Below are 144,179 nucleotides of genomic sequence, written 5' to 3' on the forward strand. Positions count from 1 at the left end.
TATATTAAATAATAATAATAGGTAGCATTATGACATCAAAAATAAATTTTATACTTAGAAATTAACCCAAAAATGGTCAAATTATAAAGTTAGCAATGATGGTGTTTGCCTTATTATTTTCTTAAAGCCCTTGTTAAATGAAATCTGCCTCTGAGGTATTAAGAAAGATTTCTAAACATTAATATGGTTTTATTTTCAGTACCAAGGATCTTGGAATTTTCACAAAAGAGGTCTTTAGTACTTTACAATATGCTCAATTTTCTGCTAGACACATGGAATGGTTATTTGATATCAGCACTGCCTGCAATACTTGTCTCCTTTAGTATTGATTTATCTGTTAACCTTGAGTAGGGAATCTTAGGTTGGGGATTGGTCATGAAATAGGAGGGAACCTTTTTGTCTAGTGACAATTTGCTTTTGTGATTGACAGTCACTGTGTACCCAAACTGTCTAAGAGGTATAGACTCACATAAATGAGTTTATAAGAAGTAGCAATAATTTTCTTCTTTGCTGTACTAATTAAGGAATTAGAGAAAATATCACCATAGAATAGTACACACACACACATGCTTACTAACTCTACTGGGTAATGCCACATGTTACTTATACTTTGATCCACCCTACTTATCACCTGTACTTTTAGTGGACAATCATGCACAAACATTTCGCTTACTTTTTAATGCACCTGTGGATCTGTTACTGAGGCATTCTTTAATTCCTTAAGCAGGCAGTGAATGTCCACTTTGAATAATTCATTAACAATGGGAAATTAATGCCTGTAAAACTATCCTTTACTCATGCAAAAGTGGGGATCAATGAATAAATACCCTAGCCTTCTTGAACCTTCAACTTCCCCTACACTGGAGAGAATGCTGTTCAAACCTGGAAACTAAGATTTGGTGATCCACACTACAGAACTACTGCCCTGGCTCTGCTGATGAGTGCTTCTTCTCTTCCATTAATGGTCTCTTAAAAATGAGAGAAAGCAATGACGGTGGTATATTATTCTCTTAATATGCTGTTGGGTTTTATTTGCCAAAATTTTGTTGAGGATGTTTACATCACTGTTCACCAGGAATAAGGTCTGTAGTTTTCTTTTTAGACAGAATCCTTTTTTGTTTTAGGGATCAGAGTGATGGTAGGCTCATAGAATATGTTTGAGAATAATTGCCCTCTTTTCAGTTTTTTGGAAATTTTTGAAGAATCAATGTTAATTCCTTTTCTAAATTCACACAGAATTCATTAGTAAAGTCATTTAGACATAAGTTTTTATTCTCAATAAGATTCCTTATTACAGTTGCATTTTTCTTTATTACATGCACACAATGAGTCAGAGGAAAGGGAACTGAAGGACTCAGTCCCATTTACAATTAACCCCCCAAAACTTAAACTACCTTAACTGGAGTGAATCTCACAGAGAAGGTGAGAAACATTTATAATGTTTATAATGAAAACTATAGTACATTGTTAAAAGAAACAGAGAATGACACTTAGAAATGGAAGACCATCCCTCCCTCATGGATTGGAAGAATAAATATTTTAACATGGCCATCTTATCTAAAGCATCCTACAGTTTCAGTGCAATCAATTCCTGTGAACATCCCAGTGACATTTTTCTGAGGAAATTGAAAAGCTTTTTCCAAAGTTTATATGAAACCACAACACACACACACACACACACACACACACACACACACACAAAACCAAGGCACTTCTGAGGAAAAAGAAAAAGGGAAAATGGAGCTACCACACTCCTTCAGTTTATATTAAAAACTAAGAGTAATTAAAATATTGTGGTACTGGAATAAAAACTCGCACTTAGATCAATTGGAAATGAGACCACACATATACAGGCATCTAATATATTAGAGAGGGGGCAAAACAATTCAATGGGGTAAAAGAAGATTTCTTCAACAAATGATGCTAGGAAAATTCGATGACCACATATAGAAAATTCAAACCAGACCATCAGTTAACACCATGCAGTGAAATAAAATCAAAATGGATCAAATGCTTAGATATTAGACAAGAAACTAAAACTTATAGAAGAAAACATTGGTGAAGCATTGCAGGATCTTCACATCAAAAATGAATTCAGAGACCTAACCCCTTGGGGCATGGAGAGTTAATATGAGTAAATGTTAGGTTGTCAGAGAGTCGTGACACATTATTTTCTTCTATATTTTTCTATGCAAAAATGCATAATAAATTTTACCAACAATGTAGTAAATAGGACTACAGCAAACTAAAATACTTCTAAAGCACATAAAAAGCAAACTACATGAAAATAACCAGGTAACACAGTAAGTGGGAGATGTTTGCACACCACACATCTGATAAGCCACTGATATCAAACATTATATAGAATTGGTACATATCTACAAAATAATTAAAAATAATCTAATAAAAAAGTAGGCCAAAGAACTAAACAGACAGTTTTCTAAAGAAGAGATGCACGTGATTCACAGGAACATAAAGAAATTCTCCACTTCATTTATAAGAGAAATGCCAATTAAAACTACTCTGAGATTCCAACTCACATCAACAAACAGGACATGACAGGTGTTGGTGAGGACTCTGCTACACTGTTGGTGGGAATGCAAACTGCTGCAGCTCCTTTGCAAGACTGTATGAAGAATCCTTAAACAACTAAAAATAGAATTATCTTCAGATCCAGAAATGCTGGGGCCAAGTGGTGGTGCACCTGACAGTGCACAAGGACCCAGGTTCAAGCCCCTGGTCCCCACCTGCAGGGGAAAAGCTTCACAAGTGGTGAAGCAGGGTTGCAGGTGTCTCTGTTTCTCTTCCTCTCTATCTTCCCCTTTCCTCTCAATTTCTCTCTGTCTCTATCCAATAAATAAATAAATAAAATATAAATAAAATAATATAAATGATCCAAAAATATCAACCTGAGCATTTATCCAGATGCCATGCAAACACTAATTCAAATAGACATATGCACCCCTAAATTCATAGCTGCATTACTCACAAAGAATGGAAACAGTCAAAATACCCATTAAAAGGTGACAGGCTCAAACATTTTGGGGACTTTTTTTCACAGAATATAACTCTACAATTAAAAAAAAAATTATACTGTACTCTTTGATACAAAGTGGATGGATATGAAGGTGATTATGCTTGGTGAAATAAATAGAGATGAAAGACAACTACCAGATGGCTTCACACATTGTGTGAACTGAAATACATAAACTTCCAACAAAAAAAGGAGGAGCAGGAGGAGAAGGAGGAGGAAGAGAAACAAACAAACTGTTTCTAAGACTTTGTGATAACTATGGTGGTTATCTGTTATCTTCAGGAAGTGGGTTGTTGGAGACATAGAACCTTAGCTGTTGAGTGCATGGCAGAACTACACTCTGTAATTTTACAATCTTGTAACCCACATAATCACAAATTTAAAATGTGAGAAATAGGGTTAGGTGGCGGCATACCTGGTTGAGTGCATGTTACAGTCCACTAGGACATGAGTTTGAGCTCCCAGTCTCCACCTGCAGGGTCTGCAGAGCTTTGCAAGTGGTGAAGCAGTGTTGCAGCTCTCTCTGTCTCTCTCCCTCTCTATCATCTCCATTCCTCTAGATTTCCAGCTGTCTCTATCCAATAAATAAATAAAGATAGCAACACAAATATTTAAATGCATTTTTGAAAAAAGAAGGTAGAGCAAACTGTAACTACAGAAAATAAGTTAAGGAACTTTCGTGAATGGGATGTGTTCATATAAGCAAAGCTTTAAAGCTGAGAGAATTGGCAAAGTCATTTGTAGCACAAACAATAGCTTTTTAAAAAATTGTATATTTTGAATGCATGCAAGGACAGAAATCCTTCAAGCTTGGGGAATAGTAAATGTCATGTTCAAGTAAAAGAAAATAGGATGACTATGGTCAGTACAAATAGTTAAATGCAATTTTATAATGTTGGGTTCTGTTGGCTTGACAAAATGTCTTCAGGTCAAAGTCACTCCTTGATAGATACTAAATGAGCCATATTTTCACCCAGTCTAATTTTAGTCTTCTCTGGCTTCTGATGGATAGATTTTAAAACTGATAAAGAAAACAGTTGCCATTTGCTTGCCTTTTATAAAATTAACCCTTTTCTGTTCAAATACTTGTTGGATATCTAATCTATGGCATACTTTCTACCTTCTGGCATCCCATAATCGAGAGAGATTTTCTCATTCAGCAAGTGTGTACTGAATTACAATGCTCAAGATTAGCACAGTATTAAAGACTATATCATATATTGTCTCTAATGCTCTTTAATATACTTGGAGACCAAGCCTTATTGATTTAGCTATTTAGATAAATATAATAAACTTCAGTGGTATTAAATTACTAGCATAAGGTCATATAGCTGATAAGTAATAGAGCTGGATCAATTGAGGTAGAGCAAATTTAAAGTCCACATTCTTTCTATTTTTTTCTATTGTGGATAACCAACAAACTAGATTATGAGACGATGTTTTAGTAGATTCAGGGCAAGAAAAATCCTTACCAGGCTGGGGATGGAACTCAGACATAGGATCAAATAAACATCCTAGAATAAAAACATTTATAGAAAGTTTCAGAGACTACTGAAATGTAAATAAGAAATAGTGAGTAAAGCTTTGCAGAGATGATGTGTGCAAAGGTACAGGATGATAATAAAATAAAATGTCCAAAGAAGTTAACTGTAGAAAGCCAATTAATGGAGAAGAATAATAGCAATTAGTAAATAAGTTAATAAAAGCAGATACTTAATTGCTGGAGTGACCTGGGAGGTGACACAGCAGTTAGAGTATTTGTAAGCATGTTGTCCCAAATTCGATCCCTGGCATTGCCCAGAGGATGCTCTAGTTCTCTCTCTCTCTTTCTCTTCCACTCTCATCCTCTTTCCCTGTCTTCTTCTCATTAACAGAAGAAGCAAATATTAAAAAAAAAATAGAGTCAGAAAAATAGCTGATTTGGATAGTGTGCTGCTTTTCCATGTGTAGGACCCTCATGGGGAGCTTCAGTGTTATGGTTGGTTTCACTCTCTTTCTTTGCCTCTCTGCTTCAATACTGATACTGATACTGATACTAATGCCACAGTTAGCTATATAAAATAATATTGGTTAGTATCAGCAAGAGGAAAATATAAATAGTCAATAGACATGAAGAAAAAAACTAAGAAATAATTAGTCACTGATTACAAGTATATGGGGAGGGTGTTGCATCTAGGAGAGTTTAAATATTATCATGTCTAAGGATCCAGATTTGAGTCTCATGTAACATTGGAATGTCTGCAGGGGAAGAGTACTGCCATGTCTCCATTATCTCACTGTCCTTCTTTCCCCTTTTTTCTTTTACCCTCTAGCTAGAGGATGGGGGAAAAAAAAACTGGAAGTGAAGGAGTTATGAAAAAGGTGTTGCAAGAAGGAAGAAATGGTCAAAACACCAAAAGCGACAGAAAAAAAATCAATGACAATTAAAATTATGATATCATAATAGTTAAGTGAAAGCTTTTTAGGCCTGAAGCTCTGAAATCCCTGGATCAGTCCCCATACATTACCATGAGCCAGAGTTGAATAGTGCTCTGGTTTTATTTTGGGTGGGGGTAGAGAGATAATGGCTATGCAAAGAGACTCATTCTTGAGGCCCCAAAAACCTTAAATTCAGTCCCCTGTACCACCATAACCCAAATCTGAGCATATATATCATTTTCCAGAGACTCAGATAAGTAACTTGCTTTGTGACCCATAGAAATTCATCAAAAATAATTAATTTTTAAACTAGATAGCACTCTAAATTCTTCCATATTTCTGAGAAGTCTATCTTTTCTGTGTAATTTTATTTTCTTAATTTTTGTATAACTTTGAATAAATTTTCTTTTTATAATATTTCTTTCTACCATCTCACTTACTATAAAACTGAAAACTTGGTTCTCCTGGAAATGCCCTCTCCTCCAAACTCTGACTGAATGAAGGTCCACCTTCATTCAAAGGGAGGGTATTCCTTCATGCCTTGTATTTTTAAGACTGTGAAAGTCTAAAGAGGAGTTGGAGCATTCCTTGTTCTGTAGGACCACTTTCTTGTCCTGCAGGGTCCAGTCCTATCTGCTCACATCCAAGCAGCTCACATCTCTCTTGTTCCATCATTGTTGCTTCAATATTTGGTGCTCCAGTCCTTTGTCCCTCACCTGATATACTTGACTTGTCATTCTGTCATTCAGAATTGGGATACTAGACAGCATTTCTTCTACTGGCATTTCTGACATTGCTTTGGGGGTGGGAGTGGAGGGTGGGGATGCTATTACATCTGTAGTAACAATCTTGTTTTATTCTATCTCAATTTTAACTCCTATTGCAGACACTGTCATCATCTAGAACTTTTGTACTGCTGTGATTTTGAATGCTAAAAATACCCCATCAGTGAACTCACAATCTTTGATCTGTTTTATTCTCATGTTTATATTAGTTCTCCTTTTTGATACCTCTTAGTCCTTGGCTTCTAATGGTCTTCTATTCCCTAGAATATTTTTAGCTATCCTGTCATGCTTAGTCTCTGTGTCTATCAAGATTTTCTTTAATATATTCATCCATATTGCATGCCATGATTTGTCATATCAGTAGATTTTTACGAGCCTTTTTCTTCTATAAGTTTTTTGCCCCTTTATCATCTGTCTTTGTTGATCTCATTTTCTAATTCTTTCTCAATAATATTAGGATTGGTTTGATGAAGTTAACAGACTGGCTGTATGCCTGCCTATCTATCTATCTATCTATATATAGTATTAATTTTTAAATTATCTTTATTTTTGATAGAGATAGCCACAGATATATTGAGAAGAAGGGAGAAATAGGGAGGAAGAGAGGCAGAGAAACACGTGTAGCACTACTTCACCACTTATGAAGCTTTTCCCCTGCAGGTGGGGATGGGGGCTTGATCTCTATGTGCCCCACTGTATTATATTTTTTCTGGGCCTTCACCAATAATTATTAGTACTTATTTAATTAGTTAATTATTTAAATTATCTCCTTCACTGTGTCAAATTTAGTTTTCCCTGTTTTACTCAAGGAAGTGTTAGGTAGTGGTAGAATACTTACTGTGTCAAATTTGTGTTATGTGTTTTAAATTACTACATCTATTTGAATACCAATTGTGTAGGTAGTGTTATTAATAGATTACTGAACCCTCTGATAGACTGTTTATAGGTATTGATACCTAGGGCAATGGAAGAGAGTCAAGGAGGCAAATGGTAGGTATAAAGAAAGTTTATATTCTTCAAAGGGAGAATAGGCCAAATTTTTTTTTAATGAAAAAAAAAAAAGGCGTGATAGTGAATTCTAACTCTTCTTTATTTTTTACATTGTTGATAATCCATTAATATTCTCCTAAGAGAGAGAGAGGGATAAAGAGCCAGAGCATCCTTCTGGCACATGCAAAACTAGAGATCAAAGCCAGGATTCTAAGCCTGAGATTTCATCACTTGATCTCCACCGTACCACCTGTCTTTGGTATATCTCACCAGTGTTTTATCATCTCCCCACCAATTTACTCTCAACTTGATCATTTTTTTTTTTTGGTCATACCCAGGATTTCATGATTCTGAGATAGTATTCTGCAGATAGAAAGAAACAGGAGAAAGGAAATACCATAGTACCAAAGCTTCTACTAGTATGGTAGTGATAGTGATGGTGGTGAGTGTAGAGTGAGGGACAGACTGGAAATTACACTGTGTGCATATAAAAGCAATTAAGTGCACTATCCAGGTAAGCTACCTTACTGACCCTTGACAACTACTTTTTCACTAGTCTGTTTCTGACATTATTTTCTCATTAGAAGACTAAGAATGGAATAACACTAGGATATTGGTTTCATTTGTATTTAAGGTGCCAACAAGAATACACACCAATTCTTCTCAGTGATTTAAATCAATAGTTTCTCTCCCTCTTCTTTTAATTGAATAGAAGGATAGGGAAATGTCCTCTTAAAAAGTTAAATTATTTCTAAGCACAGGCACTTCCTAACAGAATCCTGTACCTAATTTGGTAAGCTGATGCAGATCTTACATTAATTACATTCAGATTTTGGCTATATGTCCTTATTCAAATTCAATGCAGTGGCAAAAATATTCATTGCTGACAAAAAAAGGCCATTAGACTTTAGTGTAAGAAAAAATAAACTAAAAAAAAAAAAAAAAAGGATCTATTCAAATAGTGAGAAAGAAAGGAAAAGAGAAACCAGTTTCTGCCTTCTGAAAGACCTTAACTGACATTTTAATAGATGCTTGGAAATTATTTTGCCACTTCTGAACAATTCTGGAAGTGTAACCTAAGATTTCAACATTACAGAAAGCTACTAAATCATAGTAAGAACTTTTACAAATCGGTATACATTCAGCTTTATTTTTGGAAATTATCTTCTCATTTGCAACTAAGTCAGAGTACAATTTTAGGAGAAAATATTTGTAGATGGGGCCGGGCAGTGGCACACTTGGTTGAGCACACTTGTTACAGTGCTCAAGGACTGGGTTTCAAGCCCCCAGTCCCCACCTGCAGGGGAAAGCTTCACAAGTGGTGAAGCAGGGCTGCAGGTGTCTCTCTGTCTCTCTCCCTCCCTATCTCCCCATTTCCTCTTGATTTCTGGCTGTGTCTATCCAATAAATAAATACAATAAATTTAAAATATATATATATTTGTAGACCAAATTAACAAAGTTCTACCTCCTACATTTTTTGATCCTGAGTATGCCAATTCTTATCAAGATTTGATTTCTTATTCTGTTATAAAATTCATTAATCACATGGCCGTGCATTTCAGAAAGACCATAACTTGGGCAGGTATAGTCTACTACTTTCAGATGAGATCGAGCACATGCCAGGTGGTATGGTCATAGACAGGTCTGCTACTACTTTCAAAATAAAATAGAAAGAAAAGGTAATATTGAAATAAGAGAATAAGCCTATTAATTTCTCTGAACCCCAGTTTCCTTACTTGTAAGTGAAGATAAAAAAATACTTTCCCTCATATTTGAAACAGCCAACTCTCAATGCCCATGTTCAATGGAGAAGCAATTATAGAAGCCAGACCTTCCACCTTCTGCACCCATGGTGATCCTGGATCCATGCTCCCAGAGAGATGAATAGAAAAGCTTTCAAGGGAGAGGCTAGAATACATAACTCTGGTGGTAAGATTTATGTGGAAGGGTACCCTTCTTTTTCTCTGGTTTTGTCTATACATTTTTTTAAATTTTTACTTTATAAATAAATTTAAAAAAAAAACTTTCCCTTTGAGTGGTGGTTAAGTTTTACTTAGACAATGTATGTGATGTACCTGTGTTATTTTGTCCCACCAGAAATTGACTTCTGACAGGTATTTGAGTACACATACTTTAGTTGGAGAATAATCTCAGAAATATTTAAGGTGGGAAGTGAGAGACAAGATGGGAGGGGAAAAACTGATAGTGGTAAGAGTTACTTTCTTATTGTTGGGTAGTGGGGGGGGGGGGCAGGGAGGTAATGGTTTACAGTGCAGTCCTTGACACATAGGTACAATCTCTGACCTCAATGGAAAAGTTTTCTGCAGAACACTCTGACCCACAACTTAAATCCTTTTACATGTTAAGGAAAATCAGACAAATCTATCACAAATACATACCAAATGATCTCATAAGTGGAACTCAAGAAATAAGGACTAAGCTGAAAAACACAAAGTGAGGGCAGGGATAGATAGCATGGCTATGCAAAGAGACTCTCATGCCTGAAGCTCCATGTCCCAGGTTCAATTCCCTGTACCACCATAAGCCAGAGTATAAAAAAAAAGAAAGAAAGAAAGAAAGAAAGAAAGAAAGAAAGAAAGAAAGAAAGAAAGAAAGAAAGAGAAAAGAAAAATACAAAGTGAAACTTGGACTAGGTAGGGTATATTGCATCAAAGCAATGAACTCTGGAAAAGCAGGGGAATGGAAGGGATGAAGAGAACCTTGGGCCCTGTTTTGTATGATGAAGAGTTTTTTTGTTTTTTGAAAACCAAGGAAAAACATTTATTCAAATTCATTTTTATAATTTCAAGGGACAGAATAGTAGACAAATATGTCAATGTGTATAATTCCTTAATTACTAAAATAGGAAATTATATAATTAGTATTTAGCAAGCTAGTACTTTTAAAAATAGGGCATTAATAATTTATAGTAAATACAGCTGGTACTTGTGTAAAAAAAAAACCCAGTTTTCTGCAAAAACACTCTCATTCCCCACCCCCACCCCCCTCCACACACACACACCCTCTTCACCTCAGTCTAGGTCCTCCTCCACCATCCTGCACCAAAACATTAAAACTCCCTAGCCCTCCCTCCTCTAAGAATCATTTACTTTGTTGCAATACTCCAAACTCAGTCCAACTACCAGTCACCCCTATGGGCAATTAGGTAGAAAATTGATTGGAGTATTTTAAGAATGGAGCACATACATGGCAGGTTTTTTTGTTTGTTTGTTTTGCCTGGGGAGCTAAGAAAGGAGACTCTTCCACCTTTCTGGCAAGCAGAAAACAAATTTAGGGCCTCAGAGAAATACCAGCATCAATAGGCAGCATCCTACAGTGGAGGCACAATTTTACTTGCATAGGGCTCAAGTATTAAGCTCAAGTAGAAGAGATTAACATGAAAAGAAATGTAAATACATATGATTTACATAACACAAGGAACCCCAAGGAAATGAGAACTGAGAAAAGTGGTAAAAGTTAAGGATTTTAAATAAATCTCAACAAAAGGACAATTCTATTGGTTGTGTGACTTTGCAATGTTTGAAACTAGCCCGCGCTTTGCTTTGAGTGGATCACGCTTTTTGCTAGGTTTGAAATGACTGGATTTTGCATTTTCTATAGCATGTTATTGGATATAGGTTGATAAGGTGATGTGTTCCCCCTCCCTGAGTGTAGTCTGAATTCCTATAAATTGTGTGGTATGAGCCTTGTTCAGAGTCAAGCTGGTGGACTGCTGCCAGTCGCCTCTTGGCCCGGATTCGAATTCGTGAATAACCATCTTTTGTTTCCTTGCAGTGGATGGTGGTTTGATTTCCGCTCGCTAACAATAGTGAAGAGACTTAAATACAGTCAAGATGAGTCAAGTCTCCACTTTGAATAGCTTTCCTTTAATTTTTTTCCTTATTGTATTTTTATATCAGATGTGTGTTTAAAGGATATTCTTCCTTTTACATTGATTTACTATCGAGAAATGTGGTATTATCTATCAAGATATGAGACTGAAGTTATTTCTTTGTTAGATTTATTTTGTGTATTAGATATAAGAGTGATAGATTTATGAGGCAGAAAGACCAGGCAGTGGCATACACAGCATAGTGTATACATCACAGTGTGCAGCGACCTAGGTTCAGATTTGAGGTCTCCACTTGCAATGGGAAATCATGAGTGTGAAGCAGTGCTGCTGGGCTGCTGGTGTCTTTCTCTGTCTACTTCATCCTCTCTCAATGTCTCTCTGTCTCTTTCAAAAAGAATAAATAAATAAATAGATAAATAAATAAATAAGGAAGGCAGGAAAGAAGGAACAAATGAACCCACTTAAGAAAAAGAGCAAAGCCAGGGTTGCTAGAAATGGAACTAGGAATCTCAGGCATGTTCAGTTCTCTATCTTTGAACCATCTCCGCAACCACACAGATACTTCATTATAACCCTGAACACAATTCCCCAGCTCTGTGTCAATGCATTTTGTGTGTTTTTCTCAACAGTTCATTATATTCCACTTAACATAGGCAAGCAAGAGCAATGCATCATTAGTGAGCATTAGGATAGGATGCATAAGTTCTTTGAATGAATTCTTAGGATACTGCATATACTAACTGGATTTTTATAGATAAATGAAGTAAATCTACTTTTGCTTAGCTAGCTATTTAATTTTAATACAGAGATAACAATACTTATCTTGATCAAATTATATAATTGCTTGAAGCTTAAATAAATTACTGTTATTTATACCTTTTTATAATTTATGTATTGACTTATTTATTCATGAAAAGGGAGCGACAGAAAGAACCAAACATCATTCTGACACATCTACTGCCTGGGGAATTGAACTCAGGACTTCATGCTTGAGAGTCCAATGCTTTAGCCACTCACTACACCACTTTCTGGACCACAATTACTGTTCTTTCATTAGATGTTTAGCCCAGTATTTTTCATTCAGTTGGCCCTCAAAAATGCCTATTGAATAAAATGAACTATTCTAGCTACTAATGCTGCATGGTAAACCATTCCAAAACTTTATGGCTTAAAATAGCAACCTTGAGATTTTTCCTGAATTATTCTATATTTTTTATTGCATTAAAGGTATAAATTGGGGGCCAGGCAGTGGTGCACTGGGTTAAGCACACATAGTACTAAGTGTTAAGGACCAGAACAGGGATCTCTGTTCAAGCCTGGGCTCCCCATCTGAAGGGAGGACATTTCACAAGTGGTGAAGCAGGTCTGCAGGTGTCTGTCTATCTCTCCCCATCTCTGTCTTCCCCTCCACTCTCAATTTGTCTCTGTCCTGTCCATTAACAGAAACAAGAACAACAACAGTGGAAAAAAGATAACTGCCAGGAGCAGTAGATTCATAGTGTAGGCACCCAGCCCAAGCAACAACCCTGTAGGCAAAAAAAAAAAAAAAAAAAAAAAGAAGATATAAATGAAGTCTTACCAATGTATTTGCAATCAAAATCATGATATAGCCATCTCTGAGTAAACTTGCTATATAAAAATTAGTTCTTTTGCTGGAAATAAATTTATCATATTTGTATTTTATTGAACATACTGAGTTGCTCTCATAGTCTTTTCTTGTACTTTATGAACAAATCAAAACCACAGATAACCCCCAAATTATGTTGAAACCATGCTAGATAAAATTTATCTCTCTCTGAGATTCAAAAATCCAATTTTCAGGGAGTCAGACTGTAGCACAGCGGGTTAAGCACAGGTGGCGCAAAGTGCGAGGATAGGCATAAGGATCAAGGTTCCAGCCCCTGGATCCCCACCTACAGGGGTATCGCTTCACAGGAGGTAAAGAAGGTCTGCAGGTGTCTATCTTTCTCTCTCCCTTTCTGTCTTCCCCTCCTTTCTCCATTTCTCTCTGTCCTATCCAACAACAATAACATCAATAATAACTACAACAATAAAACAACAAGGGCAACAAAAGGGAATAAATGAATTAATTAATTAAAAATTCAATTTTCAAATGGAATACTCTCCCTCTCATTTTTGATACTATTCAAAAATGTTTGCTCCTTAAACCATCTTGGTGAAGTGGAAATTTGCTTTTGGAAAATTACTACTAGAGAGCATGATTACAAAATGAGAACTTTTTAATGGACAGTGTACATATTTATAGGTATTTTCTGAATGCCTTTGGAATATATAATAACAATTCAAGTCATAAAATTCAAATAATATTGCTTTTTTTCCTGAAAAGTAGAGAACATAAAAATTAATTGCACCTGAAGAATATATTTCAAAGTGAGGTTTTTACTACAAGGTAATTACAAATAATCTATAATCAAAAATTATGAGAATGCCTTACATTTGTTTAGCATGTGTGCTTTTCAGAGCATGTCATGACCTCTTGCTTTTATAGTTCTCAAAAAAATATTCCTGTAAGCTAGGAAGTAAAACTGCTATTACTATGATATTTGAACAAAGAAACAAATATATATTACAGCTGTGCCATTTTAAATACTCAAATGTTTTTGATTTCATGGATACTTTATTTATTGGTTTGAAAGCCATTTCACTTTTATTCAACTTCAAGTTTGGCAAAAGGAGAACAGTATATTGACTGAGTAAGATTGTCTTTTATAGTGTGTTTATATCACAACTTTGGGTTTATATAATACAGACCAATATTTGCCTTGAGGATGCTATAATAACCACTTTGGACTGCTTTCACATAGTAAATATTGATGAAATCAGTGTTACCCATACATCCAATGAGACAAATTTTCTGTGATGTCAAAGAAACAAAAAAGCAACTATGAGTTCTGTAATGTTTTACAGATTATTTGCATTTTATAAACTGCAAGTAATGCATATTAATTGGAAGATAATGTGGGAAGAAAAATCTGGCATCCCTAAAATATGTTTTTGATCAAGAGATTATTGTTATAGAAGATGCTCTGGACATAGAATGAAGATTATGTTAGAGATAAATATTGCTAGAGAAGATTGGATTTATGGAGAGGACAGAGATTAGGTTCACATACTTTTGTTATAATCCTTTTCTTTTTGAGGAATATTAACTAACTCTCCCTGCTTCCTTCTTTTAAGAGAAGACTGAAATCTTAATATCATTTTAGTTGATACCTCCTTTTCTTCTTCTCATTGTCCTTTCTTCATTAGAAAGCAACCCAGGTGTCCAACAACAGATGAATGGCTGAGCAAGTTGTGGTATATATACACAGTGGAATACTACTCAGTTATAAAAACTGGTGACTTCACTGTTTTCAGCCAATCTTGGATGGAGCTTGAATAAATCATGTTAAATGAAATAAGTCAGAAACAGAAGGATGAATTTGGGATGGTTTCACTCTCAGGAAAAAGTTGAAAAACAAGATCAGAAGAGAAAACACAAATAGAATCTGAACTGGAATTGGCGTATTGCACCAAAGTAAAAGACTCTGGAGTGGGGTGTGTGTGGGGGGGAGAATACAGGTCCAAGAAGGATAACAGAAGACCTAGTGGGGGTTGTATTGTTATATGGAAAACTGGCAAATGTTATGCATGTATAAACTATTGTATTTACTGTTGAATGTAAAACATTAATTCCCCAATAAAAAAAAATTTGAAAAAAAGAAAGAAAGAAAGCTATTGTAAGATGATATCTCAGATCACAGGATAAGTGAGTTGCTCAGGTTTGCTGGCCCTCTTCCATACTTACAAGAGGCTCACACGGTGTTAATGCATTTCTCTACTTTTTCTCTTACCAATTTATTTATTTATTTATTTTTATTATTTGTGTAACCTAGAAGAACACAGGGTGAGAAGGAGATTTCAAAAAGGTTTTCACAAAGCTTTTCCCCTGCAGGTAGAGACCTGAGGCTCGAAGTTGTGTCCTTGGGCATTGTAACATGTGTGCTCAATTAGGTGCACCACCACCTGACCCCACTATCCACTCTTCATTACTGATTTTTGAAATATTTTTATATAAAAAATAAATGGCAATGATGAGTTTTGTATGTATGTCAAGCATTCTCGGAATCTTCAAGTTAGTCTAAAAGTCTTCTCTCTATTTTTTTTCTTTTGTATTTATTTATTTATTTATTCCCTTTTGTTGCCTTTGTTGTTTTATTGTTGTTATTGATGTTGTCACTGTTGGTTATGACAGAGAGAAATGGAGAGAGAGGAGGGGAAGACAGAGAGGGGTAGAGAAAGATAGACACCTGCAGACCTGCTTCTCAGCTTGTGAAGCTACTCCCCCTGCAGGTGGGGAGCCTGGGGCTTGAACCGGGATCCTTATGCTGGTGGTTGTGCTTTGCACCACTTCTACTTAACCTGCTACGCTATGCCTGACTCCCAGTTTCTTTTCTTTTCTTTTTTCTTTTCTTTTCTTTTCTTTTCTTTTCTTTTCTTTTCTTTTCTTTTCTTTTCTTCTCTTCTCTTTTCTTTTTAATAGAGGCAGAGATGGATAAAGAGGGAGAGGAAGGAGGGAGAGACAGGAGGAGGGAGAGAGGGAGAAAGAAAGATGAGAGAGAGAGAGAGAGAGATTTCTCTTATGAAGTGAAGGCTGGTCTTGAACCTGGACTGTGCACTTGGCAAAGCAGCACATTATCCAAATGAGTTATTTTGCCATCCCTTTATTCATTTTATCCTACTCTGAAAACTGAAAATTTTAAACACAACTGTATTATTTTAAAAACTTGCTTTGTCATTTTTTTCCCATTCCTAAACTCATTATAATTGTCCTGGCTTTCTGAAAAATGCTCTTTCTCTGTCCTTTATGTTCAACCACTAATTATCTTCCAAATATCCATCTTAGGACATCACCTCCTTTGCCATTCCAGAAAATTGATTGTTTCTGCCTCAGGGCCAGCTTTGCTTCTACATTCATTAATGCTCAACTTGAACAGTATATTTTTCATGTGGGCTGCTTGAGGGCAGTGTACATGTCTTACTCACCACTATATCTCAAATACCTAAAATAGTGACTGACTCATAGCTAATTTCCCATACACACTGGCTAGGACTCAAATGTCAGTGAACCACTTACTTCTCCATGTATGAAAACCTGATCAGATCCTCTGACTCTTTCTTGGTCCTTAACAAATTTCCTGGTGGAATCTAGTTTGTTTTCTGTTTTTGATTGATAATCTCCCTGTTTACTTAGAGGTACATTTTATAATCCATGTAGTATGAATCATAAGTAGAGATAACTGAGATTAATCTTATATCTACCTTAAAATGAACATATATCATACTTTAGGATAGAGTGATCTAAAGAAAAAAAAACCTCACATTTTATAGCATTAAAGATTTAAATTGCATATGCAATTAAATTTAAAAAGTATTGGGGGGGCACTCAGCAAAATAGTTTATATGGACAGTGCTTCTGCTTTGCTATGTGTACAACCTAGGTTGAAACCTAGTCACCATTGCACTGAAGGAAGTTTCAGAGTGTAGCACCGTCCCCACCCCCTCCAACATCCCACCCTGTCTTCAGTTTCCTATCTACGTGGAAAAAAAAAAAAAACTGATCCAGAATAGTGAAGCCCCAGTTATAACAGAAGAAAAAATATTTTTATATAATATGGGACTGTTTTCTTATTTTTAATATGGAAATGAAGCATATGAAAATATGAAGTATAGGCATGAAAAGAAAAACAGAATATTCATGCAGATTTGGAAAAGGTATGGGATCTAGATTGGTCCTGAACAGTCATTTGACCACTATCTATAGATATATACTTGTTTTTAACTATGTATGCATGTACTTCCTTCTGTTCACCTCATATTCTTTGGCTTATCTCTTTTTTTCACCTATTAAAATATATCTGATAGTCAATCCTAATTGCTCTATCTAAATAAATATTTACCAAGTCCATACTATATATGAGTCACAATGATGAATATGAAACACACATACTAACTGCATCATACAGTTTCTATTCTTGTGAAGAGAAAAATAAGTAAACAATTAAGTGAAATTTTTTTCATTAAGTTTTGGCCACATTTCACTGGCCAGATTATTAGACAAGTGTTTTTGCAATTCTGGGAAATAAAGCAGAACTATGTAATAGATACTTTAAGTCACTAACTACTATATGAACCATGTAATGGCTAAGTGAGAGGTATGATAGAAAGTAAATCTGATCTAAAACTTGATTATTCAGAAAATGGATATCTAGGCATTCTGCATAAGTCTCTGCCGTTATGTGTTAATTTTCTCATCCATTCATTCATTCATTCATTCATTCATTCATTCATCATTCATTCACCATGAGTTCTTTAACTATGTTAAATAGTTGGTTTTAAGAAACATTGACTAGGCAGGCTCCCAAGTTATCTTAAATTTTTAATTACATACATTTATTCAATTCATCATATTTACTCAGCATTCTTTGTTATTCCTACCCTTCTGTGTTATTTCTAGGTCATACAAATTCCAAAATATTTTTTCTCTGACATAATTCTGTGTAAATGTTAGAAGCAAGAAGATGAAGAAACAGTAAGAGAAAGAGGATTTATATTATAAATATGAAACATTATATTTTTTAAATTTCTCTGACATTGATTTTCCATGAGCAGAATGTCCAAATTATTTTAATCCTGCAAATGAGTACATTTCATCACTAGTCTAGACAAGTTCTTGAAGATTCTATAGTCATCCTAGAATCTATAAGAATTGAAATTAAATTTTTACTTTGAGGGAGGAACATTTCTTAGAGGTTCCTTCATGTCTTTATACATACAATAACAATTTCAGCTATTTGTTAGATATCTTCAAGCAACAAAGGACACATTTATGCATTGTGGTAGATGCTGCTTCTATAGCTATCTATGTCCTTACTCTTCACAATCACTGTGCCTATACAACAACTTAGAATTCACCCACCTAACTTTGTTTTTCTCTTGGAGTACATTTGTTGACTTCTGGATCCTACTGTACTGATGAAGTCCATGGTAGGCCAGAATATCAAGGAATCAACACCTCCACACACACATACCTTGCCCAAAATACCAAGGACTCAACATGGCTGCCATGATACATAATAGAATTTGCAGGACAGGGGTCTGGGTAGATCCTAAAGCAAAAAGAAAATACTACAAATATTAAAAGGTATCTTCCACCCTGCATAGCCTCTTCCTGTTCTTATGCATACCTGATAAAATGTTAGATAGCTATTCAATTAAATGAAATAAATATCTGAAGCAGTTAGTTCACTGCATTAGGAAAGCAAAATTGAAAATTGTCCATTCAGAAGATACGGTTTTATAGTCTGTAACAACAACCCAGCTGGGCATTTTTGCAAATTCCATTTTCATTTGGTACAAGAGACTATTTTCTGTGAAGGTATTTATAACATAGTATCCTTATAGCTTAGAAGATATGAATTTCAATTCCATAATTGCTTACTTCCTGTAATCAAATTTGCATCACAATGACAGCCATGTCATATATTACCCTCTGGCTAAAAGCAAATGTTATATACCATAAGGTGATAAGGCGTCATGTTTTTTGGACATGGTAATGTCAGAGGTGTGAAAAACTGAACAAATGTGCACTGTATATTCTATGAGGTCCATTATATATTTGTAAGTATTCAAGTGGTATCTTTTTCATACTTTCTATTTTTGCCATCTCACTAGACTGGCATATAGATTCACCATTAGTTTGTTGAACTGAATTAAATCTAGCAAGACAGTTTTTCAATAATAAAGAGATAAAATTCACATGAATAATATAGGAAGATATAATGTACACTACCTCTAATATTTACATGACTTTTAGCATCATTATCTTCTTTTGATTTTGAGGTAAATTCAGTAGACATTGCAATTTTATTTTAAATATGAAGACTCATAAACCTTAAAATTATGATCCCAAGCATGCATGAATTATAAATTGTAGAGTCAATTCCACAATGTGGTAAATGTGTACTGTAGTCATAGGACTAACACTCCAGTGTAGCCAGTCAAAAGTTATTCCAGTCAAGAATCATACCTGTGTATAAACAAATGTACACCTAATTATTTCCTCCTAATAAAATGACTTGGAAAATAAAGCAAAATATTCCTGGAGTGGCCATTTTTAAACACAAACTACTGTACAATATTATTTAATTAGTTTTTATAAAAAATAGTCTCCCTAGTTCTACCATTGCTAGGTATAATTTGAGAAGACAGAGACTGGGAAGAGCATATAGCAACAGTACACTAGACTTACATGTCTGAGGCCCCAAATGTCTGTGGTTCAATTCTTGGCACCACCATATTCAAAGTTAGGCATATGCATTCTTTCACACTCTGTCACTCATTCATTAAAATAAATAAATTTAGTTGTCAAGAAAAAAGAAGTTCCTAGCATGATCAATAAATAAATGAAGAGATAATGATATTACATGGAAAAGATAAAGCATCTTGTACCATTTAGATCCTAAACACCAGGGACTGGAATATGGGTCCCCCTATGTCATGTGCTTTGCCATGTGCATGGTCAAGGTCTGAGAACTTTAACCAGATGGGTGTATCATGGTGCTGAAGGAAGCTCCAGTATTGTGGTGCTTCTCTCTCTCTCTCTCTCTCTCCATATATATATATATATATATATATATATATATTTTTTTTTAAGAAGCAATGAAATTACACATGATTAAGGTCCTGCTACCCTACTGCACTTCTGGTGGGAATGTAAATTGGTTCAACCTCTGTGAAGAGCAGTCTGGAGAACTCTCAGAAGGCTAGAAATGGACTTACCCTATGATCCTACAATTCCTCTCCTGAGGATATATCCTAAGGAACCCAACACACCCATCCAAAAAGATATATGTACACATATGTTCTTAGCAACACAATTTGTAATAGCCAAAAATCTGGAAGCAACCCAGGTGTCCAACAACAGATGAGTGGTTGAGCAAGTTATGGTATATATACACAATGGAATACTACTCAGCTATTAAAAATGTTGACTTCACCATTCAGCCGATCTTGGGTGGAGCTTGAAAAAAATCATGTTAAATGAAATAGGTCAGAAACAGGAGGATGAATTTGGGATGGTCTCACTCTCAGGCAGAAGTTGAAAAACAAGATCAGAAGAGAAAAAGAGATCCTAAACTGGAATCGGCATATTGCACCAAAGTAAAAGACTCTGGGGTGGGTGGGTGGGGGGGGAATACCGGTCCAAAAAGCATGAAAGAGGACCTAGTGGGGGTTGTATTGTTATATGGAAAACTGGGAAATGCTATGCATGTACAAACTATTGTATTTACCGTCTAATGTAAAACATTAATTCCCCAATAAAGAAATTAAAAAAAAAAAGGTCCTGCTATCAAAAAGCAAACAACAAAAAACCTACCTGAGTATCATAAAAAAGAATCAAAAGAATGGGGGGTGGGAGTGGGTGGGAGGGATGGGTCACAGTCTTTTGGTGGTGGGAATGGCGTTTATGTACACTCCTAGTAAAATGTAGTCATATAAATCACTAGTTAATTAATATGAGAGGGGGAAAATTAATTGTATGTCTCGAAGTTTTTTAAAAAACAGACTGAGTCTTTATAATATATAGGCTGTGTATTTGATATGCGGACTCTCTCAAAAGCCTAGACCAAGTAGATCAGAAGCAACCAATAGCATAGCTATATACAAGATACTGGATACAGTACAGCCAACCCTAACAAAAGGACTTTTCAAAGTTAACCCAATTACCAAATAATGTGATGATAACATTAACTATCGATTGTCTTTTTGAACCCTAAGACAGCAGGAACCTCACATCTCCACTATAGAGCCTCTACTTCCCCCAGTCCTGGAACCCTTGGATAGGGCCCACTTTCCTGTATGCCTCTCCCATCCATTAGGTTGTGATCGCAACCTAATCAACGCAACGATTGCCACCTCAACATGATTCACTTCAGACTGTGTCCAGAGACTTCACGTGTGGAATGACAACCTTTCAGCTACATTACTCAGGTGAGACCTTTCCTTTCATAGTATACTCTAATTCCATCTCAGGTGGTTCACTTTCTAACAAAGTCCCAAAACCTAGATATACACCAGTTTCTGTGAGAGAGAGCATATGTTCACATGTATCCATAAACTAGTGCAAAATCTATACCTGAAAGCAGAAGTACACTAGAGTTTGCAGTGAGTACCCCCCTAACACTTCCTCTCCACTATTCCAACCTTTGGGTCCATGAGTGCTCAACAATTTGTTTGGTTTTGTATGTTGACTCTCTTTTCAGTCACCAGGTTCCAGATGTCATCAGGATTCCCTGGACTGGGGACCCCACTGATGTGTCCTGGAGCTCTGCTTCCCCAGAGACCCACCCTACTGGGGAGGGAGAGAGGCAGACTGGGAGTATGGACTGACCAGTCAATGCCCATGTTCAGCGGGGAAGCAGCTGTGGAGGCCGGACCTTCCACCTTCTGCAGCCTTCAGCGACCCTGGGTCCATGCTCCCAGGGGGATGGAGAGTGGGGAAGCTGTCGGGGGAGGGGGTGGGATGTGGGGATTGGGTGGTGGGAATTGTGTGGAGTTGTACCCCTCTTACCCTATGGTTTTGTTGATTTATCCTTTCTTAAATAAAAAAAAAAATTAAAAAAGAATAAAAAAGAAAATACCAATAGGGCTGATGAGATGACTTACCTGGTAGGGTGCCTATTTTGCAATGAGTTCAGCACCCACTGCATTGGGGGGACCTTTCAGTGCTAGAATGTCTTTCCCTCTCTCCCTGTATATGCTTCTCTTTGTCTGAAAAAGTGAGCTCAGAGTAATGAATTTCTGGTTGAAACAACAATGAAGAAAATGCCTACATTGGTTTAGATTGATAACAGATGTATTATTGTTTTGCCTTTTAGATTTAGAAAAATAAATAGGTAAAATATTTAGAAAGGAAGGGATATACTGTTTTCTGTTTATGGGTTTAAGAAAAGGACTGTGCTGTGTGATCAATTTGCAAAATAACTTAAGATAAACAGAAAGATGCATGCCCAAGAAAAAACTTCCTTAAAATTATTCTTCACAATATGTCTTTGTTTTAATCAAGGTTGCAACTCAAATAATTGCAAAGTCAATAGAGGGAGAATAGTTACTAATCTTTAATTTTGCCTCTATATGCAATCAATGATTATAGATCTGTATGTCTTTTCACATCCTTAACTGTGATTTTGTTTTTTTACCCTTTGAACACAAAAATACATCATCTTTCTATATCAATGTGTATAGATATGACTCATTTATTTTTTTCATAAAAACTCATTTATGCAATAATGTTGCTGTCCATGGAAATCCAGATTTCTAAATTTTGCCACCACTGACAAAATTATAATATAAATACTGACATACAAATTCTCAAATACTGATATTTTCATTTCCATTAAAATATTTCCTCAATATGGGATTAATGATTTAATGAAACATTTTTAGTTCTCAGAATATAGTGCTTGATAACTTTCTAAAACTATGATTAAAAATCATGTTTTAATTTCTCTTATTTTTTGGAGGAACAGAGAGGCTGACACAATCAAATATACAGAAAATAAAATCACATTTTAATCATAATTAGAGACCTCTTCTTATGTTTATTGTTCATTTGCATTTACTCCTATATTAAATTTCTATTTTTTTCTGTTATTTTTATATAGAGTCCTTTATTCTTGACAGTTTGTTACATATTAAAGTTTTAGTCTTTTGTTTGTCATACAGGTCATCTTTCTCTCATTTGCTATGTTTTAGGAAAATTACTTTACTCACACAATTATATACATGGGATCCTGAAATTTATCCTAAGGATTTTTTTTTTATATATAAAAAGGAAACACTGACAGAAGCATAGGATAGGAGGAGTACAACTCTACACAATTCCCACCACCAGAACTCCATATACCACCCCTTTTCTTGATAGCTTTCCTATTCCCAAGGTCATGTGGGATGCAGAAGGTGGACGGTCTGGCTTCTGTAATTGCTTTCCCACTGAACATGGGCATTGATAGGTCAATCCATACTCCCAGCCTGCCTCTATTCTAAGGAATTTTACACATAGACTATTAGTGTATATCAACTTCACTTTTTTTATTTGGTGTAAGATAAATTTATTTCTTGTGCCCTATTACAGTTGCATAAATTTAATTAAATAAATAAATAAAATATCTTTCCACAGAGTTAAAATGCCACATTTGAGTGCCTATTGATTTTCCAAATACACACAGGTGCATTTGGAACTCTCTGTTCCTAAGTGAAACATAGTGGTGTATTGAAGCAATTTTTAATCTTAATTAAAAGATGCCATGGAAGAAGACAGAATGTTGTTTCTGGTGAACTGCCCTCAAGTAGTTATGGACTTGTTTCAGAAGGAACATAAAAACCCCAGAAGCTCCAGTCTATAACTTTGCTATTACAAAAGACATAATAGAATTTTGCCAGAGAGGCAAGTAAATAAATAATTAATGGCAACTAACTTCTCTAATAGACATTGTAGATCTTCATAATGAAAATAGAACAAATGGAAGATTAACATTAACCAAAACTCATTTTTAACAGTATAGAAAATCACCTTTACTACTGGAATACAACATATGGTCTATATATTTTCTTTGAATGGTAAATTTTGTATCATTCTAGTCTATTTATGGTTATAAGTGACAAACTAACACAAACTGACATAAATGAACAAAGATACACATTGGTCCACCTAACTGAAATTTTTGAGTTATTTTATTTCAGGTGTGGTCTGATGAAGTGCCAATATAATATTAGTGAGACCTCAGTCCTTGCCACTTCTGACATAATTTCTCATCTGTGTTTACACCCCGTTTGTATTGATATGCCAATAAATTGGCTTCGATATACATCTGTATGCTTACACGATAAATTTCAGCAGAAGTAGTAGTTTTATTTCTAGTAATTTTTCTTTTTAAATATTTTTTCATTTATTATTGGGTAAAGACATTGAGAAGGGAGGTGGGATAGAAAGAGAGATAGGGATAACTGCTTCCCATCTGCCAGGGGGCTCGCTTCACAGGTGGTGAAGCAAATCTTCAGGTATCTTTTTTTCTCTCTCTCTCTCTGTCTTCTCTTCCTCTTTCCATTTATCTCTGTTCTGTCTAACAACAACGAAATCAATAAAAACAACAATGATAAACAATAAGGGCAACAAAAGTGACAAAAAATAGCCTCCAGGAGCAGTGAATGTGTAGTGCAGGCACCTAGCCCTAGCAATAATCCTGAAGACAAAAATAAATAAAAGACAATAAATAAATAAATAAATAAATAAATAAATAATGAGAGAAGAGAGAGAGAGAGAGGAGAGAGAGGTGCAACCCTACTTCACCACTCCTGAAGCTTTCCCCCGGCAGGTGGGGGATCAGGTGCTTGAGCCTGGGTCCTTGTGCACTGTAATGTGAGTGCTTAACTAGGTACACAACTACTCTGCTATCTCTTACTTGCAAACATATGAGTGAGGGGAGTACAAAACTGAAACACAAATATTTACAATAAGAATTTGTATTATAATAATAAGTCGAAAATATCACTATAGGGGCCGGGTGGTGGCGCACCTGGTTAAGCATTCATGTTACAATACGTGAGGACCTGGGTTTGAGTCCCTTACTCCACCTGCAAAGGGGAAAGCTTTGCAAGTAGTGAAGCAGTACTGCAGATGTCTTTCTCTTTCCCTCTCTACCTCCCTCTCTCAATTTCTGACTGTCTCTATCCAATTAATAAAGGTAATTAAAAAAAAAAAAATATATATATATATATATCACTGTCAGGAGCAGGTAGAAGAGCACTGCTCTAAACTGTCCCAAAGTTACTTGGCGGTCTGGTCCAGATTTCCTCAGATTCCTATAGTCTAGCGAGCCCCCATACAGAATGAGGATGAGGAAATTCTGGGGAATTTTGAAAGAATTAAGCAGATAGTTTAACATTGATGTTGTATGTCAATTAGTGGCCCTCTATTGAATAAATAGCACAAACTTTTTTTATGACTTTATCTTTCAAGAATCTTATAATATTTTTAAGCTTAGGGCTGTTCCTTGATTCAGTTTAAATAACTTTATAAGAATGCTAGTGTTGAATAGGTGTTTCACTTAATACATATCTCAGTTCTAAATCTATTTATTTTATCACTGCTGATAATTCTTGGTTTGTATTGAAGTAGTTTTATGAAAATTAAGCTGTCTTTTCTGATAAATCCAAGCATCTTTCTTACTGTGGTCATATAAACAAAGCTTTAGTTTAAATATTGCTGGAAATTTTAAAAGAGAAGGCAGAGGGCATGTATTTCCTCTTTATGAGCTATTTCCTACATGATTTGACTCAGTGGTGTAGTCATTCTTAATCTGGAAAGGGATGATTTTTGAAAACACATGGATTCTTTATTATTCAAAATGTTTTTGGAAATTCTAAAAGCAGTTTAACACTAAATCCTGTGTGGCCAGAATCAGCGTTTATAGTGCACATTTCCTTTAACTGGTGGAAATAATTAAAGTTGAGGGTCTAGAAAATAGAAGTAATATCTATCACTTATTATAGAAATTCCTGTGAATATGATGCATCATATATCCTTACACTTTTAATATGCAAAACAATTCTATTATTTTTCGTTATTATCTCCATTTTACCAAGGAAGGAAAACCACAGATCACAGAGATACGTAATTAGAGCAAGTGATAGGGTGTAAATCACAGTGTTCACCTGAATTGTTGTTATAGGGTATCAGTAACTTCTTTAGAAGCTAGAACATACTAAAGCTGAAACTATAGTAAGTCTTCAAATGGCCTAACTTAGAATATTATCCATAAAACAAGGAAAGGGACAAAGGACATGTACATATAAGTAAAAGCATAGGGTCCCATAGAAAATTATTCCACCTATACTAATGAAATCTAGTTGTGTTATGAAATATGGTTATAATTAGAAGAACCATAATAAAACTCAGATAAAACTGCATCTCAAATAAGTAAATTGAACTTCTTATTCTCCAAATAGGAAAATATGTTTGCCTTTTATTTCCATTTGGAATATTAGCATTCTATTTTCATGGGTCCAGAATCACACAGAAACTTTTTAATGTTGCATAGTTATGCCAGAGTTTATATGAAGCTATCAGAAAGAATAATGAGTAAATGATCAATCTGGACAAGAAAATAATTTATGAACTAGCCATATCTATATTACATAGTTTCAGCTTCTTAAAGTAGAAACACCTTAGATACAGAATAGGGAAGGCCAGAAATTCTTGTCTAATTCTAAACCCTCCAGTAATATCAACAATGACACAAAAATTAATTTCATCACAAAAATTTTAAAACACATAGTAAGTGAAAGACAACTATGATTGGTTAAATTAATCCTCACACACAGCCCAAGAGACTCTAATCAGAGCCTTTCTCTCTTTCTTTCTTTCTTTCTTTCTTTCTTTCTTTCTTTCTTCTTTTTTCGGGCTTAATTTTGACACTGCAGTAGTTAAATAGATACAATCTCATATCTCCCCATGATAGATGTCTGAAAGATGTCTCTGTCCCAACCCTGGCCCTCTTTCATCATCATGCCCCTAGCATTACCCTTTTACAACTTTCAGTCTCAGCAAGTGCTAGCCTGTCTGCCTAGGATCAGATAAAATGAAGTGATGTAAGGTTATCTGACCACTGTAAAGTCCTAGAGCTGAAAATGAAGATGTAGTATCTACAAAGGAGAGAGTAAACCTCAGTAGATCTCGACATTCACTACACATGTGTTAGAGTACTCTTAATCGACTGAATACACCCTGGTGCCTAGGTCATACACAAGAACAATTATACAAGGATTTCTATGGGAAGAAAACAATGTTTTGTTTGTTTGTTTTTTAGCTTCCTGTCAATTTCAGAAGGTAACCAAGGTTGAAGACAAATGCTCTAGAGGAAACCAATAAACAGACACCAATATTAGGCATTCCTCTGAGATTACCTCCAGGCTCCATGAAAGTTAATAGAACTTGGTTGAAAGATCCAGTAACCTTGCTAAAGATCCATATTTGGTTAACTCATGTTTATATACAAGATACAACAAACCCATATTTCTCCTGATGTTTTACTCAGTTGTAGCGTGATTCTTTACCACAGATGACTAAGCATGAGTAAATACAGAAAAAAAAAAAAAAAACTAAAATGGCATGGAATGCAAAAAAAAAAAAAAAAAAAGACGACTACCTGGGGTTGATGGTCAACAGAAAGGTGACATGAACACTTCTTTCATTGAAGAGATAGCATCTCAGGATAGGCACTCCCAGGGAAAGGGCAGTATAAGCAATTTAGAATCCTAGAAACAGTAACCTAAGGGGTTTAAGGGAAAGTAGGAACATGAAATAATGACAGAAATGGATCAGATAGTTGAAGAAAATTATTTTTTTTGTAAAAGACTCAAGATTTCAATTGTCCTGTATCACAATTATTACATAACACTCAAAAGAGAATTACTAGTAGAAGAAAAGAATGAGCTATTTTGCTGCAGTAAGGATGTCTGAGTTCAACAGAGCTTTCCTTTGGCTTGTTCTGGTCTTTATTATGCATATAAAATAGAAACTTCACAAAGCAAAAAGCCCAGGTCTACTTTACAGTTTTATGAAGGGAGCCAGTCTGACCAGTGAAAATGTCATTCAATACCTGTTTTTCCAAATAAGGTGAAATGTGAAGTTAGTAGTCATCTAGAAAGTTGTAACCTATGTAGTAGGAAAACTAAATGCAGAATTTTTAATAATTTTTTTAAAAAACAAAAACTGATAATGAAAGTGAATTTGTAGCCCAAACTTAAGTAACTCATTCTTCTTCTTAAAAAAAAATATATGTTTCAAATTTCATAGGCTGCCCCCTTTGAAAAGACTGACAAGCCTGACAGCTATTTGCTCAAAGCCATATGATACTCCACAAGAATTTTTTAATATAAAACCATAAGCATTTTGAGTAAAAATGGCTTTGTACTTTTTATAGTGAATACAGTTGCCCAAGGATATGTACATAAATCACATCAATGGGGTCTTGTGGAATGACCTGGGTTGCTTAGAAGCTAGAGATATTTTATTTCTTCCTTTGGCTACTTACTTCTATACAATAAAATCATGACAACTTATTAAACAGTCTCCAAAGTCACTATTTCAATTGCCACCAAAGGTGATCTCAATGAAGCAAAGTCAAAAGGGGGGGGCATATTATTACTCATTATCAATACCATGATTGATATCACTGGTTAAAAAGGGAGGCTGAGCATTCTTGTACTTTCTTTTAAATGCACCTATTGGTGAATGATAAAATATTTCTCTATTGCTAAAAAGTTCAGCATAACAACACATGTAAAGCAGTGGGGGGCACAGGTGGTGGCACACCCTAGTTGAGTGCACATGTTACAATGTGCATGGACCCAGGTTTGAACCCCTGGTACCCACTTGCAGGGGGAAAGCTTTGCAAGTAGTGAAGCAGGGCTGCAGGTGTTTCTCTGTCTCTTTCCCTATCACTCCTTTCCCTCTCAATTTCTGACTGTCTTTATCCAATAAATAAATAAAGATTAAAAAATTTAAAAAGTAAAGTAGAAAGCTTTAACCATATAGAAACACATCTCTTGCTAGTAAATAAGTAAGTGCAATTTGAATTTAGGATGCCTGGAAGCAGTCAGCAATTTAACACTGGTGTACTCTACGTGACCTTCAGTACTACTTAGCTACAGTAATACTAGAGTAATACTTCTTACCCAACAGACATTTTGGATATTAAATATACAAAGCAAATTATTCAAAACCAGGAAGAAGGTTTAAGTTAAATATCCAATAAGTATTCACCCTATTATTAGTGAATTCCTCTCCATAATCAGGTTTCTTCCACAGTTCAAAGTGTGTTTTTCTTGTAGTTCTGGTACTATAACCTAGGATGTTGTTCATAGTTTTTATATATATCATCAGGGTTATCACTGGGACTTAGTGCATTCATGATAAATCCATTGCTCCTGGTGGCAATTTTTTCCTTTTTTTTTTTTTACTTGACAGTGACAAAGAGAAATTGAGAGGAAAAGAGGGAAGAAAGTGAGAGACAAAGGGAGATATCTACAGCATTTCTTCACCATGCATGAAACTCCTGAAGCTGGTACCAGGGGTTTAAGCTGAATCATTGAACATGGTAAGTATGCACCCAACCTGATACACTACTGCCCAACCACTAAAGGAAATTTTAAGGATATATATTATACTTACATGCATATGCACAGGTATATGATTATATATGTGTACAAATAGATACGAGATGCATATAAACACACAGAGATACTATATGTTATGGATAAATAAGACTAAATTGGATAGAAGACCTTACTACCAACCTACCAACTTTGCTAATGTAGAGGCATATAGCAAAATGTCCTCTGAACCTAACAATCACTTTGTTGACATCAACCAAATTGCTACTGGTGCTGCCATCTCACATGCTGCTATTGAAATCCTACTGTGGACTGTAACCAGAGATATCAGCCTGAGAAGTCAACCTTGCAACTCTCTAAATCTGGTCATTCCACCCTCCAGACACCAAGTTACAGATGCTACCATGATTCCACCCTGACTTTTCTGGGCAGAGGACCTCATCAATGTGTCCTGGACCCTAGCATCTCCAGTGCTCTGATCCAATAGGGAAAGATAGAAACAGGTTGGGGGTATGGATTGACCTGTCAAAGCTTATGCTCAGTGGAGAAGTAGTTACAGAAGCTAGAACTTCTACCTTCTGCTCCCCATAAACAACACTGATCTATCCTCCCAGTGGGGGACAAGTGAAAGGATGAAGATAAAAGGACTCTGCACTCCAGCACCATCAGCACCCAGAGAGAGAGAAGGGTAAGGAGAGGGACATATGGAGGCAGCTATGCTGTTATGAGTGGCTTAGAGGGGAAGAGAGGATTGAATCAGAAAAAGAAGAGACAACTCTGTATAATTGTGGACAGATAGTTCTGTAGAGAAGATGGTTGGCCCATGTCTACGACCTTAGGGGAACTGTGGTGGATTGCAGTGGGGAGAGTGAAGATTCAGAACTCTGGTGGTGGGAATGGTGTGGATTCAAACCCCTGTTGATATGTAATTCTGTAACATAAAAATAAAAAAATATATTAAAAAAAGAAAAATGCCCTCTGAAACTAACAATATATAATAAATGTGTATGCATGCATATGTGTTTTGAAAGAGAAGGAGAATGTGTGTCTTAGGGGGCGATAGAGGAGGAGGAGGAAGAGAAGGAGGAGGAAGAAGAGGAGACTACGTTAAGAAAGGGTTTAAGGAGGGGAGAAAAATTATTCAGAAAACTACTGTAAGCTGCTTACAATTGCCAGCTAAGACATCAGTAAAGTTTGTTAACCTAATATTGTTTTTTTTCCATAAAACAACTGTATTTTGTTTGCTTGTTTGTTTTTTCCTGAGCCTGACATTTGATATGCAGGTGGATCTAAGTTATTGTCTGGGGGAGATGATGTCATGGCTGGAAAATGGACCAGAAAGCTGGATCAGGGAAGAGAGTAGCTTCCAAATACGCAAAAGGTGTATAAATATTGTTGACTGTAAACCCCACCAATTTCATCTGATCTAAGGCCCATATTCAGTTTAGTAACCTATGTGACCTCTACATCCCTATAGATCTGAGCTTGAAAAAGAAGAAGAAGAAGAAGAAGAAGAAGAAGAAGAAGAAGAAGAAGAAGAAGAAGAAGAAGAAGAAGAAGAAGAAGAATGGAAGAGGGAGAGGGAGAGAGGGGGAGAGGGGGAGAGGGGGAGGGAGATGGGGAGAGAGAGGGAGGGGGAGGGAGGGGGAGAGGGGGAGAGGGAGGGGGAGGGAGGGGGAGGGAGGGGGAGAGGGGGAGAGGGAGGGGGAGGGGGAGAGGGGGAGGGAGAGGGGGATAGGGGGAGAGGGGGAGGGAGAGGGAGAGGGGAAGGGAGAGGGGGAGGGGGGAGGGAGAGGGGGTGGGGGAGAGGGAGAAGGAGGAGAAGGAGAAGAGGAGGGAGAAGGAGAAGGAGAGGAAGAGGGAGAGGGAGAGGGAGAAGGAGAAGGAGAAGGAGAAGGAGAAGAAGACAGAGAAACTGGTATAGTCATGGGCTCTTTGGAATATAATTAAAATAGGACTACTAACTATCTACAAAATGGAGACCCCCCAATTCTTCATATGAACTTTTCCAGCCTTTAGGTTCATGATTATTCAACATTTTTTTGACTCTATATGTTAACTCTGTTTTCAGCCACCAGGTTCCAAATGCTAACATGATGCTGATCAGACTTCCCTGGACAGACAATCCCACCAATGTGTCCTGGAGCCCCACTTCCCCAGAACCCCATCCCACTAGGCAAAGAGGGAGACAGGCTGGGAGTATGGATTGAGCTATCAACACCCATGTTCAACAGGGAAGCAATTATAGTAGCCACACATTTCTACCTTCTACACCATATAATGACCCTGGGTCCATACTTCCAGAGGGATAAAGAACAGGAAAGCTATCAGGGGAGGGGTGGCATACAGAGTTCTGGTGGTGGGAATTGTGTGGAGTTGTACCCCTCTTATCCTATGGTTTTTGTCAGTGTTTCCAAAAATTAAAAAAAATGAACAGAAAAAATACTACTGCACAAACATACTAATTAATTCACGTGAAATTATTACAATTTGGTCACAACTTTATATCAATTGAAAGCCTCATCTAAAACTCATGGCTTCTGTTATCAATTGACTAGGAACACACCTACTAGCTGTTCAGTCTTCTCCAGAAATCCAGCATTCATCTTCAAAACCAATTAATGATCTTGTATATACAACTGGAATTGTACAGGAGACACAGTTCAGTGTTAGAATAATCAATGACTTTAGGTCTAAAGGCTTTATTTCCAGATTCTAACACAATTGTTGCAATTGCATATGGATTTCACATTATGGACTTTCAGCCCCTCAGCCATTGAAATACTTAGATATAATATAATGTGACTAAGAAAGGAAAAATTGAATTCTTCAGACAAATTACTCTCTGGGCAGACTTGAGGACATTAATGAATGAATGAATGTGTACTGGATAATAATTGTGAACAATGAACATTTATAGAGCAGAAGTAAGATTCAAGTATGCTAAATAGCTCATTTGGATAGTTTGCTGTTTTTGCATGTGCACAATCCAAGTTCAAGTCCAGCCTACAATGCATTGAAGGAAGCTTCGGTGCTGTGGCCTCTTTTTGTCTCTCACCCTCTATTTTAGAAGATGATGGAGGAAGAGAAGGCTGGGAAAAGAAGATACCCTGAAGTTTATTATTAAACACAGAGAAGTAAGGATTACTTCCAAGAGCAACTCTGAATAATCAGGCTGTTTTTATCTTATCTCTGATTTCTACATAACTTGTTAGAATTTCACACCTCTTCTTTGTACAATGAAGTTAACTGTAGTGACCTAAATATGGCTTTGAGAATTGTAAATATCATTTAACATCTCTGGAACAGCTACAGGTATTCTGATAATAATCATAAGGATTAACTTAAAGATGTAGTTCAGTAAATTCAATGTGTAATAATTTAAATCTAAATTAAAATACCCATAACATACAAATATTTTAGGAACATATCAAGATAATAAATTTTTGGAATGGTTCCATAAGTTGTACTTCCTGGAAAAAATGTATATGAATAAGCAGTGGGAGAGATTGAATGAGGAAGAAGGAAAATAAGATTCCTGACATTCAGTGAACATTGGAATATTGCAGATTTCTGAAAAAAATTGGGAAATTACTATGTATCTTTCTCAGGGAAAGTAAGTGGAGAAATAAAAATGCATATCCTTTCTGATGCCTTTTCCTAGGCAAGATTCATCCAAAACAAGTCAAATTATATCCTTCTGAGGAAATACTAAAAGGTGCTAGATAGTGTTCCTGGTTGAGCTTCTATAAAACTTTGTGCAAGTCACTGACATCCTGAATTTTGTGCAGGGAAATACTTTATTGTAATTTGGACCTCAGATGATAGCTATTAAAAATAAACTCCAGAGGCCAGGTGGTAGCACACCTAGTTGAGCGCACATGTTACAGTGCACAAGGACCGAGGTATGAGCCTCCAGTCCCCACCTACAGGAGAAAAGCTTTTGGAGTGATGAAGCAGTGCTGGAGGTGTCTCTCTGTCTCTCCTTCTCTATCACCCCCTTCCCTCTTGATTTCTGGCTGTTTCTATCTAATAAATAAATGAAGACAATTTAAAAAAAAAAGAAACCAAAAATCAACTCAAGTGAATAAATACAATGCTAGTTCTTGATATATCAGAAGAAAGTGGCATTCTGCATAAGTACATGAGAAAAATATTAAACATTAAAAAGTTGTCAGACACAATATCTTAACCATCTCTTATTTGTACACTAATGTCTAGGAGAGCTGAGAAGGAAATTTTTCAGAAAATAATGTTATGCAATTCTATACTCTGAACAATGAAACATTCTACTACCTACCTATTAAATCCTGGCCCCAATTTTAATGAAAATCATATAGTATAGTTGTGCAAATGTCACTTCCCACAGTTGTAAGAAGCAAAGATAACTAGACTAGAAAGGATAGGTTATTGCAGTACATGCTTAATTCAGGTCAACTAAATATTCACATCTTGAAAATTACAAAGGAGACATGAGGGAAGAGAAGATAGATATGACTTATGATGGATTCTAATAATATATTCATCCTATCATAGTTTATCTATTTAGAAAATCATGGGTGCATTTAAAAAAATAATCTATCAGTGTTAAACTTATTCTTTTATTTACTTTTTTATAAATTTATTTTTTAAATATTTTATTTATTTATTCCCTTTTGTTGCCCTTGTTGTTTTATTGTTGTAATTGATGTTGTTGGATAGGACAGAGAGAAATGGAGAGAGGAGGGGAAGACAGAGAGAGGGAGAAAAAGATAAGCACCTGCAGATCTGCTTTACCACTTGTAAAGTGACTCCCCTGCAGGAGGGGAGCCGGGGGCTGGAACCGAAATCCTTACTCCGGTCCTTGCGCTTTGCGCCATGTGCCCTTAACCCGCTGCACTACCGCCTGACTCCAGTTAGACTGATTCTTATTGCCTACAGAGCATCTATAGGACTCCTGTGGTATTTTTGGCATCTTTTAATTTGTGGCAGACTGAAAATATGTTCTTTTAATTTTTTTAAAAAAATTTTATATTTATTTATTTTCCCTTTTGTTGCCCTTGTTTTTTTTTATTATTGTTCTAGTTATTATTGTTATAATTGATGTTGTCGTTGTTAGATAAGACAGAGAGAAATGGACAGAGGAAGGGAAGACAGAGGGGGGAGAAAGAGAGATAGAAAACTACAGACCTGCTTCATCACCTGTGAAGTGACCCTCCTGCAGGTGGGGAGCCAGGGGTTCGAACCTGGATCCTTATGCCGCCCTTGTGCTTTGTGCCACCTGTGCTTAATCTGCTGCACTACCGCCTGACTCCCTGAAAATCTGTTCTTATGATGGCCGAGATAAAAGTTATTAGGCCCTGCATGAGGGCTTGAGAAGAGTTTCTATGAACCAAAATATGATGAATTTCATTTTTTAATAATGGACTAGGTATATGTAACAAATGAAAGGCATTTTTAAAATGTATTTCAGTCCTTTGTTTACTTATGCAGTAGAGATCCTTAAAAGTTTAATCTAATAAGATCATGGAAAAGGCTTGATATTACACTATATAGCTGATGGGTAATAGACAATAGAAAAGCAGGAAACAAGGACAAACACTCTCATTTGGAACCTACAGTTGACTTCAACCAACCGTCATACACATCACTCTCCAGCGTTCTATTATCCTCCCCAGCCTTTGTAAGCTAAACTCTGATTGGATAACTGGAAGACCTCATGGAAGCCATTATAAGATCACCCAGGCCCTAAGATGCAGAGTAAGCAGTTTGTTTATGGGTGGTGCTAATGGCAGGCAAACCACAGTGTCCCCTTGTTCATTCTAATGGGGTGAATCGAATGATTCAGCTGTCAGACCAGCATGAAGCCTCATTTTTCTTCCCTGGTGGATAGGGTGCCCCTTGCTGCAGCCAACATTTGATTGTGATTAATTTGTCAGGGATGGCTATACAATGGAAATGGAGAAATAGATTGCCAATTATAGCTAGTCTTCTCTCAGACTGCTTGGTAAACAACTTTTTGTTTGTTTGTTTGTTTGTTTGTTTGCAAGGCTGACAAGTCCCAAAGCACACTAGACTTAGCCTGTGACAGAAAGAACTGATTCTCAAGTGTGTCTTAAAGAAGAGAAAGGGCTCAAAGGTGACTTGCTTTTTTATTTACCACCCTTCAAGAAACTTGCTGACATGCTGTCCTGCTATTTTTGGCAAGCATCACAGGAGGGGAGTCACTCTGAGGTTTGATTCTTATTTTGTCAATTTAAAATGCTTTGTACTTCTGATTTAAGTATTAACAGCACAAATGAAAAGTGTGAAAGAGTTCTTTCCTTCCTTCACACTGAAAAAAACCCAAAGGAAACACATCTCTGACTCCCTCTGAGATGTTTATAGCATGCTAATTGTGGTTAAATTAAACTCTAATATAAGCATGTCATCTTTTATTCAATGTATGTCAAAAATTATATAACTTTAAAATGATAGTAATCACAAAATAACTTGTGTTAGCTTATCTTCTCAGAGAAGCAATGACTTTTTTTTTTAATGCTAATAACTATCCCAAATAAATTGATTACTAAATGAGAAAAGTAGTTGCTAAGTTCTGTTTGATTTCAGGTAGTAAATGAAATGGACACAATGAAATCTGGCACTTGCAGAAATCACTAACAAACTGATATGGATATTTATACAGCTAAGATAACTCACTACACCTCAGAAATACTTCAGTTACAATTGTTGAAGTATTTCTTAATTTATTGACACACCTCATGAACTGCTCATTTGTAGGAACAGGAGGAAGTTAGCTACACTTTAATCATTGGAAACAACTAATTACTATTTTTTTTTAAAAATTATTCTTCCTTTTTTGCCCTTCTTGTTTTTTATTGTTGTTGTAGTTATTGTCCTTGTTGTTATTGATGTTGTTGTTGTTAGATAGGGCAGAGAGAAATGGAGAGAAGAGCGGAAGACAGTCATTGTTAGATAGGAAAGAGAAGGGGAGAGAAAGACAGAAACCTGTAGACCTTTGAAGTGACTTCCCTGCAGTTGGGGAGCCAGGTGCTCAAACTGGGATCCTTCATCCTGTCCTTGTGCTTCGCACCACCTGCGCTTAACCCTCTGTGCTACTGCCCAACTCCCTAACTGCTATTATTTTTAAAAAGATGAAAATTAACAAAATAGCAAGATTTTAGACAGAAATTTTAACATCCTAGAATTTTCTTGGTGTATCAAAACTATTTAACATATAAAAAAACACATTATCAGCCTAGAGATGACTCAATGAAGCAGGGGATTTGCAAGCATAAAGCCCACAGCTCAATCACTAGCACTGCATATGTCATAGCTGTGTGGTGCTCTGGTTTGTCTCCTCTTACTTGCTACTTTTCCTTCATAACATTAATTATTAAATTTTTTAAAGGACAAGTGCATTTCATTGTCTTATATTTGTACATAAATATCCACATGCCTGATACATATACAGATACATATTTGTATGATAATATAAACACATATGGATAACACTTGGCACTTGTTGTATATACATATAAGTAATAATAGAGATGTTTCCATAGCAACTATTGGGTCTAAAACTAGTAATTGCTTATGAAGGAAATGGATAATGATTGTTTAGATGCTTGCCTAGAGTTATAAACAAAGCCTCCAAACCTTTCAATCAATTAATGCTTTCTTTCAAACCAGTATGTATACATGGGTACATGCATGCATTTATCCTTCTTATAGTAAAATTTATTTCGTATTCAGTAGCTTAGGTGTATAAAGGCTTTATACAGTAAAATCTGTGTGAAATGTATAATACAATTTATGAATATTTTCCATATCTGTATATATCATATGGATAAATATATCATGATACATGCATGGATAATAATATGTCACACATGTATGTGTACATAGACATTTACATGCACATGTATATACATTGCTTAATACATTTACATCTATTTATTTACCTACCAACTCTCATTATAAATAATAAAGTATATATATATATATTTTTTTTTGTTTGTTTGTTTGTTTGTAAAACCAGAGCACTGTTCATCTCTGGCTTATGTTTGTGCAGGGGATTTTGGAGCCTCAGCATGAAAGTCTCTTTGCATCACCATTATGCTATCTATGCCCACATAAAGTATATATTTACAAAAAGTTTGTAAGGGTTAGTTTTCCCTCGGCATTCTTGTCAACACTTGCTACTTCATGTCTTTTTGATAATGATCATATTAATTGATGTGAAGGAACATCACATTGTAGTTTTGATTTGCATTTCCCTAATGATTTAATAATGTTGCCTTTCTCTTCATGTGACTGTTGACTGTTTTAATATATATATTTTTCAATCATAGTAAGATTATTTTTTTCCATTTTAAACTGAACTTTTTCTTTTGTCAACTTACATGAGTTTGCTCATATCATGGATACTAACTCCTTAAGAGATAATATGCTTGCGAATATTTCTCCATCATATCAGTTGTCTTTGCATTATGTTGTGATTTCAATTTGCTGTCAGCACATATTTTCTTTTCCATTTATTGCTTATTTTTGACCAAGACCAGTGTCAAGTTTTCCTTATGCTTTCTTCTAGGATATTCACAGTTTTATATCTTACATATAAATTTTTAATTTAGAAGGGTTTTTGTTGTTGCTGTTGTTTTGTTTTGTTTTTTGAGAGTGGTGTAAGAGAGAAGCACAGTTTTGTTTGTTGTTTGCATGGATGTTGAACTTTGTCAGATGCTTTTTCTGAATTGGGATGATTATGTGATTTTTTTATATTTAAAAATATCACACTTACTGACTTCTATATGTTGAACCACCCTTGTATCCCAGTGATGAAGTCCACCTGATTGCAATGTATGGTCTTTTTAGGTGTCTTTAATTCAGTTTTGGGGTTTTTTTTTTTTTGGCACCTGCCTGAGAATTTCTATCCTTTACAAATATTGGCTTATAGGGTTGTTTGTGATTTTTGGTTTCACAGTAATGCTGACCTCCTAAAATGAATTTGGAATATTCCTTCTCCACAACTTTTGGAGAACTTTGAGTTAATTCTTTAAATTATGAGTAGATTTCACCAGTAGAGTAATTTGGTCTTGGCCTTTTTTTTTTTTTTTTTTTTTTTTAGGGAAAAGGTAGTTGAGGGATTTTAGATTGCTGTTTGATTGCCTTTATTCATTATTGATCTATTCTTATTATCTACATCTTCATGATTCAATCTTGATGGATTATAAACCTCTAGAATATAGCCATTTCTTTTTCTGTCATAATAGTTGGTATATAACCCATCACAATATTCTTTCATAACCCTAGCCACTGTAAAGTTGTAAAGTTTTCCAATTTATTTGTGATTTTATGTATTTGAGATGTCATATTTTTCTTGGATAGTCTAGGTAAAAGCTTGCCAATTTTGTTTAAATTTTCAGAGTATTAAATCATAGTTTTATGCATTTATCTCTAAAGGTCTATTCTAAGTTCTACTTTTACCTCATCCTACAACTTTTGGTATATTGACTTTACATTTATGTTTTATCTCAAGATGTCCTTTTTTTTTTTTTTTTTTTTTTGCCCCCAGTTGCCTGTACAACTTCAGATTCCCTGGTGGCTTTTTTCTTATTTTTTTATTTATTTAATTTTTTATTTATAAAAAGGAAATATCGATTAACCATAGGATGAGAGGAGTGCAACTTTACACGATTCCCACCACCTGGTGGCTTTTTTCATTCTTTCTCTTTTACAGAGGCTGAAAGGCAGAGAGAAGGAGAGATACCTGCAGTACTCACTGTTCATGAAGCTTCCTCTTACAAGTATGGATCTATATTTGAACCTGGGCATGAATTTGAGCATGGTAATATGTGCACTCTATCAAGTGAGTCACCACCTGGACCATTGCAAAATATTCTTTTAGTTAGTATTTTATTTCTGCTGCATAAGTTGGTTGTCTATTGATATACTGTTCAATTTCTTTATCTTTGTAAGTCTCCAAATTTCCTTCTCTTGTCAATTTATAGTTTCTTTCCATTATGGTTAAAAAGTTACTTGATTTATATTTTTTACTTACTTGCATTTTTAGGACTTGTTTCGTGAGCTAACATATAGTAAATCCTACCAAATGTTCCTTATGAACTTGGAGAGTAATATGCATTCTGATGCTACCGGATAGTGTGTTCTGCATGTGCCCTGTAAGTGTGGTATTATTAAAATATTTTGACTTCACATAATCCTGAACCACTTGATATTAACCTTCTTTGTTTTATATAAATGGCAGTGGAGCAAGAGTCAGCACATCTCATCACTATCACTTGCCCATAAGCTTCTTATCTATTTCATTATACTACTTAAATACAAAAAGTCACTAGTTATTTGACATTTTCTTAATACTTTAAGCACATACATATTTTCTTGGGGTTTCCTAAAGATAACTAACCCTGGAAACCAGAAAATACAATGGAATAGAAAAATTCAATATAAATAGATTCAGCATGGAAACTCCATTGGACAATGGACTACTCTCTTGGTAAGGAAGCTGTGTGAAGATAGTGATAAAACTATAATAAGAAATGAGATGGGGGTGGAGGAAGTAACCAAGGTAGCTCTGGATCTGGAGAAGAGTCTGGTGGGAAAGTAATCAGAGTAAAAACAATCTTCCCACTTATCTAGTTACTATTATAAACTCTAGCACTGCGAACCTATCTGGAATACTCATTGCTCCAAGTGACATGAAAGTATGAAGTAGAAGGAGTCAGAAGGGAAAGCCAAAGGGACAAGTAACACTAACTGGTAAGAGTAGAAAGTCAAAAATATTTCTTTTTAAAATTTTTTTTATCTTTATTTATTTGATAGAGACAGCCAGAAATTGAAAGGGAAGGGGGTGATAGTAAGGGAGAGAGACAGAGAAAGACACCTGCAGCCCTGCTTCACCACTAGTAAAGCTTTCCCCTTGCAGGTGGGGACTGGAGTCTCAAACCCAGGTCCTTGCGCACTATAACAGGTACACTCAACCAGGTACACCACCATCCGGCCCCCCAAAATATTTTTCAACATAGATTTGTCTCCATATCCTAGCACACACTCTAGTGAATTTCTGGAAATGGCTGTCCTGCCAAACTCTTCAGCTCACATTTTAGCTTTCTGGCATTTCTTCTTCTTCACCATCCCCTCATATTCACTATATTTTCTACTTCTTACCTTACTCTTATTGTAGGAAATATGATTTGAAGTGAGGTATGTCAGGAGAAAAATATTATACAAATGCTTACACACACACAAAGAACAGAAATCCTATACCCCTATACTCCCTTCAACATGTACAGAGATATAAAAAAAATACTTTTACAATTTCCAGACCTCCTTATGCATCTCATCATTTCATGCTGGCAATGTTGCATATTTTTGTTGTTTTCTGAAGGATGAAAAAAGCTGATGCGTCCTTATTTCCTTCTGTATACAACATAGGGAAAAGTAACTCTATGTACTTCTTTTTTTTTTTTCCTTTTTCTTTTCCACTATGGAATAAAATATTTGCAAAGTTGAAAATGATGAGTGATGATAATTTAGGTTGCTAACCTTTCCCCACACCAGCACTAATAGATCTTTCCAGTTTGTTAAGGGATTCAAAATTTACAGAAGCCGGGAGCCCCTGAGCTGCTGGTGATCATTTCCCCAGGTTCTGTAATTATATGCAAAAGCTGACATTTGTGAGGTTGGCTGAAACTGGGTCTATTGGCAGTATGCCAGAAACAGCATAAACTACACAGTGGACACCTTCCTGAGGGTTAATTTTTATGTGAATTTTTGGGAGAGAGCTGTGAAACTAATTAGTTTTTGTAAAAATGTAAAAATATTTTGCTTAAAGAAGTGGATTAGATATTATATGCTTGTGATACTGAATGAGATGTGAGACTTCAATTAAAAAATAACCCTCACATAGCCTATCCCATAGGAACCTGATGGTATCAGCATTTATTTTTAAAGTATATTTGATGAATAAATGCAACAAGCTCAGCTGTAATGCAATATATATATATATATATATATATATATATATATATATATATATATGTTTTCTATGTTTAACACAGTCTTTACAAATTACTGATAGCAAACTCCAAGGGTCTGGGATGTAATGACTCAAATGAAAATAATCTGAGTAGAAAGATGAGGTGAAGTAGAGGTTCAGAGATAATATGAATATTATGACCTTTACTGACATAATTCTGTGGTATTCTACTCAGTTCTAGAAGAGTTTCAGTTTAATTCATTTATTTTTTTTAATAACAGAAGGTATACATTAATGTTATTCTCATGTAGCATATGAAGAAGCTTGGAAATGAAATTCAAAGAGAGCTTAGCCAGTTGACCATGCTAATCCATAGTCATATATCCTCCTGATTCCAAAGCCTTTGCATCTGTTACTCTGCTCTGTTGATAGATGGGAAATCAAAGCTCAGTTCTCAAATAAAATAGTGGGTGTGACTAGACAAGTTACTCAACAACTCTGGACATTACTTTTTCCAACCAGAGAATATAAGGAGTTAAGCCAAGTATGATATCCACAATGATTTCCAGCCTTAGGAATCTGTGATCTTAGAAATGAAAAAAAAAAAAAGTGCAAACTTTCTCACAAATTTAGGCAGCAAAAAGCAAGCACTGGACTTGCCCCAACCCCTCTTTCAGTTAAGTGGAAGGGCAACTGTTCTCCATTCCCCAGGTCCTCTTAGGTGGGAAGCACCAGAAAGTTAGCTTACAAAACCACTGTTTGGGTTTGTTTGTGTGCTGTTTTATGACATAGAATTTCACTTCTGAGGCCATCATTTCTTTCCCTCCTTTGTCCCTGAAAACTTTTATCTAAAATAAACAAACAAAAAAAATCATTCTTACAGCTTAGATAAACTGTAGGGAACTTGGAATTGCTGAGACAAGTTGACTTTATCTTTTAAACAATAGCAACAGTGGTTGTGGATAAGTGTGATAAAAAAAAGAAAAGGAAAAAAAAGCATGGTGTGATGTTGCAAATGGGCTTCATTTCTAGACAGCTGAACTCACAGGGTTTAGCCACAGGATCCAGCAGTGACTGAGAGAAGACAAACAGCTCTCTGAAAAGCAGCAGAGGCAATTCAATAGAAGGTAAGGTGGTTCTTGTGTTAAGGGGCTGCTGAATAGTGTCATTCAAAGTCTGAGTAAGTCTTCTTCAGATAAACTATTTGTTCAACAATGTAGTAACTATTCTAGAACATAACCGAAATGTATAAGGAAAATAAAGCCCCTATTCTCTAGATATGAGAGTAACAGTGATAACAATAATAGAAAAATCAAAATTATTGTTAGTAACAATAGAAATCATAATTGCTATCCCTGTTCGAGCACCTGGCTCCCTAGCTGCACAGGAGTCACTTCACAGGCGGTGAAGCAGGTCTGCAGGTGTCAATTTTTCTCTCCCCCTCTCTCTTCCCCTCCTCTATTTCTCTCTGTCCTATCTAACAACGATCACATCAGTAACAACAACAATAATGACTACAACAACAAGAAAAAACAACAAGGGCAACAAAAAGAAAATAAAGAAATATTAAAAAAGAAATCATAATTGTTAAATGCCTATCTTTATGTATATTACAATGATACTATATAACAAATTGATGTATTATATAATATACATTGTATGTAACAATGTATTATATAATAAATGAACATATTCTATTAAAAATCCCAGTTTTTTGGCATTATTATTTCAAATTGACAATTTATATCACTAGAGAAAGTTGAAGCTTAGAGAAGTTGAATCACTTAGGGATACAAAAATAACAAAAGATAAATTCAGAATTGAACCTAAACTCATGGAATTTATAAATCTAGTCTATAAATACTTTTGTACATATTCTATATCTACATTATTCATTTTAACACCAAAAGAACGCTAATGCAGTGGTGCTCATTGACTAACCATATATAATGGTAATACCATACTAAAACATACGCCACCACTTAGATGAGTAAGACATCAGAATCATGAAGCAAAGGTGGACTTCGAGAGGTTTGGAAAAAAAAATCTTGGCAGCCAAAAGCGGAAATGAGGAATGGATAGGGGAAAATAACACACCAGGTAGAGCACACCTTTATCATGTGGGCAAGGACCTGGGGTTGAACTACATACTGTCATACAGGAACATTGCAAAGCTTCATGAATGGTGGACCAGTGCTGTGGTGTCTCTCATTTCACTCTGTCTCTCTGTTCTGCTCTGTCTCTCATAGTTTATGTAAAAAAAAAAAAAGATAACTATATAGTCTGTCAGGAGACGTCAAGGCTCATAGACCCAAAGAAGTCTCACAAAAAAAAAAAAAAAAAAAAAAAAACCTGATGAGAAAGAGAGAAAGAAACAGGAAGGAAGGCAGGAGGGAAGGAAGGAAGTTTGGATGGACTAAGAATGTTTTGGGATTATTATAGAATACTAGTGTATCATATCCATGCATATATTTAGTGACATAAATATGCCCAAATTAACTGCATGTACACATAATTCATAAATAGTAAAACTGTAGAAACAACTCAATCATCTATTAACTGCTGAATGGATAAACAAAATGTGGCAAACCTATGCACTGAAAGATTAATAAAATAAATATATTATTGACATGTGTCACAATATAAATTAATTTTAAAATTTGTGCTAAGTTTAAGAGACTAGTCATAACAGACTACAAATAGTATCACTTTACTTATATGTAATATCGATCTAGAACAAGAAAATATGAGAGCAAAAGTAATATTTGCCTAATTTGGGGTGTTGGGGAAGGGATAGGTGTTGAAGGGTGACAGTTAATAAAGGGTTTCTTTTGGATGCCATGGACACTTTCTAAAACTATACTGATTTAGAATGTTCATCTATATGGCTTGAGTAAACTCACCTTAAAATATTTGGTATATTATGGGGATTACATTTTTATGAAAATACTTAAAAATTAATGACAACAATGCAAAGATTCAATTCTTCTAGAATTAATTGACTTTTTTGTTCTCCTAGTGAAAGCATTCCTTTTACTCTGTAAAACATAGATCATGACAAACCCTTGTAACTACTAAATCAGTAGAATGGTCTCTAGCATAAACATGACAGACTAATCCCAATTTCAATCACTAGACAGCTATCTATTTATTTATTTAATATTTATGGAGCAGTTGTAGGTTTAGAGTAATACTGACAGGGAGATATAGACATATCTCATATACATTTGACATTTTAATTTATCTGTCCTGCAACTTGAGTAACCTCCCTCATTATTAGTATCTAGTTCTACAGCTGTATATTTGTTACCAAAGATAACTTTACACCAGCATGCCACTGATTGTGGGTAGCTGACACTACCCTAAACTAAATTACTACTTAGTAACAATTTGTTTTATTTTTTATTTTTTTTAACCACCACATTTTCACTGCTATAAAACAAAATTTTCAGAAAGAATAGAGTAAAACAGAAAGAGTAAATGTGAAAGAAAGAGAGAGTTAAAGATGTCACAGAATAAAGCTTCCTCCAGTGTAATGGGGACTAGACATAAACTTGAGTTAGGAGTATGGCAAAAACAGGCACACCACCCAGGTGAGCTATCTTGGCACTCTAAATAACATTTGATTTAGTTTGCTTTTATTTCCTCTTTACCAATGACATCTATAAGTTTGTTATAATCTAATGCCCTCTTCTTTTTTACATAACAGAATTGCAGTCATGAATGTGGATTCAGTGGTAAGCTAAATTTTCTAACATTCTTTATAGTTTGGTTGGTTATAAGACCAATTTCTCAACAATAGAAGGTAAGTGAAAGTGATGAATGCTACTTTGAGTTCAGAAACTATAAGATAGGAAGTGTTTTCATCTTTTGTTCCTCCTGGAACCAGGGCAGTTAAGTACATGAAATCAGTGCCTAAAGAAATACAGAAAACTGCTTGACATCAGGATAGATTTCTGGCTCCTTGAATGACAGAGCGGAAAAAATCTCCCCACAAGAAGAATGTTCTCTTTGGTACTGTTAGCAACCAAAAAATTAAACTTTTATATTCACCAAGCCACTCTATTTTGGAGTCTCTTTGTTACAGCAGCTTAGTTTTACCCTAGCCAACAGTTTTTTTCAAGGGCATTTCAAGATGCATTTTAAAAATAGAGTCACTGACTAAAAAGGATTTGACATAAAAATCATTGTCCTGAATAACTAAATATACTTTACTTCTCTAAGAACTGTCAGATTTATTTTTCAATTTTTTTATCTAAAGATAATTGAAATATGTTTATTGACACTCATACTTTATATGTGTGTATTTAAGTAGCAAGAAATAAATATTTAATGCAGGATAAGAAAATGACTGAGCACATAGAAATTATTCCATACATTTAACAAAGAGATCCATAATTCCTAGATGCCCCTTGACAGTTTTTTAGAGAGAATGATTTAATAGTACTCCTATTATTTAACATGCTTGAAAGACACTTCCAGAGTTACTACAAAATGAGCATGTTGTGTAATTTAATTTACTGATGTGGTTTTCCTTAAATGGCATATTGCTTTCATACTTCTTTAAGAAAAATAATTTTTAGAGGCATGGGGTAGCTCACGTGATATAGTATGAGTTTTTCCATGTACAATTCCCAGGGCTTGAGTCTCTGCACCACATTCCAGAGCACTATGGCACTAGACAATGCTCTAGAAATGGTGCACTGCCCCCCTCTGCTACATGTGCTTAACCAGGTGCAATACCACCACCCCCATTATGTATCTAAAATAATAATGAAAAAGCTCACAAAGGAGTAGGTTAATTAATATGTCATGTGTAAGATCCTGGAACCATGGATAGAACAAAGAAAGGAAGGGAGGGAGGGAGGGAGGAAGGAAGGAAGGAAGGAAGGAAGGAAGGAAGGAAGGAAGGAAAAAACTATTTAAAAATGTAGGATGACAATAAATAAAACCTCAGAGAAAAGGATGGGTTAGAATTCATTTATGTCTTCTAGTTTTTTAAGTCATTTTTTTTTTCTCTGACAAAATTGCACGGAGGTAGACAAAAAGATCTCAGGAGCAGTGGTAAAGTTTCTAATCTTTATTACTTTTTGAAGCACTTAGTCTTTTAATTAAGTTCTGAAATTGTTCAGTTTGAGAAGGACACTAGGGAAAATGAACTGATTTCTTACAGTATCTGTGGGACCAGAAAGTTACCTTTCCAGGATAGATAAGTCATTTCTTTTGGCAGTTCTCCTGGGGGGAAATCATCCATGGGTCTCACTGTCATTCTGCTGTCAGTTGAACTAGAATATATTGAGATCATGTTCTAAAGCAAAGACAGTATTCTGGGTTTATGATTTTGATATCTTCATACTACTAAAAAAAAAAATCAATGTAACTTAGAGTGAAAAGGGGAGATTGTACCACATTTTCTGCAATGAATTAATATATGTGTGAATGCATTTGATAACAATGCCTATTTGCATGTTATACACTTAGAAGACTAGAAACAATTTAAAAGCTGGAATTTGGGGTGTTAAGTTCTTTCTCCAATGCTTCCTAAAGATCAGCTAACAGACTAATATTCAGATGTGTTCTAATTGAGATGGGGTTATCTCAAGCATACCCCCTACCCAAAGGGCAGTAAATTACACTGATTTAAATGTTACTTAGCTTTGGGAGTCAGAAAAAAAAGGGCAAAGATTGCAAAGACTAGTAACACTTCATATGGTGGGAGTAATTTGAGCAGGACCAAAAAAAAAAAAAAAAACACATAATGTCAAGAAGGAAATTTATTGTAGAGCTGTCATTAGGCCACCTGAAGTGAAGTTTTCAAAGCAAATAGAAATATCAAAGGGAAGAGAAGAAAGCAAGGGGTGGGGGAAAGCTGTCTGAGGATGAAAGGGGGAGGCACACACATTTTGGTCAGTTATGCTCTGGTTTCCAAATGTACATATTACATAAGGAAACTCTTCCAGGAAATTCAGAGCTACACAGCAATGGTTGTCACACCCTCTGAAATCTGTCAGCATTTAGGGTTGATGGAGGGCATGCCCTCAGTATAGCTATTGGAGAATGCCCTGGTTTATTTCCAAGTCACTTCTGAGAACTTAGACAGATGTAGTGATACAAATACTTGCCCAGTAGATATAATGTTAACAAAACATCACATCTGTCTTCTTTTACTACCAGTTATAAGCAGAGAAGAAGATAATTTGAATATAAATGAGGCATTAAGTTAGAAGTTGTGTCCAGGCAACATTTCCTGGAAAGCAAAGGTAGGCCAGGGAATGTGATATAAACAGGTCCTCTACAGTGATAACAGGAATATAATAAATAATTATGGAAATTGCTTTGGTTAAGTTATGCCATACTTAAACTTTTTCTGCAAATGTCCAGTCAATAGCCCAATATCTGATAATCACTCCTCTCTAAAAGCACCACATTTTACTTGGAAAACAAGATTCATTTTTTTTTCTTTTTCTCTAGAGACTCGCTTACCCCCGCAGTTTCTTAAGGGATGCACTTTTCCAGCTGGACTTCATTTCTGTTGATTATACTGATTTTCTTAAAATTATTTTTGCTACTCATTTCTCAGTAAAAATTCCATTGCAATGTATCATGTCTAGTCTCTTTTGTTAAGCTTATTAGCACCAGAGAATCCAAGTCAGGCTCAAAGGGCAGAGGCATATAGAAGATCTGAAATGTCCATCAGGGAAGTTCAAATCTCCTCCTCTGAGACTGGGTTAGTGGCCAATTCAAATCTCTTAACAGCCAGCTTGAAGTTTAGAGTCTGTAAGCCTCATCTGGATTTATTTTTCCAAAAGTTACAGAGGGCTTCCTTTGGTATTTTACCAAAAGTGGCTTTTCTTTTAGAGTGTAAGCAGGAGGTCTGGTGGAACCATCCTGGAAGCATTACATTGTAGTAGCAACAGCAGTCACTGAAAGTTAGAGTAGAAGGTTTGGTTCTTCTCCTATTAGAATTTCAAAAGGAGATAGAGCTTGCTTCCATCATTTTTCCTCCTTAAATCAGGCTGAATCACACTGCATATTTTTCAACCTGAGTCTTACAATAAAGTACAGGTGGTTTGTTGCCACTGAGCCTGGTCCCCCAAAGGTTAAGAAATGAGAAGGCATTGGTAGAAAAAGTGGCTTCTGCTATGATCTTCAGCACTCTCAAAATGTTGGTATGTACCAAATTCTCCTGACACACTTTCTGTGTCTGAGTTTCTATAAAACAGGTATGTGTGCTCTTGAAATTATCCTAGTAGATACCATCCTGGTGATGAAATAACCAAATTTTTTTATAAGATAGCTCTGCCATGGTAAAAATAAATAAACGAATAAATAAATAATTGGTCCAGTAGATCTACTGTTATGATGAATTTGTGGACCATTCCTCTAAGAGTAAACATAATTCTAAAGCAAACAGGAGTCTGAAAACTATTATCAGCTGGGGAGATAGGCTGGGCTTCAAGCATGTTATAAGTTGGGGCAGGGATTCATGGCTGACCTGTACCTTGCTGACTGACAAAACAAAAGGGATGGAAAGAAGTGATTCACCATACAGGGCACATGCTTACTTTGATGTCACTTAGGTATAATCCCTTGCACTGCATGAGAGGTTCTATGGGAGGTGCTATGTTACCAGAAGTCTATCTGTCTATCTGTCTCACTGTGTCTCTCTATTTGAATGAAAATACAGCCTGAACTGACAGCATTGGCCCAGGATCAGCAACGTGTGCAGACACACACAGTAGAGACGTGGACTTTGCTTCTTAATTGATGCTAGATGTTTAACTTATTTAACTGAACAAGTTCTTGAGTTTTTATTTTCTCCTTACTATTATAGGTACTTCTTTCTATGCCTGCAAATACCACATACAGTTTGGCAATATTTTTAGAAGTACGTTTGTTTTTCTTTAAATAAATACAATTTATTTTAAAGGAATATCAATTTAATTGTTTTCTCTATTTTGTGTCAATCAGCTGTTTTGTTTTTGTCTCTTCCTGTAGACAAAAATTGGATTATAGTCATCATGATCATCAAATACTGTCTACTGAGCTTGTCCTATAGAAATAATGTTGTGTTTACATGTATTGTGTACAGAGTATGCCCATGTGAATATATGCTCCTATGGTATGATAAACTTGGGTTATAGTGCACACAGTTAAGTACACATATTACCATGTGTAAGAATCCAGGTTCAAGACCCTGCTTTCCACCTGTGGATATGGAGGGATGCTTCATGAGCAGTGACTTAGGTCTGCAAGTGTCTATCTTTCTCTTTTGCTCTGTGGTAGAACACACATGTTACAGTGTACATGTAACTCCTCTCCTTTCAATTTCTCTCTGTCTTATCAAATAAAATAGAAAGGGAAATTTAAAAAAAATGACTGTTGGGAGTGGTGGATTTATAGTGCTGGCACCAAGTCTCAGCAATAACCCTGGAGGCAAAAATAAAATAAAATCATTAATTGTGAACTGACTTTGAGCAAAGGAAAAAAGAAAGAAAGGAGCAGTTGTTAATTGTACAATTGAAAATACTGAGAGATTCAGATTATATGATGACTACTAGAAGTTGGTATACTCAAGGAAGCTATCTCAGGGATGAAGGTTCAACTTGTATAAGTATAGGTGATGTATCTGTCTAGGTAGTAGCTTACAGAATAGTGGTAGTGGAATAGGTGAGTATGGGTACTGCCTGTGTGTATATGTGAGTATACTTGTATACACTCTAATGAAGAAAAACATGTGTCAGTACATGTTTAGAAATGTAGAAGATTTATGGATACAGAAGATGTGTTCATGATGAGTGAGATCCAATAAATGTTTCTCTATATTCTGGAGAAATGTTGCATCTAAATGATGGGAAAATAACTCCCTTTCACTTTGAAATATATATATATATATATATTATTTGTAAAAAGGAAACATTGACAAAACCATAGGATAAGAGAGGTACAACTTGACACAATTCCATCATCAGAATTCTGTATCCCCTCCCCTCCCCTCCCCTGATAGCTTTCCTATTTTTTTATCACTTTAAAATATTTAATTTATTTATTTACTTAATAGAGACAGAGCAGATGATATAGGTAGGGGAGACTGGAGGAGAGAGAGAAGAGATACACCTGTACCATTGCTTCACTACTTTTGAAGCTTTCCCCCTGCAGATGGGGGCCAGGGGCTTGACCTCAAGTCCTTGTACACTGTAACATGTGTGTTCTACCATGTGTGCCCACTGCCAACTCCTCAGAAAATAATGTCTATATTTAGAAAATTCTGCAGATTGCATCATCATTTAAAGGCACATCTTAGGTGAGATAAGACAAAAAGAAAAGGACAAGTACTAAATGGCTTTACTTATAGACGGGGCTTAGTAAACAGAGACATGGAGGGAAAACAGGAAGTGAGAATTGGATTGGGTGTGGTTTATTGCATCCAGGAAAAGGGCTCTGGGAAAGGAGAAGGAAGAGAAAGGGTCTGAAGAAAACCACGGGTCCTGCTTTATGATGATGTAAAAGGACCTAGGTTGTGAGAGTGTTCTGCAGAGAAATTTCACAGGGAGATGAGAAATTATACCTATGTGTCCATGGCTGCACTGTAAACCATTAACTCCTCCAATAAAATGATAAAAAATTATGTAAAGAGGGCCGGGTGGTACTGCAGCAGATTAAGTGTATGTGGTGCGAAGCACAAGGACCTGTGCAAGAATCAAGGTTTGAGCCCTGGCTGCCCCACCTGGGAGGGGTACGTCGCTTCACAAGCAGTGTCTTTCTTTCCCCTTCTCTGTCTTCCCCTCCTCTCTCGATTTCTCTTAGTCCTATCCAAAAACAACAGCAGCAGTAACAACAATGATAATGGCAACAAAATGGAAAAAAAAAAAAGCCTCCAGGAGCACAGGATTTGTAGTGCAGGCACTGAGCCCCAGCGATAATCCTGGAGGCAAATAAATAAATAATAAGTATGCAAGTGAAATATAGACATAATTCTTTGACAAACCAATTCATACCCTCATGAAAATATTTCCCCTTTTCACATGTGGAAAGTATTGCTTTATGAAATACATAATATTTATTGTTCAATCTAGAAAGAGTGAATATTCTTAAAAGCATTCTTGTACTCTACAAGTAATGGAATCTGGTCAAAAGACTCTAGAGCAGATAAGAAACATACAACAAATGGGATTTTAGAAAATCTAATCTAGGGGGCCAGATGGTGGTGCATATAGTTTAGCAGACATGTTACAATGCGCAAGGACCCGGATTCAACCCCCAGTCCCCACCTGCATGGGGAAAGTTTCACAGATGGTGAAGCAGGGCTGCAGGTGTCTCTCTATCTCTCACCCTCTCTGTCTCCCCATTTCCTCTCGATTTCTGGCTTTCTCTATCCAATAAATAAAGATAATAATAAATAATAATTTAAAAAAGAAAATATAACCTAATAAGTTTAGATATATGGAATGAGAAGGGGAGGAGACTGTTTTGACTAATTGGTCTAAAACTATTCAAATATGATTTTTGAAACTATGGGGAGTTTTATCCGCTTGCTTTTTAAATTGCTTGATTTTAAGTTGTGGATCATCTTCTTTGAGTAGAGTATTATTTAAAGTAATACTGGTTTTGATAATGGAGAAGTAGAAACAGTTCTGATAAGACCAAGAAAACTGTCCTATCTGAAATGAATACTGACAGATAATCAAGGACTCTTCAGTAAGCTATAACTTTACAAGAGATATTTGAAATAACTTCCAAATTGTATGATGCTAAATGGTCCATGAACTAAAGAGAGCTGGAAGAATCTAAAAGTTACTCAATGGAATGCAAGCATAGACTGGCAGGTATGCAGAGATTACACAGGATCCAGTGCTAAATATGAATAGACATGAGCCTGTGATCAGATCTATGGGAATTACAGTTGATGGTATTTATATGCTTTTCCCATATTTGGGAGATTCTCTCTGCCCTTATCTAGATTTCTATCCTCAACTCTGACACCATCGTCCCAGACAATACTCCTAGCCTACATGCATGTTAGCTGTGGGGCTCAGGCAAAAATTAGTAAAGTCAGTGGCCCCTTGGAATGTATTTAAAATAGACTTCTTAGTTCTTTCCAACACAAAGACCCTAAATTTCACCTGCTATACTTTTACCTTTATGTTCCTGGTTATTAAACACATTGTTCTATTTTATATCTTAATGCTTTTCAGCCACCAAGTTGCAGATGCTTCCGTGACACTAACCTGACTTTTCTGGGCAGAAAACCTCACCAATGTGTTCTGGAACCCCACCTCCCTAGAGCCTCATCACACTAGGGAAAGGTCAGAACAGGCTGGGGGTATGGATCGATGTGTTAACACCCATGTCCAGGGAGAAGCAATTACAGAAACCAGACCACTCACCTTCTGTACCCCATAAAGATATTTGGTCCATACTCTCAGAAGGATAAAGAAGAGGAAACATTCCAGTGGAGAGAAGGAGATATGGTTATGGGAATTGTACTCATTTTATACCACTATCATGTTAATCATTATCAAATCACTAATAAAAATTATTAAAAGTTACTCAAATAGAATCTCATGGAACCAAAAAAATAAATATAGACCCGAAAAAAAAACCAGTTTTAGTTTTCAAAGTTATATGTTTTTTTACTAACAGAGACCTATTTGGATTCATTTTATAATTTATATGTACAGTATCTGTGTATGTGTGCACTATAATATTTCTATTTATTTGCAGTTTACAACAAAATGTAACACTGGTTTTATATGTATTCTGATTCACCTCAGAGAAAAAAATTGACTTAAGTAAACAAACACTGTTATCCACCAATGTGCCCTGGAGCCCCGCTTCCCCAGAACTCAGCCCCATTAGGGAAAGAAAGAGACGGAGTGAGAGTATGAATGGACTTGTCAACACCCATGTTCAGCGGGGAAGCAGTTACAGAAGCCAAAACTTCCACCTTCTGCACCCCACAATGACCTTGAATCCATACTCCCAGAGGGATAAAAGAATAGGAAAGATACAGGGGAGGAGATGGGACAAGGAGTTCTGGTAGTGGGGATTGTATGCCTCTTATCCTATGGTCTTGTCAGTTTTTCCATTTTATAAATAAAAAATTAAAAAAAAAACACTATTAGTGGTCAAATTCTAACAAAGCAAAAAATTTTGGTTACAAAAATACATCAAGAGACTATGTATCAAATCACTGCTTGTGACATTCAATATAATGAAATTCAAGGATACAAAAAAATATTGAAATAGCCTCTTGAGTTAAATAGGAATTGATCTATATCGTGAGTCTTTTAAAATTACATCTCCATCAAAGAACCTCTACTGTAACAAAACGAAGTGATGCAAACATTATCAAAAGCTAAATTACTCACCATAAATGCCTGTTGAGATGCAGGGAAATGCCTGTGGGGGGGGGGGGACAGAAATAACATTAAATTTAAAGTACAACTGTGATGGTAACATCATGTATTTCTACATCAATTTCTGTTTGATAATGAGATGTCCTCTTTTCACCTACTATAAAATACAGTAGAACAGAACACTATAGAATAGAATACAACATTGGGAATCAACACCTTTGGGTCTCAGAAGGTAGTGCACTGGTAGAGCAACCAACTTTTTTAAATTTTAATGTTTTTTAAGAAAGGAGACATTAACAAAACCATAGAATAAGAGGGGTATAATTCTGCACAATTCCCATAACCCGATCTCCATATCCCATCCCCTCCCCTGATAGCCTTCTCATTCTCTATCTCTCTGCGAGAATGGGTCTAGAGCAACCAACTTTTATGCATGGAGTTCAGTTCTATTCCCAACACTCCATATGTCAGAATGATAGTCTACTGCACTATCTCACATTTTTCTTTATCTATATTATTAATAAATTAATGAATATTAAAACATACTTAATTAACTTATTTTTATCTCTGAGTATCAGGGACTGAATAACTTCACTGCTGCCAGCAACTATTCTTCTTAGGCTCTAGCCTAAGTAATTGTCCTATTTACTAAGTATTCCTATTTAGTAATAGGGTTCTGTGTGACTTGGAGGGGAAGAAAGTACTGTACCTGGAAGAAAAAAAAGGGTAATTATGTATAAATGTAGACAGATAGTTGTAGAGATGATAGATAATACATGTTTGCAACCTTGGGAGAACTGCAGTTGTTTGCAATGGAGGGGTTGGGGATTCAGAACTCTGGTGGTGGGAATGGCGTGGAATTATACCCATGTTAACATATAATTTTGTAAATCAGCATCAAATCACCACTAAACTTAAAGAAATAACTATAATGATTAACTGAGACCTTTCATTACTCGAAATCATACTACATCCTTCAGAAACCTTGTGACCAGAAACTAGAAGGTGACACACATTACTATGCACAAGGACCATATTTGGAAACCCTGGTCCCCACCTGCAGGGGGGAGTCTCTATAAGCAGTGAAACAGGGCTACAGGTGTCCTTTCTCTTCCACTATGGCCCATTCCCCTCTCAATTTCATTTCTTTTTAAAATTATCTTTATTTTATTTATTGAATAGAGACAGCCAGAAATCTAGAGGGAAGGGGGTGATAGAGAGGGAGAGATAGAGAAACACCTGCAGCCTTCTTCACCACTCGAAAAGCTTTCCTCCTGCAGGTGGGGACTGGAGGCTAGAATCCGGTCCTTGCGCATTGTCACATGTGCGCTCAGCCAGGTGCGCCACCACCTAGTCCCTCAATTTCTTTTCTGTTGAAATAAAAGAATGAAGAAAATGGAAAAAAAAACTGTCACTTGGAGTGGTGGATCCATGCTAGAAATAGTGAACTCCAGCAATTAACTTGGTGACAACAAAGAAAGAGAGAGAAAAAGAAGAGAATAGGAAATAAGGAAAAGGGCCAGGTGGTGGCGCACTTGGTTGAGCACACATATGACAATGCACAAGGACCCAGGTTCGAGAACTCTGTCCCCACCTGCAGGGGGTAAGCTTTGTGAGTGGTGAAGCAGGGCTGCAGGTGTCTCTCTGTCTCTCCCTCTCTATCATTCCCTTCCCTCTTGATTTCTGGCTGTCTCTATCCAATAAATAAATAAAGGTATTTTTTAAAGGAGAGTCTTTTTTAAATTTTTAAAAAATATTTATTTATTTATTCCTTTTTTTGCCCTTGTTGTTTTATTGTTGTAGTTATTATTGTTATTGATGTCATCATTGTTAGAAAGAACAGAAAGAAATGGAGACAGGAGGGAAGCCAGAGAGGAGGAGAGAAAGATGGACACCTGCAGACCTGCTTCACCTCCTGTGAAGCAACTTCCCTGCAGGTGGGGAGCTGGGGGCTCGAACTGGTATCCTTATGCTGGTCCTTGAGCTTCAGGCCACGTGCGCTTAACCCACTGCGCTACTGCCGGACTCCCAGGAGAGCCTTTCTTACTGGGCAGGTCTCCTGGTATTAAAAAAAAAAAAAAAGGATATAAGGAAAGAAAAGAAATCAAGTTATACAATAGCTGAAAAAATTTTTTTTTTCCCTCCAGGGATATCACTGGGCTCTGTGCCACCACTTCCAGTGGCCTTCCCTACCTACCCCCTCCTGATCTTTCTTTCTTTCTTTCTTTCTTTCTTTCTTTCTTTCTTTCTTTTTGCTTATAGAAACAGAACGATGTTAAGAGGGGGATAGAGGGGAAAAGAGAAAGAGAACACAACTTCTCTTTTGTCACTTAGGTTCATTTCCCTGTTCTCCCTGTGGGTAGAGATCAAGGTCATGAACCAAAGTATTCAAGCATGGTAAAGTATGCCCTACTCCTATTACAGTGATTTGTAAGAAATATAATCATATAACCTGCAATAGAGTTAGTTATACATAACAAAAATAATTACAAATCATCTCATCAATTCCTAATTATTTTGCCACATTTTACTATTGCCTCTTGAAATTATGTCAATTATATGTGTGCGGTAGAAATATGTGCGTGGATGAGTGTCTCCTTTCAGATCCATGTTAAATGATGTTACACTGAAATCTTAAAATCTAAAAATATTGAGGGTTGGCAGGAACACATTGCAGAAAGTTAAGCGCACATGGCATGGAGCGCAAGGACCGGCTGAAGGATACCGGTTCAAGCCCCCAGCTACCCACCTGCGGGGGGTGGGGGTCGCTTCACGGGAAGTGAAATAGGTCTTCAGTGGTCTTTTTCTGCCCCTTTCTGTCTTCCCCTCCTATCTCGATTTCTCTCTGTCCTATCCAGTAACAACAACAGCAATGGCAACAGCAATAATAACAACAACAACAAGGGCAACAGAATGGGAAAAATCTCCAGGAGCAGTGGTACAGGCATTGAGCCCCAGTAATAGCCCTGGAGGCAAAAAAAATAAATAAAATAAGAAAATCTAAAAATAGCAGTTACATCCAACTGGACAAGTAAAAAGTATTCTCGAGGTCAGATGTTGGCACACTTGGTGGAGCTTACAAGTTACAATGCAAAAAGACCCGGGTTAGAGCCCCAGGGCCCCACCTGCAGGAGGAAAGCTTTGCAAGTGGTGAGACAGTGCTGCAGGTGTCTTATCTGTCTCTATCCCTCCCTATTTCCCCCTTCTCTTTCAATTTCCGGCCCTCTCTATCCAATAAATAGAGATAATAAATAAATAAACAGCAAAAAGTATTCTGTAAGAATTCAGTGACTCCACAGATTTTATGCAGAGACTTGGGCATATAGACCTTAACTGTGACAAAAATATAGTAAGAATCAATTTCTGGACTGGGTGATGGAGTACCTGGTAGAACATACATGTTACCAAGCACAAGGACATGCCCTCAGTGCTGCAGATGTCTTTTTTTCTATCTTCCCCTAATTCTAATATCTATTGTGTCTATTATAAATAAATAAAATTAAAAATATATATTTTAAAAAGAATCAATTGTCTATTATGGGATCAGCCCCCTCAATGGAGACAGAGAGGCTTTACTCAATATGCCCAAAATTGGCTTCTTTAAATAGGTATCACTTTGGAACAAGAAACTAAGTATTAATCAAGTCCCAGTGGGTTTCAAGAAAGAAAACAAACAAAACTGTTTCCCTTACTTGGGAACACAGGTTGTTTTGTTTCTCTCTCTCTCTCTCTCTCTCTCTCTTTTTTTTAAATTAAGAATAATGAAGGCCTTTGAGGCCAAAAAGAAGTTCTAGTCCCATCTCAGTTCTTTATCCTCTTACTATTAAAGAAACTTTCATTGCATGCCCACCCCCACCCCACCCCCGTGACATAGTGGAATGCATTTTGGGAAGTATCATACAAATCTAAGGTTATCAGTGAACATGACTCTCAACACAAGTAAATATTCCTGGATCAACCCATTTTTCTCTGGATTAAATATGTGTGTTGTATTTTTTATTGGGGGGTTAATGGTTTACAGTAAATACAGTTGTTGATACATGGGTAAAATTTCTCAATTTTCTGCAAAATGCTGTCATCCCCAACCTAGGTCCTCCTCCATCATCATGTACCAGAAACTGAAAGCCCACCCCAACCCCAGAGTCCTTTGCTTTGCTGCAATACACCAGACCCAGTACAAATTCTACTTTGGTTTCTTTTTCTGTCCTAATTTCTCATCCTTCTATTTCTGGCTTATCTCCCCTAACATGATTCCTTAAGGTCTATCCAAGTTGAGGAAAAGATGGTGACTTGATCATTCTTAATAGCTGAGTAGTGTTTCATTGTGTATATATATCACAATTTAGCCACTCATCTGTGGTTGGATGGTGAGATTGCTTCCATGTTTGGGCTATTACAAATTGTGCTTCTATGAACATAGGTATACAGAGATTTTTGACCTAGGTGTGTTTGATTCCTTAGGATATATCCTTAGGAGAGGAGTAGCAGGGTTATAGGTCCATTTCTAGCCTTCTGAGAGTTCTCCAGACTTTTCTCTCTATAGGGATTGGACCAATTTACATTCATTCATATCAGCTGTGCAGGAGGGCTCCTTTACTCTTGCAACCTCTCCAACATTTGGCATTACTATCTTTTTAAAATTTTACTTAAAGTGTTTAGAGATTACATATTTATTCCCTTTACAAGGACATCCTATTTTAAAAGTCACAATTTATTTGAATTTATTTTTTAGTAAAAGTAATGATTGACTGGAAAGTTTACCTCTATGTTTATAAAATGCTAGTTTTTTTTCCTCTTCCTTTATTTAATAAATGCTATTGTTTGTAATAAGAAAATAGGTCAGTTTCTTCTGGGTTCTTATGACAAACACTAAGAACATATATATGAAATTATTAAGTAACTCCATCCATCCAATGACCAGAAACTATAAAGACATGGTACAAAGCAAATTGCTCTGGTAAAATATTGTAGTCTCTATGTAGGTGTTCAGGTTGTTTTTTTTTTTTTTTTTACCCTCTGTGTGAAAAACTGCAAGCTTACTGTGAGCAGTAAGGTAGCAAGGATACATAATACTAGAATCATCTACTTATATAATAAAATAAAATAGAATTTAGATGATTTATGGAATCCTCCCTTGTCCATTTTATATGACAAAGAAAAAGTGAGATTATAGTTTGTGTCCCAGGAAGCCCAGAGAAGCAAACTGATTGTATCCATCCTGCACTTAGAGAAGAGTGAAAGGAACGGTTGAGGACTGCTGCACAGATTGAGCAAGGGGAAATTAGAAATGATCAAAGGAATTTCAACAAGGATTTTGACTTTAAATCCAACGTGGGTGTCACTTCACTTTATGATGTTAGACAATTTACCTAACTGTTCTGAGCATCATTATCATCATTAACAAATGGAAACCAGGTGATTGCCTTTCAAAGCTCTCTGTGTGGGGATTGTGAGAAATAATGAAAGCAGAGAACCTTAACAAGCAGTGATGTCTCAATACTTATCCCTGTGGTCTGAAGTGATACCCACGAGTTTTGCTTTAAATAACTTTCTGGCTTAAATTAAAGACCCCCCCCCCACAGAAAAACCATTATTCTACACTGTATAATTCTTTGCTGTTGGTGGCTGTCTTCTGCATTATGATATGCTTAACTGGATTCATGTGCCAGCATTCGCTTGACTCCAGCAGCAAGCCTCAAGGTGTGACAAAGTTTTTTCCAGGAATTTTTTTTTCCAACTTAATATCAATTTTTGAGGGAACTTTATTTTACAGTATTGTTTTTACTTGGGTACATTTACCCCAGCTAGGTGTCAGTATATCTCACCCTCCACTAAACCATCATCCTGTTCCATCACAGGGACTTAGATTAGTGCCCCTTCCTTCTCCCTTCTGAGTCTCCATATCTGACATGGTACCTGGTGATAAATTTATTCCTGGTTGGGACCAACTAACCCTAGGCCTCAATATTACTATTAGTAGGGAGGCTTCTGCTATTAATCTTTTCAAATGTAAGTAGCCACTCATTCATGGTCATGACCCTTCCCGGGACAGTAACTATCCAGTAGCTAACCAATATAGCTCTGGAAAGCTCTCCCTTCTTCAGAGCTTTCATCAATTTGCAGGGCCAATGCTAGACCTACATCACAGTTCACCTTTTCCTCATTTACTCTTGCTTTCTTCCCTTTCCTTCCCTAGGTACTTATTCCAAGCGATCATCTTTATAAACATGGGTACCTTCTCAACTTTGGGAAAAAAAAAATTATCCGAGTTAATTCCTTTCTGCTTCTCTCTTAGATTTGGTTGAGTCATTCTCCTATCAGATCTAGCAGATGAGAGAATATATTGAACACTTACTGGCAACTTTTATTTGCCTAAGCTCCCCCTCTCTATCTTACAATCAATCATGCAATTTGGTAATTGAGACTGAATATATTAATTTCCTTATCTGTTTTTACAAGGACAAATAGCTTAATCTGAAAATAACTGTTCCTTTGAATGTGAAAGCAAATGGTCATGAAATGGAGGGTGTCTTTGGGGCTATTACTACATTCCTTTATATAAAAATACAGTGATAAAGCAGAAATAGAAATACATTATTTTGCTTCCCCAGAGACCCACCCTACTAGGGAAAGAGAGAGGCAGACTGGGAATATGGACCGACCAGTCAACACCCATGTTCAGTGGAGAAGCAATTACAGAAGCCAGACCTTCTACCTTCTGCAACCCACAAGGACCCTGGGTCCATGCTCCCAGAGGGATAGAGAATGGGAAAGCTATCAGGGGAGGGGGTGGGATATGGAGAATGGGTGGTGGGAATTGTGTGGAATTGTACCCCTCCTACCCTATGGTTTTGTTAATTAATACTTTCTTAAATAAAAAAAATATATATATATATATAAAAGAAATACATTATTTTGTAAAAAATGCATTTGTGTAAGACAACATCTAAGTTCTTTAAAATGAATTCCTATGAAACATTATGTATTACTTAAGAAAGAGACAGAGACTGAGAGACTGAGAAACAAAATGGGCAAGTGAGTTCGACCAAGGAATTTTACAGCACATAGCCCGTTCATTTTCATAATAAATTTCGGGTGTGGTCACCAGAAATGAGTAGCATGGAATTTCTTTAGATCTAAGTTACATTTAACATAAACACTTTGCACAAAAATCCTCTCCTGATAAAGTGATGGATTGTACCAAAGTGTAGGTCAATTAGCCAGCTTTAAGTGCACATAACCCTGGAATCACTTGTACAGCATGGAGAATGGCATCACCAGTCCCAATTTTATGGCTCCAGAGTCTCTATATCTCATGCCCCACAAGTAAGAAGTTTCCATAATAATCAGGTTCAAGCACACAACTATCACAAATTGGCTTCATAGCATTTGACTTTTATGCCACTTTCTAAATCACTATACATTTAGTCTCTTGAGAGGGACAAATTATCCTTTGACTTTTTTTTTGCCTCCAGGGTTACTGCTGGGGCTTGGTGCCTGCACCACGAATCCACTGCTCCTGGAGGCTATTTTTTCCCCTTATGTTGTCCTTGTTTTTATCCTTATTGTGTTTATTATCATTATTGTTATTGCTGTCATTGTTGTTGAGGGAGAGAAAGATAGACACCTGCAGACCTGCTTCACTGCTTGTGAAATGACTCCCCCACCTCTGCAGGTGGGGAGTCAGAGTCTCTAACTGGGATCCTTAGGCCAGTCTTTGTGCTTCACGCTATGTGCGCTTAACCAGCTGTAATACTGCCTGACCCCATCATCTTCTCTATTCTTACCTTTAGGTTCCTAGTTATTAAACAACTTTTCCTTTTATAATTTTATAAAAGGTGGTAACCTTTCAGACAACATGTTGCAGATGCCACCATGACTCCAACCTGACTTCCTTAGGTAGATGACTTCACCAATGTGTCATGGAACCTGACCTCTCCACAATCCTAACTCACTAGGGAAAGACAGGAACCGGCCATGGGTATGGATCAACTTGACAGTACCCATGTCCAGTAGAGAAGCAATTACAAAAGCCAGACCTCTGACCTTTTGCACCCCATAAAGGTCTTTGGTCCATACTCCCAAAGGGATCAAGAAAAGGGAACTTTCCAGTGGAGGGGATGAGATGTGGAACTCTGGTGGTGGGGATTGTATGGAATTGTACCATTCTTATGCCACAATCTTATCAATCATTATCAAATCACTAATAAAAATAGCTTACTTAGATAGTTTGCTGCTTTGTCATGTTCACAATCTAGGTCTGAGACCTGTTTCCACCAGGATGAGGTCCTGGAAACACCTCCTTGCACCACCTCACCCCCTTAAAAGAAAAAAAAATGCTTTTTGAAGTCACATCCATAAGACTTCTAAGCTTTAAGTGATTTTGAAACCTGTATTCCTGTCTGTCTTCATGTCTGTCCATTTTTCACCTTCTTCACAGAATTTCAACCACAATGGATAACTTATATTATTCTTTTTTTAGAAACTTATTGAGTAATGGTTTACAGTATAGTTTTTTTTATACTGTACATATGAATGAAACCATTCTGCAATTATCCTTCACCTCATTTGCTTCACTAAACATAATTTTTTCCAGTTACATCCACTTTATCCCAAAGGACACAATGTCATCTATTTTTTTTTTCCTGAATGATACTTCACTAAGTATATGTCCCATAACTTTTTAGGAGCCTCAGGCATGAGAGTCTGTTTGCATAACCATTAGGCAATCTCCCTCACCTGTCCCATAACTTTTTAATCCAGTCATCTGTTTAAGGGCATTTTGGTTATTTCCAAGTTTTTGCTCTTATGAATAAAGCCACTATGAACATGGGGGCACATATTCCAATCAGTCTTTTGGGTATATACCTAGTTGTGGAATTTCTGGAGATAGCTTTTGTTCTTCAGACATACTAATAACAACTTTGCTTTTGGGCCTTTCAACTTGTTGTACCCTCTGTCTATACACTTAATTTCCCACATACTAGTGTCTCTTCACCCTCTTGCCATCCATATCTTTTTTCAAATGTCACCTCATCAATAAAACTTTTTCTGACCTCTAGCTAAATTATTCTTTCTTCACTTAGACTTTGGTGAATTTCTTTAGAATTTTTACCATCAACTGGCATATAGTTGTTTCTTCAACTTCAGTCTCCCTCATTGGCTTGCAATCTCTATGAAGACCTGTATCCTGAAATGGGTGTATCATTTGTTCTTTGAATATGATCTACATATGGCCTATCTAAATGTAGTTTTGTGTAATTTTTTTCCAAACAAGTTGAGGCCTGTATTGTTTTTAATTAGAGATCAGCTTGTTTTCATGTACTAGAAGTTCGGGATATTTCAATGTCAGTATATTGCTTTATTTTATGTCTGCCTCCTATTTATGACATAATTGCACTTATTAATGATTGCCAAGGCAGTGATCCTGTAAGCTGATTGCAACCCTATGAAAATATCGATAAATTACTCCTCCCTAGAAAACTTTTCAATGTAAAATCCTGAAACATTAGAGAAAGAAGAAGGGAGAGGAGGAGGAGAAAATGATGATGATGACATGGGTAACTATGAGAAAAATGATGCTGTCTCCATTACAGAATGTACTTAAAATGCAAAGAGTACCCATGCACCATCAATTTCTAATGCTTAATAACCCACAGGTCAAGGTTATTTAAAGAAGACCTTGAAAGAAATTATAAGGAAATGGCCAGTAAATTATTTGGAATGCATGTGCAAGTTTATACTCAGGCATCATAATTATAAGCAATAACTTTGTTTTTGTTTTCTTCATCATACCTTGGAAATAGCTGTCATAAAGTCATTTACTGCCAGCTGCTTTCATGTTTATAACTAGAACTCCACACAATATAAAACAATCTATTATATAGCCATGAATAGTAGCAGTCCACTTCCAAGCTTTATATTTTCTAAGACAGCTGGATTAGTCCTACTGTGAATTTATGAGGATGTAAGATGTCTGAATTAGCAAAGGAAAGCCTTACATTTTGCCCTAGCTTACTCCTATGACTGGTAGGAATGTTCAACTGTAAAGCATACATGTGTGAAAAGGAGAACCGATCACTATAAACCTGCTAAATGCAAGAGAATATGCTTTCTGTCTCAAATTTTGTCCATATTCAAAGTCCCTTCACATAGAAGAAAAAGGAAGAAGGGATTAAAAAAGCTTATATAAGTAGAAAGCCAGGTGTGAAATAAATATGTAAGCTCCTATTGATCAAAACTCCCTTAAAATGATGACATTTCAATAGTCTAAATCACCTCCAATTTTATGAGTACACCATTCTCCATCTTCTTTAGAATTAAGTACATGTATAATGCACATTTGGTACCCCTGGAAATGAGTGGTGGGACTCTGTGGGAATGCCCTTAGGTGACTTTTTCCTCTGCGGTGCCTGAGAGAAATTGAGATTATAGTCAATAATGTCAGTTCTCCAGAGAAGTAAATTACCCACTTAAGACTGAAAAGCCTCACAGCTCAAAGCTATTGCTTAGGACTAACTATGCCTTCAAGGAGGAGCCTCCCAGCTGATAAGGGGCCTGGATGACATGAAGGAACCCTATGCTCAAAGATATGAGGGTCTAGAGTGCTGCCTGAAGATGACCGGGTTCAGGGAGGGGGAGGAGGAAAGACTCTGGAGGACTTGTGGCTGTTGGAAATTTCCCCACTGTGGCCATCAGGGACATTGTCAAAGTCCTGTCACTTGTTATTCCTTTCTGACATTCTGATCCAGTTTTATTACTCAGAGTACACAGTTTGAGAATAAACATCACTCTCCTCATAGTAGCCCTTAACTGAAGACTGAATAATGGGATGTGAGGCAGTATAAGTGCTCTACAGTCTTGCCCTAATAGGGGCAATGCAGAGGTGTGACTTACAAAGTCTGGGAATCATTAAGTAGGAGTTTGCAATTACCTGGTATATGGCTTTATATCTATTCTTCCAGTTTTAGCTCTTCACATCTCAGCTAACCCTACCCCCCGCCCGACCTATGATTTTTACTAATAAGTTCCTTTCCTCCAAATCCTTACCTTGGAGCCAGCTAAAAGAAAAGACATTATTATGATTGATGTGATAGTCAGAACTTTAAATATGAAAATAAATCTGGGAGGTAACTTGAAGGGGGAAGCCTCAGTGGACAATGGAGAAAGAACATATAGGTATCTCCAATCAGACTCAATAAGAGGGAAGGAAACAAAATAAAAATATATACATATCTGAAGAGTATATAACTTATAGTGAGGCTCAGAGAAAAGGGTAGTCTCAAGACCCAGACAACAAGATTTTTGACTCCTTTGCTTCTTTTCATAATAATCATGGAGGACTGAGAAGAGACACCATTACTAGTTTTACTGATGGAATGAGTAACCTCCCTAAAGCTGTATAGTGGCTAAGAAGTAAAAATGAGAGAGAAGTGCTGTTCTTTTGACTCAGAATTCAAACATTCTCCACTACAAAATATATTCTAGGGACCAGGTGGTGGCACACCTTACTAAGCGCACACATTATAGTGTGCAGGGACCTGGGTTCAAGCCCCTGGTCCCCACCTGCAAGAGGAAAGTTTTATGAGTGGTGAAGCAGGGCTACAGGTGTGTCTCTCTCTTTCCTTCCCTCTATCTCTCCCTCCCCTCTCAATTTTTCTGTTTCTACCAAATCGTAAACAAATTATTTTTTTTAAAAAAATCTATTCTGTAGTCAGAAATAACAAAAGAAAAGGAGAAAGATGAAAAAAGTCAAATATATCTTGGACTTTCTTAGTCTTTAAGAAAGGACTGATTAGAGATAAATATTTTTCAGCATCGCCCTCATAAGGTAAACATTAGGCTGCTTTGGAAGAACTGCTGTATTCTACTCAGTATTGTTACTCAGTAAGTCACCTTTTAAAAAAATCCTTTATTGGAGGATTAATGTTTTATAGTCGACAGTAAATACAATAGTTTGTACATACATAACATTTCTCAGTTTTTAAAAACCAATATTTATTTTTTTTCACTGCTGCACCAGGCAATTGTAGCTTGGGCTGAATTTCCTCTTTCAACATAGACGCTTCCCCATGGGCAAAGCTGAAGCCTTTCTTTTTCTGCATTTACTAATTTGTCTCAGACCACATAATTGGAGTGGGAACAGATTGCTAGATTACCAGCACATATGTAGGTATTACGCCTGCAGATTTTTTGACACCTCTGTTCCATCTCTTAAAATGTCAACATGTTCTTTCCACAAATTGAGCAATTTCATTTCATACCCTTCATAATTTTATGGTTAAAAATTGAAAAACCCTACATAAAGGAATAGATGGGTTTCCATATATATGTGGATTCTTCTTCAGTCAATTATATATGCAAGCACCTGATTCCACTGCTTAGTTACGTGAATCAGCTGAGACTCTCTTGGCAGATGGCTGGGCCAAAACTACAGCATAGTTTGTCAAAAAAAGGGGGGGGGCTTAAATATAACAAGTTGTGATTGTGAAGCTTGACTCAACATATAAAGGTAAAAAGTACTTATTTCTTTTCCACAAAGGAAGGCTTTAGTCAGGCTTAATGCACACTTTATGCTTAACAGGGAATTAGTTAAGAGATTGTGTCTAAGAAAGACCTACCCAAAGGATACAAACTGTAGAACTGACTAAAAGTAATGAAAGAAAGTAACAGGAAATTGATTATAGTCATATTTCCCAAGTACAAGATTTGCTACTCATAGTCTGAAAATGCCTGTGCTTTGCAAGCCATCAATCACTCTGAAGAGTTTTATCAACTGGAGTCTATTGTGGAAATGAGTAAAAAGAACAAAACCAGGAGCAGCCAGACAGTACAGAGATATCTGACAGCTCAGGCCCCTGGAGGTGAGTTATTTGTACATATTTCCCAGTGATCACTGCATTAATCCAACAAGAATCATCCCAGAATCACAAAGAGGGGAGTAGGTAGCTAGTCTCTCACTGTGTATATTGAGGGCCAGTGCAGGCTCCTGTACTGGCTGATGAATAGATTGAGTAGTCAATATTTTGCCGAGTGACACTCCTATGATTTGCAAAGATATATTTTAGGCTAAATTGATTTCAACTCTTAAAGAGAGTGAGTTCAGTGTATGCATTAATATGTCACTATGATTAGAGAGGCAATGTGGAGGTCACACATTCACAGATGAGTGGATGACTATATGTATCTGTGGGTGAAAAAGTGGTGAAATCAAAGAATAAATGTATGGACGGAAGAATGGGGGACTAAAACAACTTTTGATTCAGAGATATAAAATTTTAGTTGTTGCTAGCTCTTCTAGACTTTGACTTCTGTGAAAGCTTAATTTCACAAAGCAAAGAGCTTAACTTTTAATCTCTCCTCCTCCTCCTCCTCCTTCTTCTCTTCCTCCTCCTTCTCCTCTTTCTTCTCCTACTTCTCCTCCTCCTTCTTCTATTCCTCCTCCTCCTCCTTCTTCTGTCTACAGGGTTATTGTTGGGTTTGGTACCTGCCCCAGAAATCTACTGCTCCTGGTGGCCATTTTTCCATTTTATTAGATGGACAGAAAGAAACTGAGAGAAGAGGGAGATAAAGAGGGAGGGAAATAAACACCTGCAGACCTGCTTCACCACTTGTGAAGCATCCCTCCTACAGTTGAGGACCTGGGGGCTAAAACAAGAATCCTTGTGCAGGTCCTTGCACTTAGTACTGCTATGTGTGATTCCAAGAGCTTAAATTTCCATCACATTCTTGTAACTGCATTCCAAATAAAGAAGAACAAAATCCATCCATAATAAGTTGTAACTATGTCTCAGATAAAATTTTATTAGAGTCAAGAGTTATATATTCCTTTCAAGTATAAGTAGAGGATGTGAGGGCAATCTGGCAGAGACATCTGTCACCCCATTGATCCCCAGGGTTGATTCGGCTGGTTAGGCGAGTGTCCCCTTCCTCCCTCACCACTCCATATGTGTTCCTCCTGAAGCTCCTGCGCACTCGGTCTAAGAGGATGGCTTTCCCCAAATAGAGATGGACTGGTCTTCGGTCAAGGGTATATGAGTAGCTGTGCTCCCCTGCTAGAACCTCCAAACAAGCTCTCAAGTATAAGTAGAAAAAAAAAAAGTATAAGTAGAAAAAATTCTGCCTACACCTTTCCCTCTCTCACAAAGTCAACATGTCTTTATTTGGGTATTCTCTGAAAGTAGGACACACCACCAGTGAAGCAGGATTGCAGGTGTCTCTCTCTGTCTCTCTATCTCCCTATTCCCTCTCGATTTCAGCTGTCTCTATCCAATAAATAAATAAAGATTGTGGCCCCCGGCTCGCCACCTGCAGAGGAGTCGCTTCACAAGTGGTGAAGCAGGTCTGCTGGTGTCTATTGTTCTCTCCCCATCTCTGTCTTCCCTTCCTCCCTCCATTTCTCTGTTCTATATAACAACGACGACATTAATAACAATAACTACAACAACAATAAAAAAAACAAGGGCAACGAAAGGGAAAATAAATAAATAAAAACGAATAGAAGATGAAAAATATAGTGATTGAAAGTCAGTTAGAGGTAGAATTTTTAATGTGGTTATTATATAGTATCACTTATCCTGAAATTTCTATTTCATAGGTATCTAGGATAATACTCATTTTCCTTCCTTCTCTCTTTCCCTCCCTCCCTCTCTTCCTCAGTCTCTCATATATTATCATCTTTCTATTATTTATTATGCACTACTCTATATTATATATGTTCACAACATATATTACAATTTAAACATGAAATCAACAATTTGAAATTGCTTACTTTTACTTTCTTGTTAACTTACATAATTTTCAACCTAATCATATTCTTGCTGGATTCTTTAGAACTTCCTATGTATACTATCAAATCATATGCAAACAGTGACAGTTTTACTTCTTCTTTATCAATCTGTATCAATTTAATTCCTTTCTCTTGCCTAATAGTTATGACTAGGACTGTCAACACTATGTTGAACTGGAATAGTTTCTCACCAGTGATCATGATGATATTGGCTATGGCTTTGCTGTATACATACTCAACTAGATTTAGAAATTTTCCATATATTCTATTTATTTATTTTGTTAAGAAAATATCTGAGGTATCCTTTTTTTTTTTTTTTTCAGAATTTCAAGTAGATTTGTTTTTCTTGGGTTGGGAGGAAGGCCCTGGGGCATGGGAAATGATTTTTTGAGCTACTTCTTCTGTTCTGAATACTATGTTTATATGATCAGAAAGTCTTAGAAGAAGTTGATTATGATTAGAAGGTATATATTATCAAGGTCTAAAAAATTGAACAAATGAAGTACTGTGCTCTGCTTTTTATAGTAAGGCATAAATCACCAATTGATTTATGATCTTTTAAAACTCCATGAAAATTCTATGAACTCTCAATCCAGTGTCCAGTAATCCTCCACAATCACATATAAATGTTCTGTCTCATGGTGTGTTTCCTCTTCTAATGCCTCTATGTCCGTGCGTTTCTTCTTGTGGGGCTGGAATAAACTCATCCTGAGTGAGTCACACTGGGCTATTCCTAGAGGACTAGAGGTTCAAATCAATAACTTCAGAAAAAAATTAACAAGTTGAAGGAAAGATAGAGTTTCTAGTTCCTTTAGTTATGATGTATTTCTCTTCCTGGTCACTCCAGTCCTTCCACTCAGGACTCTAAAATATATAGCTTCTCAGAACACATTTTCATTCACCTTTATTATAGAGCAAAGAACTTACTTAGAAAAACTTTCATATTCCTATAATAAATGTCATGACATTTTGCATTCTGCAGTGAACGCACAAGCTTGCAGGATTATGTTGATGCGATAGTGGCTCTGATATCACTTCCAGGAATTGAAATGACGGAAGAAAAATGCAAATATTTCACTAGATGAAATCAAGGAAAGGTACTTATTTATAATTATGAATCTTTATTCTATTTTTTCTTCTGAATGATGATATACATCATTTTCCTGGTTGTTATGGTAAGGATTATTTTTGGAAAATTATTAGCAATGCAAATATGAACATCTTTGGGTACATTTTATTAGAGAGATTTTTAAGCGGGTAGACTCTCTTACAAAATTTTATAAGTTTTTAAATAGTTGATTTTTAAGATGAGAAATTTAGTTGTAGAATGAACATAGATTATTTTGGTATCTTAATTACATAATCCAGAACCCCTGGAAAATTAATTAGACATAATAATTTCCAAGTTTCTCAGAGAGTGGACAACTGAACAGGGAAGATCTCACTGTGGTTATTTTCTGGTTTTAAGAGGTCTTTAATTCCATCCTGTAATTTCTCAATAATTTCAGTGGTGTACTTACTATCTGTCATTTGTAGATGGAAAGCACTGTATGTCGTATAGAGGTTCCACAACTTCTAGAAACTTATGTAATTTGAATAAATCCATAAAATTAAATGATTTTAATAAGGGTTTTATTTAACTTATGTGGTGCTGATATTTTGTTCACTTAGCCCATATGCTTTGATTTTTTAAATTTTTTATGACTGATTAACAATAAATGACATTATCTAAATCAACATTTAATAGATATTTCTACTAAATGAGTTGGATTTTCTTCTTGCCTTGATGTTTTCAACCCCCTTTTTCAGATTTTATTCTTCTTTCCTTCTTTCCTTCCTTCTTTCTTTCTTTCTTTCTTTCTTTCTCTCTTTCTCTCTTTCTCTCTTCCTCTTTCTCTCTGTTTTATTAACCACATGTGTAAAGTAAATCCTAGATGAACTTACTTAACCTCTGCTTCTTACATTGTCATCTATCTCACTGACACAAATAAAATTATAGGGTATTTGGAGGCTCCAACTGGTAGCAACAACTAATATTATTTATATCTCTTTTTCCAACAGCAGCTGTACCTTAGATAAAATAATGAGAAGCTAATTACTACTGATTTAGCAACTGAACTTTCCAGGCATTCTTTGTCAACCACTATAAAGCAAACATTAGGAACAATGAGGAGACAGGCAGGAGAGTGTAAGGAGGCACTGAGGACCTCCACACAGCCACAGGTATTTCAAGAGGCAAAGGAATCCCCTGACTACAACCTGTGCATGACTCCTGCATCCCTATTTCCATAATTCTATGAAACACCCATGACTAAGGCCTATCGACATGTCCTGCTACGGATTGGAATTCGACTTCAATCAGTAGTGTAGATGCTTTATCAGTTGGAAAATGCTTATTAAAGCACCAGTGACACCCCTTAGGTCATATTCTTCTCACAGGTCCTTACCGAAGTCTAAGAATTCAATTGCACTAAGGCCATAAAGTTGTAGTCAAAGGATAATATAATCACAACTTCTTGCTATAGCATTAAGCACTACCTATAATATGGAGACAGTTTCTAATGCTACTTTCATTAGGTTAAATATATCGTAAGGTTGGAAGAAATTATGTTCTTCAGTATAGTTTATTCAAACTCATCATTGTTTTGTATTATACTTTCATGAACAAATGATGAATTTTAGTAAAACAATCATACAAAGATTCAGACCTCAAAAAATGTACATGAATAGAGAAAGGAGATAAAGGCTGTGGGACAGGATTTTCAAAAGTTGACTTTTATCATTAACTGATAAAATTATATTTTATCTGGCAAGATTATAAAAAAATTATAATTTAAATGGAGTCTAAAGAGTGATGCTAATGTTGTAGAAAAGTAAATAAATGTCTTTACCAGTACACCAGATTAACAATGGAGTATTTCAAATTAACATACTATTTTGACAAGAAAAGCAATTGTGAGTTTTAAAAATAAACAATAATTACTCTAAGTTATGACATTTAAATATATCTACCTCTATCTCTCTCACTACCTGCCCTTCCTCATAAGTTTCCTTTCCTCTCTGTGTGTATGTGTAAATATACACCTTGGAAGAAATTAGTTAATATGAAGTATTCTAAGTCTGTATCTACCCTTAAGGGAAACCTACTCAACTTTTCAACCATCATTATTGAATAGCAGAGTTAGATAAAAAGCAGTTGAATATTAGAAATTATTGCTTATTGATGAAAAGAAAGCTGTTCAAGATATATAGCTGCTACAGAGATGTATGAGTATAATTGTCCTCACATAAGAGAAATGTGAGAAAGGAGAGATTCTTTAAGGTCAGTCACTTAAGACCTTGGGAGTTAACACAAGGTCCACAGGTCTATCTCATCTACAGATGCACACTGCATAGATGACTTCTAGAGGACTGAATGCTCAGAAATGAACTTTCCTACAAAGTAAATATATTTTAGAGTACCTGAAAATGGATATGGTATCACTAAGGAAAGGGTATCAGAATGAAACTGGATGACTATTATTGTGACTGCTAAAGAATTTTTCTACATTTGATAGATTTCAGTCTGAGAACTTCAGTGTTATAAAGTTTGACATGTGGGATATCAGTGAAAAATTCTCATCTCATTTATATTTTTACTCTCATTATAGAATAATAATAACACAAGTAAGGGTTATTGGTAGAGTAGAAAACAGGATAGACTCATTGTAATCCATCAGAGATGGATTAGGATGCTAGAGAAACCTACTTTGAAGCAGACAGGAGGTAGGCATTGCTCCTTAAATATAAACTAAAAAGGGAACACATTCATGTAAGGAAGATATAATTACAAAATTATAATTACATAATAAAGTACTGGCTCAGTTAATGCTGCCATCTAGTATATTACCTCTTGTTAAGATTATTTTTAAAATGTTTTTACTTTATTTGTTAATTGATGAGAGAGGTAGGAGGAGGAATATAGAGAATCAGAGCATCACTCTATTGCATGTGCTGCTAGGGACTGAACTCAGGATCTCATGCTGGAGAGCTTCATGCTTTATCCACTGTGCCACCTTTCAGACCATGCTGTTAAATTTAATTCTAAATATTAGAAAGCTAGAGGTATTCAATATTTCTATCTGTGGAGTGGAGGAGTGAAGAGGCTCTGGTTTCACTGAAACTTTTTGGTCTTTGTTTATTTTTTAATTATTAATGATTTAATAATGATTTACAAAATTATAATATAAAAAGGGTATAAGTCCATATCTTCACCACCAGCAGAACTCTGTGCCTTCAGTTCTTCCACTGGGAAGATCACAACTATGAGTTGACTATTATCTATATAAGTATATATCCATATTTATTATTTGCCTATTTTTCCTATGGTCCTGCCTCTTCTTCCTAAGTCACACCTACTAGTTTTAAGTGTCCTTCATTTCTGTTTTTCTCCTTCTTTTTTCTACTCTTATCTTTCTGGGTCCTGATGGAATTGGAGTTTTGAAGTACAGAGCACTAACATTTACCCCTCTGTGAATATAGACCAAAATTCTTTCTGAGAAGCAGAAGATGGAAGGTCTGGCTTCTATAATTGCTTCTCTGCTGGACATGGGCATTGGCAGGTCAATCCATACTTCCAACTTGTTCCTATCTTTTCCTAGTGGGGTAGGACTCTGAAGAGGTGAGATTCTGGGACACAAAGGTGAGGCTATCTGTCTAGGGAAGTCAGTATGGAATCATAGTAGCATCTGCAACTTGGTGGATATAAAGCAAGATATAAAGAAGGACAAAAATGTTTAATGAACCAAAAAGTAGGAATAGAGAAGATAGAAACAGGGATTTTGGGGTGAAAAGGAGCTTGGAAATATATTTATGGTATGTTCCTAGGGGCCCATGACTGGTATTTTTTTTGGAGCTTGACAGCTGACATAGAGAAATTCTGAAAATGTTGTCTGGGCAGATGGTGTCAGAGTTGAAAATTGGATTAGAAAGCTGAATAAGGGCAGAGAGTACCTCCCAAACTTGAAGGAAATATATAAATACAATTAACTATTTACCACTCTTATTTGACCCAGGACCCATATATATTTTTATTTACCACAGGATCCCATATAATTTCTAAGTCCTTGTAAGTCTGTGTTCACAGTCCATGGTCACAGTTGGGAACATTCTAGGCTGCACTCATTTCAGGACCAGTTTTCCTTGAATTGTAGAGTAGAATGACCCTGCCTCCCTTTGGAGAGTGGTGCAGGCCTTACTATTGCTAGTTCTTAGTGAGGGTCTGGTCCTGAAGAAGCCCACAGGAGGGTTTATGAGATGTTCCTGATATAAATGACCAAGGATGGTGGAGAGAGGGATGTATTAGAGGTTGAGGCTCATTGAATCTATGGGAGAATCTATAGAGTCCCTAACTAGGGCCCCAGGTGATGGGATGGCCTAACAGTGACCAAAAAGGCCACCATTAAGTGAGCCAGTCTATTTCCCTTTTGCAGCTTGTATGGTCCCTTCTTTACATGACAAGCTTGGGCTTTCTCTTAGTTGTTAAAGCATTTAGTGTTATTTCTTGTATTCAAACTGATACTAGATTTAGGGGGTCTGGCCTAAAGTTAAGGAGGAAATACATTTAGTATTTTAGTGACTTCTAGAATTAACCTTGAATTTGACTGTATTTACTTGTTTGGTGAGTCTAATACAAGGTTATATTCTTTCTTTTTCTTAATTAGCTGGATTTTCATTCACACAGTATTTCATCACTCCTGGCTAACAAGGGTGGGAAACTTTTTTCTACCAAGGGCATTTATAATAATTTGTGATCCATACATAATTATCAGCTTAAAATTAGCATTTAGGGGGCCAAGTGGTGGTACACCCAGTTAAGCACACTTAGAACCATGTGCAAGGACCCCCACAAAGATGTGGGTTGAAGCCCCTACTCCCCACCTGCAGCAAGGACACTTCATGAGCAGTGAGGCAAGTCTAAAGGTGTCTATCTTCCTCTCTGACTCCCCTCCCCTCTCAATTTCTCTCTGTCCTATCAAAGAAAAAAAAAGAATAGAAATGAAAGGAAGGAGAGAAGGAAAAAAAAAGGAAGAAAATAAAGAAAGAAAAAAGGAAAGAGAGAAAGAAAGAATTAGGAAAAAAAAAAGAAAAGAAAGAATGACTGCCTGTAGTAGTGGATTCATAGTGCCAGCACCAAGCCCCAGTGATAACCAGGGAGTGCGAAAAATGAAAAAGAAAGAAAAATAAAATAAAATAAAATAAAATACTTAATGTTGCTATGAAAAAAATAACTATATTAAATTTTGAGTCCTACTTGTGGTTGCCTTTGCAGGGCCAGACCAAATGAAGTTCTGCAAACTAAATGCTCCAATTTCTGATATAAAGAGACAGGTACAGAGAGAGAGAGAGACAGACAGATAGACACAGAGAGGGAGAGGCACCTCAGAACTTCCTCTAGTGTTATAGTGTCCTGTGTTTGATGCTAGGACTCAAACCTGAGCTGCACATTAGAATAAGCATATGCCCTACTCATGGAGTTATGTCTCTGGTCCTGGTTGAAACTTTTCCTTCCATTATGTTTATTCTTGTCATTTGGCTAATGGTTTTCTTTTGCTTACAATTATGTTTATACTATTTCCAATTTGTGTTCATTTAATTTTTTCAGATACATTAATAAAAATAAGGATGTATTTTTAGAAAAGGGAAGAAAGAGAGGCTCAGATACAGATCAAGACAGAAAAGAATTAACAATATCCTAAATTCCCAGGTAGCACCTGGATTTGTTTCCTTATAACAACAGTTTCAACTGGAGCAGATGCTGTCAACATTCTACCCGCAGCAGCCCCTATAAGCTCAGAGTTCCCTTGCATACTAAAACTTTCTTATCCCAAGTTCCTGGTTATGTACGGGTGATGAAAAAAAAAAAAAGGTAATGGCATCAGGTGGGACCACAGATCCACGCAGTCAAAGAATTTCCAGGAGGGGGCCAAGTGGTGGCGCATCTGGTTGAGCACTCATGTTACAGTACACAGGAACTGAAGTGGAACTCCCCTGTCCCCACCTTCAGGGGAAAAGCCTCACAAGTGGTGAAGAAGTGCTACAGGTATCTCTCTGTCTCTCTTCTCCTTTTTCTTTTCTTTTTTTTTTCCTTATCGTGCTTTATTTTCTATCTTCTCCTTTTTCTTCCCATTCCCTCTCAATTCCTGTCTCTATCCAATAAATAAAGATAATAATAAAATATTTAAAAATGAATTTACAGGATTCAACTCTCAGCAGTGGCCTATTCAATAATGCACCTATATTGACAGCTTTTTTGTTACTATCTCATTTCCCTATGATGGGTCCTAGTAACACTTCCAAAATCAGCTACGTATATTCATTTCCATATCAATTTGGGGAGGGGCCTTAGCCTCAAAACATGCTCATATTAGTGCCCATATTAAGCACACATTATATACTTTTTATTATTCTAGAGACATCAATAAGATACCCTCCTCTTTTAACCACTGTTTCTGCATTCTATTGTCATGTTCTTTTACTCTTCTGTGAAAGAATTATAAACTGTAGCATCGTGACTTCCAAAGCTGCATATAATTGCTACTCAAGAGAAAAAATGAATTGCAAAATAGAAAGACCTTAACTGCAATTTGATATACAGAAAATAAAGGCATGAAAGTAGTGTAGTGAAATCTTAGGGAAACTTGATGCTTAATCATGGCAATTTAACCATAAAAAATGATGAGTGTGAGCTTTAGGATGTGTATCATGCACCATTTGATCTAATGTAGAGGGTTTTTGTTTTTGTTTGTTTGGTTTTGCACAAAGCCTTGTGGATTGTTCATTTTTACACAGTTGATCTATACCCAAACACAGTTGGCATTAGTGGGAGCTTTAAAGTAGGGTAACAATAATAGAAGGATGATTTCATTTGAGTTTCAATTATCAGCTGTATTAAGGAAAAATAGGGTGAAATGAGAGCTGATGTATTGATACCGGGTTATATAACAAGCAAATGATATTAGGGATACTGACTTACTGGTACAAATAAGTGGTGTTCAAAATATAAAGATAGAACGGACAGTAAATTATAAAAATCCCTTGGTCTGACAATGTGGTGGCAATTATTTACTGTGAGACCACAGAGATTCCCTGGACCTGAATAAATAAAAAACACCATTTTCACAGACCAACTTACTTCACCTTTGAAGATATTCTCTCCAGATATTCTTTGCTAGACATACTCAAAGATAAATAGAAACATGACTCTCAGACAAATATTTACAAGTTTCAGCACCACAAGGCTCTCTCCTTTCCGTAATGTTTTGTGTATTTATATGGAGGCATACTTGCTGCTGCTAAAAGATATCATCTTTTGAGGGTAGAGGCCAGAGGTCATCTTTAAAGTGGTTTTATTCTACTGATCTCAGAGGCTGAATGGGACGAAGAGCTTTCATTTAGTGAGTCTTTGCTCTGATTAACTTCTGGTATCTTCATATGTTTAGCCCCAACATAGTTTAAGGTCAAAAGTAAGATGAGAAACTGTGGTTTGCATGAAACAGTAAATTAAGACACACACACACACACACACACACACACACACACACACACAGAGAGAGAGAGAGACTTAGAAAAGGAAAGAACTGTTATGGCAAAGTGTATTTGTATTTTGTCAAGACTACAAACCACCATACACTGGAGAATACTACCAAAGCTGTGAACTATAATCAGATAAATGCTGTCAAATGCTCTAAGGATTTTCACTCTGCACAGCCAGAAACCATCAATCTGTCCATGCCAGGAGGTTAAACTGAAGTTTGGAAAGGACTCTGCAGAGGAAGAAATCCTTGTGTAAATTTTACATTTTCTAAAAGGGTATTATGTTTATGGTATTGCACATTTGATTTTTTTATTCCCTTAAAACAAGTTTTTTATATTTAAAATTCATGGAGATCTATAATTCCTGCACATTTCCTACTTTGCACTGATGAGGCACTTACAATAAAATCAGCAAATTAATATGATCATAATGGATCACATTTCTTAGTGGAATAGTTGGAGGTAGTACACTTCTGAAGCTAGACATTTCTTGTGTGCTGGTAGACAGTACAGTGAGGAATCTTTATGCCTTGACATCACTATTAGCCATGCCAGTCTGAGTAAACTACTTTGTGACTCTGTGGGCATCAGTTACTTCATGTAGAAAGAAAAATGATGAGGGCCAGGCATTGGTGTATCTGATTGAACACACACTTTACAGTGCACAAGGACCCAGTTTCTAGCCTCCAGTCTTCACCTGCAGCGGTAAAGCTTCACAAATGGTGAAGCAGGGCTGTAGGTGTCTCTCTGTCTCTTTTCCTTTCTATCTCCCCTTCCCACTCAATTCTTCCCTGTCTCTATTCATCAATGAATAAATTTAAATATTTTTTAAAAAAGAAAGAAAAGTGATCACACTCACTGATCTGTAAACTTCCCCTCCTTTTTTTTTGCCCTTGTTGTGGTTATTATTATTGTTGTTATTGATACTGTTGTTGTTGGATAGGACAGGGAAAAACGGAGAGAGGAGGGGAAGACAGAGAAGGGGAGAGAAAGACCTGCAGACATGCTTCACAGCTTGTGAAGCACACGCCGCTCCCCACCCCGCTCCACCCCCGCAGGTGGGGAGCCATGGAGTCCAACCGGAATCCTTATGATGGTCTTTGAGCTACAAGCCATGTGCACTTAACCTGCTTGGCTACTGCCCAAACCCTGTAAACTTCTTACCCAGTCTGATGTTCTAAAATTTAAATAACAATAGCCAACTTGATCTATCATCTTCTTCTTCTTCTTTTTTTTTTTTGCACCTCCAGGGTTATTGCTGGGGCTCTGTGCCGCCACTATGAATCCACTGCTCCTGGAAGCCATTTTTCTCCTTTTGTTGCTCTTGTTGTCTATTGTTGTTGTTGTCATTGTTGGATAGGACAGAGAGAAATGGAGAGAGGAGGGGAAGACAGAGAGGGGGAAGAGAAAGATAGACACCTGAAGACTTGCTTCACCCTTTGTGAAGCTACCCCCTTGCAGGTGGGGGACCAGGGGCTCGAATCCGGATCCCTACGATGGTCCTTGCACCATGTGCGCTTAACCCACTGTGCTACCGCCTGGCCCCACTCCTATCATCTTCTATGTCATATTTCAAAAGTAGTCTGTGGAATACTCATTTAATCTTCACCATATTTCTCTAAGATGGGTATTGTTTTTACTCAAGTTATGAATGTGGAAACTGAGGCACAGAGAGGTTGCACTGAATAAGAAGAAGAGGTCTTATGGGAGATCACAAACCTAAAGAATACAAAAGTCAGAATTTGACAAAGCACTCTGCCTTTAAAGGTGGTCTCTCTCTTTTTCAGATTCTCTCTTTTTTTCAAATCATTTTATTGGGAAAATAATGAACTACAAGACTAACATGTACATGGGTACAATTCCTTATCTCCTTGTAATAAGTGTTTGCAAACCACTATCACCATCAAAATATGCCCTTCTTCACTATCATGAACTATGCCCACTACCCACATTTGAACACTTCTCATCTTCACCCCCACCCCCAGAATCGTTGGTAATAAGTCACAGCCAGATCTAGGTTCACTTTGCTTGCCTTTGTTTCCCTTGTTTGTTAAGATCCAATTATAAGATAGATCAGTATTTGTATTTGTCCTTCTTCTATTGAAGGTTTTTTTGTTGTTTTGTTTTTTCCCCAGTCTACTGATCAGCTCTGGCACAAGCAGGGGATTGAAACTGGGACTTTGGAGCTTCAGGCATGAGAGTCTCTTTTAATAACCATTATGCTAGAGAACACTCTCTTGACTACCAGGCAACCTTGTCCTCTACCACTTACCTATTTAATGCTGTCCAAGGAGTAAAAGACACACAGCTACAAAAAGACTCATAGGATAGACTCTACCAAAGACAGACACTAAAATTAGGATTCAGAAGTAAATATATTTTATTTGGAAGATGATTACAGAGAGCACTATGAGGAAGATGAATAAGATAAGAGAGGAAAGTCAGTGTGTATTAATGAATGGCTTAGTATTGTGGATAAATAGTGCTCAAGCCTGCTTGGGGGTGGGGAGAAGCATTCTGAAAAACTGAAGAAAGCAACTTGGTGTTTTTCACTGAACTATTATTTAGAGACAGTTTTTACCAATCATCTCTCACTCTTGCTGGCAAACTCTCAGTATTTCTATCCTATCTGTACTTAAGCCAAGCACACCCACTCAGCTAAAGAATGCCTCAAGGCTTGAGAGGTGGGAAGTCTTTTGCAAGCTCAGGAACTAGGAGTAACATCCTGAGTAGGCTGAGTGTCAAGGGTAAAGCACTAACAGCACCTGCTACACATGGTTAGGAAGCACAGGAGCCAGAACTCAACACATAGGTCATTTGGCTTTAATCCTTGGTCTTTGAACAATCACCTGTGGTGACAAATTTGTGGGTTCTGAAGTTACTAAGGGGGCAAACAGCCTTGCTCAATCTCCCTCCAAGGGTATTTCTGTCAACCAGGTTTCTGCTTGGTACAAAAGAAGAATCCGAGCCATTCATTAACTTACTGTTTAATTCTAGGTTCAACTCATCTCATGATTTATAAGAGGAGCAGGATACTTAATGAGCTTGATCTGTGCCTTGAGCTAACTGCATCTCTCTGATCTCAGCTGCTAGTGATTAAAAATAAATGCTGGCTTTCTTTGTTTATCCTGGATAATTTGTTTGTCTTTTCTACAAATGTTCCACTAGCTATCTGACTCATTTTTCAGTTCAATTGCCAAGACCTCATACAAGTGCAAAATGATACATACTTGCCATTTATGTTCAAGTTGGAATCATTTAAAAATATTTTAAGCAAAACTTTTCATCTTTTAATTAAAGAATAAATACAGTTTGATCTTATTGCTCTGGAAGATAACATTTCACCAGGAAAAGACATTCCCCCCAGGGGCTCTAATAAAAAAGAACATATATAGTATTGTAATGTGATTAATCCACATTAAAGGCTCCCTTATTAAAAAAGGTTAGTCAGGCTCATTTGGTAGCAAGCATAGCTTGGTTGGGAGGCTAAGGATTGTCCCTATTTGTTGTTTATAGACCTGACAGTAGAATATGATGAAGCATTTGAGTGAGAAAACTGGATATGACCTAACAACCCAATAAAATTATTCTGGATGCTAGCACTGAACACTGTAATCATTTAGTCATAATACACTTACAGTACATGGCAGGTGATCTGAATCTAAATGAAAACTGCAACATCAAACTACATCACTGAGTTCCTGTGAGGATAAGATGATCAAATGGTTGAAAAAAAAAACTTTTTTTTTTTTTGGCTGGAGGAGGTTGCCACAGTGACAAGACCTCTCAAGGACTGAGAGGATAGATATTCCCTTTTAGGCTGCCCCTAACCCACATTCTCTTGGGCAGTCAGACAATTATTCACCTTTCCTATTAATTCTTTCATTATGTCATCAGATACCCATTGATATTTTACTATGTGCCAAACACCAAAGAACTGGTGAGCAAAATTGGGAAAAGTCCCTGTTCTCAGCAGCTTCAGATTAGCAGGAAAGGATAAGAGAGAAAAATCTTACCAATGTGAAAGTGCATTGCATACATATATATTACAATTTTCTTAATCCCTCTGTCATTGGAGAAGACAAACTGCAAGAGGTTTACTGACATCTACCATAGGGGAGCCTGAAATTGATTGCATATTTTGGTCAGAATAATACTTAGATTTTTAAAAAATATTTTATTTATAACAAGGAAACATTGACAAAAATCATAGGATAAAAAGGGGTACTACTTAGCTTTCATCAATGGTGGTGCTGGGGATTGAACCTGGAGCCACCATGACACTAGATCTTTACTGAATGTGTTCTGGATTTACATGTGGAGTTCTATCCCACCTTTGAGACCTCCTACCTGAGTTCTAAACCATCCTCACCCCCTTAAAGTATTCAGGTCCTTGAAGTTACTCCAGGAATTATCCTTAAAAATAAAATTCTGCTGGAATGGAGAGATAATATAGTGGTTATGCAAAATACTTTCATGTCTGAGAAACCATAGGTTCAAGGTTCAGTTTTCATCACTATCATAAATCAGAAATGAATCTCTTTCTTTCTGTATCTCTTTTTCACTATAATAAATAAAGTATTAAATCCTTCCTAGTACAGTTTATGACACTTGTCCCACTAATAACTACAAGTTTTGGCAACCAGCTGACTGACAGTACCCCTAGCTATGCACTGAGCCCAACTTTGGTGAAGAATCAAAACAATTATTCCTCTTTTAGTGAGCAAGTTATGGAATTAAGGACTTGAGATGGAAGACTGAATGAATTAAGGAGCTTTCAGTGAAACATTTCTTAGCATGATGCAAAGTTGTTTGAATCATTGTCTGGGAAGTTGGATAAAAATCAAGAGTAAATCATTTTCAACACTTTTTTATCTTTTATCCTTATTGACTAGAAAAAAGAGAAATACCTATAAGCTATGGATAAGTAACTTCATCATTAAGGATGAACACAGAATCCAATACACACACAGACTTGACTCCTACTTGAACTCTGCTATCCATTGTACTGAGTAAGGTAGAAAATGGAGCTATGTAGTGCCAAATATTGCTATCCCTTCCATGAGAAGTACTTCTTTGTAAAGCACTTCAGGAACTACTCTGCTTTCCTTTGAAACCAGGTCTTCCACTTTCCCTTTATTTATGCCCTCCTGAGAAGCCTGACCAGTGATTCAGAAGGCATAGTGGTTATAGTTACGAGCACTTGGGTTTGGCCCCAGGCACCAACCACATAGGCCAAAATGGGTCAGTGCTACATTGAAATTTCTCTTTCTAGCTCATACAATATATATATATATATATAAAGAGAGAGAGCAGCTAGAAGTCAGGCTTTCCTAGACCCTTCTCATGAGGTCTATCTTATGTTTAACAATCTGCAGATCTTTCCTCTGCTATTAGTAGACATGAATAAAACAGTTACTTTAGCAATTATGTTTTATGTGCCAAGCATTGCTCTATGATATTTGCATTATCTCATTTAATTCTCATATTTGCATTCATGAGTTAATGCTACGTGTCACCTTAAGTCTTCTTTCTTTTCCCCCTTGGTGCTTGACTTCCTAGGACTGGGATGACTTTTCCATTATTTTATTTTAGAAAGACAGATAACATTATACCACTGCTATAGCATCTGTAAAAATTCCCCTGAAGCTGTAGTGATTGCATGTTAAACCAAGGCTGCAATTCAGGGACTCATGCATGCTAGTGTGCATGCTCTATATTGAGTTATTTTACAGTTCAGTCCTTTCAAACTGTCAATCTTCTATTTTCTTATTAGCAAGATAAAAATAAGAATTTCAGCCAGTTGTCATCAGAGAGGTTGCTCAGTTGTACAGCATAGACTTTGCTTTCATTTGGTCCTGGGTTTGACTCCATAGTACCACATATGCCAGTGTGATGCTCTAGATTTTTTTCTCACAATATTTCTCTCTTTCATATGGTAAATAAATTGATGTTCTAAAATACTTTAAAAGGCATCTCAATTGTTCAAACTTCATGGATAATCCACGCACCATTCTGAGTACAAACTGGTATATAGTTAGAGATCAATAAGTGTGAGATAGCATTAGTATGACTATCATTTTTAGAGATAATAGATCTGATGTTTTGAATTGCTATAGCACTCTCATAAGGTTATACAGACACTGAGTGGTCCAGTGGAGATTCCAATGCTAGACTTCAGCATTTTCAGACTTAATCGTAACATGCTGCTGACTCAAAACAACATTTATTTTGTAGGTGCTTCCCCTGCCACATTCCTGTAGCTCACAGTAAAATGCATTTGTATTCTGAACTCACAGCATTTCTATCTGCACAACTTACTTTATTAAAATTTCATTCATATTTAATATTATAACCTAAGAAATCCTGGCATCTGTGACTTGTAAACTCAATCACTTAATGTAGCTAAATACCTGCTATGTATCAAAGCCTGTGATGAGGTCTAGAGTATTGCTGGTCCTTTTCCCACATAGAGTTCATAGTATACTGCTATGGAGATGAAATGGACATTAGTTGGGAGGGTTACATGAATGCAAGACTGTATTTGTGATGAGTTATATAAGGAAGTGTTGGATGTTTGCAAAAGCAATGAGAGATCAAGTATAATCAGAAAGTAATCAGAGATAAAGTGAGGAGATAGTTTAACTATGACTCGAACACAGTTTTTTTTAGAAGTTCTTGGAGATACACAACAAACACATTCCCCTCCCTAGCAAATCCCATTTGCAACAATGGAATTATCCCTTGCCTTAAAATATCACCTTTTATAATGCTCAGAGAAATGGGTGATTCAAAAATGGGAACAAAATATGTATAAGATAAGCCTGACAAACTTTTATCACAACAGAGAGAATGATTTGATTGAAATCGCTTATGGCAATAACTCACACCTAAAGCTTGAAGACTATCTAATCATTCCAAAGACTGAGAAGTCTATTTGAACAGATTTTTACTGATGATGATGGGACAATGGAAGTACTGGTAAGGATAATAATTGTAATGAATTAAAAAGCATACACAAAAAAATCTAAAATCATCTTATTTTGTTAGTATGTATAACTAAATTTATTCATAATATTTTCAAACTACTAAAAATCCCAACTCATTGTTTTAAAATTTTCAATAAATATTTAAAAGTATGATATGTTTTCCTGCTTTCTGTATTGGAGTTATACCATTCACTAACCTGATAGATAATAAAAAAGTTATTCTTTATTAGTAGTAATAATTACTAAATGGAAGATAAATAATGTAATTAAAATACCACCATTGTGTAACTCTTAATTAATGTTATGTATATATATAGATACATTTAAATATGCACATACACGTATGCATATACAAATTTATACATATATGTGTATTCATAAATATATGCACACTTGTATTCTAGACATTACTTATCGATTACACAATTATCAAGTTCAAATAATATAGGGAGCACAGAGACATATAAAAGCCACTAATAGTGTAATTAGAACACATCCAACTATAGGGTCCTTTATAGAACAATTATAAAATTAAAAAAGGAAATTAAGAGAGAAAGGGGGAACATGTTTTGAATGAGACAAGAGAAGAAAAGACTGATATGTTAAAAACAGCTTAGACATTGGGTATGGTATATCACATCAAATCAAAGGACTGGTGAAGTAGGGAGTGAGGTTGGCTAGAGGGACTCTCTGGGTTTCTGGTGCATGATGATGGAAAAAGGAGCTAGGTTGAGGAAGAGTGTCTTGCAGACAAAAACCTATCGTGGGGAGAAGAGAGGTTGCACCTATATGTCAACAACTATTCTTTAACTATTAACTCCCCAATATAGTGGAAGGGAAAGATATTTAAAACAATATGGTGGCTGTGTCTGTGGCTATGTCTTGTACAAATGTGCATTTCTTTTTCTAACACAGCAGATGAAAGCATAGCTCCATAATTTATCAATGTCCTGGGATACTTTGGTTCTTATCTGCCACTCTTTAGCTCAGTCAGCCATCCTATGGTTTCTACATCAAATCCAACGTCTAAAATCCAAGCAAAAAGAAGGCAAAAGGAAGAAGACACTGTAAATATCAAGAAATAAAAATGTTAACTTTCTGTATTGTCCAAAATCTGACATACAGTCACATCAGCTGCATAAGAGTCTGGCAAACATTTTTAAACAGCTGGGTACACACCAACATTCCAAATAGAACTTGGATTACAATTAATAAAGAAATAAGTTTGGATATTATATAGGAAATAGAGTTCAACATGATCATATAATGCAGACATACACATCATACTCTTAGATTTATATTAAAGATTACATTATAAAGCTAAAAAAAGGTGGGGGAGACAGCATAATGCCTGAGGCTCTAAAGTTCCAGGTTCAATCCCTAGTACCACTGTGAGTCAGAGTTGAACAGTGCATTGGTAAAAAAAAAAAAAAAAAAATCAGAAGAAATATCAAGTTTCTTTCTTGTCTCTCTATGCACATAACAAATGTATTACTTTAGGTAAAAACAGTGAGAGTGGAACTGGCCATAGCATCTAAATTCCTTTAGCATGGTAGAGGCCAGGCTTGAATATGGAACACACACATGACAAATCAGCACATTTTCCAAGTGTGCTGTTTTACCTGCCTTAACATTACAAATCTATTAAGAAAATCTGCTTGGGGTATTAGTTTACACTGCTAGTTTATACTTCTCTCATCACATTTAAATAATTCATGCCTCTTGTACACAATGGGAATTAGTCTCAATTTTCAAGGACTAAGATATCTAATTAAAGCAGAAAATCTTACTCAATGATATCAAACTATACCCTTTGGGAAAAACTCTACAACACTAGAGAAGGGCATATGTGAAGTATTAAATGAGTTCTATGTTTACATTTCTTTTTTCTTCGCTCTTCTCCATTTCCTAAATACATCTTTCCACAAGAACTACTGTATGTTCACTCATGGTTGTTCACATATTCAGCCTTCAATTTTGAGCCTTTGAAGCATCCAGAAAAAAAAAATCTTTGATCATATTCAGCTAGCCCTATGCATTACCCAGTCTTTACATATTTAAGATATTCTCAGAGCATTAGTAGAGAAAATAGTCACAATTTTATTATTTAAATTATTTATAGTTCTCAATAATGCAAGTAACGTGCAATTTCATTGCATTTATTGCAGGTCTAATTCTTACCAGTCAGCATGCTTACTACTTAGGTAGTCTATAAAATGAAATGGGTATACATTTTTTAATTTCCTCTTGTTTTTGCAGAAACTTCAACCAGCCAGTTCCTAAGGATGTATAGCTAGGTTGTCACCCATACTATTCCACTGCAGAGTGCAGAGGATATGAGGAAATGTAACTGACCTTCCTTGACTCACACAATCTTTGTGGATTTTGATAACTACTAAGAGCCCCAAATACCTTTTTCTTATAAAAGAAGGTTACTAAGACCTGGAAAGATCCCTAAGGGAGTGTGAGGTGATAGAATATATATTATATACATCATCTCCCCAGACAATAACTTGGATCCACCTGCATATCAGATTTCAGGTTCAGGGAAAAAAGAAAGAAAGAAAGAAAGAAAGAAAGAAAGAAAGAAAGAAAGAAAGAAAGAAAGAAAGAAAGAAAAGAAAAGAAAAGAAAAGAAAAGAAAAGAAAAGAAAAGAAAAGAAAAGAAAAAACTAGTATAGCCACAGGTCCTTTGGAATATAACTAAAATATGCCTACTAGCTATCTACAAAACAGAGACCCCTCAATTCTTCATCTGCACTATTCCAGCCTTTAGGTTCATGATTAGTCAACAACTTGTTTGGCTTTAATGTTAATTCTCTTTCCAGCCACCAGGTTCCAGATGCTAGCAGGATGCCAATCAGACTTTCTTGGACAGACAACCCCACCAATGTGTCCTGGACCTCCAAATCCCCAGAACTCTGCCCAACTAGGGGATGAGAGAGACAGGCTGGGAGTATGGATTGACCTATCAACACTCATGTTCAGCGGGGAAGCAATTACAGAAGCCAGACCTTCCACCTTCTGTACCCTATAGTGTCCCTGAGTCTATACTCCCAGAGGGATAAAGAATAGGAAAGCTATCAGGGGAGGAGATGGGATACAGAGTTCTGGTGGTGGGGGTTGTGTGGAGTTGTACCCCTCTTATCCTATGGTTTTGTCAGTGTTTCCTTTTTATAAATAAAATAATATATATATATATATATATATATACATACAAGAAATGTTATTTGCATAATGTCACAAAAGAACAAAAGTAAAACTCACCATTAAAAAAAAAAAGGCTAAATTCATTTAGGAAATGTAAAGTTCTTAAAATTCAAGAACTTTGGTCTTTGCTATTTTCCGGCTAGCAGGATGTTTGGTCCGAGTTGTTGACCTGCATCTCAAACATCTACCATTGATATCATTCCTCTATCTTCTGGGCTAACTGTGTCTTTTAGTTCACAGTTTCACCTGGTAAATCTTAAGACTACAGTGACTCTTATTACTTATAATCCTGAAAGTTCTTAGCTATATTTACTGTTTATTTATAGAAGACCTGTATACTTTGTTACTAGTTTTATGTTGAATTTTATAAATATTAACTAATATAGTCCATAATAATCCTATGGAGATAGCTCACCCCATAGAGAACACACTTTGTCAGTACCACATGGGAGCACTACACAGAGCATCAGGGGAAGTCTCATGAATATGAATGCTTATTTCAATGTTATATTTTATGGAGTGTGTTCTCTCTCTATCTCTCTCTTTCCTCTCTATCTGAAATATATAAAAAATAATAGTAAAGTATGCTTCAAGTAGTAATTGCACAGGTACAAGGCCCAGGACAAAAATAAATAAATAAATAAATAAATAAATAAATAAATAAATATGCTATTAAGTAAATGCAATTATCAATCCCATATTTAAGAGAAAGAAAATAAGGATGGTCTAGTAATTTAACTACCGTCATCCCACTACTAAGTGATGGATCTAGGGATGCACTCAGGATTTTACACTCCTGGCTTTCCCCACTAAATAACCTTATGTCACACAACTGGAGTAGGGAACCACAGTCTTGGAGATCATGTGGTCAACCTTTACTGGGCATAGAATTTTACCATCTTAAAAATGGTTGTTCAGCTTTTACTTGAATCCCTTTTTAGCCTTAAGATAAAATGTCTTTCAGGTCTTTATTTACGCTATCATTGAGAATCTACTTTCTCAGAGAATCTAACTTCAGGCCCAGATAAAGTCAAGTGCATCTCCAGCTCTCTAATTATAAGACTCTTACTAGATGTCTTTCATCTCTCATGTGACACAAGTGAGAAGCCTGTAATTTTGTCTATTTTGCTAGTCAGTGATATCTGGTAAAATTATGAGTCAAGACTGAGAGTCTTAAAACTAGCTACTCAAGGGGAATCACGCTAAGTAAGATAATCCTGAAAGGGAAGGATGAACATAGATTGATCTCACTCATGACAGAAGTTTAGAAATAAGAACAGAAAGGGGAAACACAAAATAAAACTTGGACTGGGCTTGGTGTATTGCACCAAAGCAAAAAACTCTGGGAAGGGGGTTAGGTTTTCAGGTTTTGGTGCATGATAATGGAGAAGGACCTAGACTGGGGGTGAGAGTGTTCTGCAGAAAACTGAGAAATTGTACCCATGTATCAGTAACTGTATTTAATGTATGGCATTAATTTACAACAATAAAATAATAATAACAATCCATAAACCATAGTAAACCACAGTATTATTGAATGTTTCTGGTAAGTAGAAGTATTCAAGTATAACTCAAACTAATGAGGAGGTTCTTCTGAGACTCAGCATTTCCTGTAGTGAGGTTACCTAAGTAGGAAATAAACTGGGGCAGTCTGATATGCCAGAACAGCCTGGGAAAACACATAAACTAAGCTAGAGATAATAGGTGAGGATTTATAGAAGCCTAAATAAGTTTGTTGCTTAGATATCAGGGGGAAATACACTACTACACTAAGCCGTTAGCAGAAAAATAGTAAGTGAACTAAAGCTCATTTACTTTTCAATTTACTAATTTTTCTCATAGTGGATGTTCCTAGAAGACAATGAGTATGAGTTTTCCAAAACTGAAGTTGGTCATTTCTGCCAATAACCCCTCTCCTCTCTTCCCTTCTGGGTCACCATATCAAATGGGACTTAAATGCTGACTCTTTCCCAGAGGAACATACTGAGAGCAGATCTGGAATGCTATGAGCCCTCAACTCAGATTCTCTTTCATTCCAAAGACTGATTTCTATTTTATTCAAACAGCATATTTATTTTCAATTTAAACAGAATATTGTAGTCAGATCATTAAATAGTCATTTCTCAATGCAAGAAAACACAATTGTGAAAATGTCGGAATCTGGAAGGGCATTCTGTAGTCAATCTTACTTCTGAAACAACCACTTAAATTACTATTATTCTTTCATTTATAACAATTACACTGCTAAGAGATAAAAAAAATCCCAATATTAGAATGGCTAAGGTAAAACTAGATAGCATGAATGAATATAGAAAATTACTTTTAAAATACCACAAGGGCGAGAAACAACTAAATTATTAAAGAGGAATTGGGGGGGGGCATTCTAATGGAAACAGTGGTTAGGATAAAGTACTTTTCCGGGATATATCTGGTATTAGGTGTATTTTTCTTTTGAGGGAAATCTCACGGAATCTCAAGCAATACATCATACAGTAAATCAAAGTTTTTGACAAGCCTCTAGAGACCAACTATTTTTTATTTACCTAAGTTTTAGAAAAATCATGGAAGTAAAATAAGAAATAGCAATTGTTGACAATGATACACCTGGACTGGGGTATAGAAGACAGAAGTTCAGCAGGTTAAGCACAGGTGGTGCAAAGCACAAAGACTGGTCTAAGGATCCCAGTTCGAGTCCCCAGTTCCCCACCTGCAGGGGAGTCGCTTTACAAGCGGTGAAGCAGGTCTGCTGGTGTCTATCTTTCTCTCCCACTCTCTGTCTTTCCCTCCTATCCTCTATCTCTCTGTCCTATCCAACAAGGACAACATCAATAACTACAACAATAATAAGAACAACAAGGGCAACAAAAGGAAATAAATAAATAAATAAATATTTTTTAAAGTTATATATAAAAAAAAGAAGATGGAAGTTAAAAGTACAGTAATAGTAATTGTTGCCTGAGATGGTCATGTGTCCAGGGCCAAGAAAGATAAGCACTACCACAGTCCTGAGTTACCATATGCCATATTGTAATCAAGAAAGTAGAGTTAGAAACTGCTCTAAGAGTTCTGATAAAACATTTGATTTTTCCTCTTAAAAACAATGGTAGAGATGCTTGTGCTTAGTTGTGATGCCTGGAACTGCAGTAGCCATTGTAGACATGTAAGGACATTCATCACGCTGAGTCTCTCCAGTAAGAAAGAGAAAAGGCCTTTTGTAGTAACAGTTACTAACTACACCTGGTCTGGACAACATAACATTGGAACTGTGAGAAAATTACTACTTAAAATTAGTTTATTCTTAGGGAGTCAGGCGGTAGTGCAGTGGGTTAAGCGCACCGGGCACAAAGCGCAAGGACTGGAGTAACGACCCTGGTTCGAGCCCCTGGCTCCCCACCTGCAGGGGAGTCGCTTCACAGGCGGTGAAGCAGGTCTGCAGGTGTCTATTTTTCTCTCCCCGTCTCTGTCTTCCCCTTCTCTCTCCATTTCTCTCTGTCCTATCTAACAACGACGACATCAATAACAACAATAGTAATAACTACAACAACAATGAAAAACAATAAGGGCAACAAAAGGGAAAATAAATAAATAAATAAATACATAAAAATAGTTTATTCCTACCTGACAATTTAATCCTATTGTTCATACCCTTATAAGAATATATGAGGAGAGATGAGCAGTATCTTCTTCTTTATCACCATTGACACCATCACTATTTCCTATTTCTCACCACTATTTGTGCCTCGAGCATAAGAGAGAATCCTAGTATAGCAGAAAGAACTATTTGGGTTGGAATGAAAAGATCTGGGTTCAAATCCCACTTACATCACTTAAATTAATTCTGAGCACCTAAATTTTCAGCCTTAATTTCTTATGACAATAGAGTAAATTAAGTTTGAACAGTACACACAAAATTAATGATTGCCTAACATTTATTTACTTATCTATTTAAATTGTTTTAAACATTTTTATTATATTTATTTATTTATTGAATAGATACAGAAATCAAGATGGAAGGGGAGCTAGAGAGGGAGACAGGTAGAGAGATACCTGTATACCTGCTTCACTACTCACAAAGCTCTCCCCCTGCAGGTGGGGACTGGGTTCAAATCTGGGTCCTTACTTACTGTAACATGAGTGCTTGATCAGATGTGCCACTGCCTGGCCTCACCTAACACTTTAAGGTCATGAAAACACTAATTTGAATGGATATATGCATCATGATTTTTATATTTGCAGTATTAATAATAGCTAAATATATGTAATCACTATAAAAGTCCATTGATAGGTGACTGGACAGAGAAGTGGCTAGATATATATCCAATGCAATATTATTATGCATTTTTAAATTGATGATATTGTAGCTGGGGAGACAGCATAATGATTATGCAAAAGTTTTTCATGTCTGAGGCTCTGAGATCCCAGGTTCAATCCCTAGTACGTACCACCATAAGCCAGAGTTGAGCAGTATTCTGGAATTTCTCTCTCTCTCTGTCTTTCTGTGTATATATTTCTCTCTATATCTCCCTTTCATTATAAATAAATAACAAGGTAAATAAAATATCTTTTAAATGACAATATTTTATTATTCAGGACTGAATGAACATAAGTAGAGCTGATTATCAAGTCAAATACATAAAAAAATACCATATGGTTTCATTCCTATGTAAAATATAGTTGACTAAATAAAACAAATTTGTAAAAATGATAATAATCAAACTATCTCCTAAACTTTATGCAAATAGTAGTTGCTATCAGAGAGAAGGAGTACATAGGATTGTTGGTTGCAGATGCAGTGAACTCTACATACATGTGAAAGTGTAAAACAATGGCTCCTGAAATTCCATAGTTCTGTAAACTAAAGTTAAATTATCATCAATAAAAAGTAAGTTTCCTTAGAATCTCAATTTTTTCTTTGAGTAGTGAGTCATAATTTTCAGTATATAAGTCTTTCACTTCCTTGGTTAATATTTTACTCCTAGATATTTTATTGTTTTTGTTTCTATAGTAAAAGGAATTGATTTCTGGATTTCAATTTCTTCTAACTTAATGTTTGCATAGAGGAATGCCACTGACTTTTGAATGTTAATTTTATAGCCTGACACATTACTGTATTGCCTGATGATTTTCAAAAGCTTCTTGCTGGATTCCTTAGGTTTTTCCATGTATACTATCATGTCATCTGCAAATAAGGAGAGTTTGACTTCTTCTCTTCCAATCTGTATCCCTTTAATTCCTTGCTCCTGCCTGATTGCTATGGCAAGAACTCCAACACTATGTTGAATAGTAATGGTGATAGTGGGCAGCCCTGTCTAGTGCCTGATCTGAGTGGAAATGCTTCTAGTTTTTCACCATTGAGTATGATGTTGGCTGTAGGTTTGCTATATATAGACTCCACTATCTTCAGGAATTTTCCATCTATTTCCATTTTTTGTAGTGTTTTGATCATAAAGGGATGCTGTATTTTGTCAAAGGCTTTCTCTGCATCTATTGATATAACCATGTGGTTTTTGGTCTTGCTTTTGTTGATGTGGTGGATCACATTGATTGATTTACATATACTAAACCAACCTTGCATGCCTGGGATAAACCCCACTTAGTCATGATGAACAATATTTTTGATATACTGCTGTATCTGGTTGGCTAGAAATTTGTTCAATATTTTCGCATCTATGTTGATCAGAGATATTGGTCTATAGTTTTCTTTTTTGGTTGTGTCCCTGTCTGCTTTTGGTATCATAGTGATGTTGGCTTCATAGAAGCTGGCAGGGAGTAAGCTGCCAGTGTCTTCAATCTTCTGGAAGACTTTTAAAAGTAGAGGTATTAGTTCTTCTTTGAAGGTTTTATAGAATTGATTTGTAAAACCATCTGGTCCAGGACTTTTATTTTTGGGGAGATGTTTGATAACTGTTTCAATATCATTAGCTGTGATGGGCCTGTTCATGTTATCCACTTCCTCTTTACTTAGTTTTGGAAGTTGGTAGGTATCTAGAAAATTGTCCATTTCTTCCAGGTTCTCTAGCTTGGTGGCAGATAGTTGTTCATAGAAGCCTCGCATGATATGTTGAATTTCTGCGGCGTCTGTTGTGATATTTCCTCTTTCATTTACTATCCGATTTATTTGAGTCTTCTCCCTTTTTTGTTTTGTGAGTCTGGCTAAAGGCTTGTCGATTTTGTTTACTCTTTCGAAGAACCAACATTTACTTTTGTTGATCTTTTGTATGGTTTTCCTATTCTCAGTGTTATTTATTTCTGCCCTAACTTTAGTGATTTCTGACCTTCTCATTGCTTTAGGGTGCCTTTGTTGTTCTTCTTCTAGGTCTTTAAGATGTGCAATCAGACTGTTTATTTGTGCTTTTTCTTGTTTCCTAATGTGTGCTTGTATACACATTAGGAAACAAGAAAAACTTCCCTCTTAGGACTGCTTTAGCTGTGTCCCAAATATTTTGATAGCTTGTGTCTTCATTTTCATTGAACTCTCGAAACATTTTGATTTCTTCCTTGATTTCCTCTTTGACCCAGAAGTTGTTAAGAAGTGTACTGTTGAGCTTCCATATTTTTGGACTGTTACTAATCTTTTGTTGATTGTTAAGTGTTAGTTTAATTCCACTGTGGTCTGAGAAGATGCTTGGGATGATTTCAATGCTCTTGAATTGGCTGATGCTGTCTTTGTGGCCTAACATATGATCTATCCTTCAGAATGACCCATGTGGATTTGAGTAAAATGTGTATTCCAGTTTCTTGGGATGAATGACTCTGAAAATGTCCAATAGTTCTAGTTTATCTCTTCATTTAGCTCCCTTATGTCTTTATTGATTTTCTGCCTGGATGATCTGTCTAGTTGAGAGAGTGGGGTGTTGAAGTCCCCTACTATGATTGTGTTACTCTAAATATATTGCTGTAGCTCTTTCAGTAGAAGTTTGATGTATTTAGATGGCTTCTCATTGGGTGTATAAATGTTAATGATTGTTAAGTCCTCTTGATTGACTGATCCTCTGAGCATTAAGTAGTGTCCATTCCTATCTTTTTTAATCTTATCTATTTTAAAGTCTATCATGTCAGATATGAGAATAGCTGTTCCTGCCCTTTTTTTTGGGCCATTGGCTTATATGATAGTTTTCCATCCTTTCACTTTAAGTCTGTGTTTGTCTTGTTGAGTTAGGTGGGTTTCCTGTAGACAGCATATTGTTGGGTTGTGTTTTCTGATCCATCTTCCTACTCTGTGTCTTTTAATAGGTGTATTCAGGCCATTGACATGTATTGATATCAAAGATTGAAGATATTTTAACGCCATTCTTGTAGAGTTTTAGAGTGTTTTGATATATGTCCTATTTGTGGTGGTCTGGTTGTTTATAGGAGACCTTTCAGAACTTCTTTCAGGGCAGGCTTGGTGATGGTTGATTCCTTCAACTGTTGCTTGTCTGAGAAGGTTTTGATGCCTCCATCTAGTCTGAATGAGAGTCTAGCAGGATATAGTATTCTTGGCTGAAAGCCTTTCTCTTTTTTTTTTTTATTTTATTTAAGAAAAGATTAATTAACAAAACCATAGGGTAGGAGGGGTACAACTCCACACAATTCCCACCACCCAATCTCCATATCCCACCCCCTACCCCGATAGCTTTCCCATTCTCTAGCCCTCTGGGAGCATGGACCCAGGGTTATTGTGGGTTGCAGAAGGTAGAAGGTCTGGCTTCTGTAATTGCTTCCCCGCTGAACATGGGCGTTGACTGGTCGGTCCATACTCCCAGTCTGCCTCTCTCTTTCCCTAGTAGGGTGGGTCTCTGGGGAAGCTGAGCTCCAGGACATATTGGTGGGGTCTTCAATCCAGGGAAGTCTGGCCGGCATCCTGATGACACCTGGAACCTGGTGACTGAAAAGAGAGTTAACATACAAAGCCAAACAAATTGTTGAGCAATCATGGACCCAAAGCTTGGAAAAGTGGAGAGGAAGTATTAGGGAGGTACTCACTGCAAACTCTAGTATACTTCTGCTTTCTTACTTTGGTGCCATACTCCAAACTCAGTCAATTTCTGCTTTGCGTTTCTACTTCTTCTTCCTTTTTTTTTTTTTTACATGCATAACATTCCCCAGATTCCCATTTAACAATACAACCCCCACTATTTCATTCATCATTTTTCATGGACCTGTATTCTCCCCACCCACCCACCCACCCCAGAGTCTTTTACTTTGGTATAATACTCCAATTCCACTTCAGGTTCGACTTGTGTTTTCTTTTCTAATCTTGTTTTTCAACTTCGGCCTGAGAGTGAGATCATCCCATATTCATCCTTCTGTTCCTGACTTATTTCACTCAACATGATTTTTTCAAGGTCCATCCAAGATCGGCTGAAAACGGTGAAGTCATCATTTTTTATAGCTGAGTAGTATTCCATTGTGTATATAGACCACAACTTGCTCAGCCAATCATCTGTGGTTGGACACCTGGGTTGCTTCCAGGTTTTGGCTATTATAAATTGTGCTGCCAAGAACATATGTGTACACAGATCTTTTTGGATGGATATGTTGGGTTCTTTAGGATATATCCCCAGGAGAGGAATTGCAGGGTAATAGGGTAGGTCCATTTCTAGCCTTCTGAGAGTTCTCCAGACTGTTCTCCACAGAGGTTGGACCAATTGACATTCCCACCAGCAGTGCAGGAGGGTTCCTTTGACCCCACACCCTCTCCAGCATTTGCTGCTGTTACCTTTTCTGATGTGTGACATTCTCACAGGAGTGAAGTGATATCTCATTGTTGTCTTGATTTGCATTTCTCTGACAATCAGAGACTTGGAGCATTTTTTCATGTGTTTCTCGGCCTTTTGGATCTCTTCTGTGGTGAATATTCTGTCCATGTCCTCCCCCCATTTTTGGATGGGGTTATTTGTTGTCTTGTTGTTGAGTCTGGCAAGCTCTTTATATATGTTGGTTATTAAACTCTTATCTTCTCCCATTCTGTGAGGGGTCTCTTGATTTGGGTAGTGGTTTCTTTTGCTGTGAAGAAGCTTTTTAATTTGATGTAGTCCCATAGGTTTATACTTGCCTTAGTCTTCCTTGTAATTGGATTCGTTTCATTGAAAATGTCTTTAAAATTTATGCGGAAAAGAGTTCTGCCAATATTTTCCTCTAAGTATCTGATAGTTTCTGGTCTAACATCCAAGTCCTTGATCCACTTGGAATTTACTTTTGTATTTGGTGAAATACAGTGATTCAGTTTCATTCTTCTGCATGTTTCAACCCATTGTTTCCAACACCATTTGTTGAAGAGACTCTGCTTGCCCATATAATAGTCTGGGCCCCTTTGTCAAAGATTAGATGTCCATACATGTGGGGCCTCATTTCTGGGCTCTCAATTCTATTCCACTGGTCAGTGTGTCTGTTCATATTCCAGTACCAAGCAGTTTTGATGACAATGGCCCTATAATACAGTTTGAGATCTGGCAGTGTGATGCCTCCGGTTCTGATCTTTTTTCTCAAGATTGTTTTGGCAATTCTAGGTCTTTTCTGGTTCCAGATAAACATTTGTAGCATTTTTTCTATTCTCCTAAAAAATGTGCTTGGGATCTTGATGGGGATAGTATTAAATTTGTAGATGGCTCTGGGTAGTATATTCATTTTGATGATGTTAATTCTTCCAACCCATGAACATGGAATATCTTTCCACTTCTTTGTGTCTTTTTCAATTTCTTTGAGTAGTGACTCATAATTTTCAGTATACAAGTCTTTCACTTCTTTGGTTAGGTTTATTCCTAGATATTTTATTGTTTTTGTTGCTATAGAAAAAGGAACTGATTTCTGGATTTCAATTTCTTCTAACTTAGTGTTTGCATAGAGGAATGCCACTGACTTTTGAATGTTAATTTTATAGCCTGACACATTACTGTATTGCCTGATGATTTCCAAAAGCTTCTTGCTGGATTCCTTAGGTTTTTCCATGTATACTATCATGTCATCTGCAAATAAGGAGAGTTTGACTTCTTCTCTTCCAATCTGTATGCCTTTAATTCCTTGCTCCTGCCTGATTGCTATGGCAAGAACTTCCAACACTATGTTGAATAGTAATGGTGATAGTGGGCAGCCCTGTCTAGTACCTGATCTGAGGGGAAATGCTTCCAGTTTTTCACCATTGAGTATGATGTTGGCTGTAGCTTTGCTATATATAGACTCCACTATCTTCAGGAATTTTCCATCTATTCCTATTTTTTGTAGTGTTTTGATCATAAAGGGATGTTGTATTTTGTCAAAGGCTTTCTCTGCATCTATTGATATGACCATGTGGTTTTTTGGTCTTGCTTTTGTTGATGTGGTGGATCACATTGATTGACATCACATCAAAGACATAAAGATTCAAGAAGCCCAGAGGGTCCCAAACAGAATTAACCCAGACCTAAAGACACCAAGACATGTCATACTTAGATTGGAAAGGAATAAGGATAAAGAAAGGATCCTCAAGGCTGCAAGAGAAAAACAAAGAGTCACCTACAAAGTAAAACCCATAAGATTAGCAGCAGACTTCTCCATACAAACACTACAGGCCAGAAGAGAATAGCAAGATATCTATCGAGTGCTCAATGACAAAGGCTTTCAGCCAAGAATACTATATCCTGCTAGATTGTCATTCAGACTAGATGGAAGCATCAAAACCTTCTCAGACAAGCAACAGATGAAGGAAGCAACCATCACCAAGCCTGCCCTGAAAGAAGTTCTGAAAGGTCTCCTATAAACAACCAGACCACCACAAATAGGACATATATCAAAACACTCTAAAACTCTACAAGAATGGCGTTAAAATATCTTCAATCTTTGATATCAATAAATGTCAATGGCCTGAATTCACCTATTAAAAGACACAGAGTAGGAAGATGGATCAGAAAACACAACCCAACAATATGTTGTCTACAGGAAACTCACCTAACTCAACAAGACAAACACAGACTTAAAGTGAAAGGATGGAAAACTATCATTCAAGCCAATGGCCCAAAAAAAAAGGGCAGGAACAGCTATTCTCATATCTGACATGATAGACTTTAAAATAGATAAGATTAAAAAAGATAGGAATGGACACTACTTAATGCTCAGAGGATCAGTCAATCAAGAGGACTTAACAATTATTAATATCTATGCACCCAATGAGAATCCATCTAAATACATCAAACTTCTACTGAAAGAGCTACAGCAATATATTAACAGTAACACAATCATAGTAGGGGACTGCAACACCCCACTATCTCAACTTGACAGATCATCCAGGCAGAAAATCAGTAAAGACATAAGGGAGCTAAATGAAGAGATAGATAAACTAGAACTATTGGACATTTTCAGAGTCATTCATCCCAAGAAACTGGAATACACATTTTACTCAAATCCGCATGGATCATTCTCAAGGATAGACCATATGTTAGGCCACAAAGACAGCATCAGCAAATTCAAGAGAATTGAAATCATCCCAAGCATCTTCTCAGACCACAGTGGAATTAAACTAACACTTAACAATCAACAAAAGATTAGTAACAGTGCCAAAATGTGGAAGCTCAACAGTACACTTCTTAACAACTTCTGGGTCAAAGAGGAAATCAAGGAAGAAATCAAAATGTTTCGAGAGTTCAATGAAAATGAAGACACAAGCTATCAAAATATTTGGGACACAGCTAAAGCAGTCCTAAGAGGGAAGTTCATAGCTATACAAGCACACATTAGGAAACAAGAAAAGGCACAAATAAACAGCCTGATTGCACATCTTAAAGACCTAGAAGAAGAACAACAAATGAATCCTAAAGCAACGAGAAGGACAGAAATTACTAAAGTTAGGGCAGAAATAAATAACACTGAGAATAGGAAAACCATACAAAATATCAATGAAAGTAAATGTTGGTTCTTCGAAAGAGTAAACAAAATCGACAAACCTTTAGCCAGACTCACAAAACAAAAAAGGGAGAAGACCCAAATAAATCGGATAGTAAATGAAAGAGGAGAAATCACAACAGACACTGCAGAAATTCAACATATCATGCGAGGCTTCTATGAACAACTATTTGCCACCAAGCTAGAGAACCTGGAAGAAATGAATGATTTCCTAGATACCTACCAACTTCCAAAACTAAGTAAAGAGGAAGTGGATAACATGAACAGGCCCATCACAGCTAATGAAATTGAAACAGTTATCAAAAATCTTCCCAAAAATAAAAGTCCTGGACCAGATGGTTTTACAAATGAATTCTACAAAACTTTCAAAGAAGAGCTAATACCTCTACTTTTAAAAGTCTTCCAGAAGACTGAAGACACTGGAATACTCCCTGCCAGCTTCTATGAAGCCAACATCACTCTGATACCAAAAGCAGACAGGGACACAACTAAAAAAGAAAACTACAGACCAATATCTCTGATGAACATAGATGCGAAAATACTGAACAAAATTCTAGCCAACCGGATACAGCAGTATATCAAAAAAATTGTTCATCATGACCAAGTGGGGTTTATCCCAGGCATGCAAGGTTGGTTTAATATAAGTAAATCAATCAATGTGATCCACCACATCAACAAAAGCAAGATGAAAGCCTTTCTCATTGAGCACTCGATAGATATCTTTCCATTCTCTTCTGGCCTGTAGTGTTTGTATGGAGAAGTCTGCTGTTAATCTTATGGGTTTTCCTTTGTAGGTGACTCTTTGTTTTTCTCTTGCAGCCTTCAGGATCCTTTCTTTATCCTTATTCCTTTCCATTCTAAGTATGATATGTCTTGGTGTCTTTAGGTCTGGGTTAATTCTGTTTGGGACCCTCTGGGCTTCTTGAATCTTTATGTCTTTGATGTCTAGACTAGAGAAATTTTCAGCTATTGTGGCCTGGAAAATTCTTTCTTCCTCTCCTTCTCTTTCTTCCTCTGGTATGCCAATAATGCGTATATTTTTTCTTTTGAAGTCATCCAATAGGACACTGCTGTTGTTTTCAGCATCTCTTAATCTCTTTTTGAGATCTCTTACTTCTTTTTTAGTTGTCTCTAATTCATCCTCAATCTTGCTAATTCTGTCTTCAGTCTCATAGATTCTATTCTCTCTGCCCTCTACTGTTTTCTGGAGTTCATCTATTTTGTTGCCCTGCTCTGATACTGTTTTAGCTGGTTCAGCTAGTTGCATTCTTAGCTCGGCGATTTCAGCTTTCAGCGCTCTAATAACCATGAGATAATTAGTATTTTCTTCTATATTCTCATTTGTTGTTTCTGTATTTCTGATTACAATATTTTCAAATTCTTTACTCACTCCTGTTATTATTTCCTTAGCTAATGTTTGGATGTTGAACTCGTTATTTTGTGCTTCACCCTCTGGAGGACTTTTAGCTGGACTCTTGTCCTGGTTCAATTCTCCAATATTTTTTCTTGTTGTTTTAACAATTTTATATATTATGTTATAAGTTCCCTTTATCAGTACTTTTCAAATTATTGATTACTATTGCCTGGATTGACTTGTGTCTAAGTAATTGAAAAAGACACAAAGAAGTGGAAAGATATTCCATGTTCATGGGTTGGAAGAATTAACATCATCAAAATGAATATATTACCCAGAGCCATCTACAAATTTAGTGCTATCCCCATCAAGATCCCAAGCACATTTTTAGGAGAATAGAAAAAATGCTACAAATGTTTATCTGGAGCCAGAAAAGACCTAGAATTGCCAAAACAATCTTGAGAAAAAAGAACAGAACCGGAGGCATCACACTGCCAGATCTCAAACTATATTATAGAGCCGCTGTCATCAAAACTGCTTGGTACTGGAACATGAATAGACACACTGACCAGTGGAATAGAATTGAGAGCCCAGAAATGAGGCCCTACACCTATGGACATCCAATCTTTGACAAAGGGGCCAAGACTATTCAATGGGGAAAGCAGAGTCTCTTCAACAAATGGTGTTGGAAACAATGAGTTGAAACATGCAGAAGAATGAAACTGAATCACTGTATTTCACCAAATACAAAAGTAAATTCCAAGTGGATCAAGGACTTGGATGTTAGACCAGAAACTATCAGATACTTAGAGGAAAATATTGGCAGAACTCTTTTCGGCATAAATTTTAAAGACATTTTTAATGAAACAAATCCAATTACAAAGAATACTAAGGCAAGTATAAACCTATGGGACTACATCAAATTAAAAAGCTTCTTCACAGCAAAAGAAACCACTACCCAAACCAAGAGACCCCTCACAGAATGGGAGAAGATCTTTACATGCCATACATCAGATAAGAGTTTAATAGCCAACATATATAAAGAGCTTGCCAGACTCAACAACAAGACAACAAATAACCCCATCCAAAAATGGGGGGAGGACTTGGACAGAATGTTCACCACAGAAGAGATCCAAAAGGCTGAGAAACACATGAAAAAAATGCTCCAAGTCTCTGTCAGAGAAATGCAAATCAAGACAACAATGAGATATCACTTCACTCCTGTGAGAATGACATACATCAGAAAAGGTAACAGCAGCAAATGCTGGAGAGGGTGTGGGGTCAAAGGAACCCTCCTGCACTTCTGGTGGGAATGTAAATTGGTCCAATCTCTGTGGAGAACAGTCTGGAGAATTCTCAGAAGGCTAGAAATTGACCTACTCTATGACCCTGCACTTCCTCTCCTGGGGATATATCCTAAGATACCCAACACACCCATCCAAAAAGATCTGTATACACATATGTTCTTGGCAGCACAATTTGTAGTAGCCAAAACCTGGAAGCAACCCAGGTGTCCAACAACAGATGAGTGGCTGAGCAAGTTGTGGTATATATACACAATGGAATACTACTCAGCTGTAAAAAATGGTGACTTCACCGTTTTCAGCCGATCTTGGATGGACCTTGAAAAAATCATGTTGAGTGAAATAAGTCAAAAACAGAAGGATGAATATGGGATGATCTCACTCTCAGGCAGAAGTTTAAAAACAAGATCAGAAACGAAAACACAAGTAGAACCTGAAATGAAATGGAATTGGCGTATTGCACCAAAGTAAAGGACTCTGCGGTGGGTGGGTGGGGAGAATACAGGACCATAAAGGATGATAAATGACATAGTGGGGGTTGTATTGTTAAATGGGAAACTGGGAAATGTTATGCTTGTACAAACTATTGTATTTACTGTTGAATGTAAAACATTAATTCCCCAATAAAGAAATAAATTAATAAAAAATAAAGAATCTCAATTTTTTAAACATAAAATAAATTTTAAAAAAATTAAAAATAAATAAAAAATTATCTCAAGGAAGGAAAGGCAGAAATAACAATTTATTTAAGCTTCTTTCTGGATCAGTTTCAAAGTTACTTCTTTTTACCACAGATTTCCCACCTACAGAACAGTTAAGTTCCCTTACTGCCTTGACAATTTAGCATTGCTCAGGGCTCTACAATGGCAGTTAAAGAGAAGTATCTATGCTTTGTATGCTTCTTGTAGCCATAACACATTTTGTTATGCTCTAAGTTTTCTAAATTGACTGATGTAGAAAGACATCTGACATAATGTGTGTACTGGAAGATAATCTTTCTTTGCCTAACATTCACTGTTTTTTTTTCTTTCTGCAAAAGAAAATCAAGCCAACAGTAAATTTGGAGAGGAATCCTATTGTTTGATCCTTATTTTATGCAAATCAAATCCTAAAAGAAAACCTCAAGATAAACTTCCAATATGATGAGCAAGTAGGAACCATGAATTTAAAGTAGTTATATAACAATTTATGCAAATTCCTAGATTTCAATATATGGGTTAGATCTTTCTATATGCTTCTAAAATATACCTTGATTTTAAAAGCAAAGAAAAAATACTCCCAGAAAATTCAAGAGGCTAAAATCACACTGACTATAAACGTAAGGACAAACATGCCATGTGAATGTAAGATTTTCTTTTTTATAATCATGGTTGTTTTTAATTTAATGGTGTTACTGTAACACATTACAATTCAACACAAAAAATAGTTTGCTTGGGTAAAGAACTTTTTTTGAGTCATCAGACTGGGACACCATATATATATATATATATATATATATATATATATATATATATATATATATATATATATATGAAGACAGCTATCTTTTGGTTATGTTTTGTCAGGGCTTTCAACTACCATCTGGGAAATCCAGAAAAGGCACAGTCAGTCCTGGTGTCTAGATTTGAACTTTTAATGAAGGAATGTATTGTTCTACTCTCCCAATCAACTGAGCACTGTGCGTGGGTTTGTTTCACAAAGATTCATTCTCCCAGAGCATAAGGGCAGATGAGGTGTCCCCAGTAGGCACATGAGTCATAATATACAAAAGCTTAAAAGAGCAAAGTTGTACATGTTACAGACTTTCACAGAATAATGTACCCAGTAGGAAGCAATCATTGTCTAATGAGTACATGTTCTCTATATTGCTACTTTATCTTCAGGCCATGTGGTATTTAAACATAAATGAAAATACAAAAAAAAAAATCTTAACTTTTTAACTTTTATAAGAGTAGCATTATACTGCTAATAATCTGCAACTACTTTGTCAAATTTCCAATTCTCTCTAAGCCTCAGTTACTGGTTTAAAAAACAAAATTGCACTAATAATCTCTAATTTTACTTCTTTTATAACATTCTATTATTGACCTCAAGTCCCTTTGATTTAAAGATTTGCTATCTTTTTGTTACTATTTTGAAACTATAATGTCTTGTGTTCAAAGTACATAGACTTTATGTGACTCTTAACAAATTCTATTAGCCTCTTTTAGCTCGGTTCCTCATCCATAAAATGGGGATGATAATAATGATATATGACTCATAAAAAGGTGATTAGGAAATTCAGCATAGATATTACCTGCAATGCACTTAGATAATATTTTTGCATTTCTAAACAATATTCAATATTGGTTATCATCATCACATAAATCTGTAGTCATTAAGGCTTTGGGATCTCTATGGTCTCTTAGACTTTGCTGGACAGAACATTCTCTCTCCCTCTGCTAGGATTATATCAGTTAAATTAGATGTTTATGTACTGAAAATGTCCTCTTTTATATGTAGGTACTCCTGAAGAATCAATAAACTAAGCATCTGCCAGTGAGTGAGTCACTCTTGGATAGATAGTATTTTATTCTCTATGTCCTCTGGATAGTTGAGGACAGTGTGCTGAGTCAGAAAGTTGTAATAGGAGAGAACAGAAGAGAATTTATATAATACTAAGAAACTCTAAGTATGTATACTATTTATTTGCTTCTTTATTATTTATCTGTCACCAGGGTTATTGCTGTGGCTAAGTGCCAGCATTATGAATCCACTGCACCAACAGCCATATCCTGCCCCCACCCACTTTTTTTTTTTTTTTCTGTTTTGGATATAGCAGAAAGAAATAGAGATGGTGAATAGAGAAGGAGACAGTAAGACAGACCTACTTTACTGCTCATCAAGTGGAGAGTGGGGAATAGAACAAGTATCCTTGCACAGGTAATGTGTGCACTGAACCTGGCATGCCACAGCCCCCATTATTTTAATTTAATTTAATATTATTTTATTTTATTTATAATAAGAGAGAGGTACAGAAATATACAGAGAGGGAGATCAGAGTAATGCTCAGTTCTGGTTTATGGTGGTGTGGGTGGTTGAAAATGGAACCTTAGTGCCTCAGGCATGAAAAACATTTGCATAATCATTATACTGTCTCCCAACCCCTAGGTATGTATATTGTTGACAAAAGTACTAATAAGAGATTCTAATTTAATTACTAGCCCAAGAACCTGAGGTATCTGTGAAAACAAACAAAAAGAAAAACAAAACAAAACAAATAAACAACAACAACAAAAACAGAGAGATGGATGTATACCAAAATTGACCGTCGGAGGCCAGTCTCATTTCTAATGATTTTAGCATTTTGTTATTCTGAGGCAGAAGTAAAGTTATAGTCAACTGTTTTTCCCAGAAACTATCCTTGTGTGAGTACAGAAGAGATAATCATTGAACCAAACTGGAGTCAACAAATAATAATAGTCCACTTCCTGCTTTTCTATAAATACAGCTTTATTATATCACAGGGATGTTATTTACTTGTGTAGTATTCATGGCTTGCTTTTGTGCTCAACAATAGATTTGATAGGTTCAAGTTTGTCCCCTACTATACTGAAGAAAATTTTGACACTGTGGTATCTCTCTCTTTAAGACTATAGCAAAAAATTTAAATATTCACCTCATTGTGACAGTGACTGCCCTGAAAAAATTTAAAGTTTGTTGTTTTCTACTCCTTGGCCATTTACAGAAAATGATTTTGCCAATACTAGTGCTGTACAGATTAGTGATAATACAAATGATTTAAAAATGTAATTATAAACTATTTTTTAAACATTTCCAAAAACAAGACAGAAGAAATAGCTAATTTTTATTTTAGGACACACACATACACAAATGATCAAACAAGTTGTTTAGGTTATTTCTCTTGAGCAAAGTAAGTGATTAAAGAGTTGATTCTGAATGGAGTTAAAAAGTGCAGAAACTTGGTAATGGGAGAGAAAAAATATATATATACATAAATAATTAGGAAAGTAGGGATAAAGACCTGAAATTGAATGGGAAGATGGGTTTATTAAACATTAAATAGGAAAAATTATGGGGCTGACTCCAAATGAAAAGACAGAAGGGATAAAAATAGCCTTGATATTTTGACTCCAGGTAAGGGGAAGAGATAATAATATTACTAATAGAAATGGAAAACTCTGGAGAGTAAAATTGGGGGACAAGACACAGACTTAGTTTTAGATAGGTAACCCTTTGTCACCATGTTTTCTTTTGATCATTCACTTATTCCTATCAGTATTATAAAACAAACAAAAATGATGTGAATTATCCTAGCACCATGGTGTCATCAATCTACAGGACCAATCCACAAGATGAACATGTTATATTCTTTAATTGATGTTAACTCCAGAGATAACAGAATTCATCAGCTTCAGAGATAATAGAGTTTGTGGAAATAGCTATAGGAAATGCTTAGCTAAGAGTCTTTCTTTCAGAAAAAGAGAGATGGCTACATAAGGAAATGAATTCCCTGCCCAATGTTTTTCTAGCTGCTTGTCTTGACTGCTTATCTCACCATCCCAAAATGCACTTACCAAAATTGAGAGTATAAAAATACTTACCTAAGGAGTACTTTCCTTAAATATAAATTGTACCTTTATCCTACATAATTTCCTATCAAATAAGTTGAAATAATATTTTTTGGAGTATATTATTTAGAATGAAACAATGAAGAGGAGGAAGGAAGTGAATGAAACAGATTCAGAGAGAGGGAAGAAGTAAGAAATGGAAAAGAGTTCCCAGAAGATGGCAGACTGAGAAGCTGCCAGTGGCTTGAGCTCTGACACATCGTCTGGAAACGGTAGGATTTTCTGCCTTTAGTAGGCCAGTCAATAAGGGGTACTAGCAGGTACACCAAGGAGGTGACTATAACTTAATTTGGGTTTAAAAATAGAGTAGGAAAAAAGGGAAATTTTTTTTCTTTTAAATTATTATTCCCAAAGCACAACTCCCCCCCACACACACACAACCCGTCCCTGGGGACAGCTCCTAATAGGCTCCCCTGCTGAGCTTCTTTCTTTACCAAGATTCCTGTCCCATCAGGGAGTATCATTCATTCTAAGTCTATTCCCTTCTGAAACCTCTGGCCTTTTTTCTTTCTAAGTAGCCAACCCCACCCGCCCCCCATATAGCTAATTAAATAATAAAAAATAAATTTAAAAAACTCTTTCCTTTCACTGCTCTTTTATTACTGTTCTTTTTCTTATCTTTTTCTTTTTTTCTCTCTCTTTCCATTTTTTTTCTTTTGCTCATTCTTGTCATCCTTTCTTCCTTAATCCTACAGCTTCAAAAGCCACAGGCCCCATCCCCCAAACCACCAAACTGTGTGCTTTCACTGAATTCACTGATACACATTTGGGAATTATTTTGGGGAAGAATTCTGATTCAGAGTGGACTCTCACTGTGAGTATCTCTGCTTAACTTCCCTTCCTCCTTTAGCTACCCATAGAATATGCCGGGATAGCCTGAGGGTACTTCTTCCCGAGCTAGTGCTCTCTGGGTTGGAGAGAACTCAACTGGAGCTGATCTAGGCTGCTGTGTGGGAGAGGGATCAGGAACTCGTGCTGCACCAACTTCCGCAGGAGACCACTACCCAACAAGAATATACAGTGGATAGTAGATTTGCATAACTGTCTATTCCAGCTATCCTTGTCTAGTCCTGAGGTTTCTTTTTTATTTGTTGGTTTTTGTTTTTTTTTCTTAACAATCACCTGCCTCTGCTCACGAGGTTTGAGGTAATCTGGGGCAGGGTTTTTTTTTTTTACCCTGCTCTATTTTAATATTATATAAAGGCATATATCTTGCCCCCACTGTAGGTTGATCAGAATTAACTCTTAGGGTATCTTTCATTGCTAGGGTAGTGGGCATCCTATCTGTTGTGGGAGGAACTATTCTCATTACTCCTACCTCCTCTACAGACTCTCCCCTTCCTCCTCCTCCTAGCTAATTAAAAAAATTAAATTAAATTAAAAATAAAGTAATCAAAAAAAATTTCACTGCTCTTTAATTACAGCTCTTTTTCTTATCTTTTCTCTCTCTTGTTTCTTTTTTTTTTTTATCTTGTCATACATTTCTTCCTTCCTTCTTCTTTGCCTTTCTGAATTTGTGAATTATTTTGGAGAAGAAATTTGATTCAGAGTGGACTCTCTAGGTGTGTATCTCTGCTCTACTTCCCTTTCTCCTCTTGTTACCCCTAGAATATACAGTGGATAGTAGATTTGCATAACTGTCTATTCTTTCTATCCCTTTTTTCTTTTCTCTTTCTTCTTCACTGGGATTTGGTTACTATTTTTTCACGGACTGGAGACATTGTTTGGCTAACTGGTAGTGATTAAATTGCTTCAATACTTGCTTCAGTTGCTATTGTAATTCCTGAAGTTGGTGAGTGCAATTGTCATAAAGGTATTTAGTACAGTGTTGCTTGTACTCAAGACACAACAACTGAGGAACAATGGAGCATAAAAAAAAGAAACACATAAATCAAAAAAAAAATGGGTAGATCAAAAACAAATAAAACTGCTACTCCAATGAATGAAGACAAGAGCCCAGAAGAAACTACAAATCAGCCAGAAGTAACCATAGATAAGAAAAATATGCAAGCAATAATAAACTTTTTGATCACAGAAATGAAAAAAACATTGGAGGAAAGGAATGGCAGTATTAGGGAAACAACAGTTGAGACCCCCAAGGAAAATACTGATTATCTTGAGGCAATTAGAGAACTGAAAGCTGAAATAGCTGTAATGAAGAAAGAAGCTGAGGGAAGGGAAAGCAGACTAACAGAAGCAGAAAACAGAATTAGCCAGAGAGAGGATGAGTTAGAGAAAACTAAGAAAGAGGTGAAAGAGCTCAAAAAGAGACTGAGAGACACTGAAAACAACAACAGAGACATATGGGATGATCTCAAAAGAAGTAACATTCGTAAAATTGGCCTGCCAGAGGAAGAAAGAGAGGAAGGGGAAGCAAACATTCTAGAGGAAATAATACAAGAAAACAACCCAGACCTGAATAACAGAAAGGACATCAAGATTCAAGAGGCCCAGAGAGTACCAAACAGAATCAACCCAGACCTGAAGACACCAAGACACATCATAGTCACAACAAGAAGAAGTAAGGATAAAGAAAGGATCCTAAAGGCTGCAAGAGAGAAACAAAAAGTCACAAACAGGTGAAAACCCATGAGATTATCTGCAGACTTCTCCACTCAAACTCTAAAAGCCAGAAGAGAATGGCAAGATATCTATCGAGCCCTGAACGAAAAAGGGTTTCAACCAAGGATAATATATCCTTCTAGACTTTCATTCAAACTAGATGGAGGGATCAAAACCTTCTTAGACAAACAACAGTAAAAGGAGGCAACCATCACCAAACCAACCCTGAAAGAGGTTCTAAAAGACCTCTTATAAACAAGAACATCACTATAATACTTGCAATATATCAGAGCAAACACAATTTTTTTTTAACAATGGCACTACAATACATTAAATCCATAATATCAATAAATGTCAGTGGCTTAAACTCACCCATAAAAAAAACACAGAGTGGGGGGATGGATCAGAAAACATAACCCAACCGTATGCTGCTTGCAAGAATCCCATCTGTCACAACAAGATAAACACAGATTTAAAGTGAAAGGATGGAAAAATATCATACAGGCTAATGGACACACAAAAAGGGGTAGGAACAGCCATTCTCATCTCAGACACAATAGATTTTAAAATAAATAAAGTAATAAAAGATAGGCAAGGACATTACAAAATGATTAGAGGATCAATCAGCTAAGAAGACTTAACAATTATTAACATCTATGTACCCAATGAGGGACCATCTAAATACGTCAAGCATGTACTGAAAGAATTTCAAAAATACATCAACAGTAATACAATAATAGTGGGAGACTTCAATACACCACTCTCACACTTAGACAGGTCAACAAAACAGAGAACCAACAAAGATACAAGAGAATTGAATGAAGAGATTGACAGACTAGACCTCTTGGACATTTTCACAGTCCTTCACCCCCAAATAAACTGGAATACACCTTCTTTTCAAATCCACATAACACATACTCAAGGATAGACCACATATTAGGCCACAAAGACAGCATCAATAAATTCAAGAGCAAAGAAATCATCCCAAGTATCTTCTCAGACCACAGTGGAGTAAAACTAATATTTAACAACAAACAGACAATTATTAAAAGTCACAGAATTTGGAAACTAAACAACATACTCCTTAAGAACCACTGGGTCAGAGATTCACTCAAGCAGGAAATTCAAATGTTCCTGGAAACAAATGACAATGAAGACACAACCTATCAAAATATTTGGGACACAGCTAAAGCAGTAATGAGAGAGAAACTTATAGCCATACAATCACATATTAAACAGCAAGAAAAAGCTCAAATGAATGACTTTATTGCACACCTCAAGGACTTAGAGGAAGAGAAACAAAGAAACCCTAAAGCAACCAGAAGGACAGAAATCACTAAAATTAGAGCGGAAATAAACAACATCGAAAATAAGAGAACCATACAAAAGATCAATGAAGCCAAATGTTGGTTCTTTGAAAGATTAAACAAAATTGACAAACCCCTAGCCAGACTCACCAAACAAAAAAGAGAGAAGACTCAAATTAATAGAATTGTAAACGATGGAGGAGATATCACAGCTGACACCACAGAAATCCAGAGAATCCTGTGAAACTTCTATAAAGAACTATACACCACCAAACTAGAGAATCTGGAAGAAATGGAACAATTCCTAGAAGCATATGCCTTTCCAAAACTGAACAAAGAAGAACTACAAAATCTAAATGCACCAATCACAGACAAAGAAATTGAATCCGTTATTAAGAACCTCCCCAACAACAAAAGTCCTGGATCAGAAGGCTTCACAAATGAATTCTACAAAACTTTCGGGAAACAGTTAGTACCCATACTTCTTAAGCTTTTCCATAAGATTGAAGAAACAGGAATACTCCCTTCCACCTTCTATGAAGCCAACATCACCCTGATACCAAAAGCTGATAGGGACAGAACAAAAAAGGAAAACTACAGACCAATATCTCTGATGAACATAGATGCCAAAGTATTAAACAAGTCTTGGCCAACCGGATACAGCAACATATCAAAAAGATTGTTCATCACGACCAAGTGGGATTCATCCCAGGAATGCAAGGCTGGTTCAACACACGTAAGTCAATTAATGTCATTCACCACATCAATAATAGCAAAGCCAAAAACCACATGATTATCTCAATAGATGCAGAGAAAGCCTTTGACAAAATCCAATGCCCATTCATGCTCAAAACTCTACAAAAAATGGGATTAGATGGGAAATTCCTCAAGATAGTGGAGTCTATATATAGCACACCTACAGCCAACATCATACTCAATGGACAGAAGCTGAAAGCATTCCCCCTCAGATTGGGGACTAGACAGAGCTGTCCACTGTCACCCTTACTCTTCAACATAGTATTGGAAGTTCTTGCCATAGCAATCAGGCAAGAAAAGAAATCAAAGGAATACAGATTGGAAGGGAAGAAGTCAAGCTCTCACTATTTGCAGATGATATGATAGTATACATAGAAAAACGTAAAGAATCCAGCAGAAAACTACTGGAAGTTATTAAGCAATATAGCAAGGTATCAGGCTACAAAATCAATGTGCAAAAATCAGTGGCATTTCTTTATGAAAACACTAACTCTGAAGAAGAAGACATCCAGAAATCACTCCCATTTACTGTTTCAGCAAAATCAATCAAATACCTAGGAATAAAGTTGACCAAAGAAGTGAAAGACTTGAATACTGAAAACTATACTGAAAACCATGAGTCACCACTCAAGGAAATAGAAACAGATACCAAGAAATGGAAAGATATCCCATGCTTGTGGATTGGAAGAATAAATATCATCAAAATGAATATTCTCCCCAGAGCCATATACAAATTTAATGCAATAGCCATCAAAGTTCCACCAAGCTTCTTTAAGAGAATAGAACAAACACTACAACCATTTATCTGGAACCCGAAAACACCTAGAATTGCCAAAACCACCTTGAGGAAAAGAAACAGAAATGGAGGCATCACACTCCCAGACCTTAAACTATATTATAAAGCCATCATCATCAAAATAGCATGGTACTGAAAGAAAAATAGGCACACAGACCAGTGGAACAGAATTGAAAGCCCAGAAATAAATCCCCACACCTATGGACATATAATCTTTGATAAGGGGGCCCAAAGGATTAAATGGAAAAAGGAGGCTCTCTTCAATAAATGGTGCTAGGAAAAGTGGGTTGTAACATGCAGAAGAATGAAATTGAACCACTTTATCTCACCAGAAACAAAAATCAACTCCAAATGGATCAAAGACCTAGATGTCAGACCAGAAACAATCAAATACTTAGAGGAAAACATTGGTAAAACACTTTCCCACATACACCTCAATGACATCTTTGATGAATCAAACCCAATTACAAGGAAGACTAAAGCAGAAACAAACCAATGGGACTACATCAAATTGAAAAGCTTCTGCACATCCAAGGAAACTATGAAACAAACAAAGAGACCCCTCACAGAATGGGAGAAGATCTTCACATGCCATACATCAGACAAGAAACTAAACACCAAAATATATAAAGAGCTCAGCAATTTAGCACCAAAGAAGCAAATGACCCCATCCAAAAATGGGCAGAGGATATGAACAAAACATTCACTACAGAGGAGATCCAAAAGGCTAACAAACACATGAAAAACTGCTCTAGGTCACTGATTGTCAGAGAAATGCAAACTAAGACAACACTAAGATACCACCTCACTCCTATAATAATGGCATACATCAAAAAGGACAGCAGCAACAAATGCTGGAGAGGCTGTGGGAACAGAGGAACCCTTTTGCATTGCTGGTGGGAATGTAAATTGGTACAGCCTCTGTGGAGAGCAGTCTGGAAAACTCTCAGAAGGCTAGACAGGGACCTTCCATATGATCCAGTAATTCCTCTCCTGGGGTTATACCCCAAGGACTCCATAACACCCAACCAAAAAGAGGTGTGTACTCCTATGTTCATAGCAGCACAATTCATAATAGCTAAAACCTGGAAGCAACCCAGGTGCCCAACAACAGATGAGTGGCTGAGAAAGCTGTGGTATATATACACAATGGAATACTATGCAGCTATCAAGAACAATGAACCCACCTTCTCTGACCCATCTTGGACAGAGCTAGAAGGAATTATGTTAAGTGAGCTAAGTCAGAAAGATAAAGATGAGTATGGCATTATCCCACTCATGAACAGAAGTTGAAGAAGAAGATCTGAAAGAGAAACTAAAAGCAGGACCTGAGCAAATTTTAAGTAGGGCACCAAAGTAAAAACCCTGTGGTGAGGGGTAGACATGCAGCTTCCTGGGCCAGTGGGGGATGGGAGTGGGTGGGAGGGATGTGTCACAGTCTTTTGGTGGTGGGAATGGCGTTTATGTACACTCCTAGTAAAATGTAGTCATATAAATCACTAGTTAATTAATATGAGAGTGGGAAAATTAATTGTATGTCTCAAAGTTTTTCAAAACACAAACTGAATCTTTTTAATATATAGGCTGTGTAATTGATATGCAGAGTCTCTCAAAAGCCTAGACCAAGTAGATCAGAAGCAACCTATAGCACAGCTATATACAAGATACTGGATACTGTACAGCAAACCCTAACAAAAGGACTTTTCAAAGTTAACCCAATTACCAAATAATGTGATGATAACATTAACTATTGATTGTCTTTTGGAACCCTAAGACAGCAGGAACCTCACATCTCCACTATAGAGCCTCTACTTCCCCCAGTCCTGGAACCCTTGGATAGGGCCCACTTTCCCGTATGCCTCTCCCAATCCATATCAAATAATGTTGCATCTGCCGATCGCAACCTAATCAACACAACAATTGCCACCTCAACATGCTTCATCTCAGACAGTGTCCAGAGATGTCAGGTGTGGAATGACAACCCTTCAGCTTCATTACTCAGGTGAGACCTTTCCTTTCATAGTATACTCTAATTCCATCCCAGGTGGTTCACTTTCTAACAAAGTCCCAAAACCTAGATATACACCGGTTTCTATGAGAGAGAGCATATGTTCACACGAATCCATAAACTACTGCAAAATCTATACCTGAAAGCAGAAGTACACTAGAGTTTGCAGTGAGTACCTCCCTAACACTTCCTCTCCACTATTCCAAGCTCTGGGTCCATGATTGCTCAACAATTTGTTTGGTTTTGTATGTTAACTCTCTTTTCAGTCACCAGGTTCCAGATGTCATCAGGATGCCGGCCAGGCTTCCCTGGACTGAAGACCCCACCAATGTGTCCTGGAGCTCAGCTTCCCCAGAGACCCACCCTACAAGGGAAAGAGAGAGGCAGACTGGGAGTATGGACGGACCAGTCAACGTCCATGTTCAGCGGGGAAGCAATTACAGAAGCCAGACCTTCCACCTTCTACAACCTATAATGACCCTGGGTCCATGCTCCCAGAGAACTAGAGAATGGGAAAGCTATCAGGGGAGGGGGTGGGATATGGAGATTGGGTGGTGGGAATTGTGTGGAGTTGTACCCCTCCTACCCTATGGTTTTGTTAATTTATCCTTTCTTTAATAAAAAAAAAAGGGAAAAGAAATAAAGGGGAAGAGGAAGGAAAATAGAAGGCAGAAAAGAAGCACTTTCTGAAAAGTAAGTAAATCATTTTCATACATTTGAATCTTTAGCTTTCCTGTTGCAGAGGTATCATGATGATTATTCACCTAAGAGAGATGATATGAGGTAAAATAATACCAATTATGCAAAAACAGAAGTAGTTGGGGAAAAAAGTCTAATAATCTTGAAAGATAAAGAATGATCAGAAGCCATATTAAAAATTAAATTAATAAATCACATTAAATGTTATATTAATGCCATTTTATTGGCTTTTTCTGACTCTAATGGGCAACATATTCAAACACTGAATATTAATGTCACCTATTAGGAAACCAATCATAATAAAAGTCAATGATAGTGGATAATTATATATAAGTGAACCCAGACCACACAGGCGAGAATAAGGACTATTACTACACTGGAATGCAAAAGAATGCTTTCTTGTATTTTTTGCAACTATTGACATCTCTTTTGGAAAATAATGTAGTCTATTTCACCCCTTCACCAGGGATATCACTGGGGCTTGGTGCCCATACAATCCCATTGTAGCTAGAGGCCCTTTTTCTTTCTGTCTCTTGTTTTGTTTCTTTCTCTCCTTACCTCTTTCTTTGCTGGTTTTATTCATTTCTTCCATTTTATTCCTTTCTTTTCTCTTTTCTTTTTCTTTTTTTTTTTTTTTATGATCAAGGTGGAGAGCTAGAGAGAGGGAGACTGTGAGAGGCATGCAGCACTGCTCCTTTTTTCGTGAACCTTCACCCCTAAGGGATTTGAACCATGGTAACTCCTGCACTGAACTATCACCTGTCCCCAGTATTTATATCTTTCACTTCCTTTAAAGTTTAAAATAACTGATTCTTAGTACTTTATCTGCATTTATACATTGAAAAATTAAATTAAATAGCCTATTATATGTACCTCTTTTTACTCATTATATATTTCCACACCTAAATATATATATACATATATATATATATATATATATATATATATATATATTAAAATGCACAAAAACTTCCAAGCTAATGTCAAATTCCTAGGTTCAGTCCCCCCAGTACCATAAGCCAGTGCTCCTCCATCTCCCTCTTCTCTTCCTCTCCTTTCCCCTCTCCCCTCTCCCCTCTCCCCTCTGCCCTCTCTCCTCTCCCCTCTCCTCTCTCCCCCCTCCCCTCCTCTCCCCTCCCCTTCCCTCCCCTCCCCTCCCCTTCCCTCCCCTCTCCTCTTCTCTCTCTCTCTCTCTCATAAAACAAATAAAATATATTTTTAAATAATACACAGAGCTATGGCTACCCAGTCTTGAGAAGTTAGCTCTCCTCAAGAAAACAAATATTACAACAAAACAACTCAGTGGATTTCATCAGAGAATGGCTGGGATTTCTGGTAAAGGAAAGAATATCACTATCAGCAGTTTGGTGATTACACATGGACAGAGGGAGCAGGAGGAAAGAGGCATCAGATTTTTCTGCAGGAACCATGGAGGCCAGGAAAGAGTGGAATATATTATTAAAGGTGTTAAAAATAGCCATATATACATTACACTGCAAGGCTATCATTCAAATATGATGGACCAAAGCAGTTCCAGATATACAAAAGCTAAAGTTTGCCATGACAAGACCTGCCTTGTGAGAACTATGAAAGGAGTGCCACAGAGGAAGATACAATGCAAATTTACCTCTTAACAAGGTTATACACAGTAAAACAGATCCAGAAATCCAAGACATAGAAATTTGAGACAACTTTAAAGCATGAATGAAGAGAAAGCAATGGATAGAGAATGCTCTATAAAAGAATGGCAGTACACTCTGGTGAGATCATTCCTAGCTCCTCAATTCCATATCAGGTGTTGCACCTCCTAACAAAGCCACAGAAACTACATTTAAATGAGGGCCCATAGGCAGAATACATGTGCACATGTACCCATAAGTTAAACTAACATATAACATAAAGGAAAAGTGCATAAGAGTTTTCAGTGACCCAAAACAGCAAGCAAGTAGAGAGACCTTAAAAAAAAAAAAAAAGACACCATAAAATGATAGTTATATAACTTTCCCATATTTGGGAGCTACTCTCTGCTCTGATCCAGCTTTTTAGTCCTATTTCCAACTATGGCACTATCTCCCCAGACAATACCTTTGGTCTACATGCATGTTAGCTGTCAGGCTCAGGAAAAATTAGTAAAGTCATAGGCCCCTTGGAATATACCTAAAATAGACTGACTAGCTTTTTCTAAAACATAGATACCAAAACTCATCTGCTATATTCTTGCCTTTCTGTTCCTGACTATTAAGCAATTTGTTCTGCTTTATATCTTAATGCTTCTTCAGCCACCAAGTTACAGATACTACCATGATGCCAACCAGACTTTCCTGGACAGATGACCTTACCAATGTGTCTTGGAACCCCATTTCTCTAGAGCCCTGTCCCAGTAGGGAAAGACAGGGACAGGCTGGGAGTATGGATCGACCTGCCAATGCCCATGTTCAGTGTAGAGGCAATTACAGAAGCCAAACCTTCCACCTTCTACACCCCACAGTGATCCTGGTTCCATACTCCCAGAAGGATAAAGAATAGAAAAGCTTTCAAGGGAGGGGATGGGATACTGAACTCTGGTGGAGGAAGTTGTGTGGATTTGTATCCCTCTTATCCTATAGTTTTGTTGATATTTTTTATTTTATAAGTAAATAAAAAGAATGGCGAAACAAAATATCTTTTAAAATTCTCATATGCATTTTATATATACAGTAAAATACATATAACAAATTACAGTGTGTACTGTCCTCTATGCCTTTACATAATACCACTTTCTCTCTAGTACTTATTTTTTTGCTACAATATAATGTGTTTTTCTCATTCTTATTATCATGTATAATACCTTGAGGTTGTTTAATGTGGTATTTATCTTCATGAACTTTTGTTGTTGTAGTTTATACTTGTTACCAAATGACTTCTAATTCTTTCAAGGACAACTACCAGATGGTTTTGCTCAGATGTACAATTGAAGGAACTGAAAGATGTAAACTGGTCAAAAAGAAAAAGTAAGTAGTCAAAGCATTGTTAAAACTTTGTGAAAACTGTGGTGGTTATCTTTGAGAGCAGAGGAAAGACCAAGAAGGAGGCAGGGAGGCACAGAACTGTGGTGGTGCATGTGGTGTGAAACCATTCCCCTGTAATCTTATGATCTTGTAAGCCTCTATTAAATCGTTCATACAAATAATTTAAGAGAATGAATAATAAGAATGTTTATAAGACAAATTAATAATAGCAACAACGAAAATATTGATCCAAAATACTGAGGTGATGAAATAAAGGTAAGGCTTGGAATCTAAGAGACAAGACAGTATCTAAAGAACCTCTCATATTTTTTTTATTTTGTTTCATAAGAAACTAACCTGAAACCATAACTGTTTTCTTCTTTCTTTACTTAAAGGTAAGCTTCTTATATAAAAGTGAATCCTTCAATGGTTGCCAAAATCGATAGCTCTGAAATGGTTAGACCTTTTCACTTTTATATACCGATACCCATTCATTAATATGTAGTTTCCAAGAAGAGTTTATGTAGGCAAAATAGACTGATAAATAAATTAGAGGAAATTAAAAGAAGTGAAAATCTAGAAGAAATGAAAATTGAAAGAGATCAATGAAAGACTCACCAATATTCCCCTAAAAAGGCCTTTTATAACAGCCATCTAACCGCTGACTGGAAGAAATGAAGTGAATTCTCGATTTTAACAAGAATTAATCAGAAGCAATCCAACATTTCAGTATCTTAAATTTCCAAAAAGAAACCAGATCATTAGCCTTAATATACTATTTTCTAAAACCTTTTTCTTCTTCTTGTGGTCTGGGAGGTAGCGCAGTGGATAAAGCATTGGAGTTCAATCCCCAGCAGCACATGTACCAGAGTGATGTCTGGTTCTTTCTATCTCTCATCCTATATTTCTGAAAGAAAGAAAGAAAGAAAGAAAGAAAGAAAGAAAGAAAGAAAGAAGAGAGAAAATTAAAAAAGAAAGAAAGAAAGAAAGAAAGAAAAAACCTTTTTCTTCTTCTCTCAAAATTTCAAACATGATTGGCTAGTATTCAGTGGTATCTTTCCTCCATTCTAAGTTTTCAGTTACATTAAAAAGAAATCTCTTGTTTAATTTTAATTCCATTCAAGGAAAAAAAAAAACAAACTCCAAGTCTCTACAAGTTCTTTATTTTACTTTTTTTTTTTTTTTTTTTTTTTTTTACTTTTTGTTTGCTTTTTCTTATTACCTTGATTTTGGAAAAAAAAAATGTACCAAACATATCTACTATAGAGATTATAAAGCAACAATTACATTTTTTATGTCAAAGTCCAGACATAATAAATTTTATTTATTTATATATGTCATGGCTATCAAGAGAAATGAGTAGATTCAGTTTTTTTGTTGTTTGTTTTTTTTTTTACTTCCAGGATTATCACTGGAACTAGGTACCTGAACTATGAATCCACCGCTCCTGGAGGCTAATTTTTCATTTTTATTGGGTAGGACAGAGAGAAATTGAAAGCGGAAGGGGGATATAGGGAGGAAGAAAGACTGACAGACACCTGCAGGCCTGCTTTACCACAGTTTGAGAGGAAGCCAGGGCTCGAACCAAGATCCTTGTGCAGGTTCTTGCACTTCGATCTATGAGCACTTAAGCCGGTGCACCACCACCCAGATCTCTAGATTCAGATTTTTAATACTTAGTAATCAATTCTAAAATTTAAATTGTGGGTACCAAAAAGCATTTTTATATAACTCCTTGGTGACATGTCTTTTTATAATAGGAGTGAGATTGTCTCATAGTCATTATCCTAATTATTAAAAAATGCACACACTTTTCTGTAGAAAAAATATTTTTTGATTATGAAGATTTTTACAGAATCCCTGAGTGGAAGGATGCTAATAGAAAATACGTACCATGGGAGTCGGGCTGTAGCACAGCGGGTTAAGCGCAGGTGGCGCAAAGCACAAGGACCGGCATAAGGATCCCGGTTCGAAACCTGGCTCCCCACCTGCAGGGGAGTAGCTTCACAGGCGGTGAAGCAGGTCTGCAGGTGTCTGTCTTTCTCTCCTCCTCTCTGTCTTCCCCTCCTCTCTCCATTTCTCTCTGTCCTATCCAACAACGACAACAACAATAATAATAACTACAACAATAAAACAACAAGGGCAACAAAAAAGAATAAATAAATAAAATAAATATTTAAAAAAAGAAAGAGAAAAAAGAAAACACGTACCATGTTACTTTTCTAATGCAGTTCTACCTCCAGCATTCATCAGGCTCCAAGGCTTTCAAAGGAGAGACCATGAACTTACACTAAAATCATCTACTTTAATGTGGTTGTTTCTGTATCTTCCATTTAAAATCATCTGTTTTCTTCAGGTTTATATACAGAACTTATCCAGGGTCTTTCCATTTTTAAAATTACCCCTCCATGGATGGATATACATATATATTAAAGTGGCCAAAATTAATGAATGAACTCCAATGTCTCTAAAGTCTTCAGCACTATTATTGAATGCTTCCTTTCTTTTACAATAAACTTTTCATTTGGTGATCATATTCTCACTTTCACCATTACAGCCTCCTGATATCAATATTCTTCTGCTGCTTTCTCCATAAACATTATTATTGTTCAGGGATTCATTCTCAGTGCTACTTCACTTCACACATTGTTCTTGGGTAATATAGGCTCATAACATTTCAGGAAATTGCTAAAAAGACTCCTACTAACTTGACCCTAATTTGACTAGTTACCCACCAGCATCTCAGGGCACTTACATGCAGGGCTGCAGATAAGACCAGAGGTTTCATACATGTGCTTTCTCTTGCTGATCATCCTGTCTGGTTCAACTGTGTATTACTTTTATAAGGGTGTGAGTGTGTGTGTGTGTGTGTGTGTGTGTGTGTGTGTGTGTGTTGAGAGAGAGTGAAAGAGAAAGAGTGCTCCATCCATGGAGTTTTCTTTGTTATGTTCATATGGCACTGGAGATTTAACTGAACCCAATGTTTCAGACACATAAGACAGGTGTTCTACCATTAACATGCCTTCATAGCCCCTGGAACTTTACATATATTTTGGATTACTCAGTGATTCAGTCACTATTTTTTTTTACTAGTTGCCTTGTGTTTGATACTTAGGTTTGACGATTGAGCAAATAAATCAATATAAACTTAGAGAAATAATAGGCAATATTGTTTTACTATAAGCTACTGTGAACTTATAACACTTAAAAAATCATATGTGAAAGAGGACGGTTGGTGGAGCATACTCAGTGGAGCACACATGTTACAGTGTGCTATGACCCAGGTTCAAGCCTCTGACACCCCCTACTCCCACCTGAAGAGGGAAATATCATGAGTGGTGAAGCAGTACTGCAGGTGTCTCTAGTCTCTTTCCCTATCTCCCTCTATCTCTCTTTTCCCTATCTAAAAATAAAGTAAAAACAATTAAAATTTAAATATGTAAATTTTGTGGCCTGATACCTTACCATATTGCCTGGTAACTTCCAGGAAAAGGAAGCAAGAAAGAGTGAGGAAAGGAAGGAAGGGTGAAATGAAGGAAGGAAGGAAAGAAGGGAGGAAGGAAGAGAGGAAGGAAGGAAGGACAGAAGGAAGGAAGGAAGGAAGGAAGGAAGGAAGGGAGGGAGGAAGGAAGGAAGGAAGGAAGGAAGGAAGGAAGGAAGGAAGGAAGGAAAGAAGAGGGGGAGGGAAAAGTACTTGGAAAAGAGTATTAAGAAATACAAAGAAAGGGGGGTCGGGAAGTGGCGCAGTGGGTTAAGCGCATGTGGCGCAAAGTGCAGGGACCCGCATAAGGATCCTGGTTCAACACCCCCCCTACTCCCCACCCCCCACCCCCCCCCCCCCCCCCCCCCCCGGCTCCCCACGTGCAGGGGAGTCGCTTCACAAGCGGTGAAGCAGGTCTGCAGGTGTCTTTCTCTCCCCCTCTCTGTCTTCCCCTCCTCTCTCTGTTTCTCTCTGTCCTATCCAACAACGAACAACATCAATAATGGCAATAATAATGACCACAGCGAGGATACAACAACAAGGGCAACAAAAAGGGGGAAAATGGCCTCCAGGAGGAAAAAATGGCCTTTAGGAGCGGTGGATTCATGGTGCAGGCACCGAGCCCAGCAATAACCCTGGAGGAAAAAAAAAAAAAAGAAATATAAAGAAAGAAAGAAAGAAAAAAAAAGATGGAAGCAGTAAGGAGAAATTGAGGAAGAAAAGTGAAATATTTGATTGATTTTTAGATGACCGTTTTAGATACAGTGGGGCCCCAAATGATTTAAAGTTCTACTTCATACTAACATTAACTTCTCACCCCACAGCCATAAAATTTCTGTCTGAATGACCTTTTTTGAAGTTATGACTGCACTCTAAATTTTTCCTAAACTTCGCTGTATTATCTCTGCCAGTTTGGCATTGTTTTCCTCACACCGTGAATTTTGATGAGTTAGGGAAACAGGTTTCACTCTAATAATAGTTGGGCCTAGTTATTCCTTTCTCACTATGCTGGATGCTATTTTCCTTTTTATTTATTTATTTATTAAAGGATAAATTAACAAATCCATAGGGAAGGAGGGGTACAACTCCACACAATTCCCACCACCCAATCTCCATATCCCACCCCCTCCCCTGATAGCTTTCCCATTCTCTATCCCTCTGGGAGCATGGACCCAGGGTCCTAGTGGGTTGCAGAAGGTGAAAGGTCTGGCTTCTGTAATTGCTTCCCCGCTCGGGTGAGACCTTTCCTTTCATAGTATTCTCTAATTCCATCCCAGGTGGTTCACTTTATAACAAAGTCCCAAAACCTAGATATACACCAGATTCTGTGAGAGAGAGCATATGTTCATACGTATCCATAAACTATTGCAAAATATATACCTGAAAGCAGAAGTACACTAGAGTTTGCAGTGAGTACCCCCCAACACTTCCTCTCCACTATTCCAAGCTTTGGGTCCATGATTGCTCAACAATGTGTTTGGCTTTGTATGTTAACTCTCTTTTCTTTTCCTTTAATGACTTTCTTATTTGGAAAGATAATAGGGGAAAGAAAAAAAAAAGATTTGAGATTTATGCTTTCTCTCAAGAATCACAGACAAGTCAGCCAGGGATCACAGATTACAACAACTGTTACACAATAGATGTTCTGATGAATAAATTAAACACTGCTCAATGATTTTGTTGAGCTCTAACTCAATAATAATTGATTTTCCAATGATTTGGTCAATATGACCTGAAACACCACTTTTATTGTCCAAGGGAAGGGTACATAGAGTATTAGAGCCAGCACTGGAATGAATATATCCTGTTACTAACATTCTGGACTTTTCAGTCAATAACTACAACATATTTCAAGAGGTCTGAAATTATAATGAAGTTATTGTCTAAGCTACTATAGATTCAGGGGAGTTTTGCCAGCACTAGACCTAGCAGTTCAGGAACACTTTCTAACACTAGCGTTTTGAATATCTCAATAGTATTTTTAGTAACTTCCACTGAAAGCACTGCAGAATTTCCCAAAGGGTTTCTTGAAACTTTTACTGCCGTAAGTGGTTTGATCTTGACAGGTCACTTGCCCTCTTTGAGCCATACTTTTGTTATTATTAAAGTGAGGGATTCGTAAAAAATATTACTTTTACAGCCTCTTCCAACTGTAAATCCCCCCAAAAAAAAACATAGAGAAGAAAATAAGAATATGCAGTAACACGAATCAATACATTATTACTATGAGTAAAACTATCATTTAAGATTGTTCAGATATAATACAGATAAGGTCAAAAGTGTAAAGTCAATAAATTCTGCCAATAAATATAACATATGATCTATTTTGCTTAAGAACACCTCAACTGGGACAGCACTGAAAAATATGGATGATTTATCACTTTCTGGTCACTTCCGGATCATATCCCAATATCTGTCATCTCCCTGTATTAAATACTCACATCTGGATTCTCAACATCTTAATATGTGTCAGTGTGGATCTGAGAGAGAGCAGTCTTAAGTAACCCCAAATCAGTTTGTACAAACCACCAAGGATTCAGACTACTTCAACATATTAACCTTAGAAAACAAACTGTCACTTATAGAATAACTCAAATCCAAGAATGGTTATTTTATGCCCAATTAAGAGAAGTTTCTGTTTGGCATTTTCAGAAAGGGTACACTGAGGATATGTTAGTTAAAGTTTACCTAAAGAAATAGTTATAATGGTGGAGGAGGTCTTAAATTGGTGATGGATGTTGGACAGATACATCACTGGTAGATAATAAATTGTACTCATGATACAGCTGTTTTGTAGATCATTTCACCAATAAAGAGGGGAAAAAAGAAATAATATTAAGATAAAGTAGACCCCAAGTGCAACTGGCTAAATTTACCATAACCCTAAGACATAAATTTATGTAAGGGTAGATTTCTCTTTAATGGAAAGAGACCACAAGTAACTTAAGAGAAACAAATAAAGACATATTTCACAGAATACTAATAGATCTGTCCAAGGAGAAGTTAATAATTTATGTTAGCTGTGTAGCAATTCTCAAGATAATGATGAGGTAGGTCTAAAGGTAGTCCTTAAACTCTAATGTCAAGAACACATAGGAAAATAAACAGACAGATATATCCATATGGTCTGTTCAAATAATCCAGAGTACACTGAATTATGCTATCATGCCACTCAGTAGCTATATTCTTAATATGACTGCCTTGAGTTTTCTTTGGCCACCATTTTAAAATGATTTAATTCCTAATAAACACAAATGGATACATTATATTCTGCAGGAAAAGGTTTCATATGATTTGCGTCCCAAAAGTAGTTTTATTCCAAAATTCACTGACATTTATCCCTAGTGAGGTCAGAGTTCTACCTTGCTAAATTAAAAAGTATTTAAGACAGATTCTCTGTCTCTCTTTAGGGTGTTTTCCTGAACTTGAGTCTTTCCTGTATAGATACCATCTGTGTGACACTCCCTCCTAATTCCAAACACCCTCACCCTGCTCTCCAGTGTGTATTTAGAAATGATCTGCCTCTCATGTGGTTCTCAAGACCCTACTGATACAGAATCTTCACAACGGTCTTTGTAGAATATTTTTTTGTCTCCCATGTACTATGATTTATCTATCTGATTATTTCCTAAAAGAATAATATCATAATTCATGGGGACTTACCAAGGCAGAAGGCCAAATTAAAACTTGGCCTTACCTAAAAGTAAAAATGTCTACTAGGCCAGGTTTTTCCATTCTTTATATTTCTGAAAGATAAACTGACAGACCACAGTAATGGAGTTTTCCCAGGTACATGGCATTTCCATTTGGTGTCAGAGTTCAAGCCTAGATAACTCACATGGCAAAAATTGTAACCTACTGGGTGAGATTTCTTTCAGCTTCTTTGGGAATTTTTGCTTGTTTTATTTTTTTTCAACAGGGCATGTTTAAGCTCAGGCTATTGGTGGTGTCAAAGTTCAAATTTGGGACCTCTCAAATGCAAGTTCAAGCTGTAGCAATTGCCTTATCTACCATCCTCAATAACCCTGTTTAAAAAATCCTTTGCCTGTTTACCAAGATGCAAGTGAGGTTAAATATTAGAAGTGTGGGCTACTTATTTTCCTGCTAGAATTATCAAAGGAGAGAAAATCACTTGGGATGAGAATAATTTTATTTCACATTTTAACTACTGAATGTACAAATTAACAATAATCTGGCTCTGCCACAATAAATACTATAGTATCTGACATACAGTGGGAGTTCATAAATATTTATTAGATGGATGAATGAATAAGCTAAACAATAAGTGTTTTAAAGGCATAGAGTTTTGAAATATGCAAACAGGCTTAGAATTAAAGTTGTACACTGTGTTTCCTCTTACTGTTCTTCTCAATTTCTGTTTATGAGTGAGATCATCCCATATTAAATCATCTCTTTTTGGCTTATTTCACTTAACATGATTCCCTCAAGCTCTATTCAAGATGAGGTGAAGAAGGAGACATCATCATTCTCAATAGTTGAGCAATAGTTAATATATAGTAACTTTCTTATCCAAATTTGTTACTGAACACTGGCATTGCTATCCCCAGGAGAAAAACTGTCAGGCCATAAGGTAGGTCTATGGCACCAAAGCAAAAGACTTGGGGTTGGAGTTGGGTGGGAGATGCTTTCAGGTCCAGGTACAAGATGATGAAGGAGGGTGAGAGTGGGGGTGAGAGTGTTTTGCAAAAAATTGAGAAATTTTACCCATTTGTCAACAATTGCACTTAGTGTAAACCATTAATTCTCATTAATCAAAAGAAAAAATAGGCTTACAATCTTAAGAAATTCCATACAGTTGATGAGAAATATCTTTAAGCTCAAAGTTAGAGTTAGCTATCTCATAATGAAAGTAAATAATCTTGAATCTGTCCTGAGCTATTCCAGAAAAAAATGATATAACAAATATATTACCTACAGGTTTAACAGTTTGGATTAATGTCCATTAAGAACTGAGTTGAAGCCATAGTGCTGAGGGAAAGCCAACACATTATTAAGAACATGCAGTTCCCAAAGCCTCCTTCCCAAATGTGACAATGTATGAAATTTATGGGCTGCCATTAAATGTTCCCATGCAGTTTTGATAAATAAATGTGTTTTTTTTTTTGACAAAGCAGAAATACAAAGCATTTACCAGATGTCCCATTTCCTAGAAAAAAAAAATGGCTGAGTTGCTTCCATAGTTAATTGATGACCACTTTTTGAGATGATAATTTAAGTAGAGAAGTATTAATAAAAGCAAATCCACTAAAGGGAACAGACCTGGATTACGGAAATCAGTATAATATTAAAATTCCTTATGATAAATAGTTAAATGACTCGGAAAATAAAATGTTTCTGCTCAACGTGAAACTTATCAATTGTTTTCAAAACAGAACACATATTAGATTCGTTTCTGGGAAGTGCACCATGACAACAGAAAACACAAGCTTTCCTGTAGATCAATGCACACAGAGAACTAAAATAACAGAAATGAGACCATTCAGTTGGTTGATGCTTGTGAAGCACAGCAAAATATGCTCAGCTTCATCCATTTTACCTCGTAATAACATTAAATTCAAAAGGTACATCATGTTAAAAATAAAGTTGAAGTCCTTACTGGAAAGCAAATTTTGTTCTGAAAAGAACCTGGGCTTTAGTGTAAGTTGTGCTTGAAATTTCACTTACTAGCTGATGGAAGTCAGGCAAGCTTTAATTTCTCTGAATCCTTTAACCAGAAAATACAATTTTCTCCCTTGGACAGTTATAACGATTAAAAGTATAGCATCTGGTTTGTTGTAGTTATTCAACACACATTAGTCAACATTGGCTCACTCTGGCAAAAGCTACAACTTTCTTAGTAACCAATTATATCCTTAAACATGTTTGGGAATCTGTTAGAAATTATTTAGGAATATTTTAAATACACAGATTTAAATTATAGCTTTTTTTCATAAAACTAATGTTCACATTTCAACTTATTAAAAGGGACTTGTTTATGTCAGCAAGATAGCTCATCTGAATAGTGTGTTTGCTTTGTCATGAGTACAATCTACCTGAGTCTGACTCCTACTCATCCCACTAAAGGAAACTTTGGTACTGTGGTATCTTTATCTCTACCCCCCTGTTTACGCATTTATATCGGAATTAAAAAAAAAATAAAAGGCAATGTGGAATGGTAAAGCCCCAGTGCCAAGCAAAAAAAGTAGTTTTGCTTTTTCATCCCATTGAAACTAAATCTCTAACTTCTGGAGTTTTTTTAATTCTTAATTTTATATTCATTATTTAACCTTTATTATTACATTTTAAATATGGTGATGTAGAGCACTGAACCCAAGACATTAGAACCTCAGCATGCAAGTCTTTTTGAATGACCATTATGCTATCTTCTCTACCTGCTGTGCTAATTTTTTACATTTGGATAAAGAATTTTGAATTGGATTTATTGATTCCTAAGATGAATCTAGAAAGACTTCTATTAGTCCCTCTATAAAATAAACAACCCAGTTCGAATTCATTCTGGTATCCTGTTACAGAAAATATGAATAAGATGACCACAAATACTATTAAGTGCTCAATAGATTTTAATGTAATCAACAGTAAAAAAAAAAAAAAATGCTGTGATTGTTTAAAATGTTCTCAGAAAAGACCTTATCAAAGACATGCCATTTAAACTGAGACTTGATTTTCTATGAAGATGCCAACTTTGTGAAACTATGTAAGGGCTATTTTGTTGTTGTTGTTTGTTTATTTTGTTTTATTTTTTAGAATACAGGAAACAGCAGAGGTCCCAAGTGATTATGTTTAATGTATATTCAGTATATGTTAAGTAAGGGTACAGTAATAAATCAGAAAAAAAAATAAGTTGGTACCCATTGAAAGTAGGTTTAGTTTTATTAATTTTATATCCAGGGAAACCCTGGGACTGTTCCAAGTAAGGGAGTAACATAATACTAGTTAAATTTTCAAAAAAATAAGAGTTTTATCTATGTATTTATGAGAAAGATAGGATAAAGAAGCAGACATCACTATGATACATGTGCTGTTGAGAACTGATATCAGCACCTCATGCTTCATAGTCCAAAGCTTTATCCACTGCAACACCTCCTGGACCACCATTTTAAAATGTTGTTTGTGGTGATTAGGATTAGAGTGGAATAGCAAGCAAGAGTGGGAAGATGAGTAGCTAGATAGGATTTATTTATTTATTTATTTATTTATTTATTTATTTATTTATTTATTTATTTTTGCCTCCAGGGCTATTGCTGGGGCTCTGTGTCTTCACTGTGAATCTGTGGTTCCTGGAGGCAATCTCTCTCTCTGTCTTTCTCTCTCTCTCTCTCTCTCTCTTTTTCCCTATGTTTTCAGTGGATAGGAAAAAAGGAAATTGAGAGAGGAGGGGGAAAAGACACCTGCAGACCTGCTTCACTGCTTGTGAAGCAGCCCCCTGCAGGTGGGGAACCAGGCCCTCCCACCATGATCCTTGCATGGGTCCTTGCGCTTTTTGCTATGTGTGTCTAAGGTAGTATGCCACCATGTGGCCCCTGCCTAGACAGGATACTCTTTCATGAACACAGTAACATGAAAATAACGACAAACCAGATGCTGCTAGTGGGGACAGAGAAAAATTGAACAATTAGCTATATATGTTCCAGGTAAAACCAGAAGAATGCACAAGTGAGCTGAATATGAGGGATAAAGGAAAAGGTAGTAAATGAGAATGATTAATTTTAAAACAAGTCTGAACCCTGAACAATTAAGCAAATGGTAGCCTCATTTGTTGAAATACAGATGTCTATGGTTGAAAGAGGCTAGTGAAAAAAAACAAAAAGATATTATTTTGATAGTATCAAGGTAAGATCGCATCAAGGAAAGGCCAAAAGTAAATCTCAAGTTGAGAATGGTACCCATTAGGTCAGATCATGTAAATCTGGCATCTTTGTAAATGAATAATGATCAAACACTGACAGTTTCATTGGTCAAATATAAGATGCAATGAAGTCCATTGGAAAGGTCAGATAGGTAGATAGGTAGGTAGACAGGTATATAGATATATAGATCTGTCATTTACTATGCCAGTCCCTGTTCAGAGCGCCATATTGCCAGACTACCTTAGCGGGCGGGAGACAGATAACCAGGGACTCATGGCTGAGCTAGGAAGCAGTTCAATCTTTATTGACAAGAGGGGATGCAGTTCAACAATCTAATCTAATCTAATCTAATCTCTCTTCAATAGAAAGCTCTGTCTTTTATGTCTCCTGAGGCAGAAGTGACAAGGGAAAGGAAATGACTAGGAGAGGGGGGCGGAGCAAAAACCAGCACAAAGCTTCCCTCTAACCAGTGGGGATTAAACCAATACCCTGCAGGATGCAGGTAGGGCAGGACCCGGGTAAAACAGTGATTATGTAAATAGACCACATCTTAAATAATACAAGTGAACCTAATGTGATGATCAAAACAGAAGGTCTTATAAGCAGAATATGCCAGTCCCTGTTCAGGCGCCATTTGCCGGTCTAGCATCACAGGCAGGAGACAGACGACCAGGGACTCATGGCTGAGCTGGAAGCAGTATCTTTTTTTTAATCAGATACATCGCCTTTTATGCATCTCTTCAATGGAAGTGACAAGGGAAAGGAAATGACTAGGAGAGGAGGCAGAGCAAACTCTCCTTATTTGCAGATGACATGATAGTATACATAGAAAAACCTAAAGAATCCAGCAAGAAGCTTTTGGAAATCATCAGGCAATACAGTAATGTGTCATGCTATAAAATTAACATTCAAAAGTCAGTGGCATTCCTCTATGCAAACACTAAGTTAGAAGAAATTGAAATCCAGAAATCAATTCCTTTTACTATAGCAACAAAAACAATAAAATATCTAGGAGTGAATCTAACCAATGAAGTGAAAGACTTGTATACTGAAAATTATGAGTCATTACTCAAGAAAACTGAAAAAGACACAAAGAAGTGGAAAGATATTCCATGTTCATGGGTTGGAAGAATAAACATCATCAAAATGAATATATTACCCAGAGCCATCTACAAATTTAATCCTATCCCCATCAAGATCCCAAGCACATTTTTTAGGAGAATAGAAAAAATGCTACAAATGTTTATCTGGAGCCAGAAAAGACCTAGAATTGCCAAAACAATCTTGAGAAAAAAGAATAGAACCAGAGGCATCACACTCCCAGATCTCAAACTATATTATAGGGCCGCTGTCATCAAAACTGCTTGGTACTGGAACATGAATAGACACACTGACCAGTGGAATAGAATTGAGAGCCCAGAAATGAGGCCCCACACCTATGGACATCCAATCTTTGACAAAGGGGCCCAGACTATTACATGGGGAAAACAGAGTCTCTTCAACAAATGGTGTTGGAAACAATGAGTTGAAACATGAAGAAGAATGAAACTGAATCACTGTATTTCACCAAATACAAAAGTACATTCCAAGTGGATCAAGGACTTGGATGTTAGACCACAAACTATCAAATACTTAGAGGAAAATATTGGCAGAACTCTTTTCCGCATAAATTTTAAAGACAATTTCAATGAAACAAATCCAATTACAAAGAAGACTAAGGCAAGTATAAACCTATGGGACTACATCAAATTTAAAAGCTTCTTCACAGCAAAAGAAACCAGTATCCAAACCAAGAGACCCCTCACAGAATGGGAGAAGATCTTTACATGCCATACATCAGATAAGAGTTTAATAGCCAACATATATAAAGAGCTTGCCAGACTCAACAACAAGACAACAAATAACCCCATCCAAAAATGGGGGGAGGACTTGGACAGAATATTCACCACAGAAGAGATCCAAAAGGCCGAGAAACACATGAAAAAATGCTCCAAGTCTCTGATTGTCAGAGAAATGCAAATAAAGACAACAATGAGATATCACTTCACTCCTGTGAGAATGACATACATCAGAAAAGGTAACAGCAGCAAATGCTGGAGAGGGTGTGGGGTCAAAGGAACCCTCCTGCACTGCTGGTGGGAATGCAAATTGGTCCAACCTCTGTGGAGAACAGTCTGGAGAACTCTCAGAAGGCTAGAAATGGACCTACCCTATGATCCTGCAATTCCTCTCCTGGGGATATATTCTAAGGAACCCAACACACCCATCCAAAAAGATCTGTGTACACATATGTTTTCGGCAGCACAATTTGTAATAGCCAAAACCTGGAAGCAACCCAGGTGTCCAACAACAGATGAGTGGCTGAGCAAGTTGTGGTATATATACACAATGGAATACTACTCAGCTGTAAAAAATGGTGACTTCACCGTTTTCAGCTGATCTTGGATGGACCTTGAAAAAATCATGTTGAGTGAAATAAGTCAGAAACAGAAGGATGAATATGGGATGATCTCACTCTCAGGCAGTAGTTGAAAAACAAGATCAGAAAACACAAGTAGAACCTGAAATGGAACTGGCATATTGCACCAAAGTAAAAGACTCTGGGGTGGGTGGGTAGGGAGAATACAGGTCCATGAAGGATGATAAATGACATAGTGGGGGTTGTATTGTTAAATGGGAAACTGGGGAATGTTATGCATGTACAAACTATTGTATTTACTGTTGAATGTAAAACATTAATTCCCCAATAAAGAAATAAATTAAAAAATTTAAAAAAAAAGAGTGCAAACAGAACATAGCAAGCTTCCATCTAACCAGTGGCGATTAAACCAATACCCTGCAGGCAGGGCAGGACCCAGTTAAAACAGTGATTATGTAAATTGACCACATATTAAGTAATTCAAGTGAACCTAATGTGATGATCAAAACAGAAGGTCTTATAAGCAGAATTTAGAAGCATACCAACATACATAATTAAAGGCTTATAACTATTAGGTGATATGTAATTTATAAATGTAAATTACCATGTGAGGATAGCTTATTATGGTGCTATTTATAACACATTTTCATAATGGTACACCCATTGGTACAACTAATCCATATCTATGAAGATTTCCTTTAATATTCTTTTTTCAATTAAATGCTTTGTTTTCTCATTTATACAAGCCAATTTAGAACTCATACCTCAGAGGCAGCTGAACATTATGAAGTAAGAGTCATCAAGCAGTCATCTTAGAAGTTCTATTGCTGGCACACATTGTGATGGATTCTCCTCTAATGGCTTTCCAGTGTTTTGCAGTGTTTTCATTCTTTTTTCATCTTTCATAATTTGCAGTGTTTTGTGTTTTCATTCTTCTGTTGGGGTTTCATTTACATACAAGATGTAAATCTATCAATGATCACATATCACATATACTTTAACTGTTGAAGTGAGTTTGTTTCATTAATTTTTGTGGTAAGTTGTTGACTTAGAAAGAGTTATGATACCTTATTTATTCTTAAATGTGTATATATATATCATTAGCCTGGGGCATGTCTTGGTGGATAACATACTTGCCACACATGAGGCCCTGGGCTCAGTCTCTGGCCCTACGTGAGAGCCAGCCCTATGGATGACATCAAGGGGAAAGGGCTTAGAATGTTATTTTTTGCCTCCAGGGTTATCACTGGGGCTCGGTGCCTGCATTATGAATCCACTGCACCTAGAGGCCATTTTTCCTAAATTTGTTGCCTTTGTTGTTGTCATTGTTATAGCTGTCGTTGTTGGATAGGACAGAGAAAAGTTGAGAAAGGAAGGGGAGACAGAAAGGAGAGAAAGATGGACACCTACAGACCTGCTTCACCACTTGTGAAGTGACTCCCCTGCAGTCAGTCTCTTCACTTAGTGCCATGTGCGCTAAACCTGCTGTGCTACTGCCCAGACCCCTGGACATAGAATTTTTAAAAATGGTAGGGAAGGCCAGTCAGAGAGATCATGAATATGTCAGGCTCTAGTTCTTTCCCTAGCACCTCATAAAATACAAGCAAATAATTACATTTTCAAAGCAAGGGGAAAGTATTTGACTAATCACAGGCTAGTACAACATTTGGAACACAAGTAAATGTGTAATGTAATATTATCATAATTATCAGTATCACTATCTCAAAGTTTCTATTAAATCATCTCTAACATATACACCCCCACACCTGCCCCATTGTCACTTTTGTATGGCATTATTTCCTCACTCGTGGGCTGCCAAATTTGCTTCCAGTGGTTCTCCCCACCAGTGATCATTCCTTCCCTTTATGATTCTGCCATTTCAATTATCTTGTCCTCATTGGAATCATCAGTGACTAATGCTATTTTAGGCATGACTCATCACAGTTCTCCTTGTGGGAGGTTAGATGTAGAATTAAAACAACTCTGGCAAATATATCTGTTTAAATAAATAAAAAGCAACTAAACAAAATCTTTTTTTATTATCTTAAGTTTCTAATCAGTAAGGAAAGGGATTCTTTCTCTACCTAGGAGGATGATATATTAGAGAAGATCAGTCCCATTCTTGAGAATTATAGACAATTCTTATAGTGTTTATTAAATTAATTAAATGCTCAAATCAACATATGGAATACTTGGTACCTATAAAATAAAGATAAGTCCTAATTCTTTTTATAATGAAAGTAAATAACGAGATTAAGGTTTTTAGATTCCACTTTTCAATCTTCTGAAGGTATGCAATCGATAGATAGTGTTTTGCTTTGTTTTAATGTGTGCCTTTCATTATTTCTGATAACTAATGAGTAAGAGATATTAGGCCTGTAACTGTCTTCTAATTAAAATAACTTTATATTGTTTAAATGTAATGCATTTAAATAAATGAACATCAGAAAGAAGGAAGTGTTGACATAATTTACTGAGTTCTTCTTCTAGCATTTGCCCTTCTTCCGTAGCCAGTCAACAGCATCAGGTTGAGCCTGATGTAAAGTTTCGAGACCTCCTTTGAATCTGGAGAGGTGGCAGTCATTGACTATGTGGGTCATAGTCTGTCTGGAGCCGCAGGGGCAGTTCGGGTCGTCTCTGGCTCCCCAGCGATGGAACATAGCGGCACACCGGCCATGGCGTGTTCAATAGCAATTGAGGAGGGCCCAATCATAACGTGCGTGCTAGGTCAAAGCCGGGTCGACGCTTGCAGGGGTCTGTGATGAGGTGTTTGTTCTTTACCTCAGCTGACTGCCAACTCTGTTTCCAAGAGTCTGGAACAGAGAAGTTCAGTGTAGGCATAGGAGACCAGATTGGATGACGAGATGTCAAGCGTTGGACAGGGTGGGCGAAGATATCCTCGTATACTGGCAGGTCCGGTCGTCGTAGACGTGGGAAATGAACTTAGATGATGCCGCATCCCGACGAATATCTGGCGGGGTGATGTTGTTAAGAACTGGCAGCCTTCTAGCTCTGTCCAAGATGGGTCAAAAAAGGTGGGTTCATTGTTTTTGATAGCTGCATAGTATTCCATTGTGTATATATACCACAGCTTTCTCAGCCACTCATCTGTTGTTGGGCATCTGGGTTGCTTCCAGGTTTTAGCTATTATGAATTGTGCTGCTATGAACATAGGAGTACACACCTCTTTTTGGTTGGGTGTTATGGAGTCCTTGGGGTATAAGCCCAGGAGAGGAATTACTGGATCATATGGAAGGTCCCTGTCTAGCCTTCTGAGAGTTTTCCAGACTGCTCTCCACAGAGGCTGTACCAATTTACATTCCCACCAGCAATGTAAAAGGGTTCCTCTGTCCCCACATCCTCTCCAGCATTTGTTGCTGCTGTCCTTTTTGATGTATGCCATTCTTACAGGAGTGAGGTGGTATCTTAGTGTTGTCTTAATTTGCATTTCTCTGACAATCAGTGACCTAGAGCAGTTTTTCATATGTTTGTTAGCCTTTTGGATCTCCTCTGTGGTGAATGTTTTGTTCATATCCTCTGCCCATTTTTGGATGGGGTCATTTGCTTTTTTGCAGCTAAGTTTGCTGAGCTCTTTATATATTTTGGTGATTAGTTTCTTGTCAGATGTCTGGCATGTGAAGATCTTCTCCCATTCTGTGAGGGGTCTCTCTGTTTGTTTAATAGTTTCTTTGGATGTGCAGAAGCTTTTCAATTTGATGTAGTCCCATTGGTTTGTTTCTGCTTTAGTCTTCCTTGCAATTGGGTTTAATTCATCAAAGATGTCCTTGAGGTGTATGTGGGAAAGTGTTTTACCAATGTTTTCCTCTAAGTATTTGATTGTTTCTGGTCTGACATCTAGGTCTTTGATACATTTGGAGTTGATTTTTGTTTCTGGTGAGATAAAGTGGTTCAATTTCATTCTTCTGCATGTTTCAACCCAGTTTTCCCAGCACCATTTATTGAAGAGAACCTCCTTTTTCCATTTAATCCTTTGGGCCCCCTTATCAAAGATTAGATGCCCATAGGTGTTGGGATTTACTTCTGGGCTTTCAATTCTGTTCCACTGGTCTGTGTGCCTATTTTTGTTCCAGTACCATGCTGTTTTGATGATGATGGCTTTATAATATTGTTTAAGGTCTGGGAGTATGATGCCTCCATTTCTGTTTCTTTTCCTTAAGAAGGAATTATGTTAAGTGAACTAAGTCAGAAAGATAATGATGAGTATGGGATGATCCCACTCATCATCAGAAGCTGACTAAGAAGATCTGAAAGGGAAACTAAAAGTAGGACCTGATCAAATTGTAAGTAGCGCACCAAAGTAAAAACCCAGTGGTGAGGGGTAGACATGTAGCTTCCTGGGCCAGTGGGGGGTGGGAGTGGGCGGGAGGGATGGGTCACAGTCCTTTGGTGGTGGGAATGGTGTTTATGTACACTCCTAGCAAAATGTAGACATATAAATCAGTAGTTAATTAATATGAGAGGGGGAAATCAATTGTATGTCTCAAAGTTTCTCAAAAGACAAACTGAATCTTTTTAATATATAGGCTATCTATTTGATATGCAGACTCTCTCAAAAGCCTAGACCAAGTAGATTAGAAGCATCCAATAGCACAGCTATATACAAGATACTGGGTACTGTACAGCAAACCATAACAAAGGGACTTTTCAAAGTTAACCCAATTAACAAATAATGCGATGATAATATTAACTATCGATTGTCTTTTTGAACCCTAAGACAGCAGGAACCTCACATCTTCACTATAGAGCCCCTACTTCCCCCAGTCCTGGAACCCTTGGATAGGGCCCACTTTCCCGTATGCCTCTCCCAATCCAAACCAAATAATATTGCATCCGCCGATCACAAACTAACCAAAGCAACGATTGCCACCTCAACATGCTTCACCTCAGGCTGTATCCAGAGACTTCACATGTCGAATGACAACCCTTCAGCTTCATTACTCGGGTGAGACCTTACCTTTTATAGTACACTCTAATTTCATCTCAGGTGGTTCACTTTCTAAAAAGTCCCATAACCTAGACATACACCAGTTTCTGTGAGAGAGAGCTTATGTGCACACGTATCCATAAACTAGTGCAAAATATATACCTGAAAGCAGAAGTACACTAGAGTTTGCAGTGAGTACCTCCCTAACACTTCCTCTCCACTATTCCAAGCTTGGGATCCATGATTGCTCAACAATTTGTTTGGCTTCATATGTTAACTCTCTTTTTAATCACCAGGTTCCAGATGCCACCAGGATGCTGGCTAGGCTTCCCTGGATTGAAGACCCCACCAATGTGTCCCGGAGCTCAGCTTCCCCAGAGACACACCCTACTAGGGAAAGAGAGAGGCAGACTGGGAGTATGGACAGACCAGTCAACGCCCATGTTCAGCGGGGAAGCAATTACAGAAGCCAGACCTTCTACCTTCTGCAACCCTCAATGACCCTGGGTCCATGCTCCCAGAGGGATAGAGAATGGGAAAGCTATCATGGGAGGGGGTGGGTTATGGGGATTGGGTGGTGGGAATTGTGTGGAGTTGTACTCCTCCTACCTTATGTTTTTGTTCATTAATCCTTTCTTAAATAAATATTAAAAAAAAAAAAAAGAACTGGCAGCCATGGAACCGGGGTGGAACAGATGGTTACAGAAATTATCCTCATGGAGGAATATAATTTGGAATCGACCAAGTGGACATGGGGGCTACGGAACCATACTGGGGCACAGTATTCTGCAGTGGAATAGCATAATGCCAGACATGATGATTGTAGTGTGGAAGCGCTCGCGCCCCATGAGGAGCTGGCCAGTCTTGCAATGATGTTATTCCTCGCGCCCACCTTTGCTGCAGTTTTTATGAGATGTTCGTGAGATGACAGGGTGTGATTGAGAGTAACGCCAAGATAGACTGGCTGGGCTTCATGCCGGATTCTCTACTGAGTTAATCACTGAGATAGAAATCAGACTTCTGAGTTTCAGTCTTAGAATTACTGTGAACTAGTAGTCTAACAGTGCTCTTTTTTTAAAAAAAAATTATTTACTATAAGAGAGGAGAGATAGAGCAGAGCACTGTTGAACTCTGGTATAAAGGGAAATGAGCCTGCAACCCATGAGTCTTCAGGCATGTATGTTCTGTTTTCTAATAGGTTGAGCTACTTCCTCAATCTTTGTATGACTGTGACTAAGTTAATTCATTTTTCTACCTCAGTTTCTTCCTTGGTTAATTCATCTGTCTAAAAGATATTGTTCAGCTTTCAATTTTTATTTAATTCTCTAATCTCTCATATTCTACTATAATTTGTTAGCAGTAAACCAAATGGTAATAGATTGATATTTATTTTTTCACAATACCATTGGTAAAGTGAAAAAAAAGGGATAGAAATGACTTCATTGGAGTTGGAGGGGATTCTCTATGATTTTTAGTATTAAGCCACAAAGTATAAACTGTAGAAATAGCTCACTAGGTAGAGCACCTGCCTTTCCAATATGCTGCTCAAATTCCAGTTCCAGTTCTACATGGCAGTTCCATGACACTGGGGGCAGCTTTGGTGGTATGGTACCCCTCTGTGTGTCTTTATAGCTGAATGAGTAAGCAATTAGGTAGTTGTAAAGTTACACAATTGTGAGGCCCAAGCTAGCCCAAAACAAAAAGAAACAAAATACAGGAGAATAAGTTTTAATTAATGTTTCTTGTATTTTCCATCAGTAAGTACAGTGATCAACTGACGTGATTCTGCATTTGATTAGCTATTAAAGAGAGTTACTAATTATAATCCCATTTCTCCTAAAGATCTGTCCAGAATTTTCTCATTGATGATGTTTATGACATGTATACACACAAAGATATGTAACTTTCCTGTCCTTCAGCCATAACAAGTATCTAACATTCTATAAGGCTATCTTCTGTTTATTATCCCTCAGACAAAAGACCCCTTGATACACAATCAGCCCCCCCTCCAAGTATCTAGGACAGCTAGACATGCCAGAATTGTCTGGTAATCATTAAGTATGTAGTCCCAAAACATTCCTAATTAAACTAGATACTGCTGGAAAGTCAAGAAACATTAAAACAACATTAAAATTAACATATGTTGATATACACATTCACCATTATTTATGAATTAGAAGAAAATATTCTGACTTTGGAAAAAAGACACATTGGGCTAGAATGGCTATTAACTGTACAATGTTAATAAATTATATCACCCTTCTAAAGCACAGTCTGTAATCTTCAAAAAGTTAATGCGGACAATGCCTAGTTAGCTTACAGTCCAGAAGTTGAAAGCCAACTGGTACAGGTAATTTTAATTTAATTTTAATTCTTTTAAATTAACTCTCAAATCACTCTGTCTGGCTAAGAGACTATTTCTATAATGGGTATATCTTGGCATGCTGAGATTTTTCCCAAGGTTGCTTTATTCTCAATTCATAATTAGCAACCTCCTCACAAAATTATCACACGATTACACCTGAGTCTTTTTTGGAGCTCTTTCAATTAAAAGACGAGCTAGGATTGACAAGGTTTAGTTTTTTTCCATCTTGGTGGTCCAAATCAACAGAATATGCCAACACATAGGTGTGATAGTTCCAAATTCCAGGTATCCCATGATTTTACCTATATTTTCATGACTTTTATGTCTATAAATGTTTTGCTACTGGGTAGACCACTAGATTTTAAATAAATATAAATTGAGAAGCTCTTGATAGATGAACCTTCTGAGACTGATAATTTCATGATAGCAAGATAAATTATTTATATGGACAGATAAAATAAACTTGAATACAAAAAGATTAATATATTTTGCAAAATCTATGAGTACACAAGTAGAGGTATGAACTAGTAGAAGTTGACACAATGCCTGTCCATTTCCTGAACAAGACAATCCCTTCTTAGGTTGTGAAGAACTTAGAACTTTTGCCAGACCAATTCATCTTCATTTATGTATAATTGATTTGTCTCTGTTGTACACCGTTCATACATATATATTCTCTTAAAACAAGAAGACTACATTTATTCTATTTCCCTTCTGTGCCATTCATTAAAAAAAAAATGACCAGTATACATTCTGGTCAATTCATGACTTGAGCTGTAATCATTATACTTGTGATATAATATAGTATATATGTAAATGTGAATATATACCTAATATATAGAGTGAGAGAGTATGTTAAAGATATGACATTGGGGGAGTGGGCGGTGGTGCACAAGGCTGAGTACAAGTTACAATGTACAAGGACCCAGGTTCAAGCCCCTAGTTCCCATCTGCAAGGGGGAGGCTTTGCAAGTGGTGAAGAGTGTTTCAGGTCTCTCTCTGTCTCTATCCTGTCTCCCTTCTTGATTTCTGGCTGTCTCTATCCAATAAATAAATAAATATAATAAAAAATTTAAAAATATATGACATTGGGAAAATATTTCTTGCCTGATCAGGAATAATACTACTATATTTTTTGAGGGTAGAATCACCACTGTTAGATTATATCAGAGATCTAGACATTAATAATAATAATAATAATAATAATAATAATAATAGTCCCATCCAAAAATGGGCAGAGGATATGAACAAAACATTCACTACAGAGGAGATCCAAAAGGCTAACAAACATAGGAAAAACTGCGCTAGGTCACTGATTGTCAGAGAAATGCAAATTAAGACAACACTAAGATACCACCTCACTCCTGTAAGAATGGCATACATCAAAAAGGACAGCAGCAACAAAAGCTGGAGAGGATGTGGGGACAGAGGAACCCTTTTACATTGCTGGTGGGAATGTAAATTGGTACAGCCTCTGTGGAGAGCAGTCTGGAAAACTCTCAGAAGGCTAGACATGGACCTTCCATATGATCCAGTAATTCCTCTCCTGGGCTTATACCCCAAGGACTCCATAACACCCAACCAAAAAGAGGTGTGTACTCCTATGTTCATAGCAGCACAATTCATAATAGCTAAAACCTGGAAGCAACTCAGGTGCCCAACAACAGATGAGTGGCTGAGAAAGCTGTGGTATATATACACAATGGAATACTATGCAGCTATCAAGAACAATGAACCCACCTTCTCTGACCCATCTTGGACAGAGCTAGAAGGAATTATGTTAAGTGAGCTAAGTCAGAAAGATAAAGATGAGTATGGCATGATCCCACTCATCAACAGAAGTTGAGGAAGAAGATCTGAAAGAGAAACTAAAAGCAGGACCTGACCAAACTGTAAGTAGGGCTTCAAAGTAAAAGCCCTGTGGTGAGGGGTAGACATCAGCTTCCTGGGACAGTGGGGGATGGGAGTGGGTGGGAGGGATGGGTCACAGTCTTTTGGTGGTGGGAATGGTGTTTATGTACACTCCTAGCAAAATCTAGACATAAATCACTAGTTAATTAATATGAGAGGGGTAAACTCAATTATATGTCTCAAAGTTTTTCAAAACACAAACTGAATCTTTTTAATATATAGGCTATGTATTTGATATGCGGACTCTCTCAAAAGCCTAGACCAAGTAGATTAGAAGCATCCAATAGCACAGCTATATACAAGATACTGGGTACTGTACAGCAAACCATAACAAAGGGACTTTTCAAAGTTAACCCAATTAATAAATAATGTGATGATAACATTAACTATCGATTGTCTTTTGGAACCCTAAGACAGCAGGAACCTCACATCTCCACTATAGAGCCCCTACTTCCCCCAGTCCTGGAACCCTTGGATAGGGCCCACTTTCCCGTATGCCTCTCCCAATCCATACCAAATAATATTGCATCCGCCGATCACAACCTAACCAATGCAACGATTGCCACCTCAACATGCTTCACTTCAGACTGTGTCCAGAGACTTCACGAGTGGAATGACAACCCTTCAGCTTCATTACTTGGGTGAGACCTTTCCTTTTATAGTACACTCTAATTTCATCTCAGGTGGTTCACTTTCTAACAAAGTCCCAAAACCTAGATATACACCAGTTTCTGTGAGAGAGAGCTTATGTTCACACGTATCCATAAACTACTGCAAAATATATACCTGAAAGCAGAAGTACACTAGAGTTTGCAGTGAGTACCCCCCTAACACTTCCTCTCCACTATTCCAAGCTTTGGGTCCATGATTGCTCAACAATTTGTTTGGCTTCGTATGTTAACTCTCTTTTCAATCACCAGGTTCCAGATGCCATCAGGATGCTAGCCAGGCTTCCCTGGATTGAAGACCCCACCAATATATCCTGGAGCTCAGCTTCCCCAGAGACACACCCTACTAGGGAAAGAGAGAGGCAGACTGGGAGTATGGACAGACCAGTCAACGCCCATGTTCAGCGGGGAAGCAATTACAGAAGCCAGACCTTCTACCTTCTGCAACCCTCAATGACTCTGGGTCCATGCTCCCAGAGGGATAGAGAATGGGAAAGCTATCAGGGGAGGGGGTGGGATATGGAGATTGGGTGGTGGGAATTGTGTAGAGTTGTGCCCCTCCTACCCTATAGTTTTGTTAATTAATCCTTTCTTAAATAAAAAATTAAAAAAAAATAATGATGACATCTATTATATAATGTCAATTTGCATAGAACCAGGGAAAACAGGAGCCAGAAAAAGCCATTTTATACAAATGAATCTCAAAAGAAAGTAAGTATAGAAAGACATAAACATCATTCTGGTTGAAAAAGGATTTGGCATAGATGAAAACTATGAGAATTTGACAGAAAATAAATGCATACAAATAAAAATACATAGATAACAACATATATGACCATTCTTCATGAAACTCATACAATTTTATTTGTAGTTAAATATATAGAGAGATTTATGTAGATACACACTTATAATATATGTATCTATAGAACATATTATCTCCCATTCTCTCTCTCTCTCCCTTTCTTTCTTTCTTTGCTACCAGGGTTATCTCTAGTGCTCTGTGTCTGCACAATAAATTCACTTCTCTCAATGGCAATTTTTACCATTTTTTTCTTTTTCTTTTTTTTACTTAACAGTACAGAAAGAAATCCAGAGGGAGAGAGAAAAGTAGGTACCTGCAGACATGCTTCACCATTAGTGAGGTGAAACCCCCCCAGATAGGGAGCAGGGGCTCGAACCCCAGTCCTTGTGGATGGTAATATGTGCATTTAAGCAGGTGTGCCACCAACTGGACCCTCATCTCCCATTCTCTATACATAGTTTCAAATAAAGAGAGAGTGAGGGAAAGACAATAATTACTGTGCATTTTTTTTTAAAAAACATGAATAAAAAATATGAATGAGTACCTATTTTGGGTGAGGGAAAGCAAACAAACACGGAAACCAGAATAAATTAAAGCTAGTCTATGTGTGTCAAGATGAAGTAATAACATATGCTATGAGGGATAAAGATTTTTAAAAGCTTCCAGAAAAACTGCAAATATTTATAGAGAAAAATGTGAGGCATACATAAGTATAAAATGTTCATGGACTGGATAACTCAATTTCTGAATGCCACCAAGTCTCTTTAAAACTATCTGGTGGGAATCAGGCGGTAGTGCAGCAGGGTAGGCGCAGGTGGCGCAAAGCACAAGGACTAGAGTAAGGAAGCCTGTTCGAGCCCCCTGCTCCCCACCTGCAAGGGAGTCGCTTCACAGGCGGTGAAGCAGGTCTGCAGAAGTCTTTCTCTTCCTCTCTCTGTATTCTCTTCCTCACTCCACTTCTCTCTGTCCTAACAACGATGACATCAAAAACCATAACAATAATAATTACAACAACAATGAAAAACAACAAAGGCAGAAAAAGGGAAAATAAATAAATAAATATTTTTAAAGATTAAAAAAAACTATCTGGTATTGCATTTCAAATCCCCCAAAAATGTATTTAAAAATATATTCTATAATCTGGTTGGAAAATGAAGGGTCAAGAATATTTAAGTCATTTTTAAAGATGAAAAATAAAATATTTGCCTTTTCAGGTACCAAGATAATAAACCAATAGCCACTGCAACAAATTAAATTTGGATAAGATAAAAACCAGCTTATCAAAAGAGTAATACCAATAATGTTGTACAATTATAGAAATACTATATATCAACTAAATATGAATAGCAAATTCTAAGGTTGTTTTGTAAGGATCTGTAGTATCAATAGAATAGTTTTATGAATCTGTAATAACAACTTTTAAAGTAATACTTGAGTGATAGAAATCATGCTGAAAAGGATCAGGACATTTCTGGCAGTAAAACTGAAAGCAATAAAATAAAAGTTTAGCAAAAATATTTTCACAGACACATGGGCAAATTAAAAGAGAAACTCTAATCTGAGAAAAAAAGTAGCATCACATAACTGGAAAAAGTTATAATGACAAATATATATATATATATATATATATATATATATATATATATATATACATGGTGCCTTTTTATACAATAAAGCCATTAACTTATAAAGGAAAAATATGAACAATGTATATTAAAAGTAATTTTCACAATCTCACTCCCAGCTTGAATCCTTTACTATAATCCACTAATCATCCAATAAAGTAAAAAAAAAAAAAGAACGAAAGAAAAAAGAACTAAAGAAAAAAAGAAAAAAAAAGAAAACTAATTCACAGAAAACATGTGAATATTAAATTATGATGCTCAATCCTACTAACAATCAATAAGCAATGAGGGGTTATTTCACATACATACATGTAGAACAGATACTCAAAATTCTACTGCCAATACAAAAAAAGGAAAGAAGAAAATATTAAATAATATGGAATCATAACCAGCAATCAAAATGAATGAGAGTCACACAATAAAATCAGAAATAAAATGTGTGATAAAACAAGATGGCCAACCATGAAAGTTACAGTATAATATAAAGTTTTTCAAAAGCAAAAACAATATGAATAATTAATCTTATTTATATATGTGTTAACAGTATAAAACAAACATGAATCATGAGTAGCAAATCAAAAAAAGAAATTGTATTGTGTTTGGAGAGTAAATAAGAAAA

This window comes from Erinaceus europaeus, chromosome 1, assembly GCF_950295315.1.
Source record: "Erinaceus europaeus chromosome 1, mEriEur2.1, whole genome shotgun sequence".
Lineage (NCBI taxonomy): Eukaryota > Metazoa > Chordata > Mammalia > Eulipotyphla > Erinaceidae > Erinaceus > Erinaceus europaeus.